Raw genomic sequence first — 144,179 nt, forward strand, 5'->3', positions numbered from 1 at the left:
ATAACAGTGGGCTTGATATCCGAGAGATAGCACTCTCGGGCCATCCTCTGATCTCCCCTTAGGGACCCGACTGTTCCATCATCCCTCTCAAACTTGAGCAACATAAGAGATGGGATTATAACAGCCTTGGAATTATTCAGAGTTGGTCGTCCCAGAATCATGTTGTAGGCCGAGAGCTCTTCTACCACCAGGAACCGGACTACCATGTGTCGTCCTTCCCCTTTTTCGCCCAGGCGGATGGGTAGATCCACTCGTCCCACTGGGTGGACGACTCCTCCTCCAAACCCTACTAAAGGGTGGGATGCCGGATGTATGCAATTAGTCTGATATTTTAGTTTCGACAGACATTTGCTACTGATGAGATCTGAGGAGCTTCCGGTATCTATGAGGATTCGGCCAACTCTCTGGTTGGCCACTTTACATTCAATAACGATAGGGTCGTCATGCGGCCCTCTTACCCCTCCTAGATCTTCTTCAGTGATGACGATCTCAGGAAATGAATATTTGGAGGGCCGTTCTTGGTGAACGGAATTTACATCTAACCGTCTGATATTGTCTTTTCTGCCCCTAATAGTGGGGCCGCCTCCTGAGAAGCCGCCTGCAATGGTGTAGACGACTGCATCATCTGTATCGGAGCTGTCGGCCTGTTGTTTCTTTTTGGTCGACTGCTTTTTCGAGGAAGTGTTCCCCGTAGACTTCTTGACATAAGGGTCCAGATCACCTTGCTCAGCCAGGCGGTCCAGATACCGCATGAGACTGATGCAATCATTGGTGTGATGACCAACATCTTCATGATAATCACAGAATTTTTCTTGGTTCCAATTGTTTGCAGAACCCTTCATGGGGACCGGCTTCTCAATTGAGATCCGTCCCTTGATTTCTTTTAGGATATATTGGCTATCCTTGTTAAACACATACTTTGGGGAGTATGGTTTGAATTCTTTTTTCTTCTTCTGGGACGACTGTTTAGAGGAATCAGTCGCCCAGACCTCTTTTCTCTTCTCGTCTTTGTTTGACGACTGCTTCTGTCGTCCTTCTCTTTTGTCGGACCTTTTCTCGTCCGACTGTTTTGTACTGCAAAGATCAGTCGCCTGTATATAGGCTTCTGCTTCAATCAAGGCCTCTTGAAGAGTCGCCACCCTCTTTCGGACCAAATCAAATTTGAATGTCGATCCGTCTTTGAGGCCTCTGAAAAAGTCAGTATAGGCTACTTCATCCGGTAACACTTGAATCTGTATTCTCATCAGGTTAAACCGCCTGATGTAAGAACGAAGCCCCTCCTTCTCGCCCTGCTGAATTGTTCCTAAATCAAGGGTCTTCTTCTTCGCAGGGATGTTCATGGCGAAGTTGGAGGTGAATAAGTAAGCAAGCGTCTTGAAGTTATTTACACAACCAGTCGGCAGGTTGCCGAACCATTGTTGTGCGATTCCTTTGAGAGTCGCTGGGAAACACTTGCACCAAGTGGGATCATCCAACCCTTGAAGGTACATCAGGTTGGTGAATGCCATCAGATGGTCTTCTGGGTTAGTAGTGCCGTCATAGGCGCCTACTAATACATTTTTCACTTTGGCCGGCTGAGCGGCTTCAGTAATTTCCCTGGAGAAAGCCGACGGCTGTTCACCAAGTCTAAGCAACCGTAGCTGCCAGTCCATCGGTTGGACATTTTTTGCTACATGTCCACCAAACGGAGATGGCTGTAAAAAATATTGTTGTTGCGGTACAAACGGTAAGTTTGGTACCGCCTGGTCGCTATGAAAGCCGGACTGACGGGAGGTGCCGCCTGACTGACTCTCATGATACGACTGAGTATGCCTCATCGAGGTATTTCGCAGACTGTCTTGGAAGTTTGAAGTAGAGGCCGACTCTGACAATCGGTCACTCTTCTTCTGCTCTAGCAGTAGCCGAGCGTCTGTGTATGTTTTCCTCGACCCATCCGCCTGAATATGACGAACAGGTTTCCTATTTCCTGGAGTAGGAAAATGGTATTTTGTGAGATCAAGGGCAGGTGGCTCCCACTTCCTAGATTTAGGATGAGGGGTCGCCTTTCGCCCTTGAACTGGCTTCCTCTTCCGTGAAGTGGAGGGTTTCCTAGCCGACTGCTCCTTGTCCAGAGCAGGCGGCTTCTTATTGATCAACTCTTGAATTTCTCCCTTGAAGTCCCTCATGAAGGTCATGAGTTCGTTCCTTGTGATGGGAGCAGACCCATCAGTCGGCTGCTGCTGAACAGACGGTGCGCCTGTTGGCTCGCTTCCGGTTTGAAGATGTTCCCGTTCCCTCCTTTCGGTATGACGGGTACGTCGAGCCCTTAGGGTCCCGTCTGAAGCTGTGTGAGCTTCAACTTCAAATTCATTCTCAGTATCGTGGTCCGACTGAACTTGAGGGTCGTCTAGGGGACGCCTCTCTTTAGGAGTCGGTACAAACGTGGATGCCATCTCAGAAGTACTCTCCCCACAGACGGCGCCAAAATGTTTCGGGGTTTTCTGATGTCCTGCGGGAGAGTTACAATTCCGAGACTGGAACCGGACGCCTGTACCTGCAAAACAAACGGATGCTCCGGATGATGGGAGATCCGCCTCCGACGGTCAAGTTAGTACTTGATTAAGGAGTAATTAATGCGGAAATCAAAGTGATTGGGTCTCTCTAGGTGAGAGTGTTTAATGTATGTAATCTGAGTTCTTTTTTTCTTAATGAGGATTAAGAGAGGTATTTATACCCTCGGGAAACGTGCCAATCTAGGTTTAGGTTAACCTTGGGCTGATTGGGCTTCCCTCGGAAGTTGGGCCTAGGTGGCCGGTTTCTCCATTAGGCATGGAGTATGCCATGTGTCATGACATAATAAGTCCAGGGTGGACGAATAAGCGTGTGCCACGTGGCAAGCCCTGAGAGGTCCAACTGGGGAACACTTGGCAGGACCTGATTGGCCCACGTGGCGCATTCCGATTGGTGGGAGCAAAATCCCCTAATCAGTTACCATCCTACAAGGCTTGATCATCTATCTGGGAATACTAGAAATGTGAATACTTATTCAGTATAATCACGTGTAGTTTGCATATACTTTCTCCGTTTATGTTTAGTTGTAACACTTCTATTCGTTGCACTATTTACATGATTCATTATTTTTGATGTTTTATATACATTTAAAAAATATATATATAATTATATGAGATCTTATTATATTCGTCTTATTGAATTTTTTTAATAATAACATTTTATATTTTTTACTTGTTGATATTTAAAAGTTACTAATTGCACTGCGTATAAATTATGTATTGGCACTCGATTGAGCATGAAAAATAAAAATGTTAAAAACTCAAACATAGGAAGTAATTTAGAGTTGTACGCTTTATAGGCTATTTGGACGATTTAAAGGTCTTACAGTATGAAGTGTATAAATTATAACTTAAATCCTATGTTGCTTAATACAGGTATTTGAAACACACTTGATTTAATGTCTATAAATAATTCCAACCTAAGCTATATAAAAATAGATTAAGGGTTTGTTTACATTTACTTAATTTCACTTCAGTTCAGTTCCAATCAGTTCAGCTCCAATCAGTTCAGTTCAGTTTAGTTCAGCTCCTAATTTCCCTCTCTCATAAAATATTCATTTCAGCTCAGTTTAGTTCAGTTCAACTCCAATCAGTTCAGTTCAATTCAGCTCAGTTCAATAAATGTAAACAGACCCTAAGACAAACCTAACAAGATCCTGTTATAAGTAACTAGAGATAGTAGAGAAGGGCGTAACTGCGTGGGCCCCATGTAATGTGGATTTACCAACTTCCCTCCCTCTCTCAGTTCGTTAACAAACTGTTTCTCTATTTTACCCCCAAATTTGTATTTTTATCAATTTGACAAAAAAAAGAACTTACATTTTATTTATGTAGAAGTAGTAATGCATGCGTGTAGTTATCAACTAATTAATAGACTTGTTGTTATGATTTGTAAAAGAAATTCTCAAATCTCAGCAACCAATGAATATTTAATGAGGCTTCTAAAAGTTGATTAAATAAAAAAAAAAAAAAAAAAACTTATAAGTTGTTCAATTGTTCTGTCTTTTTCTTTCTAATTTTTTATTTATAAATGACACCAAATAAAATCATCTGGTCAATGAAACTGAAGAGAGATATATAGAGAAGGATGAATTGAAGCTGTTTTCATGGTGGCAAAAGTCAGTCGTAGAAGGTGAGAAGTCACACTTTGATTCCCACGGATGATAACGACTCAATTGAAAGGGACTTCAATTTTATTTGAACCGGCCTTGAATGGAAGGAGTAATCGACTAAGATGATTATTGTATTATGGTTATTGGCTAGTACTATCAATTTGTGTTGACGGTTCGGGTTTGGATTGGGTTGAACAGCTTTGAGCTGCAGATGGGTCAGTGGCGGGTTCAAGAATTAAATATGGATGTACGATGGATATAAAGCTTAATAAATAAATTATAATACTTTTTCTGTCACTAAATAATTGATACAGTCAAACTTTACATACATGTCAATCCATTAGTTTGACCTTAGTTTTATGTATTGTAAATAAATAAATAAAATTATTTTAAAAAAATTGTTATATTATGAAACTCTTTTTATGAGAAACTTAGCTTGTTTTATACTTTGTATTATGAATTTTTTTTATATTAATACCTATTATATAACAACATATTTTATGATAAAATATGTTTTTACTGCTCCCTCCATTTATTTAAAATCACTTTCCTTTTATGTATTTTTTTAATGCATCACTTTCATATTTGGTAACTTTATACTATATTTTTAAACCCAACTTAAATTACTTATCATTTCTCTCTCATGGTCCTCACTTAAATATTAAGGCTCCGTTCACCTCACCTTATTTTTGCATAACTGCAATTATTTTTACTGAACTGAAATTATTTTTGCTCAACTTAAATTATTTTTACTGAAATGAAATTATTTTTGCTAAAATGAAATTATTTTTACTGATTTTATGTTATATCTCTTCTTTAAAGTCCGCAATGCCTCCCAAAATTGTAAGTAATAAGAATCGGAGGTAGTATACAAGTTTAGTTGGGTATAGACTCGTCTTTCGTCACTGGCTATATGCATTTTCATTCAAATACAAGACTTCATGAACCAAACACCACTTTTATAATTTTGGTGTAAATCTTATCTCTCCTCTTAACCTATCGGTGAAAGTAACTCTTCATTTTTTTATTTTTTTTTCACTAGGAGCAGGTTACGGAAGCACGTTGAACAACCATATTGTTTCTTAGTATTTTAATACAAACAGTAGCTAAATGGACTGGATCCCCAAAAAAAAAAAAAAAAAAAAAAAAAAAAAAAAAAAAAAAAACAAAACAAAACCTTTTTATTTTACCTTAGTCACAAAGATAATCCTTTGTCACCTTCAAACTCCCACTCCTTCAAGTTGATATAGCCAAATTAATTAAATATGTATTATATGATTCATAAATTCATTCATATATAGTGTCATATGTTGATTACTTAAGGTCAAATGAATAGAGTATCTTAATATTTTGTTATTTGGTTTCTTTATAATCAAACATTTGATACACGTACCAATGATATCATTGATTGCATATGATTTTTTAACTTTATATGTTATGGATGTTTAATGAAAATTTTTGTTAAAAATAATGATAGTTTGTTTTTTAAACCAAATTTGTATTTGAACGAATGAATGGATTGAATTATCATTTTTTCTTTTTAAGAGAGCCAGCAGGGCGGAGGTGAGAATTGATCTCATGATCTCCTAAAATCGGAAGGGAAGCTCTAACCACTTGAGATATCCCCCACTCTCTCGATAACCTATATTGATTGAATCTAACTCTTTATATATATTTTAATTTTTGTGATTTATTGATGGTAAGTATACTTTCAATTCCATGATACACCTTTAAAACATTGATTCAATATATTGGGGGAAAAAATGATAGTTGGTCCTTTCTCTTACATTTTGGGTAGAAATAAAATATAATTTGTGCTAAGAGACATGAAAAATGATCACAAAAGAATTAAAAAAGTATGGATGCAAGAGAGCAGCATGAACGAATAGCCTATTCGGACACAGCCTCTACACCAACTATGTCGGATGATTTCTCAAACCACACCTCCTCCAAACATACCAGCTCGGCCAGGACCAGCAAGGGTCAAGCTCACCATACTCAAACTCCAGTTCCTGTTCAACCAATTTAATATCAGACCCCCTAGAATTTTAATGCTTTTCTGCCGCCTAACCCTCTTGTCTTCGAACAGTACGGGCAATATGGCCAGCCGTTCGAACAGGTAGCTTACCTGGCTGTACCGGCCGCACAACCTCAACCCATTGATTGGCAAATGCGCTTGTTAAACCTTGGTGACAAGCCGCCTCAGTTTTCTCAAGAGATTCTTAGCTCTCCTCAGCCTGCGAAGGTGAAGAGCGTACTCGTGGGTGCCTATGATGGTACGGGTAACCCAGAAGAGCACGTCACCTCGTACCAAAATCTGTTGTATTTGCAATGTGTGGATGATGCCACCTGGTGCAGGTGCTTCCTGGCCACCCTCAAGGGTGTAATCCCCCATAATTTTAGAATAAATTATTATATATTTCTCTATTATTTAAATAAATATTTTACTTTGTTTTCATTAAATAAATTATTTTATGCAAAATTTATTTAAACTATGTTAAATTAATAAGTACTAATCTAATTGAAATTCTTTTTCTATACACCAACATATTGTATCATTGGTATTAGTAGCCCGAATGTAAATAAAAAGAGTTTAAACTCTCATCTAAGCCCAATCTACAAATTCTACTCCTACTTAAATTTGGAGACCAAGCCCACATAAAAACCCCAAAAACAAAACCCTCAAATTTCCCCTTCTCACTCACGTAAGATTCAATTGCTTTCTCCCTCACTTTAATTTCTTCTCCTATTTCACGAACTAGAGAAAAAAAAAAATCTGTTGTACCTGCTGCCGCTGCTCAGCCACGCCGGCCACCCTGATGCTCGCCGGTCGCCACCGACCACGCCGCAACACCACCCGCCCAGCATCAGCGACTAGTTCGCCTTTCTCCTTCCTTCTTCTTCTTCCTACTTTGTTAATTTAATTCAAGTTTTAACCTTTATTATGTTTTTGTTCTTAAGTTGTTATTATTATGATTTGATTATGCTTATAAAGTGTAAAAGACTACAAATTTATAACTTATACTATGTCTAATTTATGGCATAAAATTTCATATTTATTAAAGTTTTAATTTTGGTTTAAATTGTATTAATTTCATATTTTTATGTTTATAATCTCATAGAACAATGTTTGTGGGTATTTTATGATTAAAAAGCTTTGAACTTTAAAGTCTAATATCAAGAATAAATTTTCAGATTTTGAAGTTATTATTTTGAAGCCTCTAATTACATTGAATTGATGTATTTTTGGGTTTTAAACATACTAACTTACTATATAACGATTATTTCAAGTAATTATGTTTATGATGTTGTTATATATATACTTAAACTAAATTTTTGGATTATTTTCTTATTTTAAAGTTGCTGGAATTTTATGTTATAAACCATATTTTCATGATTTTAACATATAAACTTATAGTTGAACTATTAAATTATTAACTTTGACTATTGGGGATAATTTAAAGACATTATTTTGATGGTTTAAGAGGTTTTAAAGTAGTTTGGTATTGCTGTAAATTTATTTTCTTGGGTGTTGATTTAGTTCTTGTTATTTGGTTTAGGAGAGGACTTCGTAGAAGGTGACTTCTAGTTCCTAAAGTGGCCAACCAATTCGTTTATTCAGGGTACGTACAAGGATATGAAAAACTTGACTTTAGGAGCATGTTTAAGGACTTGGAAACTTAGAATCATGTTAGGAACTTGTGGATTGGTTGAAATTGTATGGTAGTAATTGTGATTAATGTTTGATGTGACAGTTGGTTTTGATTCATGTATGAGGATTGTGTATTAATTTAACTTGTAAGTATTATTTATACGTTAGTTTGCAAGATGAGCTTAGAGGCAAAGGTACATGAATATGTGGAATGAATTATTTTATTACTCTTTCATCATGATTGTTGAGATGGAATGAGTAAAGGAAGAATTAAAGTTTTATAAGATGAGGTTAAGGTCTTGGGGTGCTTTATGCACTCAAGGTGTTTATACACCAAGGTAGATAAAGTAATTAATAATAAATATTGCTTGTCACTAATAAATCAAGAACTGAATTGGAAACTTGGTTTACTTGATTGAATTGATATTGGATTGATTGTATTGTTTGCATATGAGTCATCACCAACTCTGGATTGGTGCACAACTGGAGTATTGTCAATCAGGGGTTTGGGTACACGGGGTATTAGCCGTGCACTTTTCTCGAGGCCGTCTGATCTACTAGTCTCCTATTTCAAATATTTTTTTTAAAACTAGGAGTTAGGTGAGATCTCATACTAACTACGGTCACGACACTAGTAGAAAAATGGTAATTGGCACCGAGATAGAACCGGTGGTAAAAAAAAGGTTGAAAATGGGCGGGGTGTTAAGAGTAGAGTATTGGCACCGGTTCAAAACGAACCGGTGCCAAAAGGTTAAAAAAAACGGTCTTCTTTCATCTCTGCTTCTAGAACATAATAAAACCCTAACTTTTGTACATAAAACCCTAACTTAGCTTCTCTCTCTCCGCCTCCATTTCATTTCCTCTAATCTGATCTCCCTCTCTCTCCTCTCCCTCCTCTCTCCTCTCATCTCCTCTTCCTTCTTCGATCTCCTCTCTCTTTCTTTTCCTCGATCTCCTTTCATCTCCTCTCCCTTCTTCGATCTTCTCTCTCTGGCTTAGATCTTCACAACCACAAATTCGACCACCGCCTCAAAGCCCACCACTACCACATCATCACTGCCGCAAAACCGCCACCACCACCACAAAGTTTGACCACCGCCGCGAAGCCCACCGACATCAACAACAATTTCTGGGTATAATTATTTAAGGTTAGGGTTTAATTTATGGGTTTAATTCAATTTTAATCGATTTTGTTGGATTTAATTTTGGGTTTGATTTTGGATTTAAATCGATTTTTCTGGGTTAACTTAATCGATTATTGGATTTTAATTCGAATTTTTCTCGATTTATCGGGGTATAATTATCCGAATTTAATCGGTTTTGTATTTAATTCGATTTTTTTCATTTTTTATGCGTTTTAATTTTGGGTTTAATTAATCAGTTTTTCTGGGTTTAATTCGTACATGCATGTGTGTTTTTCGAATTTTTTTTAAAATTTTGAGTTTTGTCGGGTTTTTTTTTATTTTTTTTTCGAGGATTTTGTTTTTTTTTTTCATTTTTTTTTTTATAATTCTGAGTTTCTGGCTTTTTTTCTAGTTCGTGAGTATCTTCGTCAAATTCGGGGTCGGAGGAGCAAAATTGAAGGCCGATATTGCTTATACTATTCAGCAATTGCTAAACAATATTCGTTAATCCATTTGTTATTTTTTTTTTTTTCTTTTGGCAAGTGTAAAATTACAGATTATGAATTTCAATTTTATTATATATTAATGTATTATTATTGGAGATATTATTATTGTTGGCAGAAATGTTTATATATAACATTTTGGTGATCATATATGAATTTCAATTATACTTTAGCATTTGGTGTGTAATTAATTATTGATTATGAATTTCGATTATATTTGGTGTTGTATGATTTTTCTGCTAATTTTTAAGAGAAAAAGACCAAAAAAAAAATTATTTTTTTTGGACATTGGCACCGGTTAACCGGTGCCAAAAGGAGGATATCATATTTTTTTGGGCATTAACAAGTTTAGCCACCGGTTTGAACCGGTGGCTTTTTCATGCACTAATTGGCACCCCCCACATTTCATCGGTTCAAAACCGGTGGCATTGAGGGGTTTTGAACCGGTGCCAATTTCGTTTTTTCACGTAGTGCAGAGTCGCGCCCGTGGTCGTTGGATGTTTATTGATGTTTCGGAAAGGAGACATGGGGTTTTTCTTTTATTGATGTTCCAAATGGAGCATGAGTTGGACAACCTTGTCTATTGCTTAATCCAATGAATAAATAAATGAGTTAGCTACTACCAACTAGTGAAGTCTTAATAAAATTCATAGATGAGTCGTGTGTTGAGTCTATAATTTAATGATGCATGATGTTTGATTATTAGTAGCATGTTAGGGATTTCTTATTTTATTTCGCAACTTGTATGTACTCAGCTTTGCTGATTGCGTGCTTTTGTTTGTCTTTCTTTGGTCATGGCCTTCGCCTTTCAATGACCTTGTAATGATCCAATCTTTACACTTGTAATATTGGGGAGCAGATTAAACCACAGGTTCTTACACATGCAGCATCTGTTTCTAGATGGTGGGATCTTGAGTGGAGTGTTGGTTGCTTTTCTTATTTTTATTGCTATTTACTTTTAAAGTTATTTAAACTCAACTTTACTTTCAGACTATTTCTATTAGTTTAAGTTTTGAATAAGGGTCGTAAGGGTTCCAAGTTGTAAGATTTAAGTTGGTTTTGGTTATTGGTTTTGAAACTTATATATACTTGATTTAGTTTTTCCGCTGCTATTTTTTTTTTTTTTAAATCCTTAACGTTTGAACACGTGGTGGTAGCACGCCAGTAATACTCTTGGAATTGTTCAGGTTATTCACAGGTTTTTAAGAGAGAATTATTGGGGTGTTACAAAGGGTGTGGTGCAGGACTGTTTTAATAGCCTGTCGACCGGGTGCATCAACTGCTTTACTACTCTATAAGTATGTTGTTCTTCGGAAACTTTTCTTATAATATTCCCCCAAGGAAGACCAGTCTTAACTTGGCTACGATCGTCCAAGGGAAGAATGAAGGGTTGCGTTCGTACGTCCAGAGATTTAACCAAGAAAAGGCCCAAATTCATAATCTGCCGGATGAAATGGCCTATTTGGAATTTCTCCGAGGATTAAGGTATAATGGTTTCAAATTTGACTTGGTCCGGAAAAAAGGTTCGGACATACGCAGGCGTTCTGCGGGAAGCCGAGGCCTATATTGAGGAAGCAAATTTAATTTCTGTTCACTCACAAAAGCTAAAGTACCGTCCAAGGGGTTGACAAGCAATCATCTCAGCAAGATTCGGCCGGGAAAAAGAAAGAGGGAAAGAATAAGAGATTAGAAGTTTGGGTATCCAACTGCCAAGATATCAAGTCAAAGAAGCATAAGACGTACGAACCCCAGTACGAGTTCAACAAGGATTATTATTCAATTTTGATGTAGATCAAAGATAAGTTCGAATTTGAGAAGCCCACGTCGTTGAGAGGCTCGGCCCAGTACAGAAACAAGAACAATTATTATCACTACCACAAGGATGTGGGGCATGATACGAATGAATGCAACAATTTGAAGAGGTTGCTAGACAAACTGGCCGAGAATAGCATGCTCAATTCGTACATCGTGAAGTCAAAGTTCACCTATAATCGGACAGACAACAAGTCCGAGAAGAAAAGGCAAAACGACAAGGAAAAAGAGGATGGAAATAGCACAGATTCTGGTTTTGCGGCCGTCATATCAGGCGACTTTGCTGTAGACGGCCCTACCATGAATGGAATTAAGCAAGACGCATGGAATTTTGCAAAAGTAATGCATGCTGAGAGGGTTAAGGTTGAACCTTTCCTAGAAGTAATGGTCAGTGAAGCAGACCGAGGCGAGGTCAAGGCCCTCCACAATGACCCCATGGTCTTTATTTTGAAGATAGCTAGCCAATTTGAAGGTCAAATGGGTACTGATAAATACAGGCAGTTCGTCCGACATTATCAGCTTGGCCTATTTGAAAATTTTGAAATTCCCATAACAAAGATATCTCCCACCCGTTGGTTGGGTTCGGAGGAAATGTTATACACCCAACCGGACAGATAGACCTGCCCGTCCGGCTCGGGCCGAAAGGGGAAGGAAGAGACATGGTCGTCCGCTTCCTAGTGGTTAAAGAGCTCACTGGCTACAATGTGATACTCGGCCGCCCCACTTTATTGGCAAAGCTTGGAACCACTTCCAAACCCATTCCAAATGGGCCATAGGAGATGGAACTAGTATAGGATCAAATTTTGGCAGGACGCTGGCTTGGTCCTGGTCCATTAAGAGATTTGATCCAGGGCCCTCTCCCTCAACATGAATCGGATATGAACCTTCTTCTTGCTAGAGATGGTGCCTCCTGGTCTCTTCAGAATCTCTCCTTTTCTCTCCCTCCTCATATCACCGAACAGATCAATGCTACTTACTTCCCCAACAAAGGGCTTGATTTCCCTGTGAGCTCCTTTGTCCATGGGAGATATTTTGATTCAAAATCTGCCTATAACTCTCTATGGATCTTTTAACACCCAACCTCTCAAGAGGATGAAAAATGGGGTACTATTTGGGACCTTAACTGTACTCTACCCCCAAGGTTAAGATGTTTCTTTGGCTAACTATGTGGGAAAGACTTCTTACCTCCTCACACCTTGCTGCTAGAAACATTATTCCCTCAGCCTCATTCTTCTTTTTCCCAGGGGTGGATGAATCCATCCTACATGTTCTTAGGGACTGCCTAGGGCAGATGAAATTTGGAACCTCCAACCTCTTCTGCCTCCTTTAGCTGACTCTGTCTCTTCATGGATGTGTGATAACCTGGGTAGCTGCTCATCTGACAACTCTATGGGGAAGCCTTGGAATATGGTCTTTGTTGTCATGTGTTGGAGAATATGGATTAGATGAAATAGGTGGGTGTTTGAGAAAGATAATATTGGCATTGAGTCCTGGTGGAAATCTACCACCTGGATGATTAAAGAAAACTCAATTCTCTCTCAAACCCAGCCTTTGGTCCCTAAGTTCTCTCTGCCAACTTTTAACTCCCTTGTACCTCCCCAAGTGCTAATCAAAACTGATGCCTCCTTCTCCTCATCTACCCTGTCAGCTGGCATAGGATGTGTTTATAGGGATTCTCAAGGGGTTTGGTGTGAAGGCATGGCTATGCATGTCCCTTGCACTTCTGCTTGTGGGGGAAAGCATTTGCTGTCTTGTTTTCACTAAAGTGGGCTGTGTCTAATGGATTTGTTGAGGGACTGCTGCTGTCTGATTGTGAGAGGGTGGTCCAAGGGATTACTCTGTAGGATAAGGTCTGGGATGAACTTACTAATATATATAATGAATGCAAGGAACTCCTCAAGCAACTAGAGGCTATCTTTAAGGCAAGGGAAGCGGGCGGCCCAAGTTTGTTGTGGCAAGAGGAGCAAGACAGAAGCTGGCTATTTCATCTGACTTTTGTAGGATTGTCCCGAAGGAAAGTAGGGAAGAGCTTCTGTCTGGCCTAGGAAATTTCTGTTTTTCTGATAGCAGCAACATTCTCCCATAGCTTTTGTATATGAAACTGCTAATGCCTAGGTTAACTTGTAAAAATTATTTTGTCAAAGTTCTACCCTTTGAGAACTCTTGTAATCTTGGTGATGTGTTAACTAATGACTAAATGAAAGACTTTTAACCAAAAATAAACACTACTAGAAAATAGCTTAATTCCGACGGACTGCTTCCGACGGACCCAATATTCCGTCGGAAAAAGGGAAATTTACGACGGATTTTTTTTTCGTCGGAAATTTCCGACGGAATAAAAGTCCGTCGTAATTTGTATGTTCCGACGGAATTTTCCATCGGAAATTACCTTTTCCGACGGATTTATAGTCCGTCGTAAGTTTCCGACGGAATATTCCGTCGGAACATAATTTATTTTTTTTTAAAAAAACCATTTCCGCTACAAAACCCTAAACAAACTTCAAGAAGCGCCTCTTTTCTCTTCTCCTCTCCACTCTCTCTCTTCTCCATTCCTCTGCTTCTCTCTCCTCTCGCTCTCCTCTCTGCTTCTCCCTCTTATCTTCTTCTCTCTCCTCTCGTTCTCCTTTCCTCTGTTTCTCTCTGTTCTCTCTCCTCTCGTTCTCCCTTTTTATAAGTTTTTAAAAGGTGGTTGTTACATATATATATATATATATATATATATATATATATATATATATATATATATATATATATATATATATGTGGTACTATTTGCTTGTGTTCAATTTCAAAGTTTCAATAGGTGATTTTGGACAAATTTTTCATAAATATATTACCTTGTAATTGTTATTAAGAGTAATGAAAGAGCAGTATAACTGCCTTATCTTACTTACTTCCCCTCTCATCTTTCATAAAGACTAGAATAGACCCGGTCTACAATAACTTATTGTAGACCCAACCTTTTAGTATACCATACGAATGTGATTATATCATACGAAATGTGATCATATTACTACAAAAGTGATAATATTATCCTGAAACTGTTATGTAAATGTATCACTCAAAAAGTAAATTTATCATTATAAAAAGTATCAAATAGTAAATTACATCATTCAAAAGATTTTTTTTTAATTTTATCATCCTAAGGATAATTATATAATCTCAGTAAATGGTTTAATATGAGATTATATAATTCAAAATATGAGTCACAAAAAGATAATTATATCGTCTAAAAAAGTGATTATATTATCCAGAATGTGATTATATTATTTGAAAGTGTCAAATTTTGGGTCTACAATAATTTATGGTAGACCGGGTCCATACAAGACCAATTACTCTTCTTTATATATTTCTAAGTTCAGCAAATATTACCTGCAATATACGGTATATTATACTTACCTCTGTTTTTTATTAGTTGACACGTATTCTTTTTTAGGAAGTTTTTTTTGAGTTGACATATTTCCTTTTTAGGTAAATTTTATACCTTTTTTTGAAGTGTACTCCACTTACTTTATCATTCTCTCTCACCCTCTCTCCTCTCCTTAATATGTGTGTCTAAATTGAACGTGTCAACTAATTAGAAACGGAGAAAGTAATTAGCAGCATTTTTTTCAGCTGAATGTACATACAGCATTCCAAGTGACGTTGAGATGACGAAGCAATGGAAAACACTGTATAAATGCAGTCACCGCACGTAAGTTGGTCTCCACCGTGATGGAAAGACTCCGAACAGCAGAAAACCGAGGACAAGCGAAGGCCAATGATTAGGCAAGAGATTCACCTCGTGACTGCAGCATTGATTTCATCGGCGGTGCCTTGGTTATTGTACGTTGCTTGTAATCTAATAGATAACCTCCGAAGAACCCAACATCAGCGGCTAAAACTCTGTCAACTAGAGTTACAAAATCCTCCAAAGTACGAGCTTGAGCTACCTGTAGCACGATGACACGACGGTAAACAAGACACAATGTGGGATGAAGACGTGACAAAGACGCAGAATCTGGAAGTGTAATCTGCGAACGATATTCTCGAGTATTTCAGTGGGAAGATGGGTGAGAGATTGAGGCTGGACGAGTTGCTGCCTTGTACGATCAGGTTGAAAATCAGCCATTTTTTTTTTTTTTTTTTTTTTTTTTTTTTTGAGAATTTGTGGGAGGATTGAATGAGGGTGACTGCAAAAAATGAAAGAAAAATGAACAAGTAGAGGAGGGAGGAGAGAGGAGGTACACCGTACTGACTACTGATCAATTTCGTACAACACTCAAAATGAATGACCCTTTTTTTATTTTAAAAGTAGATGGTTTCTCTCTCCTCTAATTTTGTGGATTATCACCAAAAAAAAAAAGTTCATATTTGAAGCATCTTGTTTGTCGTTCGCAAATTACAGGATGACGCTCCCATTTTTATGTGTATTGACTATTTTGCCCTTGATTGTTTTAATTCCATATAAGGCTCCACCATGACTCACTTTAGCTAGTAAAAAGTTTAATATTATTCCCGACCCCCCACTTATCTTTAAAAAATCCCGACCCACCAAAAAACCCGAGACCACCATTGTACGGTAATTCCGACCAATTTTTAAAAAATCCCGAGTGTGGTAGTTGAGGCCCACTATTCACGATGAGCGACGACAACTTTAATACGCCGGAGCAGTCGTCGGAAGAATCTGTAAGTCGTAGTTTTTATTTTTATTTTTTTTTTTTTTTTGGACTTCCGCCCATGATCGTGATCTCTCCAAATGGCATGTGAAACGAGTTCGTGTCTGGCTGTCATCTCTCAACAAAAGCAGAAATCAGGGGCCAGTCAAATCGCCGGAACATGATCCCGGGTAAGTGAGATAGACCACTGCCATCAATCAGTTCCAGGTGCTCCTGCGGAAGACGAGCGCGCCAGTTACCCAACTCAGTACACAACTGTGTCCTGCTCAAACACCGCAGAACATTTCTCTCCTGCCCACCCCATAGATATGCAGCCACGTGACCCCCAAAACTAGGAATGACAGTACCATCCTCAGGCCCACCTGGCATCGGCCCCCGAACCATCCACGACTCAGACGAGCTGGTAGAACCTTCACCTGGTTCACTACTACTACCATATCTCCCATGGTCACCCCTATACACAGCACGGTAATCCTGAGGGTCGTACTCTGAATCTCGACTAGCATGACTAGCTCGCTCATCGTCGTCCTCTTCGTCAGATACAGGAACTCTACCCGACGAGTACATGGGGGCGCTCATGTCTGACTGATGCTCCCCCGACCAAGTACGAGCAGACCCGTACTGCTGCTCACGGTGAAACGGTGCCTCCGAAGGTCCTGCACCACCTAACTCCCTCCTCACTGATGCATTCAAACGTCTTGATCTTGCATGTCGAGCGCCCGAACCCTCAATCTGCATTAAATAAGTAGAAAATATAATTTCATTAATACTTACACACACAACTATGATATCAACCTTGAATCGTTAATATTCCAATTCCAAAATAATAGCAACAATACATAACAATTACAATAAATGAAAAAACAAATTACATAAACATAACAACATTACATAACAATAACAATAAATGAAAACAAAAAATAAATAAACATAACAACAAATAAAAAAAAATAAACATCACAACAATGCATAACAATAACAATAAATGAAAAATAAAGTAAATAAACATAATAATAACAACAATACATAAAACAAAATAAAATAAAAAAAAAAAACTAAATATAAATAGCTTCATCAAACAAAAGAAAAAAAAAAAGAATAAACAAACACAAACAAATTAAAAAAAAAATAACCATCACCAAACAAAAGGAAAAAAAAAAAACAAAATATAAATAGCTTCATCAAACAAAAGAAAAAAAAAGAATAAACAAACATAAACAAATTACAAAAAAAAAAAAACCATCACCAAACAAAAGAAAAAAAATAAAAACAAAAAAAACAAAAAACAAACAAAGACAAAATACAAAAAAAAACAGCTTCACCCAAAAAAAGAAAAAAAAAATTCAACAAAAAAAACATAAAAAAGAAAACACCTTCAGCAAACAAAAGAAAAGGAAAAAAAAGAAAAAAAAAAAAAAAACGGAAAACCCAGAACTTCCGCCTGAAATTTCCTGAAGTCTGGGGAACTTCCGGAAATTTCAGGCGGAAGTCTGGGTTTTTCAGAATTTTTTTTTTTCCTTTTAAATTACAGCAGCAAAGAACGTAATACCAACCTGCTCGCCGCCGGAAATGCCGCCCCCACGACCACCGTACGTAAGCCTAATGCCTCTCCCGTCCGCCATACCCGGATTCTTGCTTTGATTGGTTTTCGTACGTTCTTCGTTTGATTTTCAAATTTTTGGTTTTTTTTGAAAATAAATTTCTGATTTTTTTTTCCTCTGAATTTTTTTTTTTTTTCTGAATTTTTTTTTTAAATTCTTGCCTTTTTTTTAGAGAGAGAAAGTTTGAGAGAGAGATTGTCGGGGTTGAGAAGTGACTTGTGAGTTTCGTAACTCGGTTTTCCAAGTATTTATATATGAGGGGCAAATTAGGAAATTCAATAAAAAAAATGCGAGCGTCACCTTGTAATTTGTGAACGACGTTTAACAACACCCTGTAATTAACGTTTTTAGCCAGAATTCTGTCATTTTGTTGTACTCCCTCCGTTTCAATTTGTTAGTCCCATATACTATTTTGGGCGTTTCAAAAAAATCTACCCATATTGAATGTATTCTACTTTTAACTTAGTTTTCATTTCCTATTTTATACATATGAAATTATGATTGGTTAAATTAATGATTGTGCATTGATGACATGAGTCTAAGTAAAGAAATTATTCCCTTAAATTATGCAATTATACTTGACGGTTTCCTAAAAAAAACAAAAAAGTTTAAATAAGGCAAAACTATTTATGAATTGTTTTTTACTTTAATGTTAGATTCCAAATATTCTTCTTTTCTTATTTTAAGTGATAGATTCCATATGGGACTATCATATTGAAACGGAGGGAGTATTAATTAAGTTCTCCAACAGATGTTGAAATAGTTATTTCTCAAGTTTTTGTAGATTTAATTATAAATTTTTATTTCTTTTATTCATTTCATTAGTTTAATTTTTATTTGCTTGTTGTTTTATTCATTTTTATTTGGTTTAATTGGTTTGATTTAAACAAACACAAATTAGTTCAGGTACATATCAATAAATATCAATAAGTTCAAATAAGTATTAATGGGTTTCAATGAGTTCAAATATACGGAGTGATTAAGTTGGAGTGATTAAGTTGAAAAGAACAAACCAAAAATTTGATTAACTTAGAGCTTGAGCTGATATATAATATAGATGTGATAAACTACAGCTTATATGTGATTTTAAAGGAAAAAAAAAAAAAAAGACAATTTTGCTTATGCCAAAATTCACACAAAGTATCACTTGCACGAGATGTCTACATATTAATAATAGTAGTTAAAAATCAAGAACAAGAATTAATATAATATATATATATATTTCTTTTTTTTCTTTTTTCGACAAAGAGAACTAATAACAAAAGAAAAATGAGAAGCAAAGGAGGGAAGGAGGAGGAGAGAGGAGGCGTACCGCACTGAATAATTTCGTACAACACTCAAAATGAATGACCAACGTGTAGAGCTGTCAGTTTCTGACCCGAACCGTTAAATCCGACTATTTCGAACCGATCCGAAAAGGAACTGAACTGTTTAAAACCCGTTTTTTGGAAATCAAAAACTGACCCGACCCAATTTTTTCCAAACCGAAACTGAACTAAACCGAATTTGTGCAAACCGTTACTAACCCGACCCGTTATCAAGCCAAACCGTTACAACCCGAAACTGAAAGAAACCCAAACCGATTACGTTTAAACCCGATAGTAACCCGACCCGTTTTAAACCGAAAACCGTTAAAACCCGAAAAAAATCCGATAAACCTAAATCGTTCCAACCCGTAACCCGTTGTGACCGAACCGGTTATAATCCGTAACTCGTTGTGACCGAACCGTTTACGACCCGTAGCCCGTTATGACCAAACCGTTTAAAACCCGTAACCCGTTATGACTGAGTCATTACAACCTGTTACCCAATATGTTTATGATCTAATCTGTTTCAACCCACTACTCGATAAATCCAACTTATTTATGACTTGACTTGATTATAACATGACTTGTTCCTACCCATTATCTGACTAATTCGACTCGATAATCATCCGACTCAATTTTAACCCGATATGATTTTGATTAGAAACCCGTTTCAAATTGGGTAAACTCGTTTTCAAACCAACCAAGTTCAATCTAAACCGATTATAACCGAAACAATAATGGTTGGACCCGATTTCACCCGATCTATTTTGAACCGAAACCCATTTTCGAACCGACCCAGTTAAACCCAAACTGATTATGACCCGAACCAATTACGACCCGTCCTGATTAAGACCCGAACTGTTTTTAACCGAAACCCACATTAAATGGGCTAAACCCGTTTTCAAACCGACCCAGTTCAACCCAAATTGATTATGACCCGAACCGACTAGAACCCGACCCGATAAGGACCCGAACCGAATAGAAACTGCAATTAAAAAAACCAAACCGAACTGGCCCGATAATTTTCAAAACCGACCCAAACCGACCCGCTTATTATTTCAATCCGTTATAAACCGACCCGTTATAACTCGAAACTGATAAACCCAACCCAAACCCAAACTGTTTAACCGAATTGACACCCCTACCAACATGTACATTTTAAAAAAAAAAAATAAAAATAAAAATAAAAAAAAAAAAAAAAAAAAGTAGATCGTCCCAACAAATTTTTTTTTTTTTTTTTTTCTTGCAACAATTTCCTTTTATATCCGTCCCTATATTTTTGCTCCATTTTCATTTTAAGTAAGTGGTCCCAACAATTTCTCTCTGCTTTTTCCTTGCCCAAACACAAAACAACTTATCATGTGATATGAAGCATTATACTATCGTGTAATGTACTCGATTCATGATAATAAAATGAAGAACCAAGATCTCTAAAAAGATTATTATTGAGATCTCCAAGAAAATTATATAGTAACACAAAGTAACAAATAACATGTTTAGGAAAATTCAAAATAATTACAAACATATTAATTAATAATAATAAATTACCGGGTTTTTGGGTACCCGTTTAAGCTAAAAAGCAGCCCAATGACACGGCCCTTTATTTAACATTTTGATCAGTCGGGTACCCAACCCGCTAATTTTGGAAATTCTGATTTAATTAACTGCTAATTTTGATGCAGATCAGCGAGTATTCGAATCGGATAGAGCAGGATGGGATTATTGTTGAAATCTCAGAACACTGGCACGTCTGCACTGCCATTGCTCATCTGTTTGACGTCTTCCTGAGACAACAGGGTTTTCCTACCACTGGCACCAGTCGTATCATATGGTTGAGCCATCTTTCGGAGAAACTGTAGCCAAGAAAATATAAAAAGAATAGAAAAACATTTGAAAAATAGAAACTAAAAGAAAAGAGTGAAAATAATGTTGGCAGGTGGATAGGTGGTACTAGATTAAGAAAGAAAATTATCTAAGTAGACAATATAAAACGTAGAGTGTGGCATACCTCTCTTGCTATGTGAAGAGCCATATCAGTGCTCAAATTAAGGTAAGCATCGCGGAGATGAGACAAAATCCATCCAGGCAGCTTGGAGCGCTTATCATGCCTGCTGTATCTGCAGAAACAAGTAACAAAGGATGTAGCATTTTGGGGATTGATAGGACAAAGTTGTCCAATCGAGCAAGTTAATTAATCCATCTGATTTTCATTTTTGCCCATTTTAGTTAACACAGCAACTACAACAACAGCACAACTAACTAAAAACTGTTGCCAAAAGCTTCTTAATGGAATTCAAATCTGTAAATGCATGAAAGACATTCCTAACGACTTAAGGAATGGCTTGCTAAGTTTGCTTTTACAGAAAAATCAACATATTTGATGCAGAAATTTTAAATCCATTTAGCCACTATATCAAATGCGGAGTAATTATTTAAAAAGCCAACCGATATGAAGTATCTACACACAAAAAACTACGCTATCTTGTGCTTTTTGTATTAGTAGGATTTATATTTCTTCAAAGAGACTAGCATGCACACCAAGACAAAAACAATTTGATACACTTACAAATCTTTTGTCAGCGAAAATCATCATTCCATAATCAGCCTTTGATCGTATAACTCTGCCTACAAATTGAGCAGCTTGTCTCTGATTCAGAACAATTGAATCAGTCCGGCAACTCAAAGCAAAAACAAACATTGTAAATTAGTACGTACGCCTCTGTCCCTTTTTTTTTGCTACAATTTCCTTTTATATCCGTCCCTATATTTTTGCTACATTTTCATTTTAAGTAAGTGGTCCCAACAATTTCTCTCTACTTTATCCCTTACCCCAAACACAAAACAAATTATTATGGGATATGAAGCATTATACTATCGTGTAATGTACTCGATTCATGATAATAAAATGAAGAACTAAGATCTCTAAAAAGATTATAATTGAGATCTCCAAGAAGATTATATAGTAATTGAGATCTCAATATTATAAACGGGTAAAGAAAATTATACTTTTAGGAAACAACATACCAAGAATAATTTGTGAATGATGCATGAGATATAAGTTTCATATACTGTACAATTATACACCATAATATTAATTGATGCAAGTAATATTATAATAATATTATATTATGTTCAAATAATATTACCAATGCACCAAATAATATCATTGTAGAATACTACCCATGCAAATTATTCGCACGTGCAAATATATAGTATTAGATTGCATGCATATAATATCACCCATGCAAATAATAAGATTTTTTTTTTTTTCTATGCAAATAATAAAGAGTGTATCACGCATGCAAATAAAGAGAATATCACACACGCAAATACTAAGAATTTTTTCCTTATTAGTGTAGAATTAAATTTTGTGATTATCTTTCGTGATCATATCAAAGATGTTGAAGAATAATCTTCCGTGATATTGTAAGGAAGGAAATCTTATTATTAGTCATGCATAACATAACAATTTTATTTGCTAAAAATAAATTGTGTAGAGTATATATTTATTTTTTTAGTTGAATAATCTATTTACTATATTATACCTATACACTACTCCGAATAAGATAAGTGAATCACGGAGTGACACTTATCAGCTCCACATCGATTCGCTTGTCTTATAGTATAGTACATAAGATCATAGATAATTACAAAGTATTATATTATTTTATTTCATTAGTTACTTATGCCAAGCCCCACACCCATGTCCAAATCTCAGACAGTTTCTGTGTCCTGATTTTAGGAACTGCCATACCGGTCACTCAAATCTGTGTACCCGTATCTGATCCTGTTAGCCGAGTCAAGGTGACTATGTTAGTAATGGACAAAAATATTGCGGTAAAAAACATACCAAAGCATCAAATGTCAAAAAATCTCCTTCTTTAATCTGAAACGTGTCCCGCAAATATTCTAGTCGGGCAAGCAATATCCTGCAATGTAAAGAACCAACAAGCTCAGTTTATTTGATCTCAGCTGATGAGTAAAGATGTTAAAAAGAAGACACAGATCGGGATCGCACATCACAACAGTAAAAACAATGGAAGATAATGAGAAACAGTAAAAACAATTTTTCGCATTGATGTTTTTTTATCTTGCCAAAATTTAAATTGGGTCTTGATTATCAACACCCAACTTAAGACATAAAAAAGCACATTGGTGATATCATTATCTTGGTTGATGATGTTGGCATAATGCAAAATATACATTTTGACAAGTCTTAGGCTAGTAGAGATAAATGTAATTAAATCTTAAAAAGTCTTCACAAGATTGTGAAGCTTAAATTATACTTCCTTTGCTTATATTCAATTGCATCACTGGATCTTGGCACAAGAATTAAGGAGATGAAAGAGATTTATTGAGGAGAGAAAGAAAGAGAAGGGAAAAAAATAAAAGGAAAAAAAAAAAAAAAAAAAAAAAAAAAAAAAAAGAAAGAAAAGGACACATGTGATAGTGACCAGAGAAAGGTAGAGAAAATTTATTGCCCAAATAAGAAATGACACAAGTAATTGCAACTTCCTTACATGGAAATGACGCAAGTCGCAAGTAAAAAAAAATAAAAATAATAATAATAAAAACAAACAAACAGAGAGCATAATATATTTTAGTTAAAATTTTAAAGAAAGACTAGGGTTGAACATGCCCTTAGTAACAAGAATGGCATCCTCATTGACCAGAGGCCACTATTTTCCCTTATAAACACCTGTAACACAATTTCAGTGTTGAGATGAACTATAGGTTATAAGCCTTCTCTAGCAAATAATGAACACTTTTCGTACATATTCTTAGTTTTCGGAAGAAGAAATTATTGCAAATCAGCCTGTAGGCACTCAGAAGGGACAGTAGGCACTCACTTGCTTAATGTGTATTGGAAAGGAATCCCGAACATTATCACTAGCCTGCCATAATGCCGATCAAAATCTATACCTTCAGCTACCTTTCCCCTACAATAGAAGTGAAGTATGTAAACATCTCAAAATTTAACCAATAATCAAATAACAAGAAGAGAACAATAAGGTCTATCTTCTTAAGGATTAAAATAACAACCTCTATAACACCTTTGTTATTAATCACCACCGCTTAAACCCAAAAAACCATCACGTGACATTTAGCCGATCACCATATTGTCAAAGGAGAAATGGTGATGGTTACTACCCTCGGTAGCCAACTTGAAGACACATGGTTATACATTGAGGTGTCTCTTTAGTGGAAATGGTGATAGTTACTTCACTCGGTAGCCAACATGAAGCCACATGGTTATTGATTAAGGGGTGTCCTTAGTGGTGGTCAGTGTGCTGGTCCCATGGCCAAGCCATTTTGCAGTAATAAGACCTATACTCAGACCAATTAAGCGATCAGGCAGGGTTGTAAATAGTCTAGTCCAAATCAGCCTAGTGTTTGTCAACTCTCTGTTTTTCTTTTTTTTTTTAAAAAAGAAAAATTAAAATTAAAAGTACATAGAATATTTAGAAATAAATAATATAAAAAAAAAACAAAGCTAAAAAGGCTAAGTCTCTAGTTGGCCAATTCAAACTGATCTAGATTTCTGAACCACACCTCCAGCCTGACAAGTCCAAGCTGGTCCAGGGGTGAATAGGCTCACACTAACCTGATCCGCTAACCACCTCTAGTTGTCAATTTATAAGCTAAAAGGAATTATAATAGTTAAGTGTCAAGCCCAAAGAAATCAACTTCAAACGTACGAGTAGTTACTTTTCCAAAAGTTGAAATTACTGACAGAAGATGACATATATATATCGCACATAGCTAAAGTACCTAGCGACAGAGAAAAAGACAGCACCTCTCCCGCAATCACAAGCCCTGCGGTAGTTGTCTAGAGCCAATGTTGTTTCCACGACATCTTGAGTTTCAATGAATACAAGCTTATGCTGCATTATATCCTACAAAAATTAAAAACAGTTGAGTTGTTATTAAGGAAGCCCATCCCTCAAGTATTAAAAATCTTCATCCAGAAGAAAGATAAAGAAACTCTATGAAGTAAGATCCAGTTAAACACTAAACACGCACTGATAAACATGATAACATTTCAATAAAAGACTTTTTTGTATAAAGCATCAACACATTAATTCACAAAGCAAACAGCCGGATTTTTTTTGAAAATAAAATAAATAAAAAAATTTATAAAAAAAAAAAAAAAGGAGATCAGGCAGTGTAGAAAGTAAGGAAACATGATGCTTAATCATCATCTATACCTTCAGAATTCCAGTTTCATTCCAAGTATTAACAATGGCATCCATATATGAATAGCTGACAAAAAAGCATACTATTCCATCAGGAACTACAGAAACCATTTCTAGTAGTAGCCTTCCATAGTTCCTTGCAACACCTGGATCACTTCTCATATCATACTTTGTGCTGACAGGAAGTTGATCACTGAAACAAACATACAAACTAAATTAGTCACCAGCCAAGAGACAAAGATATTTACCTGTTAATCAAAGATATATATTCTCACTCAAAACTTCGCATAAAATAGAGTAAAATTTCCAGTGCAAAAGATAAGAATGCAGATAGCGCCTAAAGCTTTTACCTTCCACGAGTTAGAACCATCGGACATATGCACTCCCTTGTCAAGGACATGGTGAAACTTCGACTGACTACAGGATTGAAGTTAAGAAGGCGAGGATACAGATCTATAGGACTCAGAGTTCCTGAGGTAATCACAACTGTCTGGAAGCGTTCAAATACAGGCTTTATAGCAAGTGAAGCATCATGACAGCTCAGCTGAAAAATTCCAAAGAACAAAAGAAATTTTAAAGAGAATCGCACGTAATGAAATCTAAAAGCACAAAAATACAAAAAGGCAAGCAATACAGAAATGAAACACCTACGACTTAAGGAAAATTCAACATGAGGACAGTAGATAGTAATAACATTACAACAGAGAACAGTTATAAAAACAAAGAGAAGGGGCAAGAACGACCATTGACTGTATATAACAGGCTAGCACTTTTATACACATGAATAACGTTTAAACCAACCTGGAGTATAGGATCAGGGGATATCAGGCATTCTCTCATCGAAAGGTTCAATGATGATTGAGAAACCCCTCGTATATGTGCTTACTAGTGTTGCAAAATCACAAATTGTCTGAACATTTAAGTACTCATTTGTATCAGTTATTTCTAGTGTCAACATAAGAGAGTGCAGGCGGTCATAACAAAATCTCAAGGTTTTTTGGTCGAGTCCAACAACAACAACAATAATAATAATAACAACAACAAAAACAACACCAGAAGCATTCAATGAATCATAAGGGAATGCCATCACCTGAATAAATAATAGATATTTTAAAATAGAATTCCTATACAACAATGACATACTTGGTAAATTTCTCCCTTGGGCCAACCCTTCAACAAGGCGGTTGTACTCTGCACGAAGTTTACCTGCATCTGTGGCCTTGAACCTTCCCAGCACATCAAATGATAGAACAATAATAAGTTAATATTAGTTCATAAACTAACCTTCCACATAAAATGGATTACATAATCAATTAATATATACTCATAAACTAGCTAGCTAAAACAACAGATTGTTAACTTTTTCAACTGACAACATCAAATACAAGCAATCCGTCCGTCCCTTATTGTTTGCCCCATTTCCTTTTTGACAGCTTTGACCATTCACTCTGAGTAATATATAAGTCAAAAGACTATCATTGAAATCTTATTTGATTCATCATGGAGTAAACTTTCTAAATATGTCAATTTCATAAATTTTATTAACACAAATTTTAAGATAATAATGATCAAAAAAATGTCTTGAAAACCGTGTAAAAGAAAATGTAGCCAAGAATTGGGGGTGGAGGGAGTATCAATTTCTGTCTAGGCAACTATATAAAATAAATATCTACAGGTTTGAGATAACATAATTGTAAGCGCATAATCGATTTTGGGCAATAAATTAGTGGAGTAATATCAAACTGAGAAGATGTAGTAGTGTTTTGATGAGAAGGGAGATATAGATAAGTAATTACCCCCACAAATTGGGGTAGTTACATCCTCTTTAATATCACTTCATTCATCACCACCTCTAACCACCCTAACTTTCATTATTTTGACTTTTATCACTTCCTAACTATGCTACCAGCTACCCATAATCAAAGTACGCCCTAAAAAACTATAAAACCCTAAAAAGTATCCGGCAACAAAATTGGTACCAAATCCTTCCTCCATTGTTGGCCTTAAGAACATTGGGTCACTTTGGTGAATGCAACCTAGCCACAATTGATTTAGCCACAGCAATATAGGCAATATCTTACAATTTTATTCTTCAATATTATTTGCTACACTTTGTTGAATACTAATAAGACAGCTAAGGCAAATTCCTTAGCAAAGCTCACTCTAGATCAACCTCATATAGTCATCTCAAAGAATCATGTTTTGACACCAACAGAAACCGTCCAACATTATTAATTATCATGTTGGCTAATATCCCAACAAGGAGAACAATTGATTGGAAGCAAGCCCCAAATTTATCAAACAAATAATGTCCAGCAACAAAGCTCATATTATGGCTTAAGCCAAATTCAAAATGAATTTAGCGCTGAATGCTTTCCGCCATAGATGGGCTTAACAATATTGGATCATTGAGATGAATGCAACCATAATTTTAACCGGTTGAGCCTCAATCGTACGAAAGGCAATATCTTACAACTTCACTAGCTTTACACTGGACAATTTTTCATTACAAAACACAGACTAGATCAACCTCAAATCTACGTAGCATGTTTTGGCACAGTAAGATATAGTCGAACATTATTGACTCCGTTTTTTTTAAAGTGACACAGTTTGACCGACACGGAGTTTTAGGAGATTTTATTGACTTTAATAAAATAAGATGTTAGTGGGGTAGGTTGGAGGAGTGGGAAATAATAAAGTAAAAAAGTGAGAGGAATTAGGGATCATGGGAGGAGTGAGAAAATGATAAACTAAGAGATAGTGGGACCATTGGTAGGTGAATGTATATTATTAAAATGTAAGAGATTTCTAAAAGATGAAGTGTCACTTAAAAAAAAACGGCTGCATAAGGAAAGTAAGTCACTTAAAAAAAACGGAGGGAGTACTTAGTAGGCTGGCTAATATACCAACAAGGAGAGCAAAAGGGTTGCAACCAAAAGTATTATGTAAAATAAAGTCCAGCAAAGAATATTACTATGGCTTAAGGATAAAGTCAATTACAAACCTGTAAATTTTGAACCTCATGACAGTCAAGAGCTGTTATAAGATCAAATTTTCATTAGTGATTTGAGAAGAATACAATGACAATATCTCTGCCAATTGCAAACAAAAGGCAACTTCCGCATTAAACTTTTTTGTCCAAGAGGATATTCCCTATACTCTCTACAATTCATCAAACAAATATAAATGCAGGCCAGCATTAACACAGTGGACTAACTGATAAGAAAGGTTGATTGAAACTCAAGGGTCATAAACAATTAATAAGGCAACTTGCAAACAAAAATTTAAATACCTCTCAATCTCTTGATACATCTTAGAAATATTTCTGGTAGCACCTTCAAGAGTTTGTCTTCTCACACTGACACTAAGAGCCTCGATGCAGACATTATCAATGTTATGAGCCTCATCAAAAACAACCACAGACTCACATTGCATCTTTTCTGATATTATCCCGGCAACTTTTGGATCAAGTAGATACTGGTAACTGCACACCAAAACATGAGCAAATTGCACCATATGTCGTGCCAAGAAATATGGACACCATCCTTTCTGCTTGCCAAATGCTCTCAAGACCTGCAAAGTATAAACTCCTAGGGGCAAAAATTCATCAAAACTAGCTTTCTCATAATTCTCAAAAAAGCAGCATGTAGGGATATTCGGATTTTCGATTGCCAAAGCTCTAACCCAACTGGCTGTGAGCTTCCGAAAACCAGCATCAACAGAATCTCGATTTTCAGCAGAGACAACAGCTGGGTTTATGCACAAGTTCTTACGAGAAGATAACCCAACTGCAAGAAGCTGAGCTGAGGGGCCAAGGTGACGAACTTGATAGTCATAGAGCAATTTCAACTCTGCTAGGGTTTTCTCCATCTCATGAACCGTTCGAGTGCAGTAAATGAGTTTGATAGGTTTTGATAGAGCATAACTAGTAATAAGGGACAAAAGGGCAATTGTTTTTCCAGTTCCAGTGGGCATTTCGAGCAAGCAATGACCCTTGGCATCGAGGGCTCGCTTGAGTTCGACCATGTAGGAATGTTGTTCAGGGTAAATGTGGTCATATGGGAAGTAAACTGTAATGTCTTCTATTTCAAACTTCATATCGATCTCCCCACTTTGAACAATGATTTAATAATATACTAAGTTTTCAATGCTTGATCTCACCCACAAATCACTGCAACCCCACCAAATACACTAGCCAAATCAAGCTTCTACATTGGTTTTCTGAAATTATAAAAAGCAACCCCATTTGACAACAGTTCAAATGTATGATCAGACACATACAAATTAATTAAGTATAAACCATAAAGATATTTTCTTGAATTCATATTCCTATGAAACACACATACATCAACCCAAGAATCATTGATGGAAACCAACAAGTAGTGAATTATCAGGCCCGTCCCTGAGGCAGGGCAGCCGCCCTAAACCCAGGGTAAAGAGATTTGATTTCATATTGAATTATCTACAAAAATACATAATTTTAGGGATATTTGATTCAATAATCAAATTACGCTCATAAATTTCTAATCTTTTGGATATGATGTTTCATAATCTAAGAATTTACGAACTCTAAACTTAAAGCACTGATAATTAAATTAAAATATAAACCCTAGATTGTGAAATTGATATGATGATGACAACAACAAACAACTTACCTTAGAAGCTGCTTCAATGGGGGATACAACAACGGAGAACGCTTCAATGGAGAACGTTGAGTGCGCCTCAACGAATAACTGACAGTCTCAGAGAGGTAGGGAATATGCCTTTAAAACCCATGACCCGCCATAATTATATGAATTTATTTGGCCAATTGACCAAATTGGTAAATAAAAAAGACCCCTAGCGACAATTTGGTAAAAAACTTAATCCGACGACAATTTGGTAAAAAAACCTAACCATATGCGACAATTTGGTAAAAACATTAAACTCCGGCGACATTTAGACCAAAAAATCTATTTTTTTCGACAAACTCTTTAAAAATCATAATTTAATTTGTTTATGTGATTTTAAATTTATTTTTCCTTTTATAAATTTTGAATACCTATGCCATTTCCTTTTTATTTTGCTAAATCTTGATACCAAATTTATTTCCTACCCCTTTTAAAAAACATTTCGTTAATAGGAGGTATGAAACTTAAGTGAAAATTGTACTAAACATGTAATTTCTTGAAATTGTTATTTCTATAAAAAAAATAAAAAAAAGGATTGATAAATAACCACGAAAAACGAACTAAATTAAGTATTCACGAGTAATTTGTTGGAAATTTTTGTATTTTTTGGGTAAAATATCGCCTGAGATAATTTTATTTACCAAATTGTCGCTTAGGGTTAATTTTTTTACCAAATTGTCGCCGGAATTATTTTTTTTACCAAATTGTCGCTAAGGATCTTTTTTATTTACCAATTTGGTCAATTGGCCAAATTTATTTCCTAGAAAGTCTTTTATAAATAATGACTTTAATTGTACTCCGTAATAAATTAATTATTTTCTAAATCTTTAAATTATAGAAAGAATAATAAACAATCACATCTTTGGAAAAATATCATATAGATTATCAACGTAAGATTTTTATTAATTATTTTTGTCAAGCAAATTACTTTGATGATCAATATCTAGGTAGAAAAAATCAATGACTGACTATCTATAGCTATCTATCTATACTATATACGAAGTATTAAAGTAATCACCGGGGGAAGACTTGGCATAATTTTGTGAAAAATTTACTCTCCAAAATGTTTTTTTTTTTTTTTGTTAAATTCTATTAAAAAAAATTAAAATTCTTTTTATAAATTTTATTTATACGGAGTATGTATTGTAACACATAAGAATTTAAAGGATAGACATTAGTAAATTTAAATTTCATAAAAAAAGTAATACATAAATCATTTAATTTTAATTAACTCTATTTCAATTGGCTATTATTATTAACAAATCTTACTTTATAAATCTGTGCATTGCACAGGACCAAAACTAGTATACTAAATGAGAAACCATGAATGACACGTGTCACCCATTTGTTAAAAAAATTTCCTCCAAAGCTTTTTTTTTTTGGCGACAAGTTATTTTGTTTTTCCTAGAGAATATTTAATATGGAGTCTTATAGTGTAATTAATCCTTTCTTATGAAATAAATATATTTTATTTATACACATTCCACAAATATATTACTCTTTTATTTAATACGAATACTATATACCATACAATAATATTTTTCTATATATAACTTTTTGATATATGTAAGGCCCTGTTCTCTTCACCTTAAAAAATAGTATTAAGTATAAATAATTTTAAAATTAATTTCAGTTCAGTAAAAATAATTTTAGTTCAGTAAAAATAAGTTCAGTTCAGCAAAATTCGGTTTTATTAAAGAAGAATTATAATAGAAAATCGGTAAAAATAATTTTAGTTCAACAAAAAAAATTTCAGTTCAGTAAAATTAATTTAAGTTCAGTAAAAATAGTTTAAGTTCAGCAAACATAATTTTAGTTCATTAAAAATAATTGCAGTTCGGCAAAATTAAGGTGAAGAGAATGGGGCCTAATTCATAATTATTCTTATTAGTTGTGTATGTAATACTCCTTAAGTTTTAGTGTATTTATTTAGTATTCTTTTTATTTTGTAATTACAAAACTTTCATTTTATTTTGCAATTATATTTAAATTTTTTTAATTAGACACAATATTAAACTAATGATAAATGGTAGAAACTACCATGCATAGCACAGATCTAACCTAGTGATCGAGTAATTATGAGACAAGTGGACTTTAAAGGTTTTAAGTAAACATGTTTTAAATATTTTAAATATTTCCATACACCAAATTGACCAAAGCTTGTATCAATTCGTTGTAAGTTTTTTAGACTACTTTTAAATATTATATCTCTCTCTCCTCTCACGGTCCTCACTCAAACCCACTATTACTTTTCTATTATATTTATCCTCTCACATTCATTACTTTTCAATAAGGAAAACTTTTGTACACACCCGGTTTTCAGTAATTTACTGTACATCGGGTACACTTTTGTCACATTTGGTGTCACTTTTGTCAAATTTAGTGTCACTTTTGTCAAATTTATCAATAAAGCATAAATAACTCTTATATATGTCACGATAACTTTTGTGCGTTTTAGTGTAACTTTTGCACATTTTATTGTCATTTTATAACGGATGTTCAGTAATTTACTAAACATCCGTTTTATTTAAAAGTTTGTGTTTCAATAAATTATTAACTTCATTATCTTTCTTTTACAATTTTTTAATACTCTAACTACCCCCACTCACCTCTTATTTTGTTTAAGTCAATTAGATTGCCTAAAACTATGTGATGGTCAAACTGTAACACTTATTAAAAACACGGAGGGAGTGATTAAACTGAGTTTACAACAAACGAAAAGACTATAAAGTAACATAAGTTACCATTCACATAAGAAGCCCTTACACAACACTAATTAAGGTGATATTTACCTTTAAGTTATTACAACGAGTGAGGACAACAAATATAAGGTTTACCAATATGTAGATTTGAGGTTGATCTAGGCTGTTTAATTTTGTAATGGAAAATTGTCCAGTGTAAAGCTAGTGAAGTTGTAAGATATTGCCTTTCGTACGATTGAGGCCAGACTCAACCGGTTAAAATCAAGGTTGCATTCATCTCAATGATCCAATATTGTTAAGCCCATCTATGGCAGAAAGCATTAAATGCTAAATTCATTTTGAATTTGGCTTAAGCCATAATATGAGCTTTGTTGCTGGACTTTATTTGTTTGATAAATTTGGGGCTTGCTTGCTTGCAATCAATTGTTCTCCTTGTTGGGATATTAGCCAACATGATAAGTAATAATGTTGGATAGTTTTTGTTCGTGTCAAAACATGATTCTTTGAGATGATTATATGAGGTTGATCTAGAGTGAGCTTTGCTAAGGAATTTGCCTTAGCGGTCTTATTAGTATTCAACAAAGTGTAGCAAATAATATCGAAGAATAAAATTGTAAGATATTGCCTATATTGCTGTGGCTAAATCAATTGTGGCTAGGTTGCATTCACCAAGTGATCCAATGTTCTTAAGGCCATCAATGGATGAAGGATTTGGTACCAATTTTGTTGCCGGATGCTTTTTAGGGTTGGATAGTTTTTTAGGGCATATTTGGATTGTGTCAAATTAATGAAAGTTAGGGTGGTTAGAGGTGGTGATGAATGAAGTGATATTAAAGAGAATGTAAGTACCCCAATGTGTGGGGTAATTACTTATCTATATCTCCCTTCTCATCAAAACACTACTACATCTTCTCACTTTGATATTACTCCATTAATTTTTTTTGTTTTTGAAGCAAATCAATTCATTAATAAAAAGTCATCCAACATCTACAAATGAAATCTAAATTAACAAATACATAAAATTGAATCAAACTAGGGATTCCTTTATCAAACCTACGTTCATTGAATAGATCTTGCATTGTGGTACATCTCTCACGCACATCACTGGAATGTACATCCTTTTCAGAGAGACGGTCTAACGATTTGTTGTAGCCGTAAAAATGATTCTCATCTGATTCGCCTGAACGCATTTGAAAACTTGACAACCGTTGCGTTCACGAATAAATCTTTACCAAAGAGCTGACAATAGGGCCAAAGATGATTACAACAAAAATTAACGACTCCACTATAGGGAGACACTCCACTATAAAGAGACGCACAAATATCTACACTACCTGTGTAGATTTATTGAAACTTAAAATACAAAATTAAATAAAATTAAGGGAAAAGAGTCGGAAATAGTCTAATTTCCGGCCTAAACGACCAAGATTTTGGAGAAACCCTAAAATAGCGGAGGAGAGAGATTAAAAAAATTCTGTTACAATATAGGATAAATTATTACTCCACTAATTCATTGCCCCAAATCGATTATGCGCTTACAATTATGTTATCTCAAACCTGTAGATATTTTATATAGTTGCCTAGACATAATTTGTATACGCCCTCCACCCCCAATTCTTGGCAACATTTTCTTTTACACGGTTTTCAAGACCTTTTTTTTTTTTTTTTTTTATCATTATTATCTTAAAATTTGTGTTAATAAAATTTATGAAATTTACATATTTAGAAACTGTACTCCATAATGAATCAAATAAGATTTCAATGATAGTCTTTTGACTTATACATTAATCAGAATGAATGGTCAAAATTAATTGATTATGTAATCCATTTTATGTGGAAGATTTAGGGATGTCAATGGGGTGGGGCGGGGCAGATGTTGGTCTTCCCATCCCCATCCCCATCTCCATCACCGCGGCGGGTCCAATATTCATCCCCATCCCCGCCCCACCCCCCACTTAGATATTCATCCCCACCGCTTAATCCCCACCCAAGACCCACCTAATCTCTGTCTCACAAATACACAATCCTACATAATTAATACGGATTATAATAATAAAAAAAAACATTCTTAAAATTACACACCTTTTTATTTATAATATAAGTATAGTACAAAGTATTATAATTAATATTTTACTTCACTTAATTATTTTATAAAATAGTATATAATTTTGTTTTTAAAGATATATAGACGTGGGTATGAGATAGGGATGGGGCGGGTATGAAGTGGGGCGGGCAGGGATGGGGCTGGTACAACTTAAAATCCACCCCCGCCCCATCACCCATGGTGGGTATGGTTTTTATCCCCATCCCCGCCCCACCACCCCGCCAAACCAAGACCTATTCCCGCCCCACTGACATCCCTAGGAAGGTTAGTTTATAAAATAATATTAACTTATTATTGTTCTATCTTTGATGTGTTGGGAAGGTTGAAGGCCACATATGCACGTAAACATCGTGCAGAGCACAACCGCCTTGTTGTAGCCTTTCCACTAGACTAGAAAGTGGTTAGAACCTCCTTCCCGATTTCACGGGATTTTAGAATCGATTCTCCTCTTCCGCCCTTTATTTATTCTCTAAAAAAAATACATAAAAAAAAAATAAAAAAAAAATTGAAAGATTCTATGTGGGAGTGTGGGACTATGTTGATCAGAAATCCCTCCTGCGCTGGAAGAGGAAAGAATGGTTCTAATGGATTATTACTGCTTCTCCTCATTATCAAAGGTATCATTTGCCCTTTTTTTCTAGATTGAAACTCATTTCACCTTCCCACTTTAATTTAACTGCTAATCACTTAATGTCTGTATGCTTATTATAATAATAATAATGGGGTTTCTTGCAATTTTGCTTGCTTGTGTCTTATTCTGATACAAATTAATCCAATTAAAAAGGAGTTCTTTTAGAATTTCACATATAAAAAATCTAATCTTTGTATATTATCTTAATTTTTTAATGAGTTTGTTAATAATGGATTTCTGTAAAGTGATTTATACAGAATGTTGATTAGATCAGGGATGACGTTTCAAACTTATCAAAGTTTCTGGGGATTATTATATTGAAGGTAGAAATGCAAGTTGCTATAATTCTATAAACTATAGATTATATTAATATTTATGTTATGGTAGCATAGTTATACTCATGATTTAGCCAGATATCATATGGTGTTGTAAAGAGAAAGAGTGAGAAAGAGAGGTTGAGTGGTGATGGCGGCGGTGGAGGAGATAGAGATAGTGATTGTTGGTGGAGGGATTTGTGGCTTAGCTACTGCTCTTGCTCTTCACAGGTCCAATTTATTGTTTTCTTGCAATTTAATGATAGATTCCCCGTCTTTTCGAAAAATTAGAAAATCGATTAGCAATGATAAAACACTCTTAGGGACCGGGTTTTCGATTCTAGTGGAGGTATCATGGGATTTATCTAATTGATAAGAGGAAGTTTTAGAAAAAAAGTTTATGTGATTGGAATCTCGGGATCAACTAGGAGTTTCTTGTTATGTATTTAACTGGTTTGTAATGAAATTTGGTGATTCTTGGCGATTCATGTTGTTGTATAGGATCAAATTTAGCTTTTATTCTGCTTGGATGAATGCTGTGATTCAGGGACACAATCATTTTCTTGCTTTTCAGTTAGTAGCTCACTAGTGAGTAGTGAATAAAGCAACAAGTATTTTTTATGATTTAATGAAGAGTGTTAAAGATGGCTGAAAGATTAAATGGTATAAAAAGAAAAGCTCTCACTGAAACATAATGTCTGCTATGTATGCAGGAAAGGTATAGAGAGTGTGGTGTTGGAGAGGTCCGATACGCTGCGAGTGACAGGAGCTGCTATCGGTGTTTTTCCAAATGGCTGGCGTGCCTTACATCAGCTTGGTCTTGACTCCAGTCTTCGATCAACTGCTAATACATTTCAAAGGTGATGATACGATTGTAGTACCGAAAACCTGCACTTTAACAAATTAGGACATATGTAATAATTTCTTATTTCTTAATTGTATGTTCAGTGCTTTTGGTTCTGTCTAACATCCTTAAGTATCTTACAGAGCACTTGATGTTTGGGTTGACAAGGGTGTGGAACGAGAAACTATTTTGAGGTAATCTTGAGAGTTTGTGTCCAACTTACAAAGCTTAGTTCTTTCTTTTTTTTTTTTTTTTTTTTTTTTGGTGTGTGTGAGTATCTTGATTCTGGATCAAATGAGCCGTGCACTGACTGCATTCTAAAACATTTTGCTGTTTACTTTTGTGGTCATTGACACTACAACAATTTACACTCAATAATTTCCTCTGTTTCTCACTATACTTGCTTTTCCATGATCTGCATTCTTTAGAGAACTTGTAAATCTAATGTTGTTAACTTAAATACCGGCAGCATAATTGGAGAAATTTGTTTGTTCTGAATAGGAATCGTATAGCTTAACAAAACACATTGTTTCTTACTAACATGACTATCCTTATTAATCAAATAGGTTAGATTGTAAGGTTAATTTAATATTTCAAGGCCCATCAAGGCCATTATATTATATGGATCAAGTAAGCTTCAAATGTTAAGAAATCCTTGAAAAGTTGGCATATTATCTTCAACTGAAGGCCCGAACAGTGCGACACTAACCTACATATGCCATGGTTTGGAATAGAAAACTGGAAGAACTTTAAAGTGAAGTGCTATTGAAAATGTTGAATATTATGCCCTTCAAATTGGATTATGTAGCTTACATTAGATCTTGGAAAAGTTCATAAATGCTTAAGCTTACTCTAGAAAACGAAAACAATCCTAAAAATGGGTTTTAATGTTTTATTACAGTGAAGGGGAGGCTCGTTGCTTGAAGAGAAATGATCTCATCGAAGCTCTAGCCAATGCACTACCGATGGAGACAATACGTTTTGGCTGCCAAGTTGTATCTATGAATGTCGAAAGTTCTACTTCATATGCTATGCTTCAACTCCATGACGGGAGCTTGATTAAAGCTAAGGTATTTCAATACTGCTGTACTTCTCCAAGTGTTTTAGAGGCTTTAAGATAGTTATATATATACCACTGCAGTGGTGGTCATCATTGCAGGAAAAATCGCACATAGGTACATTGCAGAAATGTATTCGATTTTGATATTGCATAAAAGGTTACAGTTGATGCAGCATTATATTTATATCAGTGATATATGCCTTTTATTGGCCTTTGTAGCTTTTGCACAGGTTGTATTGACTTTATATTGGCTCATGATGCTTAAGAACTCAACAAGTTTTAGTTCAGCAAGCTGAAAAACTGATATGGACTACGGAGTACATAATTAGCCAATCTTTAGAGCCTAGTAGTTTTTTTTTTATTGATTGTCCAATATGGATAGTCATTGCATTTCAGATCAAAGGTATAATTGGAACATCCACTTTGTTATCCCTAGGCGCTAGGGTAAAGTTTTGTGTATCCCAATGCCTTAAAAGAGAATTGAAGAGTATTAGGCTCCATGGCTTATGCTAATGCGTGTGTTAACAGTTGCTAGGTTCCTTCTGAAGGTTTTATATAGTATTGGGTCAAAATTCAATTGTCACATGCACACATGTTGGGGGGTGTAGTCGATAAGGATACTCGGTTGGAATGAAGGGTTTTAAGTAATATTTCTTAGGATTCAACGAAGATAGTGAGTTTCGTTGTCTTGCTTTGGATTGTTGATTCCAGATTGATTTTGGCTCTTTTGCCCCCTCACCTCTACTTATTATAAGCATGTATGTGAAGTAATATCAAATATTCTTTCTTTCACTATATGTCTGCACTCAATCAACTGCATGCTTACAAAATGGACTTTCAGGTGTTGATTGGTTGTGATGGAGCAAACTCAGTCATTGCAGATTACATTGGCTTAAAACCTACTCGGCCTTTCACCTCATGCGCTGTCAGGGGCCTTACTTTTTATCCAAATGGCCATGGATTTGCTCCTGAATTCTTGAGAGTAAGAAAAGATAAGTATTTAGTTGGAAGAATTCCAATTGATGAAAAGACAGTTTACTGGTTTGTCGTTCTACAATGGACTCAAGGAGGTAATAATGTAATATTGAAACTATTTTGTTATGCATTAAGTATGAATTTCAATGCTTATTTTCTTAGATTTAGTCCCATCATTATAAGAAGGCCAATAGTCATAAAATATATGTGCTCATTAAATTCTCTGCTTTTCTGATAATATGTGTCCTACTTTGTGTCGGTTTTCTAGTTTAAAGCTCTCGTTTTACAAAGTGGAATGTATTATTTGTTTTGAGGATTTTCTGATTACTGCTTTCTTTGAGTGATCTGATATATAGGTTTATTGCTTAATTTAACTAAAACGCTGTGGAATTTGGAAAAACCAACTCTTAAATGTTTTCTATGTTTTGTTACGTCTATAAAAATTTCTTCAGACTAATTATTGAGAATTTTGCTTAGATTGTACATGATTCCGTGAAGTGTGATGTATTGTTGGCATGTTCATTTGTTCAGCATGGAATGGAAACCATATCGTGAAGTTTACAACCTTTATCCCATTGATTCTCTCCTTTCGTTCTCCTTGAAATCACATCATTCTCTTATTTATCAGTCCTCTTTTTTTTTTTGTGTAGATGCTGAGATGCCGAAAGACTCTGTATCCATCAGACAGATGACCATAGACATAACAGCTGGTTTCTCGAAGGATATTGTGGACATGATAGAGAAGAGTGACTTAAGCTCTTTGTCACTTACACGATTGAGGTATCGAGCCCCATGGAATTTACTTTCTGGTAACTTCCGTAGAGAAACTGTGACAGTTGCTGGGGATGCTTGGCATGTTAAGGGTCCTTTCCTTGGGCAAGGAGGGTCTGCAGCTTTAGAAGATGCAATTGTACTGGCTAGATGTATATCAAAGAAGATAGGCGATGTTGATCTGAACGGGAGTAGAATGCCTTTATCAGCACAGAAGGCTATAGAAGCTTTGGATGAATATTTGAAGGAAAGGAGACAGCGTGTTGTTCTCTCATCACTTTTAACCTACCTTAGAGGTTTATTGTTAGTAGAAGATTCCTCTATTTTGGTGAGATTCCTGTCCATTTTAATCATATCTGTTATGTTCCGTGATCCATCAAGTCACACAAGATATGATTGCGGGAAACTCTGAAGGCTATTATCTTGAAGTCACGTAATTTCTGTGTAACTGGCTGTAGTCTGAGAAGTGAGAACTATCAGGTCTTTTTTGGTGTTGCTTCTGTAAATGGATTCTGAATTTCTTCTGTTGGATACTTGGATGTAACACTGTTTCTGTCTGAACTCCAAAGGCTGATTATGTAAATTATTGAAAGCAACTGTTGTGGAGGCATTCTTAGTCTTTCTTCTGCTCCATAGGTTTTGTATTTCAATTTGGCTGCTTCGTGGCGATGTGATCTGCATGGACTGCATCTAATGAGCATCAGTTTAACGGTTTAGTGCATTTCTTTGTACGGATGAGTAGAATTACGCTGAGCTCAAGCTTGGCTGCTTTGGGTAACTCAGCTCTGCTTAGCATTACTGTTTCTTTTCTCTCTCTTTTTTTTATCCCCTTTTTTTCTAATGAAATCCTTTTTTTTTAACAGAAAGATAAGCCCTTGGGCCAATATACAGTGGGGGAAAAAAAAAAAAAAGCTTTTGGATTTTACATTGGGTTATAGATATCCAATTATAAATTACTTCATAGAAATTTAGAATGGATCAAATAAGATGTACTACGTATAATTAATAAATTTGGATTGGACATGAACCAAATCCAAACTTAAAATTGAACTTCCACTCCTAAATCCTAATAGTCCTAACTATTTGTAGGGTACCCAAATACTAAGGTTTTAATTTAAGTCTCCGGGTTGGGTTTAGTAAAGTCGAGTCGAGTTTATTTTAAATTTGTGACATGTTAAATTTTTGTATCTATACAAATCGAATATGCATTTGGTTAATTTTGGATAGGTTTCGGATTGGGTCGGTAAGACCATTTCTTGACACCTCATAGTACGTTATGATCACAAATTTTTACCGCTGTAACTCTAACAAAGTAACCTCTGAACACTGACCGGATAACTCATATAACACTTACAAAGCAACCCCGTTATGGCCGGCCACGTATAAGTATAACAAATAGTGCATAAGTGCAAAACTACTGATTAGTGGTCACCCGGTCACCCCATTTACTTGACACAATCACACTTGTTAATGCAAGCCACCATTTCTCAACAAACTCCATGAAAACAGAGGCTTAAAGCTCGAGGATTTGGGTCTTCCATTATGATACGAGGTTCATTCACTTGATGAGCTAAAACTTAAAGTTCCCTAATTTCAAATTTCGTAAAATTTCCCGCTCAACCAAATATATTGGAAAATTTACTAATTAGGGTTTTGTATCCCATCTTCTCCAATTACTCAGGTAATTACCTAAGATCATGTTGTATTTTTTTTTTTTTTCCAATTTCCATTCATATTGTGATTTAATTCAGTCATTCTATAATTGGCTTGATTGTGCTATTAGATGCAATGTCAAGGATCTAAACTTGGAAATAGCTAAGTCAGGAGGTTTTGGATATAGGTTGCCCGGGTGTGTATTGGGTGCTAATTCAACAATTGCAAAGTTGAATTTGCAAAATTGTGAGTTAAATCTGTCCTCTTTGATGTGTATACAGTTGCCCAGCTTTGAAATTGACAAATGCTATTGTTGACCTTCGAGGATGAAAAATGCTATCTTGGATTCATTAAGTTAATTGCTAGGCTAAGTCACACTGAAAATTTCTCTCTCCGTCTTGCAACTATTAAGGTAACCAAGAATTCCTGTTGATTAATTCTCTAATAATCCTTTACCAAGGACATAAGTCTTCTTATTTAGCTGATCTGTTTCATACTACATGATACTTATACGTGTTCATGTTTTTTTCATGGGGGTGCTTTTATTTGTGCCAATTAAGGATGCTATAATTCCAGAAAATGTGAGGCTGAAGTCCTGCTCTCCACTGTATGGTGTCAAGCATTTGATGGTATAAAATCTATGAAGTGTTGGCTTACTGTAATAATACATGGTTTTGAGAGAAAATTAATTGCAGAGATAGTAAAGGATAAAATAAAGGCTTATGGATGGTGGAAAAAACTGAACAATATAGAGCTTATGTCTTGTATAATTGTGAGGTAATTGTAGCTAAGCTTAGCTATCTACTAAAAGTATAGGCTAACATTACATATGAGCAGGCAGTGATGTGGGATAGTATCTTTGCTAAGTCAAACTATTCAATTAATAGCCAATACATCTTCTAATAAAATTCTATTGTATGTTGAAAATCATTTATCTGTACCGTGCAGATTTTACTTTCACTAGATTGAAAAATACTCCTATTGATTTAGTCAAGGGTCTCCTGTGGCTTGCTCCCTGCTCAGAGTCTCTGCGTGTATGCAATTTCGAAGATGGAATTCAAAAGTTTTTTAAGGTATTTATTTTCGTATACCATACTAAACATACATCATCATTGCTAGTAGGTGTTTTTTGACCTGTAATCTTTTATTCTCTTTTCTTTGTTCCTTTTAGGCTACTGGTAGTTCTCCCTATATATCTTATCTACCACATTTTAGTATCAACTTATTAAGTTATGTAGCTTTCTTATGGCTGACCCATTCTCTGGAATTTTCGTTGTTGTTATGTAGCTTTCATATGCCTGACCCATTCTCTGACATTTTTGTTGCTGTATGCAAACAAAATCTGGGGTTAGGGTAACACTTGAAGAATAATTTGTCAAATTGACTAAAAATGAACAGTGCAGCGGGATTATCCAGGATAAGTAATACTACGAAATTCCAATCATTAACCATTATTCTAATCTCCTCCATAAACTAGAATTACCAGAAGATCTAAGTTGCATATTGCTCAGTTAATTCGTATTGTTAAGCACACCAGCAGATTACCCTGGTCTTAAAGTCTGCATTAATTTTACTGGTATAATTGAGCATTCTTCAAGTGTGGTGTGGGTTGAACTCTGTTCTGGTCATGGAGCCTTCGGATTCAGTTCTCTTTCCAAAAGTTTCAATTGTATAATTGTATTATTGATGATATACATCTGCAGATTGTTAGATTGCTTATGACATCATGCATGGGCTTAACATGTGTATGTTAGATCTTGTGTCGCATCTAGATTGGCTCATTGAAGCTCGGCTTGTGCTCAGTTTGATTTGAGCTGTTCCTGTACTGAGCCTCAGGTTGTATAAGGCCAAATCCATGTCCAGATATGCATGAAAATTTCTTCTGCACTGCTGCAATAAGTACGCACAGGCATTGTATATTAGTAGTTGCTTATATGCACATATATGTAGTTCATTCTTAGTATTTCTTTCAGGAACACATTCTATTTGAGAATTATAATCATTGCTGAACCGAATTAAAGAAACCTCTCCCTCTCAGAACATAAATGTTTGTTAGAGGCTATTGTTGGCAGTTATTAATTAACTTTTTCTTTTTCTGTTCAGTTTACATATGAGAAGCCATTAGAAGGCAAGAAAAAATGTGGTTGTTGGAAGTCTCTGGATATCAATTGTTGGCGGCATTCGCTTACCAATGTATCGCTTGAGTATGAAGAAGGAGATGAAGATGATACACAATTAGCAGAATTCTTTCGCAATGCCAGGATTGATGGAAAGATGGTGAATTTTGTCAAGACTACTGGGACTGAAATGAAATACAGACGAAGATGGTAAACCTTGTCAAGAATTCTAGGATTGATACTTGAAGCATGTTTCTTCAAAGGTTTAGTAACGACATGCATATATTGAGTTCTTTGTTGGTGTTTTTTTTAGGAGAGAATATGTTTTTGAGCCAGTATTAATACCAAAGCTCGAAAACTGTTCACCTACCTTACCTTAGCTAAATCAAAAAATTGCATCCGTTTTTGAGTACTGAAGGTTAAGGAGCTTCTACTTTTTGTATGTGATGGAAGTATCTTTCTTTTGATCTGAGATCTGATGTTAATAACAGATTTAGATGTAATTTATCTGGTTACTACAGTATATTTTTCTAAACTTATTCTGCAAGTTTATAACCCTTAGCCAAGCAAAGAAACTATCCCTTCTGGAATATCGTGATTAACCCGAAAATGCTTGACAATTTTATGGCTAATTGCAACCCAGATAAGTTTTTTTCCACCATTTTTGAATTTGTTGTATATTATGTGATAGTATCTGGTCTTGTTTAATGGGTTTGTGAAGGATTAATATTAATGGATAATGGTACAAACTGTGTTTTGTGAGGAAATTTCTCAAAATTGTGGGTAAAAAAATCTCCCTGAATATTCTTTAGTTTTCCAAAGATTTCATTTGTTTTGCTTTTCCATTTTCTCATTAAATGAACTATAATATAATACAAGTATACAGATGCAAGTCATGTAATTTAACTATACTTCTCCAAAGATTTCATTTGTTTTGCTTTTCTGTTTTCTCATTGAATGAACAAATTTGGCTAAATTGAGGACTCTGTATATATATATCTACCAATTTCATGTTGATACACTCATTAACTTAAAGTTCGGCCTATAAACTAAATCCGCTAATATAAATATTTTTCTCTCTGTTGAAGCCGGGTTGAGAATAGAAGTTACATACGAAGTATTTACACTGGCAATGTCCAATACTCCGTATAATGTAAAAACCCCCCACATGACTTGAATACTACCTAATACGAAGTATTATACAGTATATTTATATGTACTGTTATTGTACCAGAACGATTTCCATAAAAATTGTTGAATTGTAAATTAATTCTCTATTTGCGTTGGTTTAAAAACTTATTCCCATAATATTGTCCACGTAGGATTGGAAAAAGGTTTGGCCTTTTTTTTTACAAAGAACCGCTAATGGTGATAGCGGTTCTATACTTGTTATTAAACCGCTAACGTCGCTAGCCGTTCTTATATTAAGTTTTAATTGTGAAGTTTTCTTATACAAGAACCTAATACAAGAATCACTAACGACATTAGCGGTTTTATAAGTATAGAACCGCTATCACCGTTAGCGGTTCTTTGCAAAAAAAAAAAAGAAAAAAAAAAAAACTACCAAGCCTACGTGGACAATATTGTGGGAATAAGTTTTTAAACCAACGCAAATAGGGAATTAATTTACAATTCAACAATTTTTAGGGAAATTTTCCTATTGTACCATAGTAATTTATTTTATAATTCGTTAATTCGGGATTCATGCTTGAGGGAAAGGTTCAAATCTTACACAAGGATTAAATATGATAGAGAGATAAACACATACTACCTCCGTTTCATATTTTTACAACGATGTGATATAAAGTAGAGAAGAAAAATGTCTAATCGTTGCAAATAATATAAAACGGAGGTAATATTATAAAAGGATAAAGTCTTACCCAATAATTAGACATATGAAATTTTAAACATATTAAAATTTAGACATATGATTTAAGATTTTAAACATGTGAATAAAAATTTAAAACAAACTGAAATAGAATATAGAAAGTGCGAGTAAAGAATTTAGAACATACGAGTAAAAAAATAGAACATACAATTTAAAATATGGAACATATAATTAAAAATCTTAAAACACACGTTTTAAAATTTAGAACATACAAATTAAAATTTTGGAACAAGTTATTTAAAATTTAGGAAAAATTGCTCCCATTAATCTGAACTTTGCCTCGTCCGCTCAAATTAATCTCAACTTTCGTTTATTATCTATCACTCCCAACTTTAGGGGGTATTAATTTTTATTGCACCCAAATAACTTGCAACCGGTAAATCAGGTAAACATTTGTGAAATTTTTTTTTTTGCACATGTGTCAACATGTAATTGGTTGAGAAAAATAGAGAAAATGTTAAAAAAAAAAAAAAAAAACTTAAAACTAACCAGTAGCTTCCCCACCACACGAACACCACATCCACCACCACACGAACACCACCGACGCACCGATGGCCGGAAACGGCCGATGTTGGGGCTGAATACCCTAATCCGGCCGATTCCGGCCGTTTGTGGCCGATTTCATGGCTAAATGTCACCGATTTCGGCCGATTTCGTGGCTGGGCTGTTGGGGAGGGGTTTTCAAGGGTGGATGGGTTGCTGGGGAGGGGTTTTCGAGGGGGAGGAGGGGTTTTTGAGGGTGACTGGACTGCTGAGGAGGGGTTTTTTAGGGTGGTTGACTGTTGGGTAGGGATTTTCGGGGGTGGGGGAAGGGAAAGGGTGGCTGGGCGACGGTTTCCGGCAGCGAGGAAGGGGTTTTCGGGGGGTGGGCGCGAATTTCCAGCGGGGGAGGGGGTGGTGATGGAGTGTTTTCCGGGAATGGGGGGGGTGGTGGCTGGGTTTGGTAGTTTTTTTTTTTTTAATTTTTGTTTTTTTTTTTTTGAAATTTTTTTTTTTTGGAGCTATCACGTGTGGTAACCTACTACATCAGGTTGGATGACCTATTGGGTGCAATAGAAATTAATACCCCCTAAAGTTGGGAGTGATAAATAATAAACAAAAGTTGGGATTAATTTGGGCGGACGAGACAAAGTTCAGATTAATGAGAGCAATTTTTCCTAAAATTTATGACATCGAACTTAATTGATTTATGGTTTAGAATATGTGAGTACTAAATTAAAATGTGAGTAATAATTAATTTTGTGTTGGGTCTAAAGACATATATATATATATATATATATATATATATATATATATATATATATATATATATATATATATATATATATATATATATATATATATATATATAAAATAAAAATTATAAAAATAAAAAGAAGTGAAGATCGAACGCTCACTTTTCTCTTGGGATTTCAAACTTGCAGGCTGTTGCTTGGATCGGGTTTGTGTTGGGTTGTCATAGGTTTTAGCTAGTATATTCCAAAGTTCGTGAGAAGTTTTTGTTTGACAAATAAGAGGAAAGTGATTAGAGGATATAGTGTCGATGATGGCACCAAAAATTAGCTTATTTTGGCGAAACCAAGTTTGATAAGCAGGGTTTGGAAAGATGGTGTCTTTGGCTATGGTTATGGTGTTGGAATGGTTCCGTCAATATGTTTGTCTCATAAGTCGTAGCTAATGAGCACGACTCCATCTTGATTTTTCCATGAAAATAGTTGTTGGAAGTTAGCGCGATCGAGTTAGGGATAATAACCTTGATCAAAGGTTTTGAGGGCTCATTCACGTTTGGGAACAAAATTAGATTATTCTTGCTGTCGTCGTTGAAAATGTTTTGAATTTTCAACTCAAACAACAAAATTTACAAAATTACAAATCCATTCTTCAACTGACTCATAATTTTCATTTTTTTTTCTTTTAACCTCCATAACATTTACTTTATTATTAATTTCAATTATAACCCCTATTTATAATCTATTGAACATATTAATCTACAGACCCTCCTTGAAATACTAATTAGAATGGGATTGCTATCTCAAAATCTTATCTAATTAGAATTGAAAATTTTGGCGTCTTAACTTGTGAATTGTGATCCAAGTTCCTTGTGGCTCAAACTTGATTCGTGTTCGGCAACAAAACTTTGAACACATCGAAAACTTTACGTGCAATTCATTATAACAGTTTAATACCGTTTTATCTGATCTTCGAATGAACTACAATTAGGACGGCATTTGCATTTTGGACATGAAGTATCAAAATTTCTTATTTATAATTATTTCTTTTGTGTTAAACCGATAATTCTTTTGTGTTAAAATGATTATTGTTACATTACTCTTCTGTTTGATTATTTGCATGATCATACGGTGAATTTGGCTATACTCTAATTGAATTAATGTGGATAATGATTAGTTAGTTTGTTAAACACTATCTAATATGTCGATTTGTATGTGCATTTGTTGTTTTGATCCTATTCAGGAAAAAAAAATTAATATAATGCTTCTTTAGATTATAAATTGACTAGGCTGACACTGTTCCGTATTATTTGAATGACATTTTAATCCAATATTTTGATTCACACGAGTTGCCCAAGTAGCAAACTCCAGCCTAGACTTCCAATGCCAGCTACAAGAACTTGTAAGTTGTAACAGATAAATAACCACCTTTACCACCTCATTTTAATGTATATTATAAATAGTATTGGTCGGCTGACTATTTTTTTAAAAAAATTGATACATAAGTGTATAATCTTTATGTGCATTAACCAATTATGAGTATTTATAGGTGATGTATGGAGATGGAAGAAGTACGTAGAAAATTCTACATGCTCTTTAAATTGCCACATAAATCCAAAATCTTCCTAAGCACTAACCAATTCTAGATTATTCCATAATTCTCCATCAAAATCTCAATATATGAGAATTTTCTAAAAAAAATTGCACACCTTGAGACATTATTAATTGGACTTATTAAATTTGGGCCACACTAACCCAACAATAAATAACCACAACTACCAACTCTTTAGGAATGCACCTTGCTTTAATGTTGGAAACAAACCTTTTTTTTTTTTTAAGGAAGTAATAAGATTGAGAGTTGTAGCTGTATTCAGTAATTTCTTTGTAGCCGTTATCATGTCCTTGGGATAGCTGAAGAATTACGGTGTTATCTTATGATTATATTTTACAAAAGAAGTCATAGGAAAACAAATCCGAATGGAAGGATTTATCATATACAAATATTTAATAACATCCGGTTTACACTAAATTAGTGTAAATCGGGTTGGGCATGTAACTTCATCAACTCTAAGCAATGGAGTCACCACCGAAGTCAGCCGAACCACCGCCAAGAAAAACAATCACCATCAAATCACCAACCCTTTCGCCACTCCCAACTGCTGGAAGGTTTTCATATGTGATAGTGCTGGAGATTTGAGTGGTTTTGAGGAGAGAGAAAACAGGGTATTGTAGAAGATGAAGAAAGGGGTGAATTTGAAGGAGGGAATAATGAAGGAATGGATAACATGGTTGGCGTTAAGCTTGCCGGGAGTTTTTTTGCCCCCATTTAAGCTTGAGAGGACTATTCAAGTCTTTACGCTCACTTCACTATGATACATATTCAAGTCTTTATTGATTTTGATACTCTATTTTGGGGAAAAAAGTCACTTTTGTGAAAAAAAAAAGTCACTTTTTTGAAAATAAAAAAGGAAAAATTGAAAAGAATAATCCCACCTTTGGCACATCTTCTCAAAATAATCTCACATTTGCGTATTCTGAAAATAATCCCACCTTTATACCCCATATTCTCAAAATGAGCCTTTCACCTGTTAGTGAAATTGGTAACCGGTTTTGAAGGTATTTTACCACGTGTTGTCTTCTAATTGGTTGTTTGCATTTATTTATTTTTTAAAAAATTAAGGGAATAAAGAAAAAAAAAAACTTCTTCTTCCTTGCTTTGCAGCCCTGCCAGAGCCACCCCTCCCTCATGAGATCGGATGCCCGCCGGAACAGCCAGAAGCCGACCAACCAGACCTAACCGCAGGATTCCCTCCCACCTAATTCATCACCACCACCACATCCCGCTTCAACCCCTAATCCCTTTCTCGCAAAGTACCGGTGGAGGTCGGTTTTAAGGCAGGTCTAGTGCGGTTGTGTTTCGATCTAGTTGGGTGGGTTTTGGTCTAGTGGGACAGGTTTCGGTCCGATGTGACGGGTTTCCGAGTGGGCTAAGGTTCCAGCTAATTGGGTGGGTTTCGGTCTAGTGGGGTGGGTTTCGATCTAGTTGGGTGAGTTTCGATCTAATGGGTGGCGCCTTGCTGGGGGTGTCGGGTGTAGGGGCTTTCGGTGTGGGTGAGCGGTTGGACTAAGGGGATTTTGTGGTGGTCAGATCAGAGGGGTTAGGTTTGAGAGCTCGGGGTTTCAGGTGGGGTGGTAGTGGTGGTTATGGATTGATGGCGGTGGTGGTGGTGGTCATGGTGGGGAAACCATTAAAGGGGATGAGGAGGAGATGGGAAGGTAGGAGGAGAGAGATAAAGAAATTAAAATAAAATTAAAACTTAAAAAAATTTGACCTGTTAAACAGGTTGTAAGTAAAAAGGATCATTTTAAGCAGATGCAAGATAAAGGTGGGATTATTTCCAGAATTCGCAAAGGTGAGATTATTTTTAGAAGATGTGCTAAAGGTGGAATTATTCTTTTTAATTTTTCCAATAAAAAAAGAACACTTTTGCGGAAAAAAAAGGTCACTTTTGTGGAAAAAAGGGTCACTTTTGTGAATAGAAAATGTCACTTTTGTAAAAATACAGGTCACTTTTATAAGAAAAAAGGGTCACTTTTGTAAAAAAAAAAAGTCACTTTTGTAAGTAAAAAGGGTCACTTTTCGAAAATGTTCGATGTACAATAAAATTATTGTAAACCGTGGGCATGCAAAAGTTTTGTTTATCATATCTATAGTTAGTTAGTAGTTAAACAAAATTTTTATTTAGGCTTTCGAATGGGCTTTCATGAGATAATACACTTTGTTAGCCAATTATTTGATCAGATTCTATAAGAGGCACTTGCTAATTGATACTTGTGCAGATAAAACTAAAAGTGCAAGTAGCAAATGATGATTAATTGTAATCCTCTTTGGTAGCTATGTCAGCTATGCATCATGATTCATCACCTCAACTTGGCATTGTAGGGTCTAAAATGGAGGAAATTTTAGATGTATTGTTTTTTCATGCGAGCATATATGGAGCTTTGTGTTTGTAATACTTTTACTAAATGTTCATTTTTAAGGTCGTTGTAACACCCAATAATTCTCTCTTTAAACCTGTGAGGACCCTGAACAATATTCAAGAGAATTACTGGTGTGCTACCACCACGTGTTCAAACGTTAAGGCTTTATCAGAAAATAGCAGCGGAAAACTAAAATAAATATATATAAGTTTCAAAACCAATAACCAAAACCAAATTAAATCTTACAACTTGGAACCCTTAAGGCCCTTATTCAAAGCTGAGACCAATAGAAATAGTATGAAAGCAAAATTGAGTTTAAATAACTTTAATTGTAAATACTAAATAAAATAAGAAAAGCAACCAACTCTTCACTCAAGATCCCACCATCTAGAAATAGATGCTGTATGTGTAAGAACCTGTGGTTAATCTGCTCCCCAATATTACAAGTGTAAAAATTGGATCGTCACAGGGTCATTGAAAGGCGAAGGCCATGACCAAAGAAAGACACACACAAAAGCACGCAATCAGCAAAGCTGAGTACATACAAGCTGCGAAATAAATTAAGAAAATACCTAACATGCTACTAATAATCAAGCATAAGCCTCATTAATTAAATACAGACTCAACACATGACTCAATTATCAAATTTATTAAGACCTCACTAGTTGATATTAACTAACTCATTCATTTATTTCATTGGATTTAGCAATAGACAAGGTTGTCCAACCAATATCCCATTTGGAACATCAATAAAATTAAAGAAAAACTCCATGCCTCCTTTCGGAAACATCAATAAACATCCAACGACCACAGGCGCGACTCCGTGACCGTATTTAATATGAGATCTCACCTAACTCCTAGTTTTTTAAAAAAATATTGAAATAGGAGACTCGTAGATCAGACGGCCTCGATAAAAGTACACGGCTAATACCCCATGTACCCCAACCCTTGATTGTCATTACTCCAGATGTGCACCAATCTAGAGTTTTATTGCTCATCCATCTTGCACTTTACGTGATTTACATGTTTAAACTTAGTGATGACTCATATACATAACAATACAAACATTCCAAACACAATTCAATCAAACAAGGCAAGTTTTCAATTTCAATTCTTGATTTATTAGTGACAAACAACATTTATTATTTATTCCTTTACTACCTCGGTGTATAAACACCTTGAGTGCATAAGGCACCCCAAAACCTCAACCTCGTCTTATAAGACTTGAATTCTTCCTTTACTCATCCTGTTTGCATAATCATGAATGAGTAATAAATTAATCTTTACACCAATCACATACCTTTGCCTCTAAGCGCACCTTGCATAATTAGAGCACGAATAATACTTGCAATATAAAATAGTGCACATCATATGAAATTCACAATGTATAACCAAACAATCTAACTCAGTCATTCCTATACATGATACTAAGTTCTCGATCTGTCCTTAAACATGCACCTAAAAGCAAGGTTTCGTAACTTGTACGTACCTTGAATAAACGAATTGGTATGCCACTTTACTATCTAGAAATCACCTTCAATAAATTCCTCTCCTAAACCAAACAATAACATCTCAATCAATACCTAATCAATCAAATTTACAGCAATACTAACTTACTTTAAAACCTTCAAAATCCAAATCAAACAACACTTTAAAACCTTCCCTTTAGTTAAAATTAAAGGCTTATATATAATTATTTAAATTTTCTTCATAAAAACCTTAAAATACACTCTTATACATGAAATCACAGCAAGTTCAAAGTCTAATAAAAATCTGAAAATTATTTAAAAACCCCTAATAATCTTCCTTTTTAATGGGTGATTAAACCCTCTTTATAAAACATCAAAAGTAGTACTTAGAAACTATTTTCAGCACTTAAAACTCCAATAAAAACATATATTTATGCTTAATTAACATTAAACATAATTAATATTATTAATTAAACTCAAGGATAATATTTTAAGTATAAAAAAAACTTCGTAAAAATGAAAAACTGCTAGAAAATCATATTAAGAGGCTGAATTTGGCCACGAGAGGGTGGTGCATACTACCAAAGGTAACGATTCTTTCTTAAAACATTATTTCCACATGAAAAACACTACTTTTTCATCAAAATCGGATGAGTTTAGAACCTAATCGGGATTAAAACAGGATTAATATTAATGAACGAAAATCTTAAAATTAAAACACGAATTTAAGTGTTCAAAATAATCTGGAATTAAGTTAAACTAATTAGTAGTTATAATCACCAAAATTTCAAAACATCATTACTATAAAAGCCCTAAATCAATTGTTCATGAAAACCTTAAAATCATGATTTTCAATAATTAAAAACCCTAGGTTATAAAATTTACAAAATCTGAAAATTATGACCATTTATAAAATCTGAAATTATAAAGTTTAATCATCAAAATACAATTTGGCACTAATTAAATTAATTTCAAACAAAAAATCAAAACCCATAAATCAATAATTATAATTACACAAATTAATAAAAACAAAGGAGAAAATAAGACTAACCTTTTTGTGTGGAAAATTTTTGGGGATTAATGGAATATTTATAGGGAAGAATGTTGTAGGGTATAGAGAAAGATTGGGCCTCATAAAATTAATGGGCCAAATGAATGAAATGGACTAAACTTTAGTTGTATTGAAGTAAATTATAAAATGAAGGTTCATAAAATAATTTGTTCCAAAATAATTTTTGACCCAAGTTAATAATTTGAAATTAAATTACGGAAAAATACAAAACAATATTATAAATAAAATTAAATTTCATTTATAACATATTTAAAAATACGGGGGATTACAGTCGTAGTCCATCAAGTTTATAACATATGATGATCATGTTCACTTTTAATGTACTAAATTCATTTTTTAATACAACATGTTCATTTTTTTATCACTGAATGTTCAATTTTTATACGTGTTCATATTTTTTTAACTAAATGTTCATGTTATAGGGTGTGGTGCAGAGTACAACTAATACTTATTGCAAAAAAGATGTATACGCAACTTAAAATTGAACTTTTACTCCTAAGAGTCGTAACTATTTGTCGGATAACCAAGTAATGACGTTTTAATTTGAGTGTTTAGGTTGGATTCGATAAGGTCGAGTCTATTTTGAATTCAAGACATGGTAAATTATTTTGTCGGTGGTGAAGGCTATTAGGCAAGGTCATGAAGGTGCTGCTCCTATCTACTTATTTTACGAGGATATCTCTAGTATGTGTGTTGATTTTGTGTCTTTTATTTGTGTTCATGTAAGACGGGCGGGGAATACCGTTGCTCATTTAACTGCTAGATGGGAGACGGATGATACTTTGGAATATTTATGTACGAACTCTATACCCCAAAGCTTACTTACTTTGGCGGAACTTGATTTAATAAACTAAACTATTTTGTCGATACAAATTGAATTTGCATTTACGAGTAGTTTTTTGGGTAGGTTTTGGATCGGATTGGTCGGGTCCGTTCTTGACGCCTCGTAATACAGTATGACTAACCATAACCACTGGTCAGTGGTCACCCCATTTACTTCACATAATCACACCTGTTAAAGCAAACCACCATTTCTCAAAAAACTCCATGAAAGCAGAGGCTTAAAGCTCGAGGATTTGGGTCTTCCATGGCGGTACGAGGTACATTCACTTGATTACTCTACAAGAGTAAAAACCCCAAAGTTATATAATTTCAAACTTCGTAAAAATTTCCCGCCGAAGCAAATATATTGGAAAATTAACTTATTAGGGTTTTGCATTCATCTTCCCTAATTCCTCAGGTAATTCCCTAAAATCAAGTTAATTTTTTTTTTCTTTTCAAATTTCCATTCATATTGTTAATTAAATTCAGTCACTCTACAATTGTTTGTCATTCTTGCACAATTATTTATATATGACATGTATTAGTATGATAGTTAAGGCAAAAATTATAATTTATTGATTATACTTGAAATTATCAATTGGAAAATTCTTAATTTGTACGAGTAATGTTATTAGGTTAAAATGGAGAAGAAGATTGATTTAGGAATGAGTTATGATCGAATCACCGATTTACCGGAACCCCTTAAACACCATATACTCTCATTTTTGCCAACTAAGTATGCTGTTCAAACAAGCATTTTGTCCAGCAGTTGGCGGATGGTTTGGGCTGGACTACGTACATTGGATTTCAGTGATACGTATCCTAATAAGTCGCTGATCGTGGAAGAATCGTCCTGTTATCATAGGGATATCGCCTTAAAGACCAATGGGGAGACTATTGTTAGGATGAGGGAGGACTTTTACAACTTTCTTGATCGAGCTTTTGGGTTGGTTATGGAGTTGGAGGAGCTTAAGCTTTATGTGCCCAATTTTGGGCCGGAGTTGGGGTATCGTGTGGATCATTGGCTTGCTTGTGCTGTTGGATGCAGTGTCAAATATCTGAAATTTAAAATAGCCAAGTGGGAAGGTTTTAGATATATTTTGCCTGGGTGTGTACTTGGTGCGAATTCAATTGTAAAATTGGAATTGAATAATTGTGAGCTGAATTTATCCTCTTTTATGTGTACACAGTTGCCTTCTTTACGAGAGTTATGGTTTGATGATGTTTTTTTGGATGAGGTGGTTATGAAGATTATTTTTGGAATTTGCATTAATCTAGAAAGTTTCTACTTAAGAAATTGCCGTGGGTTGACAAGACTTGAAATCTCTAATCTTACTCCCAAACTACAGATGGTAGATGTTGTACTACAAGAAGTTGATTTGGAAGTGATTAAGATAAGTTTACCAAGCCTTTTGGATTTCAGTTATTGGTATGATGGTTGTCTCAGTCAGCAATTTTGTGAAATAGACGTATCAGGCTGTAAAAATCTGGAGAGTTTGTACCTGAATTGTGTTCAATTGGATGATCATGACTTGAGTTTCTATTTAGAAAATCTTCCTGTCCTTAAACAATTGTGTTTAACCAACTGTCCTTATTTGGAATATGTTGAGATTTCAAGTGAACGCCTTGCACACCTGGCTATTGACAGCTGTAGGGGCTTGGTAAAAGTTAAAATTCATACTCCTAATCTAAAATCGTTCACTTACTGGGGAGAAAATGTCATATCTTTGGTGTCTAAGGGTCCAGCTCTAAAGCTGGAATATGCTATCGTTGGCGTAACTGGTGGTTTCCAGACTGAAAAGTGGTATCTTGGACTCGTTAAGTTAATTGCAAAGTTTAGTCACACTGAAGATTTCTCACTCCGTCTTGCAACTATCCAGGTAACCAAGGATTCCTGTTAATCAATTCTCTCGTAATCCTTTACTGAGGACATAAATCATCTGCTTTAGCTTATTTGTTTCCTACTACATTGTACTTCTACATATTCATGTTCCTTATATTTTTTGTTTCTCATGGGGGTGTGCTTTTGTTTGTGCTGATGAAGGATGCTGTAATCCCAGAAAATGTGAGACTGAAATCCCTCCCTCCACTATATGGTGTCAAGGAAATGATGGTTGAGATTCGTGTGTCAGCTATTCATGGTATTTTATAACCTTGTACTAGATATTATGTATTGTTGGCTTAGTGTAATAATACATGGTTTGGAGAGAAAAGTAATTGCAGAGATGACAAAAGGTTGAAGGAAGGCTAAAGGATTATGGGATAAACTGATTTATAGCAAAAACTAGGGAATAATTTTGGGTGAACTGTCACTCGTTCAATTGCATCTGAAGATAACTATTTATATGTGATCACATGCCATTTTAATCTTCCAATAGCCATTCTTCACGTGTCCATGCATGAGACTGAGTTTTAAGCTCAACAATATAGAATTATGTCTTGCGAGGTAATTGTAGATTTGTAGCTAAGCCTGGCTATCTACTAAAACTATAGGGCAACATTAAATAAGAGCCTGTAATGATGTGGGATAATATCTTTGATAAGTCCAGCTTTTTTTCTTTTTCTTTTCTTCTTTTTTTTTTTTTTTTTTTTTTTTTTTTTTTTTTTTTGGGTTAACATTTTGTAACATTCTTTTCAATTAATTGTCAATAAGTATCTTCTAGTATAGTTGTATTGTATGTTTGACAATTGTTAATCTTCTCTGTGCAGATTATAATTTCACTAGATTGAAACATACTCCTGTTGATTTAGTCAAGTGTCTCATGTGGCTTGCTCCCTGCTCAGAGACTCTGCGTATATGTAATTTCGATGATGGGATTGAAAAGTTATTTAAGGTATATTTATTTGGATACTATACTCAACATACATCAACAATGAAAATCTGTGGATTTTTTTGGTCCTGTAATCTGTAATTATCTCTTTTCTTTGTTTCTTTTTGTTCACTTGTTACTCTGTCTACAAGTAGTTCGGCTTTCTATCTTACATTACATATTTGCACCAACATATCAATTTACATTACACTAGACAGTCCTCTGTTCTTATATTAGTGGCTTAAGTTTTGTCCTTGTATACAACTGTTTATAATTTGTCAGTGCTGTCGTTTTAAGTATCTAGCTTGCGAATTGCACCCTCTTTGAATGTGCATTGTGGATTTAGGGAAGGGAATGCTTGCAGAATCGGAGAAATCTAGGAGCTGCAAGAAGGTTTTTGCAAGCAATGATTCCTGGACTTGCATGTGCAAGTGCAAAGCAACTATATGCATCTTGTTATACTTATACATGCAATTGAATTAACTTATAATCTAGTCAAATAGGCAAGCACTCGGGTAATCAAGTTTAATTTGTACATATCATTGTCACTAATTTATAATTTTACAGAGAATAGGAAGTTGTATATTATACAAATATTTAGATAATTAAACTCTCATGCCACTTCAGAATTTGTTCACAAAAAGTTTAATGTATCATCAATATTTAGGCATCCTATGAATTGTCCTTAAAATTGGAGGCTACATTGTGACTTGCGAGAGATATCGATGAATGTATTATCATGAGTGTGGAATAATATTGGCCATTTGTTATAGTAGTTACTCTGATGTGCCTCAAGTAATCTAGTCTAAATTGATTCTTATTGGTGTAGGGTAACTTCACTTTTGGAATATTTTCTAATTTTATATCCTTGGAGGATAGGAAATACTTTTGTTTATTCTATCTTAGCATTTACTTTTATTATTTACTCAATTTGTCTTTTATAAACTTTATTGATTTCCTTTGCTTAAGTATTCTTAAACCATAATGTATTCTATCCACACATTTGTACCACTCCTTTAAAACTCTATTTTAAGGTACTCTTCTAAAACTCTCTTAAATTTTAGTTGGATGCTCTTTCTTTTCCTCACTTTACACACCTTTTTTCTAGCCTTACCAATTAGTTATCTTGTTATGTCCTTTTTTCTTTGTCGGATGGTTCTTTATGACAATTCATGTTAGCCAACCCCAAATCATTTTGGGACTAAGGGTCTGTTCTCATTGACTGAACTGAACTAAATATTTTAAAAGAGAAGGAAATTAGGAGCTGAACTGAACTAAACTGAATTTCAACGTACGAGAACAGGCCCTTAGGCTTTGTTGTTGATGGAAGAAGGTAGGAAATACTATCATAAATTTCTTTGTTTTCATTATGCAGAAGGGGTGTGGATTTGGGGCATGCTTAAGTATTTAGTTAGGTGCTACACCTGTTATGGTCTAAAATAATTGGTTTCTATCTTGTTTTCTATTGGCTGTGCTTTTTCAACGAAATGGATTTGGAAGAACTGGGCTACTACAATCAAGATAGAATAAAAAAAGTGTATTAAATTGTCACATAATGGTAGTTCAATATATTGATATTTGAGAATATCTCAAGGTTATAGAGTGAATATATGATTGCGGGTGCACTTGATTTTTTTGAAGTGATTGTTGAGTTACTGTTTGCAAGTGAGGAGTTAAGTATCTTATGTGAACTTTCTATGCTATATTGTTATTTGTACTGTTTTATGATGGTATATATCTGCAGATTGTTAGATTGCTTATGACATCGTGTGTGGACTTAACATGTGTATGTTAGATCTTGTGTCGCATCTAGATTGGCTCATTGAAGCTCAGCTTGTGCTCAGTTTGATTTGAGCTGTAGCTGTACTGAACCTCAGGTTGTGCTAGGCCAAACCCATGTTGAGATGGGCATGAAAATTACTTCTGCCCTGCTGGAATAAGTAAGCACAGGCATTGTGTATTATTAGTTGCTTATGTGCAACATATATGTTGTTCATTCTTAGTATCTCTTTCGGGAACACATTCTATTAAGAAACCTCTCCCTCACAGAACAGAAATGATTGTTAGAGGCTATTGTTGGCATTTATTAACTTTTTCTTTTGCCTTTTCAGTTTACATATGAGAAGCCATTAAAAGGCAAGAAAAAATGTGGTTGCTGGAATTCTCTGGCTATTAACTGTTGGCGGCATTCGCTAACCAATGTATCGCTTGAGTATGAAAAAGGAGATGAAGATGATACACAATTAGCAGAATTCTTTCGCAATGCCAGGATTGATGGGAAGATGGTGGATTTTGTCAAGACTACCGGGCCTGAAATGAAATACAGATGGTAAACCTTGTCAAGAATTCTAGGACTGAAGCATGTTTCTCCAAAGGTCTTGAGTCGACATGACATATTGACTTCAGTGTTGGTGTTATTTTGAGGAGCATGGTTTTGAACCAGTACTAATACTAAAGCTCGAAAATTATTAGCCTACCTTACCTTAATTAAATCCAAAAATTGCATCCGTTTTTGAGTACTAAAGGTTAAGGAGCTTCTACTTTTTGTATGTGGTGGGAAGTATCTTTCTTTTGATCTAAATCTGATGTTGGTAACAGCATAGATGTAGTTTATCTGGTTACTTCAGTATATATTTCTAAACTTTACCCTGCAAGTTTATAAACCCTTTGCCGAGCAAATGACTTATCCCTTCTGCAATATCGTGATTAACCAGAAATTGCTGGACAATTTTATGGCTAATTGCACTCATACAGAAAGTTTGGCCTTCCCTTTGTGTGCGCTGTTCAGGATTCAATCTCTTAAGCTTTTAGGGCTTGTTGAACCTAAGCCAGCCCTGAGTTGCGAAGAGTTGAGGCTGGTGCACACAGTGCAGTTCTAGTTGATTTTGCATGCAGTTGGGAGGAGTATGTGTAGACTTTTCTTGTATAGCAAAATTGTCTTAGTCAAAAAACGTGAGTTGAAATTGCGAATTCAAGGATTCCTACTTTTCTATGTCTCAATTTTGTCCACTTTTCTGAGTCTTAACTCTTAAGTTTTTCATGTCATCAATTTTGCCTAGGAGTCCGTGACAATATCTTTGTTGCACATACTATGAATGGGGTAGTTTATACCGAGTAATATAATGTAAAAACACAACATGACTCGGGTACTACCTAGTACGAAGTATTGTACAGTATTTTTACATGTACTGTTAATGTACCACAGTAATTTTATAATTTGGGATTCATTCTTGAGGTTAAGGTTCAAATCTTGCACGAAGAGAGAAAAAGGTAGTCTTCACATAGATTAAAGGTTAAAAACTTACCCAATAGTTGGCCAATCAACATGACAAATTCACAATTATTGAAGTGTCTCATTGATAATGATATCCCTTATTTCTCTGTACACGGTTGCCATTTTGGACTTTTGGTAAGAACTATGCCTTTTTATTCTTAGCTTTTGTCCCATTTAATCCCCAAAAGAAAATAATTAAAAAAATAAAAGAAAGAGGAAATTAGCTTTTTTTTATACGAGTAATTCATTATTTCGGGAATATCCTCGAGGGAAAGGTTCAAATCTTACACGAGGATTAAATTAAATTATGATAGAATAATTAGTCAGTCCACATCACAATTATTTTAGTCTCATTGATATCCCTTGGTATCTCCGTACTAAGGTTATGGTTTGCATTTTGTGAACAACTCTACAATTTTTTTTTTTTTTTGGTTTGTAAATCCAACAACTCACCTCTTTAATCCAAAAAAAACGGAAAAAAAAAAAAGAAAAAAAAAAAGAGAAGGGTTGATGGCAGTGGAAGAGATAGATATAGTGATTGTTGGTGGTGGAATTGGTGGTTTAGCTACTGCTCTTGCTCTCCACAGGTTCCTTTTACTTCTGTTTTCTTTTTGTGAATAATAATGAATTTGTGTAATAGATAGTAAATTTTCTTTTTTATTTTTATTTTTTCTGATAAGTTGGTGTATAGTCTTAATTTTTCTGATAATTTGTGTAATAGATAGTACTAGCATATCTTAACTTCTTGTTTACCTTTTCATTTTTAAAAAGAAAGTAATGAATCTGTGTGTTAATCAATTTGGGTCATTGGATCGGGTTTGGGTCAAATTTCAAGACCTTTGATTCAAGTGGTTTGGATCATTTGGGTCATTACATTGATAAATGAGTCAAATCAGGTCGTTTTCAAGTAGTTTTGTTTGGGTTGGGTTGGGCTGGGCTGGATCGGATTTTTCTCTCTTAGTAAATCGTATTTGGAATTGGGTCGGGCCAGGAATTGACATGTCTAGGTAATAGAACTCTATCCCCATATATGTGAACTTCATGAATTTTTATTACCACTCAATACCATCTTGCAAATGATAATGGATGGTAATGAAGAATTATGAAGAAAAATGAGTGTATTGAGATGACCTCATATTACCATTGGTATTGACATACAATTTTTTTTCATTAATTTTCGCATAATTTCATTACCAGTTCCATGATTGCATGCTGTTGGGGATGTTACCAAGTTGATCTAATTTGGTTTGTATCTAAGGATGACATCTTTTATATTTGTAGTACACTGGTGATAAAAACTTACCTTAAAGAAGTAAGAAATATGATGTTTTTCAGAAGTGAGTTAAGGATGGTTGAAAGATTAAATGGTATTAAGAAGCAAAGTTGCTGCTGAAACATGTCTGCTGTTTATGCAGGAAAGGTATTAAGAGTGTGGTGTTAGAGAGGTCAGATACATTGCGAGCGACAGGAGCTGCTATTGGTGTTTTGCCTAATGGCTGGCGTGCCCTCCACCAGCTTGGTGTTGACTCCAGTCTTCGATCAACTGCTATTGCACTTCATAAGTACAACCCGAAATTCAAATTAGCTGCATGACATCTGAATTACTCGAATTTCTTTACTTTCAGTGTTTTTGTTTCTGTCTAGCTAACATCCTTCAGTATCCTACAGTGCAGTTGATCTTCAGGCTGAGACTGGTGTGGAACGAAGGTTTCTTTTGTGGTAATCATTACAGTTATTTTGATTTTGTCTAAATGGCAACAGCACTTCAAGAATCTCTTTTTCATAACTACACTAGACCTGGTAAATGGGTCATTCAGGTCGGGTCACTTTTGGGTCGGGTCATTTTGGGTCAGCTAACATTCGGGTCGGGTCATTTCGGGTTTCAGGTCAACAACTTCCGGTCTGGTATCGGGTCGAGTTCGGGTTGAGCCAATTTCGGGTCGTGTCAAGTATGTTCGGGTCATATTCGAGTCAAGTTAAATATGGTCAAGTCATGATCGGGTAGTTTCATTTGTGAATCAAGCTCAAATCAATTTATACGGAGTATATAATATATATTTTGTTAGTGTTATAATAAAAACCTATCAATTCAGTTTATAAGCTTAGCTACGGTAAAAGATGAACAATTTGAGTTATTTTTAGTACAAGACATTTCGGGTATCGGGACTATTCGAGTTAATTTCGGGTATTGGGTCTGTTCGGATCAAACACTTTGGGTCGGGTCAGGATCGGGTCAACTCCATTTTCGGGTCGAGTATGGGTCGTGTCGGGTCATTTTCAGGCCAATGTTTTTGGGTCAATTTCGAGTCATGGGTCGGGTCATCGGGTTTGGGTCAGGATTGCCAAACTACACTAAGAGAAATGTTTCGAAGATGCATATGTGCTTTACTCATGTTATCTTAGTGTGACACATGATGGGGACTTAATAATTTTAGTTATGGAGCTTTAAGGAATATAGAGGTTCTAGTTAAAAAAGCTGGGTTGAATTGTTACAAAATGGAAAGTTTATAATTCTTAGAGTACCTTGGAAAACAATGACAGTCTAAATTTGGGCATTTTAATTACAGTGAAGGGGAGGCTCGTTGTATAAGAAGAAGTGATCTCATTGAAGCCTTAGCAAATGCGCTACCACAAGAGACTATACGTTTTGGCTGCCAAGTAGTATCTATAAATGTTGAAAGATCATGTTCGGATGCAGTTCTTCAACTCCTTGACGGGAGCTTAATCAGGGCTAAGGTATTACAGCTGCTGTTATATACTTCACTTTAAAATCTTCTGGATTAATCAAATTGATTAAATTAGCCTGACTTATATGGGTTTCATCAATTTGTAGAACTATCTACTATACACACTAGCATTGGTATTGTGGAATGAACATTAATTATATTTCTAAAATTGATTTACACTTGAATAATCATACACCTACAAATTCAACTTGCAGGTGTTAATTGGCTGTGATGGAGCAAACTCAGTCATTGCTAATTACATTGGCTTAAAGCCTTCTCGTCGTTACTCCACATGTTCAGTCAGAGGCCTGGCTCGATATCCAAATGGTCATGGATATGCTCCTGAGTTCTTGAGGGTAAGAACAAAAAAGCATTTAGTTGGAAGAGTTCCAATTGATGATAAGACAGTATACTGGTATGTTTCGCTGCGCTGGGTACAAGAAGGTATAATTTCACCTATTTCATCAGTAAATCTATTCCTTCCACAGTTTGAATGTATAATATATTTGATGTAGGACCTTCACGATATAATGTCATAGTTCTAAACCTATCATACAAGAGATGTCAATATGTCAATGATTGGGTTATCATGAAGTTTTGTTTACCTGACCTAACATGCTGTAATTCACCATGGTCCCTGTTTGGAATTTTTCGGTTCACAAAGAGGAACGTAATATTTGTTTAAGGAAACTTTTTAGTTACAAGTACCTACTGGATATGGAACAATTCTAAGTGAAGTGTAACACACTAACACCTGGTAGTTTTGTTGGTAAAGTTATGGTCGGGTGTTACTTAAATCATGGATCAGATCAGTCTACATCATTGTCCTTCGTTCACATTAATGTAGTCTACACCCTCATCTCACTCATTTTAATTAATGTTTCTTACCCCTATAACCAAATCTTTCTCAGGAATAATACATTATGTTCTTATTAATCAGATTGGGATTAAACAACTAATCTGTTTTTGAGCAGATGCTGATATGCCAAAGGATCCTGCTTCCATCAAACAATTGACATTGAGCATGACAGCGGGTTTACCTAAGGATATCGTGGAGATGATAGAGAACACTGACTTAAGCACTTTTTCAGCCACACGACTGAGATATCGAGCCCCATGGGATTTACTTTCAGGAAACTTTCGCAAAGAAACTGTAACAGTAGCTGGAGATGCTTGGCATGTTATGGGTCCTTTCCTTGGGCAGGGTGGGTCTGCAGCTTTGGAAGATGCAGTTGTTCTTGCTAGATGTTTATCAAAGAAGATACGCATTGCTGATGTGAACGAGAGCATTATGCATTTGTCAGCACAGAAGGCTATGGAAGCTCTGGATGACTATTTGAAGGAGAGGAGGCAGCGAGTAGTACTCTTATCCATCCAAACTTACCTCACAGGTTTATTGGCAGTCGAGAAACCCTATTTTCTGTTGAAATTCCTGTGCATCATACTCCTGTTTGTTTTTTTCCGAGATCTGCAAAAACCCCAAAAATATGACTGCGGTGAACTCTAAGACCTTTCTGATGCTGCCACTGAAGTAGTTTCTATATATCTGGGTTGGATATTTCACTTTTACTCATCCTCATCCTCAAACAAGTAACAATTAATAATATAAGATGATGAGCATTAGCACCAACTTTTTTGGTGCAATGTGAAATCCTCTTATGATTGTATTCTGAAAGAGTTTTATGTACTGTATCATGTCATCGAACTTAGTCTAATCTGATGATCTGATCGATGTACTACAGTCAAAGGTAAGGCATGTATATGCAACTCTTCTAAATTATCTTCTTGCTTCCAGTCTTCTAGAAAGGTTTTTGTTACAGTGTGGTGTGATTTTTATTTAATTCTTCTTTTGGTTTAGGCATGAAAATGTGACAGGATTAACTTCTTGTCACCTACCTAATGCAACCGCCTTTCTAGTAGTATGTAGTAGACTTGGGACCAACAATATATGTTATGTTGGATGCTGAAATAAGTAATGGCTGCGAGGAAACACGCACACAATGCTGAAACAGGGGAAACAAGGTATCTGTATGAGGCCAATGTCTAAGGTCCTCATGAAGAGATGGCTGTATGAATGACCTGCGTAAGCTGAGTGAACAACTAACACCAAAAGTTCTTTCAGGCGTTTATTAGACTGTATAGGCTGATGACCGGAGCTTGATCGAGTCTTCAGATTCTTATTGTTGGTTACTTGACAGAAATTATGGCCACTAGTATGGGCAAGGTTAGTAAAACAAGAAGCTTTACTGTCTTTTGTGCAATTGAAACTATCTGCACCGTATAATATGGGCAGAGAAGCCGCATCAGCAGCTGAGGATGTCGCGCACCCTATGTATGATGTCTTGTCCTTGAGCGAGGCAGGGTGACTGCTCTGCTTTAGAAAACATTGTTGCATAATGAGCTTGAATTGTAGCATAACAACTTGACATCTAGAGAATAAACCAAACCCGACCCAAAATCATACTATTGAACAAATGTTTTTAGTAATATGACTATTATCACTCTCCATTGGATTGCCATTGTCATTATTCGCAACAAACATAATGTGGGAGACGACACAAACATACAAGAACAATTGATGAAGCAAACGAAATTAAAAGGGATTAAAAGAAGAAAAATGAAAGGAAAGAGCAGGCAGTTAAGTGAATAAATATTAATGAGTAAATATAAAACAAATCACAATTTGAATTCAATCTTATACACACATTATCCTAATCAATAATGATGCAACATGAACCAATTCAATTGTGTACATGCAACAAACAATTATAGTATACTTGTAATAGTATGAAGTATTATATGCAAACAAATTAAATTAAACTTAATTTGTGCATGCATTCATGCATGGAAATTAAATTTTTATACATTACATGTCAATCTAATTGAATAAAATCCCAAAAAGGAAAAAAAAAAATGCAAAAATCACTTGGTATATCCCCAGAAATCCATTTCTCCACGTAAAGAAAGTTGTTGTTGCTGATGTTGTTGATTCATTTCAAGCACAGTAGAAGTCAAGTCATTAGCACTAGCATTAGCCTGCTGCTCACCATGATGTTCATCTTGTTGGTGGCCAACCACGCGGTCAAGCATAGCCCACTCGTTGATCCCTGGATGATGAGGGTCTGAAGGTTCACATGGTCCTACCTCGAGGGCAGTAGGACCACCACCCTCGCTTGCTTGGTAGAGATGGTGAGGATGAGTCGCGTAGTCAGGAGGAGGTAGGGGTGCAATTTGGTGTGGGTGGGAGTAGCTATGAAGCCCTAAGTCGGGTTTATTCATGTATAAGTCAAAGGTTGAGGTTGCTTGAGGATCATTGCGTAGGAGGAGGTGGTGAGGGTATTGAGGATTATTGTTGGTGTGATCCCTAGGGATGAAGTGGCGTGATTGGTTCGCGGTACTTGATCCCGTGGGGTTGCATAGTAGCTGATCGGAGGTAGCGCTTGTTGTAGTTCCTCCTCCTTGTTCACCTCCAATCTTGAACAAGTTTTTCTTCTTGAATACTCTACATATAACCCATCCATCTTCCTGAACATGTATTAAAAAAAAAAAAAAATTAATTAAGTAATATATACTTCCTCCGTTCTTTTTTTACTGCTAGAATCATCTCAATAATAAATACTATCATAATATCGATGTCATCAGCATAATATATAATTTTTACGTATGAAATTTAAAGGTGTTGATGGTTAAAGTTTAATCAAACAGGTCAATTAAAAAAATTACATTTTTTTAGGTATTATTTGTTGTATCACAAATACTTTTATTTTTCTCTTCATAAAACAGAGAATTGAGTTTTATGATAATTTCAAAATGTAACACAATAACTCACAACTGAAACTTAGCTTGAGAATGCACAAATAATGCATATATGATCAAGCTACGTACAAAACTACAAATATACTAAAACAAAATTATTTTAGCGATCATAGAGTTGAAGTAACTTTATTTATTTTGGAAATAACAATACTAATATACTAAAACTAATTAAACTACTTTTATCGAACATGCTCTTAATTAACACCTTAGAGTATCTATTATTAGCATGCATGCACATCATAGATTATTTTGTCATAAACCAACTTTATTAATCTAAATTATAAGCACATAAATGTTAAAAAAAAGGGTATAATTAGGAAAAAATATATATAAAAAAGTGGGAGTAATACTTACACCATTAGCTTGAGGATCATCAGTATCTTCTAAGCGATACTCATGCATAATCCAATCAGTTTTTTGACCATGAGGAGCTCTTCCTCGATAGAAAACCAGAGTTTTGCGCATACCAATCTTCTTGAAGCTGTTTCTGATGCATTTGTCTCTCCCTGTGGCCTTCCAAAACCCGGCATTCGTTGCTCGGTTAGTCCTTGATCCTGTTGGGTATTTCCTATCCTTGTGGCTGAAGAAGTACCATTCATTTTGCGGAGTTGATCCTATCCTACACCTCTCTATCAATAGTAATCAACATATTTGAATATACACGTTAGTTTACTATACGATACATAGATCTGATCTGATCGTGAGAGAAGACTGTTCTAACTTCTTGTGTATTTTTTAATTTTTTTTTTAAAAAAATATGCTAGGTGTATGAAAACCTTTTGATGAATGCGTATTAATACAACAAATTATATTTGTTTGTTAGAAATCAGCATAAAATTAATCTTTCACTTGGACCTTCAATCATACATATATAGATTAGGTCAAGAATATGAGTGATTTGTGCCCTAAAATGGGGGTGAACCAAAGAAATTTCAGATAGAGGTGCACTTTCATAAATAATAAGATTCAGTTGCGAAATTTAAAATCTTATCATACTCGATGATGAGTCATTTGGTTTGGTTTCAAATCATAAAATTTTACTATAAGGTCGAGTTAGTCTAGTCAAAATTGAATCACCTAGTTTTTTGTACAATTATTTGAGTCGAGGTCAAACTGTTTCCGGTTGGAATAATGCTCATGTTAGCTAGCTAGGGTCGAAATTTACATATTATTCCAAAGCAAATTAAGTAGCATACTCATACAATTTAATTCTAACTACTCATACAATATAATTCTAACTAACTAACTATATATATAGTGATAAAATGAGATAAAACTGACCTTTATGCATAAGTAAATTTCACCACCTACAAGTATATGTAGAAACGTAGACGTGTTATAGTTGTAGGCGGTGAAATATACGTAGGTGTGTTATTTACTAAAAAAAGGGCACTAATTTATTATTTCTAAACACCGCAAAAAAATAAACCCTAATAATGGCTTAGGAGAATAAATCTGTGACAATATAGCAACCTTTTTACTTGTGAATTAAGGCTGCTAATCTGATATTTTGTCACAAATGTTGCCTCACATATCCATTCATTCTATTTCATACATCAATCATACATTCATACACGATATACATGTACATAATTATGACTTTGATCTATCAAGCAATCGTATATCAATGAGACTATTAAACAATCCAATAATAATAAAATCGCAAAATTAATCAGTTAGATAATATGATAGGACAAGAAATCAAAATTGAATATATTTAGTTAAGATCTATAAATGCTTCAAATGGTTTTTAAAATTTTAAGATTTTATCTAGTACATACTTGCAATTATATATTAAGCATCTTTTTAAAAAAAAAAATAGCATATAAGATCCCGTTCACTTCAACTTTTTTTTTTTTTTTGCTAAATTGAAATTGTTTTTATTGAACTGAAATTATTTTTGCTGAACTTATATTATTTTTACTAAACTAAACTGAACTGAAATATTTTATTTTTATTTGATATCTTTGTCAATTTTGTTTCTAATAAAATTTCTTGAACACCATCATCATGAGAAATTATATATACTTTTTTTGGATTTGTAAATTTGCTTCTAATATTTTTGCCTTTTATTTGATTTACTTATTATTTATGTTAGTATTAATACGAGTTATACTTTTTTTTGCAAGAATTTAACCTAAAATTGTATGATGGTAAAAATGACATCTATAACCAACGAAGGTAAAATTGAATATGCATGTGTTTTTAACCTTGTTGATGAACTGAACAAAAAATAGTACGGAGTACTAGTATTTGTAAATTAAAGAGAATAGATATTTGTAATATGAACATACTCCCTTAGATTTAGAAAGAGTAAATTAAATTGAGTGTTATTTAAGGATCATGCACAAAGATTAAGAAAGGAATTTAATGTTTAGTTAATTAACCAAAATACCAGGCCATCCCATACATATTGGACTAAATACATTTATCACATGGGTTAAAGTGTGAAAGTAAATCATAGTATTATGCTTGCATACAAAATCTATTTTTAAAAATTATTATATACTAAAAAGAGTTTCAAAAATGAAATACTTTGTTTTTTACTAAAAAAAGAAAATTGAATGAAATAATTTTTGAATTGGTCCAATTCAATTCAATTCAATATTTAGTCTTCAAATATCCAACAACCTAATACAAATGATATATACCTCAAAACTACTATCGGAAATATTATAATATACATGTATACAATTCTTATGATTGCATGCATATAAAAAGCTAAAAATAAGAATGTTAATCTACATTATCATTAAAAATAAGAATGAGTACTAATTAATTCCAACTTTCAAAATGTACTAAAAGAGCTTGTATGCACACAATATTTCATCGCCCAATACAATTTATGTTTGATCAAATAAGTATTACCCTATGTGTTTCAAATATATATATATGTTCATATCTTAACTTTGATAAAAATTAAAATTTATAAAAACATAGTACAAGCTAATTAAGAGTAAGTTCATTATAGATATCTTAGGTGGACACCAAACTTAAAGAACCCATATGTTCTAAGATTGAACTTTACATTGATTGTAATTAACATCTATCAAGTGTAAATTTTATATTGTTCTTGCTATAAATTTTGTTATTTTTCTTATTTCTTTGAGAATAATTTTTGAGAGAATTTTGATCAAAATTTGACCTTCAAATATAGGTATTTTATTTATTAATATAAATGAGAGGGAATAATTTTATAAAGGATTATACTCACTATGGTAAATTAAAAGGGTATTATACTTGTACTCTCCTCTTGATCTAAATTCTATTTTAGCAATCAAAAACTTTTAAATAATAGGGTGTACAATTGTACATCCCCTAAATAAATTAAAACTTACTTCAATATAAAATAAAGGTTACCTATATTATTGCTAATAAATTTACTCTTTTTTCATCAAATTGAGCTCATAAATTCAATCATAAACATAATATCATAATACCTTTCTTAAAATTTATTTCTAAAAAAAAAAAACTCTGTAAATTATAATAAAAATTAAATCAAAAGTTCTTTTTCCACAAAAAATAAAAATAAACAAAGGTTAAAAATTCTGTAAAATAAAATAAAATAAATAAATAAATAAAAAAGTTACCCAGAATTGGTTAAAACAATTTACAATTTGCCAAATGTACAAATCGAAATAGTGAAATACTATTGTACATTAGTCCATTTATATAAAGTGCCCCTTTAAAAAAAAAAAAAAAAAAACCCAAGAATTTCTTTTAATTCATTAAATTCCCTGCTTTACGCTTATTATCATAATTATATTTATAAGTGATCTGACTTCCTGAATCTAGGTGCATGACTATAATGAAGGAATTATGAATTCACTCCACATATTTTATCTTTCATTCTGAAAATTAACATTTAAGTTGGTTAGTAATGGTATGACAAAAGATTTATGCAATAGTTGTACAACTAATTATACAAATCCCTACAACTCTCTTACAACCCTTAAAAAAGAGAGATTTACGATATTTGTAAGAAAATATACATAAAATTTAGGTAAAATTAGGTACGTAATAATTCATTTAAGAGAAGAAAATAATTTTTTTGTTTCTAAAACTTCTTCTTTTATATTTGGACAGTAATGATTATATCACGAAAAAAGTTAGTCAAAATAGAAAAAGAACTTGTAGAGATGGAGGAGCGATTATATTTAATAAATTTACCTTGAAGTTCCCAAGGCTCCATCTTGTTCAAATCAACTTCACGAATAACCTCCATATCAAACTTTTGAAAGCTGATTTTCTTCTTAAGGTAATAGTGTAGCAACTCTTCATCCGTAGGGTGAAACCGAAACCCCGGCGGAACACCGCCATTGTTCGAAGATCCCATATTAATCTTAGCCTCTTATTCTCACCTGAAGCAATACTATAACAATCAACCAACCAACTCAAAAACCGTACTCCTACGCATAAACATGCATAATATTATTGCAACTAACAAACCTTTTTTTTCTTTTTTTTTTTTTTTTTTTTTTGGGGAGTGCTATCCAATGATTTTTTGGTGCTTTAAAATGCAGTTACATAAGGTTTTATATAAGTGGACTTACATACATACGTTAAGTTAGTAATATAAGCTAGAAAAAAAAAATTTAGGAAATGAATGAAAGAAGATGAGTTTATTAAAGACAGATAAGAGAAGCGAGGAATAAAGAGTAAGATGTCAACGGGATAGCGTGAAGGAGAGAAAGTTTACGGGGCGGTCTCGACGGCGTCGGCTAGGGGAAGCTGATGAGCTATCACACACACACACACAAAGAGAGAAAGTCTAGATCATCTAGTTTCATTTTTATTTGTTAAATTGTACGTAGGAATTTAATTAATTAATGAAATACTAATTAATTAAATTCCTTTTTATTTACATTTGTTTTTTTATAAATTATTTGTGTTCAAAAGCTTACGTAAATACTACTCTAAAAATTTTGCAACGATTACGAGACAACTCGATCGCCATGGATTAATTAACACCATTGTTTCCAATTGTTTTTGGGTATTTTCATATATTTTACTATTAATTTTCCCTCCCTTTCGCCTACTAATCTTCTTCATGTGCCCTTAGGGCGCGTCGTCGGTTTTGCTTTGACTTTTTATGCTTCTCCAATTAGCGTAATAATAATTTCTATCTTACATTCGGGTGTAAATATTTATATATTTTTCTCCTTGTGTTTTAGCTAGTCTTAAGGACAACGTAATTAAAGAAAAAAATGTTTGATAATTTTACACTCCGGTGTAAGATATATATCTTGACTAAAGTCAAGATGTCAATCGACTAAAGTTGGGTTATTGGGCCGGTCTAAAGTGACTATATTATAATTATTGTGTCAATCATATTTTAGGGATTTGGTTACTTATTTGGTGATTAATAAAGCGAAGTGCAATAGTATTTTTTTCCATGATTAACAAACTTAAAACATAAACTTAATACATGCAAGATTAATAGGTAACCCCTTGCTATAATTAACCTTATATATTTTAGAATGAGTAGTACGTAACTATCTTATGTTTTAATGTATTGGCTAACCGCTAACTGTTTTCACTCACTTTCCCATGCAACTTAATTGTGCTTGCGTGATTCCAATCTCTAGGATATGTTATGAATGAAGGAGACAATCAAAATTATCCTTTATCACACTTTTACTCTAAGATGCACACTCTATGTTTTTCTTTTTATAACTTTGATCGACGTTAATTATATCATGCATTTAAGATTTTTTAAATCCAAATTAAAATAGGTGATCAACTATACATATGTAACTAATACTCCCTACTTAGCTTCCTTGGTTTCTTATTACTTACAAGGTTGCAACACAAACTTAAAATGCATGCCGTACAATGAGTTTATCGGATTTAATTTCATTTTCAAAATTAAACTCTAGTATCGGTAATATAATAACAAGCTTTGTACCAATTAAACAATCAATTTAACTTTGTATTAGAGCCAGCGTAACAAGAAGATCACATGTTCAAATTTCAAATCACTCTTTTAAAATTGAAATAAATAGTGTTGGGTATGAGGAAGTCCTGAACGATATATTTAGCGTTAGGTATGATGCATCTACACTTCAAATTGGCTTCTTATGTTGGGGGGGGGGGGGGGGCGGGCATGATAGATATTGTATTAAATAGTAACATATTACGAAGCTTTAACTATTAGTTTAAGATTTTAGTTGAGTTGATCCTTCCGAAGTCTTGTTATCTCACATCCTCTTTTATAGATGGATGACAAGAAATAAATTGCAAAGTCGCATAAGACTAATTAAAGCAATAAACGATCCCGAGAGCATAAAAAAGGGTAAAATGATTATGGGACATTTGTTTCCTCCCAAAGCAATGCTCTGAAAGATAAGTAAACCCATAAACACCCACCTAAAAACGAAACTTCTTGGGATTCTCCATCTCTTGCTTAATTCTGGGATTTCTCCCCCATTATTTTATGTACAATTATATGGAATTTCATAAATATTAAATTTAATTTAGATTAAAGTTAAAATAAATAATGATGGAATTTGAGCTGTTTTTTCTTTCATTTAAAAAGTTATCAAGATTATACATAAATTTGAATTGAAAATACATCATTGAATTGTATTTTGATCACTAACTTTAGTTAGAAAATATTTTAAAGCTAATATTAAATTGGTATGAAAAAACTATTACATACTTCAATTCCCAGTTTCTAGCTGGTTTATTTTAGTTGATACTTGAACTTTTTTTTTTTTATGACATTTGTGAAAGCATAAATTTTTCAATTAAACTCACTAATTATCAATAAGGAAAAAATCATAAAAATTGATATTATGAAAACATACATTGGAAGTATTCAAACAAGATCTAGCATGACTTTGTTTTACCATAACTGTAATTTAGTAAATCACAAATACTAGTTAGAATAAAAAAAAATATTTGCACTAACTTCAATACCATTGTTAATAATAATTAGTATCTCTAATATAATATAACAAAAAGTTTATATTCTCTCTTAATTACACAAGTTTGATTTTGATACTATTCACATGCATCATTTTGAGTAATAAAGTTTGTGCTTTATACAAGTACATAAGATTAACTCTAGTCATGTGAACCATTTAGCCAGTAAACTGTCGATTTCCTTTCATTAGCTCTAAAAACCAAGCTAAGGGCCATTATGTGACCAACGAATGGTCATATATAGTTCCAAGCACTATAGAACTCTGACGATGCATCATCTACAATTTTGATAATTTTCGACACGTAACCTTCGCAATTGGTCTAAAAGCATGAATTACAATCTTCAATTTTAGACTTTATTTTTTTTTACTTCTCCAGTCACAGAAAAGATAAAGCTCATGGTGCATCCCACAGACCTCACGACAACTTGGGAGGTCATTTTAGCGATTGGAGTCATCCGCTTTATCTTTCAATTATCAATAAGTTTGTTTATGTATCCGTCTCCTTTTGTTAGCCCAAGGCCACCTTGGAGCTTTATGTGACTAACTAATGGCCGTATGTATTTAGTTCTAAACAACATTACATAACCCCGGGATGCAACCCGTACAATGGCAATAGTTTTTGACATCAGGTTCTGAAAACCTCCAAAATTGGTCCGAAAGCTTGTATAACCCTCAATTTTTTTTTTTTATACAATTTTACTTTTCTAGACCCGAAAAGAAAGTGTGCGGGATATCTCTATAAATCCCACAACACTTTGGGAGGCCATTTAAGTGTTTAGAATTCTCTACTTTGCTTTTAACTTATCAATATGGTTGTTTGCGTATATATCTCCTTTTATATTCCAAGGCCACAACATGTAACTAACTAATAGCCATGTACAGTTCCTAACAACATTACATGACCTCAAGATGTGTTCCCTGTAATCTTCTACGTTTCATACATTGAGTCTCAAAACCTTTAAAATTACCTTGAAATCTTGGATTCCTTCAAATTTGGAAGTTGGATAACTTTGTATACTTGAAAATTTTATGCATTGAGATAATTCTCAAGCTTCCCAAGGGTTCTCCAGACGCATAATTGGTGCTCAAAACCATCTCATTCATGCCTTGTCCCACCTACCTTTATCATGTCCTAAGAGGCTAAGATGCATTGGCTTGGCTTTAAGGTGCCTTGGCTTGGCCTTCCTAAGCCTGCATTGTCTTGATTTGGCCTCTAAGACAAGCTAAAAACACCACCCTCAATATTCAAAAATAGGTGTTTTTTCTAAGAATGAGGTGTTTTATGCCTTGTACATGTGCACACGCCCTATGCCCTACCCCATGGCTACAATATGGTCGTACCTTGGCTGGGAAGCAGCTCTAACATCCTGAGAATTGTGGGTAGTGACGTCACCATCCAAGTATATCCAATACTCCACATTTAGTCCTTGTGCCTTGGCAGTTAAAAGCATATGATTCTCAAAAAAAAAAAAAAAAAAAAAAAAAAAAAAAAAAAAAAAAAAAAAAAAAAACCAGACAAAAATGTTATTAGAAGCATATAATTTTCGTTGTGACAACTTTCTTACTCCAAATTTTCATTAATATGCGCTCACTTGTGCTTAATTTAGTTGATTGTGAAATTCAATTGCAATAGAAATCTTTGCTACAACCAATATTTTATAATATGAAGCAGAATAACTTGACAATTAACACATTCAAACAGAAAGAAGACCTTCAAGGCTTTTAATTAGTCAGTCATCAAAATAAGAGGCTGCCTGTTTTTTGTTCGACGCATACAAATAATATAATTTGGTCCTTGGCTACCTAAAAGCCGGAGCACCCTAAAGTGTAGTGTAGACAAGCTCTCATAACAGGACCAAAAAAATAAAAGGAAATTATATCAATTAGCAAAAAGTTGATTTGGACAATGTTCTGAAGACATTCCACTCCACGAACCCTTCTTTGCCACAACAAATACATGATATTCAATTACAGAATCAGAGAGTCCATACACACAGAAGAATAATTACAGAGAAAACCTAAAATTGAATAAACATATTTCTAAATGATGAATTTACAAAACTGTATTTATATGAAGAGCCTTAAGTAACGAAGTTGCCATCTGTTTTACCAAGACTTGGCCACTCCCACCAGATCTCTGCCCATCTCTTCGCTCCTCAATTAAATTCTGGAGCTTCTGTGGAAGATCATTCTCCACGATCAGTTGTTTTGGCCGAGGATGGTGCTCATAAACAGCCTGTAAAAAGTTTGCAAGACATGCAAAAGTCAGGAAAACAAAATAATCAATAGAACCCATCCTTTCTGTGGGTAATCCATAAAAAACTACTGGATACTACAAGCAACATTCCCCTAAAAATTGTAGGCAGTCATCTTGTGACAATATGCCCAGAAATGGCACCAAAGAAACACAAATGATACAAGGATCTTTGACATCACTTCAACACATTTATGAACAATAAGACATCAGCAGTAAATCGAAAATATATGTTCATTTGTACTATTGCAACATCAACGTAAAACGTTAAAGAGAATCCAGCCCTAGGCAAAGAAAGGGTTAAGATGATCCTGAGATGACAAAGAAGTCTCCTATATTGAACCATGATCTACTATGAAAGTTCACTAATATCACAACATTTTAAAAATGCAGAAAATCTGATGAGCCATTTTACTGTTTTAGATTAGTCCATATTATATAATAATACAGAAGTCAGAAGAATGCATATGGAGAGTATGTTACTCAAAATTCCTCCTGAATAAAGATGAAGAAAAGAGACAGTTGAAAGAATAAAGATGTAAATAACTAAATATGCAGGTCTTTGTAAATACCAGATTTTGAGACAATAAGGACTAACAGAAATCTATTGAAACTTCAAACGATTCCTTTTATATGAAACATCCACACTTAAATTTCAAGCATCAACATTTTTAAATTTATATGTGTCTATAAAGCAGAGCTGAAAGTACCAACCTTAATTAACTTAAGCAAATTCAGCCGAGCTATAGCATCCTGGTGATCAAGCTTTCCAATAAGCAACGGTGTCAAGCCATTGACAGCTAATGTCGTGTTTATCCGGGGTGATTTCCTGCATTAGGTATGAAACAAATGGTAGTAAAAATATAAACACAATTACAAGAAAATACAGAACTCCAATTTCACATGCCTGCACATATAAATAATAAAAAATAATTCCCCAACTATAATATATAGCAAGACACAGCAATTGAGTCTCACATGAAGGGCTGATGTTTTAGCTTAGATAGGGTTCCCTACCTTAAGTTGGATAATGGACTCTTCATAGTCCTCAGAAGTAACCACTCACAGTAAAATCGATAATTGCAGTGTGATATCTTACCCTTTTAAAATGACCACTTAAACACATAAAAGGGTTACTCTGCATGTTCACTTAAAAGTGGTCACTTATAAACTCGTAGAGTAACTTATGTATGGGTGAAAGATAAACTTATTGTGCACCTGTTACATGCAAGACCAATGCTCACTCATAAAGCTACATTTTAAGGCTATACTCACTTTCTTGCACCACCACTTCCATTAAGAACTTAATTAAGTTTGAGTCCTTTAAAAGTGAACAAATATAAGACAAGCAGTTAAATAACTCGACTATGTAAAAAGCAATTTTTGAATCTGGCAGCTGCTAGCTTAAGATAGAAGCTATGAAAAAACACTAATAAGAAGTTGTAGGTTAAAAAAGCATGATATAAGGATGAAGGTAGAATAGCATACGTAATTATTTTCAAGAAAGGCTCCAATATGTGCACAAAATGTTGTTCCGGGCACTTCTCAAAAAACTTGACCAACTTCTGAACTGCATCCTTCTTTAATAAAGCTTGTTCAACTTTCCTGTTGTCATTGTCATGTGCCAAACAAACAGCGATAGAATCTAAAGCTGTCACGGACCAAAGGTCATCATCAAGAAGACTTAAATATACATCCAATCCACCATGGGCTCTTAACTGTTCCCTCGAGTTACGTGATGCATGTGCCATATCACACAACAAAGGCAATGCACACTGTTTTAAGGGAGAATCTGACATGATGAAATTCATCAAGTGTGGGATTATTCCATTTTCAGCTGCTTGCTCCTGCCTTCTCTTATTTATCTTGCAGAGATTAAATAGAGCATTGAGGACCTACAGAGAAATGAACCAAGTCAGCAATCAAAAATATAGTCTGAAGCACTATGAAGATTGTCGAGGTAGCAGCAGAGGGGAGGAAATCCCAATATCAACAAGCCCAATACACCCCCTCTCTGTCAGTTTCTTGAAAAGCTATACTGATTTAGTTTGGAACTCACATCTTAACCTCATGAAAGAATACAACATGAATGAAGCTTTGTTATTACTAAAATAGAAGTTAACAAGCATTACTTGCTACTTTGCTAGTACTAGTACACAAACAAACCATATGACATTTGCTTGCTAGTACTAGTAAAATCAACCAGAAAAAGGCAGCCTAGGTGTAGCAAAGAAAAAACTAGATGCAAACTAGCTTATCACGTAACGATAAATACAACAACAAAGACACAGCCTTATTTCCAAAGATATGGGTCTGCTGCAGGAGCTGATAGTCTATCACATATTCACATATGGTCATCCACAATCTAATGCTAAATCACCTTGTAAGCCCACTTTCTATTTGTCCTTTTATATTCTCTCCATTCAATTAATATTTCATTTTCCTCGACTACGATTGATATTTCAGTTACCCCTATGTATCACATGCTCAAATCATCGTAACCTCCTGTATCTGGTTCTCAATATCTACAACTCCAACTTTCCACTGCTATAAACCTAATTCTATTCCTCAACGTGTTCCTCAACATCCATCTCAACATACTTTAAATTAGTTGGTGCAACTGGGTGCACAATGCTCATGGTGCACCCAGTCAAAATAACATCTGCTCTTTGGTATCAAACTATACGTTCTTTGATTTTTAACTATATGTTTTATAATTTAAATTATTGTCAATACAACCCATGTTCAATTAATTTTTAGATAAATAAAACATGGACATGTGTTTTGGTTTGAACTACATGTTCTTTGGGCGTAAACTTGGGAGTATAGACACGTTCTTTGCATTTAAACATGTTCTTTGTTGCTTTTGGGGTTCATGTTCATTTATTGTAGTCTCTTTGTTCCATGAATTTAACCTTTATGTTAATTGGGTGCACAGTACCTAAGTACACAAACCAATAATTGCTCAACATATGCATCTTTGCTACACTAATCTTATAAACGCAAACATTGTGACCCATACAATAATGCCGCTCTAATTGTCGTCCAGTATAATTTCTCTTTTAACCTTGAATATACACTACAACCATATGGTAACCCATTTCTCTGCTCTCACTTTGAGCAACCCAATCAATGTCTCCATTTGTTAGTAGAATCGATCCAAGCTACTTAACAAATTAACTACTAGGCAACTCTAACCAAGTTACCTTCTACTATCGCAACATCTTCCCTTGGCCTCCTTATACACTCCCTGTACTTTATTTTACTCTTACTAAGCTTGAAACCTATAGATTCTAGATTCATCAACATATCTATAATTTGGCATTAACTCTGCCTCCACCTTTGTGAGATTCTAGATTCATCACCATGTCTATAACTTGAATTTAACTCTGCCTCCACCTTTGTGAGTTTACTACTTTACTAACTGCCGATGCCAAGGAGGGTTGCAGTACATTCGCGACAACCAATGTAAATCTATGTCACTTCCATGAGCATGAACTGAGAATCTAATAAGATCCCAAATGACTACATCACTATATATTCCCTTAACTATTAATAATCAAAGCTAGTTAAAGTGTAGAATAAAGTCAAAGTGCTGCAAGTAAAAAAAAAAAAAAAGAGGAAGTATGTTTTATCTACGAAGGAATAGAAGGTATAGAAATGTTCTCAAAGCTCAATGCGACATGGTAACTCATTGCACGAAGGAACCACATGACCAACAATAAACATGACAGTGCTACCACTAAAAAATATAATAGAGAAGGAGAGAGAGAGTTATTCCCAACCTCATGATGAATTTGGGAAATAAGGGGCCCTTCCTTCAGCTCCAAGTTAGGTATAAGATGTTTAATTGCTTCAGCCCTTTGAAGATTCTCCAGACAGTTAGGATCAGTCGATAGATGGTTAATACACTTAAGCAGCTGCAACAGAAAATATCAGCTTAATGTTAAAATTATTTTTCATCAACATTCAAATTGTGAAGTTAGATAATAGGTCAAATGAGCATGAGTAAAGATAAGAATCATTTCATTGTCAATTGGAATTTTATACTTAATTTGTTATATATAACAGATCAATAACAATCACAGGTAATATAAAAATACTAACAATCATAGGGTATACCTTCAAAAGAATATGGGGCTCAACCCTGTTGAACATATGAAATAGTCGGGTAAGCAAACTTTGACTACACATGTACGACTTCACTGTGGTATCTGCTTGAGCAAACTCAAGAAGGAGTTCTGCTACCTTCTCAAGATACTCCCTAGAAACATCAGCATTCATTGCAGAGACCATATGAGAAAGAAGCCCAGAAGATGTTGCACTCCCTGGTCTGGCATTTAAAACACCTGAACCTGAGAGTACACCTGATGCAGTCTGTGAAGCAAGCCCAGATGTAGAAGCAGCTCCATCATTAGAAGCTACTGACATGAGCTTCTTAACTGCTGCTTTATTTGACATTCTTGGTGTTTCAGAATTTCCATTTTCCCTACCACGTCCTGAGACCTCTGCACAGAAATAAATACAAAAAAATTCAAGCAGAAAGTGCATGAGTAATAAAGCTGGGTGTTCAAAGAAATAGTTACTGTAGACAGACACCATACTGTCTTGAGCATCTAAAATGCATGTCATGAAGTAATATGACTAATACTTTAGTTTCGTGGAGCAACATAATATGTATTGAGCAAGGGAAGTTAACTCAAACAAGACATCGCAGAACTATACTGCATCCTCACTTCTCAGCATTTGATTTTTAACCTCTTCAAATTCACGAAGAGAGAATTGATCAGGGTGTACTGCAAAGGCTGGGTTTCATACAGGTTTTATTCTTTAACCGAGCAAATTTAGGATGCGAGTTTTGAAGTTAAAAAATATTAAAGGGCAACAAGAAGGTAAATACCCTAGCAAAACACATAATTGTGAAATAATGGAGCAATATGGGGATCAATAGAGCAGCCAGTACGAGTTGCTAAACAATAGTTTAACTCTGCATGCAAGTCACAACCAACCTCAGTAAGTGGCGTGTGACAAAATAACAGTCTTTTTAAAGACATAACATTGGTTTGTCTCCAAATGTTTGATGCTAAGGCAAGAGAAGTTTTTAAACTAATATTACACACCTAATTACTCAAAACTTAGTGAAACTCAGCCAAGCAACTCAATACCAGATTATCCTAACCAAATACAATCTGAATTGCCAATTTGCCACCTCATATAAAGCCCTACCTAATTCTCCCACCTTCATTCAAGATACAATAATTAATTCACTACAGATTGCTATAAAAATAGGAAAGCCTTCAATCAGTCTTTGAGATCCTCATCACATGTTGTCACACAGGAGTTTTAATTCATGACCTAAAAGTAAAGAAAAGAATTTTTGCTGAAACATACTACACCACCCACCCACCAACATACACAAGGAGGAAAGGGAGGGAGAAAAACAGATAGAGATGATACCTGCAAATTCTGCCATCAGGAAATCGAGTTCACCATTTGCCTTCTTATCATTAGATGCGTGCAACAAAGGAAGTATGCTTTCATGTCTCTCCATGCCTGCAAACTGGCGCACATCTAACTGACCGGAGAAATGCCGAGAAGGAAGTTTCTTTTCAAGCAAGCTAAGGAGAGGACGAACTTGGTCTTGTTGAGAAGAAACTGCATAGGGAAGCCCATTGGAACCACCTTCTACTTTTGGGGGCCTGTCTGTTGACGTTCTATTGGAAGAATTAGCAGCTCGCTGCTGTCTAAGATCAATTTCAGCTCGAGTAGCCTCTTTAACTACATTAACAAATTTGTCCGCAGCATCAGCTGACCTGGAAGAGGCTGAGGATTCAACAATTGCATGACTTGATTGAGGTTTATCTGCATCAACTGAGAAATACTAGAATTCAGGTTGATGTACAACTCGCTTTTAAAAATGTGGAGCAAATGCATGTCACATACCAGTTGATGATGAGTGTTCAGCTGCACTGTGTCTGGCCCTGAGATCAACTGGATCTGATCCAGAATGAGTTGCTTCAGTTAAACTAAAAACAGGGTGGCTAGGATCTAGCTGTCCAGAACGCGGCCTTTGAACTGAACCATCTGATGTTATTCCACTAACACCAGATATGGAAGCAAGTCGAGTCGCCTCATTCAAGCTATGGAGAGTATTGATAAGCCTCAGTAATATCCCATTTTTGGCAGCAATCCGGCAAAAATCATTTCTTGGTGTTGATCTCTGAAGTTTGAAAACCTGCCACATACCATCGATAGCCAGATGAACCATTTCCCTGAACAAAAGTAAATTTTTTAGATAAATATAAGCTTTATTAAAATAACAAGCAATAGCAACACATAGCAGGGAACATGCTACCCTGCAAGCAAAAACTTAATTCAATACAGCAAATCTTTCACCCCCTGCACAAAACAAAGTACGAAAAGAGGACAAGGTGTCCTCATAAAGTGACCAATAAATCAAACTACACATTAGCCCATTTCATTAATTTTCCCTGTAGAATAATTTGGAATTCCCTGCCACTTAAGGCCAAATAGAAGCTAACATAGTGACATTATCCCACAGCATAACACACGTGAGTGACGTGACACCTAGTAATGAAACATACGTCGATTTTGATCCAGCCACAACCCACAGAATAGCCATCGTGGAAACTCTTCATTTCATTGCATCTCTTTCTATGATCACTTACTAAAATTTACACATGCCATTTGTCTCCCTATAGCCACCTTCATTTGGAAAAATAATGCCCCATACAAAGTAAAAGCCTTTGCATGGACATCTTGTTTGGGATGGCAAAATACTAATGAGAAACTGCAGATTTGGCAAATATGAATCATCCACTAATATGTGTCATGTGTCAAGTTATTAAACATGGTACCATCTCTGTTCGCACAACAGGGTGGCTACATTTCTTTCAGGTGGGTTTTCCCAACTTCTGCCTTTGCTCCAAAGCTAGCGTCTAACATAAGTCATGGAAAAATAATTCTTGGAGATCAGCATGTTCGATTGTTCTTTCAATCATGCGGTTATCAAGAAGTGACATTACTATCTTTCTTTCACTTGGCTCTTCTCTAAAAGGTACTTTTTAAGGGTTGAGTTTTTTCATATGAAGTATGGATGGCACACTTATTTTCAGATTTACTATGTCGAATTATTGAGGTTTAGTTTTACTGCTACGATTGCAACTTTTAATAATTTAAAAATAAAACTATACTTTAAATTCCTCTTCCCATTACAATAATACTAATTTCAAAACAACTGAAATTCTTAATCTTTGTTTTGCAGCAAATGAACCACGTGATCCAATGGTCTAGATTTTTGTTATTTATCAATCTAATTTGAAGTTAGAGATCACAAAATTCACATCAAGAGCTGGATGATCAGGCTCCTGCTCCTAGGGTTAGGAATAAAGAGCCCAAGTGTGAAAGCTAACATCAAGCTTTCAATATAAACTAACCAAAAACAATATTGTGGAGATCTATAGGGAGATACTAGATCACTTCAAACAATAAAAGATTGTAGGTCAGGCAATCATTCACCTGTATTTAGCATAATCAGCTTCCAGAAATCCCACCAAAACTGGTATTCCCCGGCAAGCAATAAACATTTGAAGGGTCAAAGAGCTGCAGAGAGAATATCAACAGGGTCAAATACGACAAAACAAATTCCAGGAATGAAGTATTGGAAGTGACAGTAGTCTTCCTTCTCATGATGCCTACTATATTGAAGGTTCCACAGATTAAAATGCAACTTTTCTCATCGGTTATGTTTATTGTTATAATATTGCCCACTTCTAATTTATTTGACAAATACAGTGTTAACCAAATAAATAACAAATTATATATTGTAAAAGATAGTTTCAGGGACTCTAATGTCCTCCAATCAAACCAACAAAATTAAAGAACAAAAATACAGGAAATAAAACCTGGACTGGCAGAGCTGCTGCAGGAAATATGCTGCTTCCATACGAACTTCCCGAGGACGATCAGGAACGGCAAAACCCATCACAATAGGAATCTGTGACATATAACATCAAAAAACATTACTGCACCACAACCACACATTATTTGCCAAAAAAGATACAATTTATACATCAAAGGGTTCCAAGATAAAGACCTTAATACAGAAACCAAAAATTTATAATTTCAAATACTTGACATGTTTTCAGTCTGAATTTCTATCAGTTCTTTAGTTTCCACATTATTTAATGGGCATAGTTTTGTGTATTTACAACAATTGGTTAAAATGTATTTTATATATATATATATATATATATATATATATATATATATAATGCTTTCTTAGGTTGCCAGGGTCCTTAACTTAAGAGAACTAATGTCCCCCTCAGAATGTCTATATCCAAATTCTATCATCATTCAATTTGCCATAAATCCAAAGCCCAACTTTTCTTCCCACCCACCTAACAAATGAAGAGGGCAAAAGGTTGCAAAGAAGACTTGTTCCACACACATGTCCCTCTAAATTTTTTCACTAGCATGCTTATGAACAAAGATACTAGAACAGTTCCCAATTCCCACCACCTATATCCATCACTTTCTCCATGGAGTGAAAATAAGTTCATTCCAAGCTGTCAAAAATAGAAGAGAGTAACAGGCTATCAGCACACTCATTTATTGGTATAAATTAACACAGGAAAATGAAAAATGAATCCAGATAAGTGCTTTTTCCATTGTCCTATGATCTAGTACCTTCCATTAATGTTTTCATTTATGGGGCAGTAAGAATAACAATGATGCACAATAATGTAAAAAAGCAGTTCAACAATGAATAAATAACCAATTATAAGATTGGTAATACTTCAATCAGGTTTAAACAACCGAAAATGACAGCCATAAAGTAATTAATTAGTATGAGTATATAAAATTCAGATAACCAGCACTCCAGCAGGGCCAAAATTTACACTTAAAATTATGTTCTCCAGTCACAAATTACAATCATTTGAGGAAAGAAGTATAGTACTTCACGAACAAAGAGAAACTCACCAAGCCAACATGACAAGCATTCTCCTGGAAATCAGTATTATCCTTGATTATTTGATTTATCACTTGTAGTACAGAGCAGATAACCTGCACTCATGTAAAGGATTTAAATTAAAAGTTATGCCTTGTTATATGTATATATATTCTAGAATGGACAAATGTTCAAAAGCTACCAAATGGAATATAGAGTTGTTACAATGTTACATACACGAGGTCGGGGAACTTCAAGCAATTCCATGAGAGGAAGCAACCCATGCTGCTTGACAAAAACAACCTTCTGCTCAGCACGCTGATTAAAGAATGTGATGAGCTTCTGACATGCATTCACGATCACATCCTCTGGTTCCTCAGGTCTTAGAGACGCAATTAATCTGCTGAACTCTACAGCCTGTCAAGAATAGATTATTGATAATTAGTTGATTTAGTTCAACCACTCAATAGACGAGGAACAATATTTTTGCGCATGTGAAAGAAAGCACTGGAGGTTTACAAGTAATAAGCAAAGACATGGAGGTTGCAGACAGCATAAGTGAAGACTTCATGTCATCAGAAAAAGCTTATTCATCCACAAAACATAATATACTTTTAATTCAACTTATACCAAAGGAAACCTCGGGAATAAAGAACCCACTGAAATTGCCATAATACTCGAACAAAAACATTCGCAGAAATTAAATTATTTACGGCAGCACCATAATTAGAGAAAGATGTATTCTCACAAGCATAAACTCATTTGAAGTTGTAAAGTTGACTTGAGTTAAAATAGTCAACATAGAGAAAGCGGTCAGCAATAGATTCCTCATAAAAACATTGGATGATAAGTTCACATCACAACTCAGGGTTCATAAAATAGTACATACCTGAAGAGGAAAAAGGTTTTCTCCAGGCATTTTGTCATCAAAAACCTGAGGAGCAAGTTTTTACAAGCATCAGATGCAACCTAGAAAAAAATGCAGAGAAAAAAAACCATCACTGTTACAAACATACCAGACTGCTATCTATATCAATCACATCCTCCTTCAACGCACGTATCATAACACGGAGTAAGTTACCTCCATTTGTTTGCCCCATTTCATTCTCCATCTGTTTCTGTGCAATAGCAGCCCTTAACCTAGTTGCCAAGTCATTCTTTCCAGACTCGGGTGCTGCACTGCTTGAGTTGACATGTGAATTGGAAGTAGAAGCAGACGTATCAGCTGACCGATCTTCTGTATTTTTGTCAAGTGGATGAAATAAATCCTCTAAAGATGCATCCCCAGGTGTGTCACTAAATTTACTGAGCTCATTCCCTGTAGATATGCCTTTTTTTGCAGCCTTCAAAACAAAATTAACTATTTGTAAAATTTTTAACAAGTGTGAAAACTATTAATGCTTATCACTGAAATTCAATAAGAAAATTTCTGCTTTGGTGCCCTGAGGTATGGAAAAGTTCCACTTATAGACCTACATTTTTCAAATTTCCACTTTGGTAACATTTTGTATACCACCAAGTATAAATTAAAAGACCACACACTAATGGCATTGAAATTTCCATTAAAAGAATATGGCTACACCAGATTCCCTTTGAAACATAATAATTAGCCTGAAAATTTTGCTAGTTTGGTGACCCAATGAAATCTTATACTAATTACAAGACTTTTATGGGTAATCCCACAAACTATTTATGCATTTTGGTGGATAAAAAAGATTTTATTTTGGCTTTATTAATTTTTTAAAATGATTGATCGTTAATTATAAAAAATAGAGCTTTTTGAAAATTAAAAAAAAAAAAAAATTATACCTATATACAGTTTTATGTTTAGTGTAAAAAAGGCAATACTTCAATAATCAATAAGTTGTTAAATTAAAAAAAAAATTAATAAAAACAATAAAATAAAATAAAAGGGGATTATTTCAAAAGGTCGAAATAAAAACATAATTAACACAATTTTTTCCTCATTACTATTTCAGTATGTAAACTTTAAATATCAATTCTTTATAACTCCATAAACATAAATATATTATCAAAGAAAATAATTATTAAATATGTGCCATGGAGCCAACGAAAATCAAATTGCAAAAATTAATATGGGAAAAAGGCAGTACTCCCTCCATTTTGGACCATAAATGAGTTTTTTAATGTAGAGGAATTAGTAGATTCAGTTTATATTATTAAAGAATGGGACATGTGAGACTGTGAGAGTAGTAAAAGTTAGTGGGTCACAATGAGTATAGTAAATATAATTCTATAATCATGGCCCCTTACAATTCAAGGTCAATTATTTCAAAATGGCCAAAAGAATGAGTATAGTAAATATAATTCTATAATCATGGCCCCTTACAATTTAAGGTCAATTATTTCAAAATGGCCAAAAGAGGGAAGTGTGTTAATTATTCTGAAACGGCCAAAAGAAGGGGAAGTGTATCAATTATTCTATATCGGAAAGAATATAATTTTTTGGAAAGATAAATACTTTGGGCACGTAATAATTTCTGATACATACAATCTAAGACATCAAATCTTTACGATAATATTTTGATCAAACTAAAAAAAAAATACGAAGTATCTTTCATAGGAAAAATTTGGCAATTAGCAATCTCCTAGAAGACGGAAAACATGAAAAGCCCTAAAAAATATATTTATAATTTTCAACCAAAAATTAAACTATACAACCATTAACAATGATCAAGAAGTGAAGTATCACATTAAACGATCAAAAAAAGTAAAAGAACCTCACCTTCTGAAGATTCTCATCTTGATTTCTTGTCCCAAAGCTGAATAAACTATTCATTTTATGTACAGTGCTTCCTTTCCCGTCAATTTTTCCAGACACACCATCCTTTCGCTTAGATTTGGGAGATCCCAGCTCACCATTGGTCAACACTTCATCAGGATCAACTGTATGCCTATCACTAAGCTTCTCTGACACGACACTTTCTACACTAAAAGTGGATTCAGCAATGGATTTATCATGAATAGCTAGTGTTGGAATCTGGTCTGCTGATAAATCTCCACAATATCCTATCCCGTCCTCAGACAGCCCTTGATCACCGTCAGCTTGACTTGCATCAGCATCATCATTCAGCAGGGCCTCCCTTCTGGCAACCTGCCATTTAAAATAACTATTTAAATAACAGAAAGAAAAATAGCAAAAAAGGGGAACCGGAGAAAAAGAGGATCTGCACTGCTCAAATGAAAATTGCAAAGAGCAGAATGGTAAAAGTCAACGAGCACCTATTTTAGGACAGGCCACCAGGAATTGGCCATTGATACTAAGTTCAGCCACTTATCCAAAAATTTTAAAACTACTGCCCAACAGAATAGATTTAACGCTGGGAGGCTACAGATTTTTTAAAAAAACATTTGGCAGAAAAATATGTGGGAAAAAATCAAGGGAACCATAATGGTTAATTATATCAACACAAGTATAAATATCTGAAGCAACAAACAAAGTTGCATCAAAAATATAGGAACAAGCAACTTTAAGTTACAAATTTTATGTTTTTTTGCCTCAACCTAATTTTCACATAGCTTAGTCAGGAGCAGGAAACTTACTTCTTTCACACATTGGCTTTCAGCTACACCATTTTCATCCCCATTAGACAATTCTGTTTCCATCAATGCATCTTCCTGTGTACTCCTGCAATAATGTAATAATAATTACTTTTATCCCTGGAAAACTACACTGAAAGTTCCAATCACAATGGAAGGGCCTGAGACCATGAGCAACTGGTCCTTTGAGACGTATGTTTCATCAAACTCGATTAGAGATAATAGTAACAACATGGAACACATAGAGGACATAATAAAGTGCACAGTTCATCAGAGGCTGAAGGAGTTGTAACTATGCAGGACTACCAAAACAATAATCAGAAGATGCATGGAATTATTAACCTATCTCTGCAGCAAAGAATCATATAATAAAAGTGACACCTTGCTTCTCCGAGATAAGCAACAATTGAGCTAACAAATTGAAAAAATATACACAGATATTGTTCAGTAGCGACACTCAATGGAATCTTTAAAGGTCATATATCATATGTTGTGAGCCAAGTGTATGAGACTATAACCCAAAGGAAACTTCCAAAGCCTTGACCCCATAAAATTTTTTAGATGCCAAACTCTTGAAATCTAAATCTCAAGCCTCAGATTTTCCAAACAAACTCAGACTCTAATTGGTCTTCACTCATCTACAACATAACCACAAGTTCGCAACGGATTTAACAAGTAGACATCCACCAGTCCCTTGCGTCCAACTCTTTTTAAGATAAAAATAAAAATTTATACAATATAAAATTAATAGACCTCTTTACAGAGCAAAGAAAGCATACAATCATGCAGTTCATCAATTAGCAAATATGCAGGGGAAAGCATCAGATAGCACAAACAGAGGAACAATGATTCCATAACACTTCCACTCCACTTGTCTTATTACATAGGGTCTTAGCCTCCCTATCTTTTCTTGATCAACATATTCACTATTCAGTCAAGACCATCCACATAATTGAGTACAAATTTACAAGGGGCTGTATATTTCTAAATGTTGTGTTAAATATGGATCCCAATACATCAGCATATTTCTAAACTTACTTTCTTAAACCTTCTCTTGAGATCAAATAGATCCCATGCATATAAAGTTATCAACTATGTAAGCCTAGAAGAACCGGAAAATTGAAGAAAAGATTCCATGCATGTGAAACAAAGACTTCATAGCAATTAGAAGAATGTAATTTTTGATAGCATAACTGCAAAGAAATTAGCAAATAGGCAGCCGTACCTTATTGCATCACTTGCGGGAAGGGATGGCTGTAATGTACGCCTGTAGTTAAGTATCCAAGGGTGAGAAAGCAGCATTTTGGCATCAGGCCTTTGTCTGGCATCCTGAAATGAGCTAAAAATGTTCAGAGAGACTATTACACTAGATCCCCCACCCACCCATTGGAAATGCCTCATTTTCTTGTCAGTTTCAGTGGAATTGTACATACAAACTTCACTAGATGAGCATGTAATAGGTTCTTATTAAAGATGATGGTTGCACACCTAAAACAATCAAGAAGAATTTTCTTCTCAAAGACATGTACATATATAGTATTTGTCAAGACTCAAGATTAAAAAGAAATAGCAATCCTTTTCTGGATTAAAAAATCTAAGAGAATGCATAGCAGCATTTCACACACTACGTAAATATACGTAGGTTATGTGATCATATAAATCATGAAGTTATGTGGATATTGAGGAACGACGGAGACCACAAAGTTGCCTAAAAAAGATTGGCAAGTCATTAAGCTCCTAAAAATAAGATAGATTATTCAGCAATTAGCATTCTCTTTGGTTCTATATTCCAAAAATGTTTCTCATGATGAGATTTAATAATATAGTGTAACTAACATGTAATTTTTCTTCAGCAAAAACCTCTATAAATGTAATCTACTTTCATTCTTATTTAATAAAAAGATCCTTTATCTTAAAAAGAACTATTCAGTACATTCACCAGAAAATATCTTGGATCTTTTCACTGCAATACATTTAGAAGCCAAGAATTGAAAATCAAACTATTGGCCTCACTAATCCCACTATTACAGCCATTGTGCACGAGTTCAATCAAACTATATCTAGGAAAATGTATGCCATTTCTATGACTAAAATACAATGAAAACTTCACAATTTCTTACCTTCTGGAAGCACAGTCGCAAAAAATCAGCCATATCAGCAGAAAGACCATCTGGAATTGGAGGATTCTCATCCTGATAAAAAGATGAAGAAATTCAAATTTAAGATGACACATAACAGCATTAAGTAACAAAGACTCCTGACATTATGATCTACCAGCTTCAAATATGTGGATTTAACATCATATCATACAATAACTTGTAAAAAAGCAGAAATTGTCCGGATCTATGAAATGTGTACTCAAGACATATTTCCCTTAACCATTCTTTGTAAATGGTTGACACCCCCTCGGTATATAATTCTTTATTACATACTAAAAAACATGCTAATAAGACGAGCAGAAATTGAATTTTAACTTTTGTGAAACTATTCATTAGTATGTGATGCTTTCATGTCAGAACTACAAGATCCATTTTAGAGATCATAGAGCTGTAATGGTACTGTAGTACACAAAATCCATAGTGGTGCCTGTAAAACTAACATTAGCTGTGGGAGAGAAAGCTTAAAGCCTCTTGGAAAAAAATAAATTTAAACAAGTTTTATCTCCTAGATGCTCCTTCACTCTCCTTTGTTTATTAGGGATGTCCTCTCGAAGTCAAAGAGAGAAAAAAATGGTACAAAAGGGCAACAGTGACCAGTCCAATCACTCAATTGTCACTACAGAAATTTAGTGACTAGCACTTCTCTTCACATGACAAAATTTTAATTTACCTTCTCTTCAGAATAAAACAGGAAAGAGTATAAATGAAGGTATCAAAAGTCAATCACTTAATTTTTACAAATTTGTCAAAAAATATGTTCGTAAGAAAGCATAGGTACCACATGGAAAGCCCCTAATTCACTAGACACAAACCATGTGATACATGAGAAAGCATAGGTACCACATGGAAACCCCCTTATATATGAAAAAATGCGAGTATTTATTATGCACTAATTTTTTTTCTATGTTACGTTACATTGTATTTGCTATGTTTAACTAGGTAATGATAGAAACTTTATGGTTTCAAACAATTAGTCAAAAATTTAAGTTTGGCTCAAATTATCATATTCAAACTTTAACAGTAAAAATCCTGGGGTAGTGCTGGGCCACACTTGCTAAAAAAAACGGAAATTTTGCTAATAACACCACTAAAAAGCTGAAAAACTGATTATAACACCACCCAAAAAAAACTTTAATTATAACACCACAAAAAAAACATCAAAATTTGCTTTCACCACCACTTAACGGATTCTTGGATGGAATCCGTTACTGGGACCCCTTAATAGACACATGTCACATCTCAATTGGTTTTAAAAATAAAAAATAAAAATAAAAAAACCTCAAACCCAACCCAGCCACAACTCACCACCAGGCTTCCTACGCCGCACCACCACCGGCCAGCCTCACTGTCGTCAGCCCAACCACAGAAACATCACCACCATCGCCGCCCTCCTTTTCCCTACCCAGACCGTAGTCGAACTCCTCTCCCCCTACCAGCACCGTCGCCGAAACCCCATTCCCTCTCCCCGGAAACCACCCAACGTACAAACAATCACGAATTCCACCACTTTGGGGTTCGAAGGTCGATTTCGGCCTTACCCTCCGCCCTCAAAACGGCCGAAAAGGATGAAATCGACCTTCGAAATCCCAGAAACTTCGATTTCTCGGTGAAGGTTGGGTTGTTTTCGGGGAGGGGGAGAATGGGTTGGGTGGTTTGAATGGGTAGGGATGGTTTTCGGGGAGGAGGGGGAAGGCCAGGGGAGTCGCCAGTTAAAGAGGTGGTGGTTGGGCTGAATTCGGCGGTCAAGGTGGGGGCAGGCGATGTCGGCGGCGGGGGTTACGGTGTCGGTGGTGGGGCTGGGCTGGGGTTAGCCGGTTAAGGTTTTTTAATTTTTTTTTATTTTTTTAATTAATTAATTTTTTTAACCAATAGCCTATTGACACGTGTGTGTTAGGGTCCCACTAACGGGGTCCATCCAAGAATCCGTTAAGTGGGTGGTGAAATCAAATTTCGGTGTTATTTTGTGGTGTTATAATTAAAGTTTTTTTTTTGGAGGTGTTATAATCAATTTTTCAGATTTTTTGTGGTGTTATTTTGCAAAATTTCCAAAAAAAAATGGAAAAGCTGCCACACAACATGATCCCGCAAATAAAAATTATATGGAACTAACAAAACAGCTTCCCAGTCACAGCATGTATAACTTGACTACAACAGTAACAGTATAGTGCAGATTACCAAACCTGAACAATACGGAAGAGAGCAGGCATAGGTTGCAGGTCATAATAAGGTGGTACACATGTAAGAAGTTCGATCACAGTACATCCAACACTCCAGATGTCTGATGCAGCACAAACTCCTGACATTTCAATCACCTGAAAGGAGCTACAAATATCAGAAATATCACAAAAATATAATTTGAAAAGCAGGCAGAAAATTCATATAAGCAAATTGCTAACAATTTCACTACCAGCTGCGTCATAAGGAACAAGAAGGAATGCTAAAAATTACCTCAGGAGCCATCCAATAAGGCGTTCCAACAACAGAATGTGTATTGACATCTGCCTCTGTTAACTTCGTGGCCACCCCAAAATCAGCAAGTTTGACTAAACCCTGTAAGATTAACAGTCAAATTATAGAGCTGTTCTGATAGAACAACTGAAAGCATATAGCAAAGAACAAAGACAAAAAAAAAAAAAAAAAAAAAAAAAAAAAAAAAAAAAAAAAAAAAAAAAAAAAAAAAAAACCAAATAAATGAAACAAACTTGGGCTGACAGGTACCTAGTTCACTCAAACTACCAGGGCTTTTCACAACTAAGCACAGACATTTGGTCTAATTTGGATATAGGCGAATAGCATTTACACCAGGTGCCAACCAAAGTCACCTAAATCGCGCAAGACCCTCTGGGATTTGACTTCCTGGTTGCCACCATGGGTCTCCAAGACAAAATTTGGTACTTAACACCTGGCAACCCAATCTTCTAAGGATGATAACAGCACAAACGGACTCTTAGATTATGGTAAACACTCTGTCACACTCCCTTTCTCTTGTTATCTAAATTCGTTTTATATCAAGGCTTTGCTGATGTCGGGGGCCCTTGTAGTATTGACTTAATACCATGGAGTTATACAAGCAAAACATATTGGCAAGCTCAAAACACAGAGTCCAAGAGTTACTACTTAGATACATTGACAAGCCCGGGAAACGCCATTAACAACAACATAAACTTTGCGTCAAAAAGAAGGGGGAAAAAACATAAACTCTCACTACACTTCTGGCACCATCTCACATACCCAGCTCACATGAAAGCAACTATTATTACCTAAGTAACACATAAGATAGCATCTGAATGAGACACTCAATAAATCCCAAGAAAGGCATGTCGTGAAAGCTCCTCCATACTAGATTTTATTTTTTATTTTACCTACACAAACCTGGTTGCCTAAAGCCAATAACAGAACTTTGACCTTGCAAATTTTCTTACAATAAACTCCGAACAAATACAAAATCAAATGCAAATGAGAAAACCTAGGAAACAACAAGAATATATGCAACTAAAACTTCCATCTATTTGTAAGTAATGGCCCAACTGACCATGTAGTTAGTAGAATCATATTTCTTCTTTTCAGAGCATCCTTAGAAGAGAATTTTCCTTTTGAAGCTTCCATGCTAAGAAAACACTCCAGGAAAAGCCTTTGATTTCCGTATAGCCTTTCCTGGATCCAAAGCTTATCTGAGTTTCCAGCCTTGACTCCATTTCGATATAAAATATCATAATGAAGAATTGATGACTAAACAATCTAGTCTACAACAAGTCCTTTTCAAAAATATTACTAAATTACTCCTGAATATCATATTCAGAATGTTTTCTTGCTAATCCTCCGTCACAAACAATACCAGCCAATTCAAGTACTCAACAATGTAGAAAAACCACATCAATCACCCAATTAACCATATAAATCCAAGCACTACCAGCCAGCTCAAGTACTCAACAATGAAAGTTATGAAACCGCCTCAATCACCCAATTAACCATATAGATCCAAGCACCTATACAAATTCTAAATCTAATAAATTAAGAATTGAAAAGGCCAGAATAAAATTTCACGGTCATGAGAACACATATAATATTAGAGACGATGGAATAAGCCCAGGTAGAGCCAGGAGGCTCTTCAATCATTCATTTTCAAAACTCAATCTTTATTTAGAAAAAAATTCCAAAACTCCATGCCTAGAAATCAAGGGCAACAGAAAGGTAGAATAGAGCCAAAAATAATAAGAGGCTAAACGATGTGGTATAAGGAGTAATAAAATATAAAAATTGATTTGCTCTTCTTTAACAACGGTAAAATAGGAACCAGTAGGAGGGGGTTTTAGGAAACAAACACATTCCTCACAGTCAATATGAATCAAGTCACGCATTCCAAAGATTTCAAGACAACTGTATCACAATTGCTACAAAATTAATGAAATACAAACTAGTCTACCTCTTTTGTAGTAAGTATATTGGCACCCTTGATGTCGCGATGTATAACTCCTTGTTCATGGAGGTAGACAAGGCCTTCTAAAACCTAACCAGAAGTATTGATAGATAAGCACAAGCAATTGAATAAACAATAAAATAGATGATGTGGTGAAAAGGAAGACCTGAGCAATGTAATGAGCAACTAGCTGTTCAGGAAACGGCCCAAACTTGTTTGGCTTTATAATATTTGCAAGTGATCCATTTTCAACATATCTGTAAAAATAGGATTTGGCAACTAAATATGAGTTATTTACTCAGATGCATACACTGTCCGCAATCTCTGCATCAAGTCAATCAAGCTTTAAAAAGAATCACTTACTCAAGTATAATGTGAAGGTGGCTTTTCGTCTTTAAGGATCCTAGATATTTTACAATATTTTTGTGGTTAAGGTTCTGCAAAACAAACAATATGCTCAGAAAGTGTACGCATAATGCAGAATACACAGAGGTTTGCACACAAGCATCAGCTTACATAAAAGCAGCAGCATTACACCAAAAGGCAGCAATCACTCTAAAGAAAGAAATTCCGTTAACAAGTTGCCAGCAAAGTGACACCGCACATGCAAGCAAGTCTGTATGAATGTGTGAACACACAAGCATGCATGAGTGTCATTTAAATCAACAAAATAAACTGATGAGCTGTTACACAACATTCATGCCACTCAGTGGATGCTGATGTACAGTTCTCAGCATCAGGATGCTGAAAACTGACTGTAAGTTTATGAAGCAACAACATTTCTCAAAAAATACTTTAAAATACTAGTTTAGCAGAAATGCATAGATATTGGTTTGCTTTAGGGTGCTTTCTATATCATACTATCCTCCACTTATCTTATAGTATATCAAGCAATCACTACCTAATTGAAACACATTTCCACATGCAGGCAGAAGAGTTCTCATTTCTCAATAGAGATGCAAAGCAAATTGTAATAAACTCATGTTCAATTAAAAAAACATTACAAGAATAATATTGTAACAGTTGTGCAGATAGCTTATAAGAATTCAAATTCTGCAAAGAAGAAATTTACCTTGAGAAGGTCAATTTCTTGCTGTAAATATGCATTCCACGCGCCAAGCCAATTTGTATAATTGCAAAATAAGCCAAAGGTAAGTCTTATTTGAATAAGAGAAGGAACAAAGGCAATATGATATGATGGATCGAGGGTGAGGGAATGCAAGAAATAAGCTTAAACTTTCCAATATATGACCTTCCATACATAATAACTGAAACATTTCAAAATATACAAGTTAAACAATAAGAAGTAATAAATAAACATAATAATATAAAATAATACAAGGCTAACCATATATATCAAGAATAAATCGTAATAAATCATTAGTCACGTTTCAGGCCTTTTAGGGGGGTAATCATCACTCAGCCACGTTAACCACCAATTATATAATACTTTCTCCATTTATAGTTGACACGTATTTTTTTTTTGGGAAAATTATTATCTGTTCACATTTGTATCTTGGGTACACTTTCTATTGTGAAATGTCATTAAACCTTTAATTTTCTTCTCTCCTCCCAATAGCACCTTTTCTCTCCTCTCTCCTCTCTCCTCTCTCCTCCAAACTTCACTATACTGTCTAGGGGTGAGCAAAGACCCAGGGTACCCGGTACCGGATCCGGAACCGGTTAGGATCCGTCGGGTCTGGACCCGGAACTGGTCCCACCGGTTCCGGGACCGGGTCCAAAATGTCGGACCCGGTTGTAACCGGTTCCGGGACCGGGTCCTAAAATTTCGGACCCGGTACCCACTGGGTACCCGATTTAAACCAATTCCAGTTCCGGGTACCCGGTCCCGGATCCAGACAATCCGGGTACCCGGAACCGGTACTGATTTAGTTATAAAAAATTAATTTTTTTTTTAAAAAAAACCCAACAATCCACAGTCCAATACAACATTAGGCCCAATTCATCCAATTCATTTCTGCTAGGGTTTCTGTCAGCCACTAAGCCTCCTCATTTCATTGAATTCATTTTTGCTAGGGTTTTGTTCTTCTCTGTTCATTCTCGATCTTCTCTGTTCTCCTCTGAAAATCTCATCTTGTCTTTTGTTCTCCTCAAAATCTCATCCTCTCTTTCGTTCTCATCAATTCACTGATTCTCGGTCTTCTCCAGTACCGAACGACTGTCTCTTTCGTAAGTATTTTTCTCACTTTATTTGCTTTTTGTTTCATCTTGCATATGTAGATCTCTGGTACTGTTTATTGCTGCTTGCATTTTCTTTGGAGATAGTTAGTGTGTACTATGTATTTGTGTAATGCCTAATTGAAGAATCAACTCCCTTATATTGCATATAATCACTCTCACTTTGTTTATTTTAATGTACTAATTTACTCTCGTGCAGTGTTTGACCCAATTTGAAATTAAATTCGAGCAAATAAGTCTCAACAAAATTATGTTTGATAATTTATTTTATAGTGTATCAATTAATATACTCTCTACACTTTAGCTTTGTTCCGTATATTGTTTGATTTAACTATGACTCTCTTAAAAGGAAGGAAATATGAGCAATTTCTAGATCCTAATTAGCATCCTCTGGGGTGGAGTTTGCGTACACACAAACAACATATAAGAACTTTTAATAATTACTCAAATTTACATAAGAATTTAGTTTTGAAAAGTCAATAAAAACCACAAACATTCTAATGCAGGACGAGCATTATAGCCTTGAGGACCTTGAACATTTATATGAACATGAGAGTGATTAACTGATTATAGCATTATGAAGTGATTTTTAATTTGATATAGTATGATGCAACAACTTGCTAACTATAGTCCAAAAGATTATAGCTTTAAACTCACAGTATGTAGAAGTGTCTGATTTGCATTCATACTCATTACTGAATATTCTATCTCACTAAGTCACTATGTCTCAAAAGCTGATTTGGTTAGATTTATGTATGGTAACTTGGTAAGTGATATTAGATATTAGATGTGGTGCAATTTGTAACAAAAAACAAGAAAATCTAAACTATATCAGACATATTTTTCATAGATTGTAAGATTTGTAACTATGTAGTTTATATTTTTTTTTTTGTTAAAATTTCAATTCAGAGATTGTAATGTTTCTGTCTTATTAAAGTTTAATTTGTTCCTAATTTTCAGAACTATGAGCAATACCGACAATTCATCAGTCCCTATGGATGATGAAAGTGAGGTTGGAAACGAGAATGCAACAACCAAATCAACCAAGGTTGGTGACAAGAGGAAGTCTGAATACTGGAACCATTTTTGGGATTTTAGAGATCCAGTAACCAAAAAAATTGTTCAAGTCAAATGCAAATATTGTGAGAAAATGCTAACAGGTAATACTAATAATGGAGTTTCTTTACCTCAATTTCATATACCTTCACGTTTTACAGTTGCAAGAGATGTGAAGAATATATTTGTTTGTGAAAGTGGAAAATTAAAGAAATTAATTGGGTGTTTGAAATCGAGAGTGTCACTAACAACTGATTGTTGGACCTCCATTCAAAATTTTAATTATCTTTGTTTGACTGCTCATTTTATTGATGATAATTGGAAGTTGCATAAAAGAATTTTAAATTTTCAATTAATGGATAGTCATAAAGGTAAGGAAATTGGAAAAGTTGTGGAGGCATGTATTCTTAAATGGGAGATTGAGGATCGATTGTTTTCTTTAACTGTTGATAATGCTAGTTCAAATGATGTGGCGGTTGGATATTTGAAAACACATTTTCATGATAAACTTGTTTTGGAGGGTTCATTTTTTCATATGAGATGTGCTTGTCATGTTCTAAATTTGATTGTGAAAGATGGTTTATCTAGTGTGAAGTCTTCGATTGCTCGAATTCGTGCTGCTGTTAGATATGTGAGGAGTTCACCTTCTAGAGCTAAATTGTTTGCACACTCTTCTATGTTGGTTAAAGTTTCTTGTAAAGGTTCAGTTTGTCTTGATGTGGCAACTAGATGGAATTCTACCTTTCTCATGCTTGAAACCGCATTGAAATTTGAAAAAGCTTTTAATAGGTTTGCGGAAGATGATCCTGATTTTAGTAGGGAACTCAAGGATGGAGTACCTACAAAAGAAGATTGGGTAAATGCTAAAGTGTTGTCTTTGTGTTTGAAATTATTTTATGAGTCTACAAAGAAAATGTCGGGTAGTTTATATGTTACTACAAACTTGTATTTTCACGAGGTTTTGGAGGTGTTAAGTTGTTTGATAGAATGGGAAAACTCTACAAATATGGATATTCGTATTATGGGTAGACAAATGAGGGAAAAGTTTGATAAGTATTATGGGGATCTCGGTAAAACTAATATCATGATGTTAGTTGCGGTTGTTTTAGATCCTCGATATAAGCTTAGGTTTTTGAAGTATTCTTTTAAAAAACTTTATCCTAACGACTTTGCCAAAGTCGATGTTATTTGTGACAATTTGTATGACAATGTTCAGAAGTTATTTAACCATTATGATGCTATTATTGCTTCTTCCTCTTCCAAGAATGATCGTAATATTAATGTTGCCAATGTGGATAATGGTTCTGAAAACTTGAGCTCTTCAAATAGTGAGCAAATGAAAAAGTTTTATGATGATTTTGATGTGGAAGAAAGTGATTTTATTGTTGAAAAAAGTGAATTGGATTATTATCTTGAAGAAGCTCGGAAGAGAAGGGTTGAAGGGGAAATGTTTGATATTTTGGGTTGGTGGAAAGAAAAAAGTGACAAATACAAAGTATTGTCAACATTGGCTAAGGACATTTTGGCTATACCAATTTCTACGGTTTCTAGTGAATCCGCATTTAGTACATCGGGTCGCATACTTGATCAATTTCGTAGTAGTTTGGGGCCAAATATGGTGGAAGCTTTAGTTTGTACTCAAGATTGGTTAAGGGCGTCAAATGTATGCATTGATATTGAGCGCTTCCTTGAGGATGTTGAAAAATATGAAGAAGGTAATACACTAATACTTCTATTATTTTGTATATTTATCTATTTTATTTCTCTAAGTTTATTACTTATATTGTTTACTGTTTTTTTTAGAATTGGATGGTAGTGACACTGGCATCACACAAGTTAATGAATTTGTTGGAAATAATTGATGTGACAAAGGTTTGTATAATTGTATTCTTAATTATATTGTATGAAAAGATATCAAATGACAAATATTCTAAGGACATTTTGGCTTTTGTTTATAGGGAATTTGTGCTTCCTTGTTGGCTGCTGCCTCTTTGCTTTGTTGTCTGCTGTATGCTGTCTTTCTCCGTTGCTTAGATGGTTGCTGACTTGCTGCTGGTCTTGTTGCTGGCTGATGGTGTGCTCAGCTGCTGCCTGCTGATGGTGTGCTCAGCTGCTGCCTGTTGCTGCCCTTCCTTTTCTTCCCTTTTTTTGTCTGAACTTTTATTTAAGTAGTTGTTTTGGTTATGTTTGGCTGTTTGGACTTTGCAGCATTGTTGAAGTTTGTTGTACTGATATTTTAGGTTGTTGAATTGGTACTTTTTGGCTTATTAGTTTGTAATATTTGTATTTTGAAATATTTGTATTTTGCTAGCCTCCAAAACTAATTTAGGGATATTATTATATTAATATAACTAGCCTGCAAAATTCCATTATATATAATAATATATTATATAACAATTATAAAGAAAAAAACAGTATTTTACTACTTTGAATAATACCGGGTACCCGGTTTTGGAACCGGTTCCTACCGGGTCCGGGACCAGTTCCAAAAAATTTGGATCCGGTATTAACCGGTTCCGGGACCAGTTCCAATTCTTGGGACCCGGTTATAACCGGTTCCGGATCCGGGTATTACAAATATGACCGGGTACCCGGTCTTGCTCACCCCTAATACTGTCTATCCTCTCCCTCCATAACCAAAGCACCATCTCACTTTCTCTCTCCTCCCTCAAAACCACCAACATTATATTCTCAAACCACATGCATTCATCCACCATTGCCACCTAGCTTCTACATGGCCTCCACCACTTTGCATATGAGATCAAGAAAAAATAGAGCAAAGACCCGAAGAAAATAAAAGTCATCCTCAAGTGTTTGAGCGAAGCCCCAATCAATTGAATATTTTGCCAGAAAATTCTCCATTGAAGAGTGAGAAAATTAAGAATTTTATTTCTAAATTTGGTTTGGAGAATTGAGGGAGATGTTAGATTGAATACTTTGTGAGTTTCCTTTCGCCGAAGGTTGTAATTGGGTAAAGGGTTGAAGAAGACGGTTCTAATTGCAAAGGCCGTGGTGGTCGTTGAGTGGAGCAAAGGTATAGGTGTTGGTGGCTGGTTATATTTGTAGTTAGAAGGGTGATTGAAGGGGGTGTCAATAAAGAGGAGGGTGGGTAGCTTTTTTATATTAGAGGTAAAATTGTATTTTCTCCTTCTCTCAACCCTCTCCTTAATTTGTACCCAATTGTGTCAACTTATAAAATAAATATATAAACACTAACATAATTCTTTGTAAAAAAAAAGCCACCATTATTAGTTCTTGAAAAAGCACACCATAGTACACCAAACTCTAGCCAAGAAACAACTTAGATTTACGTAATCTTTATTTAAAGTTATTCTTCAATTGTCAGTCCACTCAAACTTCTCATCCACACAACGAAATCATACTGCACCAGATAAGACTCTAACAGAATAGCACTACCAGAAGCACCAGATAATAAAATTAACCTCTTCCACTCTACTCAACTCTTAAGGTATTTTTTAAGCCCTTTAACAAGTGTTGATCATCAAACAAAGGCCTAATAAAGAAGCTTGCCAAGAATAGAAAACTCGGAATTCGTCCTTGGTGACATCAGCTTACTCAATCTAATTTCCCAACACGAGGATTTAACAATCCCATGGAGGGGCAAAGGAGCATATGTACCAAAACAGTAACTTTACATTTTGACACGTGAAAATACCAAGTACTATTAACTGTCTGAAGGTATAAAACTAAGTCTACTGTTCCCTTTACATAATTAAGAGCATGAATTTGGTTTCATAGAAAAAAGATCAAGGTCACAAATTTTGACTAAGGCTACATCTAAGATACAAACAACAGCACTTGCATCCGTAAAAATTGGAGTATTAAAGTATAAAGCAATGAGAGGGAAACACAAAGCAAAGAGATATGTCCTCACACATCGATTCCATCATATCATTAAAGTAAAAATTTAAGCGGTAAAGGGAGATAGCCAAGAAAAAAGAACAGACCATAATAATATTGAGATCCTCCTGAGCTATATTTTCCAAAGAAACCTGCTTAATAGCCACAAAATCTCCATTCTCCAAATCCAAACCCTTGTATACTCGACCATAGGCTCCTTTTCCAATCTCATCTCCAAGCATCTGCGTATCAAGCACAGTCACAGCGGATAATAATCAAACGTAGGCAGAGGCGCACAGCCCTCGTCTTTCATTAAAATTCACAATCCAAATCAAACCCAAGAAGATTCCATACCAATTAATTCAATCAAATTTAACTAATATTCAGCATATACCAAAAACCTAATCTTTGATAATCTTACTACATTTCTCAGTTCCTTCAAACAAAGCACAACAACTACAGCATACAAATAGCACCAAACTAATAATTAAACACCGAAAACCGGCAAAATCACAACCTCGTCTTACGTAATCAAGAGAAAAATTTACATTTTTACTACATTTCATATCCAAAGTTCAAACTAATTACTCAAAGCGCAAAAATTAAACAATTTCGACAATTAAACACTAAAACACACAAATTTAGCTTCATATCAAATTCAATATCAAAATTCCAAGCAAAAAAAGCCAAAATTCACTTTTCCCAAATTAAAAAGCATAGAAACCACAATTAATCAGCAAAAATCCCCAAAACTAAAAAAGCAATTAATTAATCAAAAAATAGAAGAAAAGCATGGACTTACATATTTATTATCAAGGGTTTTGGATTTATGAAAATGCGAAGAAGTCATTTGACGAGACATTGTCGAAAATTGAGAAGTCGAATTAGGGTTTATACTATGAATCCATATTCAGGCGAGTCGGAAAAAGCTGATCGCCGGAGAAAATGCGGGAGAAGAGGAGAGAGAAAAGTTAGGGGTGGAATTTTGCTGTAAAGTGATTATTATATAATTAAGGATTTAATTTAATTTAGCAAATCATATAATATAATTATGATTATATGAATAATATGGTTGTGATAATAATATAAGGTGGGGACAGTCCAATGTAATACAAATGGAAATGGGAAAATAAGTGATGTGATATTCTTCCCGGACGATGGATTACAGCCGGGCGACAACCTGTGATTGGAAAATGGAATATCTTCATTTTTTTAGGGTTGTATTTTGATCTTTATCTAGATGATTATGTTTAGGTAAAGTTTTAATCTCTTATTCACTTGGAGCTAAAAGTTCCGGGTAGACCTGATTAATGGGCAGGTTGGGCTAAATTTATGTCGAACAAAGTCATAAAAATTATGCTTGTGTCTTGAATCGGGTCGGGTCAAACCTAGCTTTGGGCCAAAAATCCATGCTCAAACCCGTCCAAAATGGTTGGGTCATGCGGGCTTATTGACCAAGCCACAAGATGAACTAAAATAGCATAAAAAACCAATTGGATGTTGGTGTAGTGGTGATTGGGACTACACTTGGTAGGGAGGACCTGTGTTTGATCCCCCGCAACAACAATTGGAAGGGGACTAGAACCTAACCACCCAGAACTGATCCCCGAATCCGGATTAGCCCAAAGGGTGAACTGGGTAGAACACCCAAAAAAAAAGAAAAAAAAATAGCATAAAAACATATTCCCAAGCCTGCCCAAAAAAATTAAAATTGAAAAAACTGCCCAAAGCCGGCCCAAATTTGGTCAGGTCGGTCATGATCAGCTCTAGTTCCGGGTTGTGTTCATGTCTTGTCAAGTCATTTTATGCTGGCTTAATTTCAGTTCAGTTCAGTTCCTGAATTTCAATCTATAAATAATTCATTTCAACTCATTTCAGTTCAGTTCAGCTCCAATTAGTTTAGTTAAACTCAATTCAGTAAATCAAAACAAGCCCTTAGTCATAACTTTAGTTATAACTCTAAAGTAACATATTTCTCATACACGACTTAAGTTGCAAATCCTTTAAATTACAAATAATTTATTACACTACTGACATAACAATGGTACAAATTAGTTGAAATATAATACAACCTTCTAATTCTTTTATCTAGATTTTGTTTTTTGGGAACAGTTCTTTTATCTAGATTTTTGTAGTCTAAACTTTCTCTATTGCTTAAAGGAAAATTTGTTAATTACTACCTCATAAAGAGGGTCTTTGTGAATTACTACCCTAAAAAAAAAAATTGATAATTACTACCCTTAAAACTAATTGATTCTGGTAACTACTATTACCTTTTTTCCTAATCAACCTACTTAATTTCTTAATAACACCAATATTCATTTAAATTGTAATTAATAGCTTTTTAACTTTTAATTAATTTGTTAAACCCTTGCACCACCTACCCACCACCTTCGGCAGCCCCCCTTAACCACCTCCGACAGCTCCCCCACCACAAAATCCGCAATTTCTGCAGGGAAGGAGAGGGGGATGGGTTTCGTGGTGGGGGAAGAGGGGGTGGGAAACTGGGAATTGCGTTGGGGAAACGAGAGGGAGGTCGAAATCGTGGTGGGGAACGGGAGGAGGTGGATTTTGTGGTGGGGGAACGGAAAGAATGGGTTTCGTGGTGGGGAATCGATGCGGTGAGTGGGTTTCACGGTGGGGAACCGTTGAAGGTGGTAAGGGGGCTGCCGGAGGTTGTGCAATGGTGGTTGGGAGGTGGTGTAAGGATTTATCTCATTAATTAAGGTTTAAAAGCTACTAATTACTGTTTAGATGAATAATGATGTCATTAAGAGGTTAAGTAGGCTGATTAGGGAAAAAATGTAATCCCCCGTATTTTTAAATATTTTATAAATGAAAATTTATTTTATTTATAATATTTATTTGTTATTTTAATTTAATTTCAAAAGTTTTAAATTATTAATCTGGGTCGAAAATTATTTGAACAAATTATTTTATGCACCTTTATTCTACAATTTATGTCCAATCACACAAGCCTAACCCATTTGTTTACTTAATCGACCCATTATTTTTATGAGGCCCAATCTTTCTTTTTACCCTACAATAATTCTCTCCTATAAATACCCATGAATCTCCAAAAATTTCCCACACAAAAAGGTTAGTCTTATTTTCACCCTCCTTTGTTTCATTATTTTGCTTAATGTTAATTTAATTGTTTTGGGTTTTGATTTTAGTATAAAGATTATATTTTTAGTATCAAATTATATTTTAATGGTATAAAGATTATAAATTCCAGATTATATTTATGTTATAAATTTCATATTTTATGAATTATAAACCTAGGGTTTCAATTTATTGAAAATCATGATTTTAGGGTTTTTATGAACAATTGATTTAAGGCTGTTATAGTAATGATGTTTTGAAATTTTGGTGATTATAACTACTGATTAGTTTAACTTAATTCCATATTATATTGAACACGTAGATTCGTGTTTTAATTTTTAGATTTTCGTTCGTTAATATTAATCCCGTTTAATCCCGATCAGATTCTTAACTCATCCGATTTTGATGAAAAAGTAGTGTTTTCCATGTGGAAACAACGTTTTAAGAAAGATTCACTACCTTTGGTAGTAAGAGCACTACCCTATCGTGGCCAAATTCAGCTTTTAAATATGATTTTCGGGAAGTTTTTGATTTTAACGAAGTATTTTTATACTTAAAATATTATCCTTGAGTTTGATTAATAAAATTAATTATGTTTAAAGTTAATTAAGTATAAATATATTTTTTTTATTGAAGTTTTAAGTGTTGGAAATAGTTTCTAAGTACTACTTTTGATGTTTTATAAAGAGGGTTTAATCACCCATTAAAAAGGGAGATTATTAGGGGTTTTTATATAATTTTCAGATTTTTATTAGACTTTTAACTTGCTGTAATTTCATGTATAAGAGTGTATTTTATGGTTTTTATGAAGAAAATTTAAAGAACTATATATAAGCCTTTAATTTTAACTAAAGGGAAGGTTTTAAAGTGTTGTTTGATTTGGATTTTGAAGGTTTTAAAGTACGTTAGTATTGCTGTAAATTTGATTGATTGGGTATTGATTGAGATGTTATTATTTGGCTTAGGAGAGGATTTTATTGAAGGTGATTTCTAATTAGTAAAGTGGCATACCAATTCGTTTGCTCAAGGTACGTACGAGTTACGAAACCTTTCTTTTAGGTGCATGTTTAAGGACGGATCGAGAACTTAGTATCATGTATAGGATTGACTGGGTTAAATTGTTTGTTTATACATTGTGAATTTCAAATGATGTGCACTATTTTATAATGCAAGTATTATTTGTGCTCTAATTATGCAAGGTGCGTTTAGAGGCAAAGGTATGTGATTGGTAAAAAGATTAATTTATTACTCATTCATGATTATGCAAACAGGATGAGTAAAGGAAGAATTCAAGTCTTATAAGACGAGGTTGAGGTTTTGGGGTGCCTTATGCACTCAAGGTGTTTATACACCGAGGTAGTAAAGGAATAAATAATAAATGTTGTTTGTCACTAATAAATCAAGAATTGAAATTGGAAACTTGTCTTGTTTGATTAAATTGTGTTTAGAATGTTTGTATTGTTATGTATATGAGTCATCACCAAGTCTAAACCTGTAAATCACGTAAAGTGCAAGATGGATGAGCAATAAAACTCTGGATTGGTGCACTTCTGGAGTAATGACAATCAGGGGTTGGGGTACATGGGGTATTAGCCGTGTACTTTTCTCGAGGCCGTCTGATCTACGAGTCTTTTATTTCAAATATTTTTCAAAACTAGGAGTTAGGTGAGATCTCATACTAACTACGGTCACGGAGTCGCGCCCGTGGTCATTGGATGTTTATTGATGTTTCCGAAAGGAGGCATGGGGTTTTTCTTTTATTGATGTTCCAAATGGAGCATGGGTTGGACAACCTTGTCTATTGCGTAATCCAATGAATAAAAATAATGATTTACCTATTATTAATTAATGGAGTCTTAGTAATATAAATAGTTGAGTCGTGTGTTGAGTCTATAATTTAATGATGCATGATGATTGATTATTAGTAGCATGTTATGGATTCTTAATTTATTTTGCAGCTTGTATGTACTCAGCTTTGCTGATTGCGTGCTTTGTGTGTCTTTCTTTGGTCATGGCCTTCGCCTTTCAATGACCCTGTGACGATCCAATTTTTACACTTGTAATGTTGGGGAGCAGAATTACCACATGTTCTTACACATGCAACATTCATCAGGGTTGTGGGGTCCTGAGTAGAGAGTTGGTTGTTTGCATTTTATTTCTTTTGCAAGTTTGAATTTATTTTAATTCGATTTTATTCGACACTATTTCTTTTGGGTTTGAATTTATTTGAACACTGAATTTAATCACTTACTACTTTTATTGGGTTTTGAATAAGGGCCTTAATGGTTCCAAGTTGTATGACTTAATTTGGTTTCATTCGTTGGTTTTGAAACTTATTTATAACTGATTTAGTTTTTCCGCTGCTATTTTCTAATAAAGCCTTAACGTTTGAACACGTGGTGGTAGCACGCCAGTAATTCTCTTGAATGTTGTTCAAGGTCCTCACAGGTTTAAAGAGAGAATTATTGGGGTGTTACAAAAAAGGTAATAATTGCTAGAATTAATTAGTTTAGGGGTAATAATTATCAACTTTTTTTTGGGTGGTTATTACAAAGACCCTCTCTTTGAAATAGTAATTTACCAATTTTCCTTGTTTAAAATATCCAAAATGAGAGGTTCAATTATTATGAGTGTGAAGTGTGTGTTTCAAAATTTTGCATTGTTTCCTTTAATTTGAAGCAGCTTTAATAATATAACTTCAAACCCAATTTACAGAGTTAACATCACAATTAGGCCCTCAATTCTTACATGTTTCACTCTTTGAGTACTTAATTTTTTTTTTTTCACTCTATAAGTACTCTAACCCAAAATCCGGCCAACTAACTCACTATTAACTCAGGTAATTAAATACTAATAAAATTTAATAAAATTAAGTACGGTAATAAATACTACATGTAGTATTAATTATTTTAGTTGTATATTAAACTTAGATAAGCCAGATGAACCACCTGCTGCTGGCATCATTCGGGTGAACTCAGACGCTGCTATTTTTTTTTATGGTAGTGGTGTGGGGTTGGGAACGGTGGCTAGGGACGACTGTGGGAAGGTTTTGGCTATTATGACTCGTCGGGGTGGAGGGTGATTTTTCTGTTGTGTTGGCTTAAGCTATGGCTGCTAGGATAGGGATGGTGCTTGCGTCTAATTTTGGGTATCGCAACGTGGAGCTTGAGTGCGATTCGCTTTCGGTGGTGACTGTTGTCAACAAGAATCTGGGTGGCAAGGCTCCCATTGATATTGTGATTGATGATATTCGTGCTGTTGGCAAAGACCTTGTTTTCATGTTACACCTTGTTGCTAGAATTCTTCCTGGTAATGGTATTTAACAAGTGTTTGTTGATGATGTTCCGCGAGACATTACTACCTTGGCGGAACTCGATCTAGCTTAATTAATTCTAATCTTGCTCGCTAAGCCTTTCCTTTCAAACAAAAAAAAAAAAGAAAAAAAGAAAAAAAAAAAGTAAAATTAGGTTTCATAAAATTTTCAAATTATTTCCAACATTATTTGTAACTCTGTAGTTAAAATGGATCATCAAATTCATACTCTTATAAAAAAAAATTATTAAGTGGTTATTTGATTAATGAAATATTTTAATTGGTATCATCAGGATTATTATTTGTACTCCATAATATCGATCCAGTAGCAAATAGTTTTGGAGAGAGTGAGATAAAGCAAAGAGATCTTCATTAACTTTAGTAAAATTAATCTACCAGCAAAATACTCCGTGCACATTCATGGCATCCATAAAACTTTCCTATATATTTTCCTAAGCCAAAAGCTGAAAAAAAAAACTTTACATTATGTTCAAGGATGAAAACCAGATGAGAGATAGGGAAAGGGGTGGGGAAAAGAATCAAGAGAGGTATCATCGATCAAATAAAGTGCTTAGGGGGCGTTAATTTAACCCAAAGTACTCAATTATTAACCCAAGGTACTCAATTCTTTAAGGGTATTTAATTTTTTTACCGAAAATTGGAGTTAAGTACCCAAACAGTGAAAAAAAATGGAGTACCCAAACGGTGAAAAAAGTAACAATTAAGGACCCATTTATATAGTTAACTCCATTTTACATTCAACAAATAAAAAATACTTCTATATATGAATTAATTAAACTCCTCTCTCTTCTCTCTACTAAGGGCCTGTTCTCTTCTGTTGAAATTCAGTTCAGTTCAGTTCAGCTCACTTCAGTTCAGTTCAGTTCAGTTCAGCTCTTAATTTACGTCTAATGATACAAAACCAAATTTCATTATTTTAAGCTCTTATTACAACGACAACAACAACAACAACAACAACAACAACAACAACAACAACAACAACAACAACAACAACAACAACAACAACAACAACAATAATAATAATAATAATCAATAAGTAATAAATAATAATAATAATAATAATCAATAAATAATAATAATAATAATAACAATAATAATTGAAATAATAATACTAATAATAATAATCAATAAATAATAATAATAATCATCAATAAATAATAATAATAATAATAATTATAATAATAACAATAATAATAATAATAATAAATAAATAATAATAATAATCATCAATAATTAATAATAATAATAATAATAATAATATTATTATTATTATTAATAATAATATGTACATTTGTATATACACATATGTATAGTAATAAATAATCAATAAATAATGTTTTCAAAAAAAAAAATAATCAATAAATAATAAAAGATCACTAATCCGTAGTTAAAAATCACTAATTAATAAGTTCAGTTCAGTTCAGTTCAGCTCAGTTCAGTTCAGTTCAGCTGAATTCAGTCAATCGGAACAGGCCCTAAACTCTAGCCTCTATTGTCAATTTGAAGGGGCTTCCATCAGATTTCACCGGTGGAAAGCCCCAATTTTTACTTTCTTTTAAGCTTTTTGTTTCTTAGGTTACAATAATGTCTCCCTCGAAAGAAAGGGTTTATCTCCTTCGAAAGACAAGGTTTTTTTTACTCCTTGGAAAGACAATGTTTTAATTGCGTTTAATCTGGTCTTCGGTTATGCTGGGCTACGATTGATTATGACTTAGATTCGGGTTACGGAATTAGCATAAGAATTTACTTTCTCACAAAATTGCGAAGCGATGATGAAAAAGTTGTATGAGACAATGAATCGAGAATGTGCCGAAGTGTTATATTTATGTATTTGGATTCTTAGCCCTTCCCCGATTAATTATTGTTTCATTTTGTTAAATTCATTTTCATAATCGTTACTTGTCAATTGTAAATGTCGTACGACTTTAATTAATGAAATTTAGTGTCCGTTAGATTTTCTTTCAAAAAAAAAAAATGTAACTTCACAGTATTTGTACAGGCTAAGGATTTTTTGTCAAAAAGTATCTCGTAAAATATATAATTTGTGAAAAACTACCTAATTAAAAATGTTGTAAAAAAACTACATAATAAAAGGTTAAATGTTGTAAAAGACTATCTTTGATCGGATATCTTTTATTATGTAGTTTCTCACAAATTTTAGATTTTATTAAGTAGTTTCCGACACAATATCTTTTGTACAATTATATATATATATATATATATATATATATATATATATATATATATATATATATACAAAAAAAAAAAAAAAGAATGTATGGATAGGCCGGTCATAGACTCATTTCATGAAAATGTATGTTGAAAAGCATGTTGCTTGTTAATGTTAACGTAGTTTATGTATGTGCAATATACAAGCAAGTCATCCAATCTTCATTTGAAACTTCTAAGAGGTGAGAGCCTATCCTGAACACTCATGGTTATTTGCTCATTATTTTTTGCTCGTTTATTGTAATACTATATTAAAAGGTCTTACAAAAATTTCAATGTAATACTAAATTGAAATCGATTTCTTAATTTCAACTTAATTGGTAGTTTGTTCTTAAATTTCTTTGGTACACAATAAAAATTTTAATTACTAAAACAATGGTTCTAACATGATTTATGTATTATCATCATAAAGCGTGATTTTGGCGTACTCTATAATATCTTGGCTCCAAATGGTGACAATTTTAAAAGCCAAAGGTAAATTTACTCTCGTCTTTTCATCATGTGTAATTATCAAGTTTGTTAATTGGATTTGCAATAAGTTATATGGACTAAAATCATTGATTGCAGCAAGTGGATCCAACAAAAGGAATTGAAAGAATTCTACGATGACATCCACAGGAAAGAGATCTGTGAACACCAACAATATGACAATGAGGAGCATATATCAAATTCACCACTTGAACCTATTTTGCCTAAATCATCAGAACCTATTTTGTGTGATTTACCCTCACAAGAGTTACTACCACCACTTATTTTGTGTGTGTGATGAAACCTTATTATGTATTTTTTTTTTTATTATTATTAAGCATAATTCTATCTATTTTGCAATTTTTATTTTATAATATCGACAAAAAAACATTACTCCCTTCGTCCCTAAATTACATTCCTCTTTGGAAATTTACACGGGAATTAAGGATGAAAGAATAAGGCAAATAACAATAATTAGATAATGCAATGGGAAGTACAAAGATAGATTAGTTATTACTCATGACATGTCATCAATCCTTTGCAAAAAAAAAGATCAATCACATGCTCCTAATTGAAATTTTTTAACCAATTATATTCATTGCAATTTGGCACAAGGATTACGAGTGAGATTATGTAAGGATGAGTGAGAAAACATTAAATATAAAACAGAAAAAGAGAGTTGATTTACTAAAAAAAACTTACCAAAAATAGAAAGGAGGAATGTAATTTTGGAATACCAAAAATAGAAAGGAGGAATGTAATTTAGGGACGGAGGGAGTACTAAAATTCTAATGTTAATAGAAAAAGAAATTGAATAAACCCAAGTGCACATGCATACATCGTATTGTGATTAAGAATATTGATTGCAACTAGCGATTTTTGAAATTAATTTGCCAAATTAATAATTTAAGTGGATTCAAAATAATAAATATTATGAAACAAAATACATTAATATTATGTGATTATATTACACTTGGTATCAGAGCGGTGTTCCTGGCTGTCGAGTGCCGGAAATCACCACTACGAATTTATAAAAAAAATGGTGTTTGTTATTGCTCGAAGAGAGGCATCACAACTTATGCAAAATTGGATCGTGGTAGGCCAAGAAAGGTTGCTGGAAAAGCAAATGGTGAAGGTCGCAGATCCGGCGTAGACCCATGTAGGATTGCCGGAGAAAAAGTTGGTGAAGCGAGTAAAACCGGCGATGGCAGTAGCTACTCTGATGGGTGTTCAGGTTCTTTTGGTGGCAGTAGCATGACCGAAAAAGGTGAGGATAGTCGTAAGACCACCACTAGCGGTGTCCTGACGGGGGCAAAAGTGGCATCGTGGAAGGAGGGTCAAGTGCGAGTGGGTCTGATGGTGTTTGCGGTGGTTTCAAGCGGAGAGGGGTCAATTGAGGAGTACCCAGAAAGCTTCATGGAGAGTCCTACAAATTGGAAGAATATTCTAGAGAATATTACTAAGGGTATTTTAGACAATAACTTAAAAATTGGAAGAATATTCCAGAGAATATTACTAAGGGTATTTTAGACAATAACTTAAAAGATGACGTTAGCATTAGTAGGTCAAGTGCTCTTTTTTCAATAGAAGATAAGTCTAATGTTGGCTCTCCATCGTCAATTTTAAAACCATGTACTCCCTACACTCAACCCAGCCCAATTGAGTAAATATAAAATGTGGGTACTAAACTTTGCCCAAAGTTGCAAATTGGGTACTCAACTTTGCTTAATTGCAAATTGAAAAACTAAATAATTTTAAAAAACAATTGTCCTTTAATTTGCAGGAATGTCAGAGTTATAAAAAGTAGCCGTTACAGTTAGAAGTTGGAGTGCATAAATATTACAACTTGAACTTAGAAATATGCAGCATAATTTGTTTCTTCACATCCAAAATTAGATCAGGTTCTTGAATTAAGTTCCTTCATCTGAAACTGCAGCAAAGGTTAAAAAAAAAAATTAAAGTTGGTGTTTAACAATATTATAACAGAAAGTATGTCAAGGTTAAGCCATGGGTATGTTCCTGGGAGTCCTTCAAGGTGTCATTGTGGATTGTTAGTGTCCAAGAGCAGGGCTTGGACTAAAGACAATCCTGGAAGAAGGTTTATAGCCTGCTCAGACTATGATGCAGAAACAGAGAAGAGGGGATGTAAATTCTTTAGGTGGGTGGATAGGGAAGAGCCAACAGATTGGCAAACTAAAATTATACTAGGTTTGATGGAGGATAAAGGTAAGATAAAAAAAGAATTGATTGCAATGACAAGGGAACTCAGTGTAGCAAACCAGGTCTGTAGGAAAGCTAAGGCTGATTACACATTGTTGAAGATGAAAAGGATTGCAAAAATGAAAGTTGGGTTTAGTTGTCAAATGTGGGTAGTTGTTCTAGTCCTGCTGACATTGTTGGTGATCTATTATTTAAGGCAGTAGTTGTAGGTTCAAAGATTGTACCCGAATTAGCTATTTCTTTGCATTTCTCCCTTTCCTTTGTTTTGTTGCTAGTTCCTGTAATGTAATGTCAAGATTATTATCAATGAAATGGAAGGAGTAATTTTATTCCTGTATTTTCTTATTAATATCATTACTTGTAGTGCTGTAGTTGAAATTGTGTTTTGTTGTTCACTTGTCTGACTTTGTTGAGTAGATGGGAATTCTTGAATGCCCACAGAGTGAATTGTTTGTTCTCCACCATAATTGAGTAGTAGGCTCTTTGCACAGTAGTTGTCTTTGCTGGTCCCTGTCATGATGAGCAGAAAGATTGAGATTTATGGAATAATTAAGTTAAAAAAGAATAATAATCAAAGAACTTACTGTTGCAGCTCTTTGATATCCATTAGGGTATGTGTAAACTCCCACACCCCTCATGTGCATTGGTAGATCATTGCTTGGGGCTTGTTGTTGCTGTTGCTTGTTATGTTGTGGTGGTCTGTTCTGTGAAACATTTTAGCACCCTTTCTTGTTGTGTCCTGGGACACCACACAAGCTGCAGGCCAGGTCATGACAACTCCCTTTTTCTTCAGTTTCCCTGTAGCTGTAACTTCTCCTGCTTGTAGTCTTCTCTTAGTTTTTGGTCTTCCTTGTATTTTCTTGATGGTGGGAGCATGGACAATGCCATCAGAAATGGGTCATTGTTGGGGTCCATTTAAAGGCTCAAGCAGATATTCATAAGCCTTTAAGTAGGTAGCTTTGGTGAAGTACTCATTCACTAAGGGTTCAAGTTGGTCCCTTTTGTTCCAAACAGCCACCACTACATGTTTGCAAGGAATACCACTTATCTGCCATGCCCTGCAGCTACATGTTCTTTGTTGCATGTTCACAACAAATCAATCTTGTGTAGCCCCTTCCCTAACACCATAATAGCACCCACCGTCCCAGTAAGCATTCCAACCTCTAACCCAAATCTTATGCTTTTCTAGTTTTTGTTGAATTCTAGGGAATAACACCATCTCCTTGTTCTTTATTTGATCTCTCTTTTTATGCAATCTCTCCATAATACCTTCCCTAATGTCCTCAAGCATGGTTATAATTGGCTTATGTCTGGAATTTAGGATGAATGCATTGAAAACCTCAATCATGTTGTTGTCAACACTGTCACAACATGATAGTCGGCTGTAAAAAGCCCTGCACCACTTTTGGTAGTTTCTTTTCAATAAATCCTCTGCTGCATCATCACTAATTTCCCTCATAAGCTGAAGGTTTGCATTGAAATAAGCTTCTGTATTACTTTTAGCTATTCCCTGAATGCCAACATTAGACTTATCTTCTATTGAAAAAAGAGCACTTGACCTACTAATGCTGACGTCATCTTTTAAGTTATTGTCTAAAATACCCTTAGTAATATTCTCTGGAATATTCTTCCAATTTGTAGGACTCTCCATGAAGCTTTTTGGGTACTCCTCAATTGACCCCTCTCCACTTTCAATGAAACCACTGCAAACACCACCAGACCCACTCGCACTTGACCCTCCTTCCACGATGCCACTTTTATTAGTGACAAACAACATTTATTATTTATTCTTTTACTACCTCGGTGTATAAACACTTTGAATGCATAAGACACCCCCAAAACCGTAACCTCGTCTTATAAGACTTGAATTCTTCCTTTACTCATCCTATTTCAATAATCATGAATGAGTAATAAATAAATCATTACACATATTCATATACCTGTGTCTCTAAGCGCATCTTGCAAAATTAATGCATAAATAATACTTACAAGTTAAATTAATACACAGTCCCGTATTTGACCCAGGGCAACCGGGGCTGCTGCCTAGGGCCCACAGAAAATAAGGGCCCCAATTTTGTTAAATCTAAGTTATGAATACAGTGTACAAGAGTTATAATGGATTGGGTTGCATTTTGTATTGTTGTTGTGAACTTGGCTTGATGGTTGTTCTAGTTTTGTGTGTTTCTCACTTTGCTCTCTAGTCACCAGTTCGAGGATCCTTAGGTTCCTTTTTAGTATTCTTCTTATTCTCTCTTTTTTTCAAGGGTGATTTCCTTTTTTTTTTTTTTTCATTCTGGTAATTCCTTCCAACAAAAAAAGGTTTTTAGTTCTTTTTTCTTGGACTTCTTTATCATCCTAATCAAAAATATATTGTATTATGTATATACAATATGGAGTATTACGATATTATCGATCAAATTTCATTTAACTTAATTAAACAATTATTAATTAGCTAGCGGAGAACATTTTAATAACTATATATTCTATAACATTTTTTTTAATAGATATATGCTATAATATAACAAAATGTTATTTAGTATTTTTAGCTAACAAAACAGAGGGAGTAATATTCACTTGGGTAAAGGGAAAGGAGATAAAGTTGGATTAACATTCTTTGAGAAGAATCTTGAAGATCCCTCGAGCAGGGGTACGTGCCATTCTCTCGGGTAAGAAATGGAGCACTGTTAAGGAATTTGATGTTAAAAAAGTCTTAATTTTCTGCTTGAAGAAGAAGACTCTGGTAGGACTAAGAAACCAGAAATTTATGAACTGCCACTGCCTACGCATCTTTTTCATCTGATTCTCTTCAGATCCTTTAATTTCCGTAATGGTAGACTGTCCTTATTAACCTACCTAGACATGTTGGTCATGTACTTTGTACTTGCTGGTATCAAAATGAATATGCCGAGGATGATGATTGAATACATGGTTACTACTCAAAGATCATCAAAGGAAGGTCTATTTCTTCCTTATGGGATGTGATTAACCAAGGTTTTTATGCATTTTGAAGTTGATTTATCTGATGAAGTGATAGGTGCAAAGCAACCGTTCAATTATAATACCATTTCTAATGCTTTGGGGGTACACAAATGATACTGAGGCAAAAAAGTGGGCTAATGTAGGGGTAAAGTGTGCACCTAAACGGAAGCGCGAGCCTGAAGTGCATGAGGCAGATATTGGAGATGCTGAGGAAGATAGTGAAGAATGCAATTACGCATCATCTAACGCTGTCATGCTTGAGAGCGTTGTTGTGCAAGAAATGCTTAAGCGGATGAGGTCGGACATATTCACTGACGATGTTATGAGTGACATCCGAGAGAGTGCACAGTCTATAATAGACGCTCGTAATGAGGCTTCAGGTACTTTTTTTTAAAGGCAGGCTGCAGGTACTTATTGTACTTAAAATTCTTTAATTTACAGAATGGTATTTATATTAAATTGGCAATGGACTATCTATACGTTGGTAATTACCTATATTTTGAACATTGGTTAGCTACTTTCTATTGTACACATTAATATTTACTGACATACTATGAATCGGGTTATTACCTATCTTTTTTATACTAGCAATTACAGAAAACTAATTGTATTACTTTTCTTCTTTTTTTGAAAGTTGCTGATGAAGGTGAAGGAGACGACATTGGGGGAGGAGAAGGGTCTGTTGGTGGTGCACCTACCGATGATATATCTGGTTCTGATTCTGGAAATTATGCAACCTTTGGTGATAATGAAGCTATTGACTTTTATGTTGCTTATTTTTATTATTATTTTATGTTTAGGCTTTTGACTTTTCTAGAAAGGTATCTATACTTGGGAACTGTTTATTTTTGGTTGTAGTATATGTGCTGTTTCAAGTTCGGTGTGAAGACAATTTAAGGCATTTGTACTCTAGGTCTTAAAATATATTGGCCCTTTGTGGCAAAATTCTACTGATGGCATGTAAGTCATTAATTACTTAAGTATGGTATGTAACTTATTAAGTACTTTTTTTTTTTTGAAGAGAACTTAATTTGGATATGCAACGTTTCCATTAATTCTACAACTATATAAGGTCATTGATATGCACTTATTGATAATAAGCAATTTTTCTATGATAACTCGGTGTATAAAAGGCACATTTTAAAATACTTGATAGGCATCAATACTTGTAGATCAGATCTGTTTGTACTAGTTAAAATTGAAATTGAATTGGTAGATAACTGTAATAATATTTAGCATTAACAACATTCCAAAAAAGTGATTCCACAATGAGTCTTATTCAATTTTAATTAGCATTATATAAATCATTCAATAATATTTGACCAAAAACATAACCCATGACATAACCAGCGCAAACAAAGTCACTGTTGTGTATGCAATTTGCTTATTCTTCTCCATATTTGATTGACATAACTTGCTTTTCAAGTCGCATATTTGTTCATCAAATTGTGCTTTTTTAACCTTCATTTTGTTCATCTTCATAGTTACAGATTCAACTTCTTTCTCAATTGCATCCAACCTCTTTAACATCATCTCACACTCTACGCATCGACCGACATCATCGTACAACCATTTGAAAAATCCACAATTAGCCTCCTGTAGTTTATACCCTAATTTGTAATTGGGACCCTAATGAAAGAATATTACATGTACTCATATTAATTAACATTGTTAAAGTTAAATTATTATTTAAATAACTTTTTAATCTCTATACAATTTAACAAACGACGAAAGGATTTAGAAATTTTACCGGAAATTTTCCACAACCACGAAATTTCCTTCCCCTATCGTGGTTACGCTTTGTCACAGTACGAATCTTAGAGGGAACACCACATCCACATTTCATCACGAATCCGCCAAAACTTGAAGATGAACCTCTAGAATATAATGAGTACCTTTTTTTTTTTTTTTTGTATGGTTATGTGTAAAGAATTAGGTCAAGAATATAAATTGAAGTTTTGTAACTGACAACCAAAAAACATGGGCAATCATTTCAAAACTTTGAATTCAATTTAATTTGAAAAATTCAATGAAGGATTTAATTGAAAAAACATACCGTGTAACTATGCTTTTTTCATGTAATTATAATATGATTTATCATATTTAGTAGAATGTCATTACACATTTGTATTTAAATTTTTTCCTTCTCCAAATTTTAACAAGTAAAAGCCAATTTGGGCCAAAATCTAGGTACAACTATCAAGTACGTACATTACCATTTGGGCCAGAATCTAGGAACAACTATCATTATGTAAAAATCATGTGTGACAAACTAATTATCAATATATTAACAAATTATAATCTAGAAATTGGTAATGTCCACAACATTTAATGAACATATCCAATGTTCAATTAATTTGATTTCTCAGTTAAATTCGTATTGGATGTTTGATAAATTCATTATGCATAAAGAAAGTTTAAATTTCAATCTTAGTTTTTTGGTTTCAAACAAGGGAATGTTTAATCTAATATTGAAGTATAAACAAACCACAATAGTAAATTACAGTAAATATATATTAGTTACCATTTATACCAAACCCTGGTTAACATAAACTGTGGTTGTCCAGTGATAACTAAAGTCATATTTCCTACCAATTAAGCAGATAACAATATATTAATGAATTATAAATCAGTAATTGGTAATGTCCAACAGAACCTACGGTTATATGTTTTTAATCAACGAGTGAATTTAACAGGTAATGACCAATTATAAATTGTGGTAATGCTTTATATGCAAACAGAATTGAAAACCATATATTTTTTTTTATTCGGATGAAACATGTATTACAAGACAAATATGGCTGTCTTCTCCAATCGTAAAGTACTTTAATACAATTGGTAATGTCCAACATACCGTATGGTCTTAATCGTTTAATATTTAAATTGTCTATAATAGGTAATGTTTTGGGGTTTTTTGTACGTACCCGAATGGAGGGTGTGTACGTCCCTCGAGAGACAAATCTGCAATGCAACACTCGAACGGCCCGATCACCTGCAAAACAATGGACCCCGGGGGGGGGGGGGGGGCGGAGGTCCGCCTCCGACGATCAAGTCAGTGACCGAAATAATGTATTTTAGAGAGAGAAAGTAGAGAGAAGGGAGAGTAAATGTGGGGGGCATTGCCCTTGGAGAGAGAATTGGATCCCTTAAAGCTGATGTAATGATCAATATTTATAGAGTATTGGGATATGTGCCTCTTAGGTTATTTAACCTAAGTAGATTGGCTTCCTATCGTTTTACGGTTTCTAGGGTTGTGGGCTTAAAGCCCATTTTCACCCTTCTATCATTCAGTGACACGTGTCATGCTCTAATTGGCTCATTGAGCGCTGATCTTGCGGACACGTGTCGAGGTGACATTGGTCCACATATAGGGGGTATTTTTTACCCCCAAACATTAGCCCCTCGGAAGGGGTAATTTCTTTTTCAAGAGGAATTACTCCTTTCGAAATCAAGGCTTTATTTTCCGCTTGTTCAAAAGCTCTATGGGCGGCATATGTCTAGTTCAATAAAAGAGATATTTGATTAACTTGGAAAATTTGATACCTTAAATGGTATGATATTTTCTAAGTTAATTAATCATAATAATGATTGCCGCCTGAACTAGACAGATGACGACTTTTATTTCTTTTAGCCCCACCATGGTGGTCATATGACCTTTGGGTGACCTAGAACATTTTTGAGACGTTTGACATACCATAAGGCAGAAGGCAAATGGCCTCCTGATAGGGCAGGAGGCAAATGGCCGCCTGGGGGCAGGAGGCAAGTGGCCGCCTGACTCTTCATAGGGCAGGAGGCAAATGGATGCCTGACTCTTCATAGGGCAGGAGGCAAATGGCCGCCTGGGGGCAGGAGGCAAATGGCCGCCTGACTCTTCATAGGGCAGGAGGCAAATGGCCGCCTGACTCTTCATAGTGCAGGAGGCAAATGGCCGCCTGGGGTGTTTGTAATTTAATTATACTCTCAATGTCCTTCTACCCCATTGGGAGGACTTGTATAATTTCGGAAGGTAATCTAGGTTAGAACTTTGGTCGATCACCGGCTGATGTCTTTTGGACATCCGGTTCCCGAAGACTTGGTCGCTCTTTAGATTACCCAGGTCAGGCGGCTATGAGTTGACCAATGAGGTCGTTCAATTTTTGCCGCCTGCATGCGTACGTAAAGCAAACGATAGAGTGCTTTTTGCGATGATTGCACCCGGAGGGGTGTCGCCGGACGCCATATTTCACATTGGAGCAGACGAATTTACCAAAATGTATAACCATCCGGCCATTAGCCTCATGTCTTTTTCAAGACGGTTGTATAGCCATTGCACAACTCTTTTTTCCCCAATGGGAGAGTCTGTGCAATTTTGGAATGAAAAGCCTAAGTAAGAACTTCGGTCGGTCACCGACTGATGTCTTAGGACATCCGGTGTTCCGAAAACTTAGTCGTTCTTTAGACTCTTCTGGTCACACAACTATGAGTTGACCAATTTGGTCGTTCAATCTTTGCCGTCTGCATAGGTACGTAGAGCAAGCAAGTAGGCTGCTCTCTGCGACGATCGCACCCGGAGGGGTGTCGCCGGACGCCATTGTCCATGTTGGGACAGACGATTTTATGAAAAAATCAACCATCCGGCCATTGGGCTCTGGTCTAGGTTGAGACCGGCTGTATAGCCACTAAGCGGTTTTGTGCCTAGTTTAGTTATCTAGCCATTGGCCGCATGTCACTCGGACGTTGAATTCGCTACTAAGTTTCAAACTTAGTTTATTATCCGGCCATTGGCCTCACGTCACTTGGACGTTAGTTTAGCTACTAAGTTTCAAACTTAGTTTATTATCCGGCCATTGGCCTCACGTCACTTGGACGTTGAATTTGCTACTGAGTTTCAAACTTAGTTTAGTATCCGGCCATTGGCCTCACGTCACTTGGACGTTAGTTTAGCTACTAAGTTTCAAACTTAGTTTATTATCCGGCCATTGGCCTCACGTCACTTGGACGTTGAATTTGCTACTAAGTTTCAAACTTAGTTTATTATCCGGCCATTGGCCTCACGTAACTTGGACGTTAGTTTAGCTACTAAGTTTTTTTTAAACTTAGTTTATTGAATTAATAAATCAATAATAATAATAATAATAATAATAATAATAATAATGATTATAATGAAAACTCATTATAATTATATAACAAAATAAATCAGTAATTATTATACTGTTGCCTCAAACATTCAATGCTTGGCGCGGCTTTGATTTGCTTTAAAAGATTAAGAATCGGAGCCGGAGATATCACAAGCTCCTTGATGTAGTGCCATGCGGCATTTGTCATTGTTAGAGGACAAAGGAGCCCACAGCCGAGAGGGATAGATGAGAAAAGTAGCCCCTTCTGCACATACAGCCGCCCTTGGTTAAAGAACAAAGCAGCCATGGCAACCGGATTTAATTGAAGCAGGAAAAAGCTCCACAACCGGGCTTAATCAAGGTAGGTAGCAGCCCCTTTGGCTGGGTTAGTTCATGAGCAAAGATGCCCTTGCTGCCTGACTGAATTGATGAGCAAAGCTGCCTTTGCAACCGGACTTATTTTGTGAACAAAGTAGCCTTGCAGCAGGACTTAAATTAATTGAATAACAAAGAAGCCCCTACAGCCGGCTGACATTTCAAGCCGTTTGAGTGATTCTATAACAAATAATCGGGCTTGGGAAGTGAATTTGCTCATTGATTACACAGACAACAATTTTTGTTGTTTGTACAAGATTATTATCAAGCACAACCCGGCTGAAACCATTGATAATGGTAACCAGCTGACACCATTGATAATGGTAACCGGCTGCCATCAAATGCTGGCTGCCGCATTGATCAGATGCCAACTTGAAGCCGCTTTCTCCCTCATTGTCAATTTGACAATGTTGCCGATTCTGACTTGTTAAGGCAATAAATAATGGAGCATTTCTCATTTTTTTTTTTTTTTTGAATCATAATAATGATGAGTATTATATCTGCCATTGCAAGCTCACATCACAGCCGACTTTGAGGTTGTTCAAAGCAACCGCTACAGCCGGGTTTAATTGGAGTCAGCCGCAGGTATCAATGAACAAAGCAGCCCTTCATCAAGTTCAATGAGCCAAGGATACCTTCGGACTTGAGAATGAACCAAGCAGCCCACAGCCGGGCTTAATAGAGGCACAAAGCAACACTGCAAGCGGGCTTAATTGATGAGCAAAGCAGCCCTTGCAGCTGGGATAAGTTGATGAGCAATTGAGCCATGGAAGCCGCTTAATTGAGGCACCGTTCATAGCTCTGACCGGCTGCCACCATTGACAATGACCACCGGCTGACACCATTGGAGCGAAGCTGCTCAGTGCCACCTGCATTACAGTTGTGTTGGGCTGACCATGGTTGCGTACCGCTTGTGTGCAAGCTCTCGGCACGACCCAACTCGACATTCACTCTCTAAGGCCGGCTGTATGCATTATGAAGTTCGTGAGGCTGCTACAATAATAGTGGAGTTTGTGCAGCTGCTATATTAGTTGCAAGGCCGGTTGTATTAATCAGACATCCACTTTCTAAGTGCCGCCAGACTACCATTTTATAAGTCGGCATTTTTGCCGCTTGTGTGTATGCTAACGCAAGAAAAGGGCTCGGCCGCTTGTGTATGAAAACACAAGAAAAGACTTGGCCGCTTGTATGCTAACCCAAGAAGGAAGCTTGGCCTCTTGTATGATAACACAAGAAGAAAGCTTGGCCGCTTGCGTGCTAACACAAGAAGGAAGCTTGGCCGCTTGCGTTTGCTGCACTTACCCACGCATGCCACACTCACCATCTTCATGATCACCCGGCCATCAAGTGCCGTCTGACCCCTTTGGTAACAATAACACTCATAGCCGCCTATGTTACTTTATAGCCAACTCTCGACTGACTTTACTGCGGGAACTATTATATAATGTTAAGCCACTTTCTTTTTCTTGATTAAGGTGTTGCCTAATTCAGAGAAAAGCTTAGTACACAACAACATTTATTCATGCCGCTTGAGTGAAGCTTAAAGTTGCTCTTACCTTTATAATTATAAAAGTAAGACTTTTATAATTATAATATAGGTAATATGAATATAAAATTGTGCTTTAGTGGGCTTGTTGTTTGCTCTGGAAATGCAAACTCATGTCTTACACCCATCAATGCCGCCTATATTGTTCTCTTGAGTCAACTCAAGAGTAGAGTATGGAGTTTAATAAATTAAACTTGATGGTTGTCAAAAATTTGGGAGTGTTCAAATGAATGAGTACACTTGCCGCATGCATATACCCCACTAATTACAAGAGTTTTCTCTTGAAAATCAATTGTATAATATTATGTATATAATAACACAATTGGTGTGATGTTGATAGTATCAAACTATCAATCAATGATAGCATGAAGGCCGGCTGTATGATCCGCGGATTAAAGTAGTAGAGTTGGCCAATTTAGCCGTCTCTCTCCTAATAAAATTTAGATTAAACGACATTGCTCTTTAACCTTCAAATAGGCATGACTTAGTCTGACAGGCCTTTTTGGCCGCCTGACTCTCAACATTCAACCTCACGACGCCTGATGTACTTGACATCCGGCCTCATGATGCCTGCTGCCTCCCAAAGGAGGCTCCCCTCTTGAGTCGGCGATCCACTACCGTTGTGCCATTAGAGACGTGTCTCCCCACAAACGGCGCCAAATGTTTTGGGGTTTTTTGTACGTACCCGAATGGAGGGTGTGTACGTCCCTCGAGAGACAGAACTGCAATGCAAAACTCGAACGACCCGATCACCTGCAAAACAACGGACCCCGGGGGGGCCGGAGGTCCGCCTCCGACGGTCAAGTCAGTGACCGAAATAATGTATTTTAGAGAGAGAAAGTAGAGAGAAGGGAGAGTAAATGTGGGGGGCATTGCCCTTGGAGAGAGAATTGGATCCCTTAAAGCTGATGTAATGATCAATATTTATAGAGTATTGGGATATGTGCCTCTTAGGTTATTTAACCTAAGTAGATTGGCTTCCTACCGTTTTACGGTTTCTAGGGTTGTGGCTTAAAGCCCATTTTCACCCTTCTATCATTGAGTGACACGTGTCATGCTATAATTGGCTCATTGAGCGCATTTTCACCCTTCTGTCATTGAGTGACACGTGTCATGCTCTAATTGGCTCATTGAGCGCTGAGCTTGCGGACACGTGTCGAGGTGACATTGGTCCACATATAGGGGGTATTTTTTTACCCCCAAATAGGTAATGTCTTATCCGTATCTGGGTAAATGTCGTACACACAAACACAATTTGTAATTCCGCCTCCTTTTTTTCGATCAAACAGCGTTTCGAAGAAAAGTCAGATGTTTTCTTATCAGATTATTTTGCAGAACGTAAATTACCTAATTATCTAAAATTCTTTTACATAGAATACATAAATTCGATATTTTTGCAACCGTTGATTGATATTATACTATTGAAATCTATTTTTCTAGAATCCTAAATCTGCGTCAATATGTCTTAAAAACCCGGATTTCGCAAATTCGATTTTTGAACAAAGTTGAATGACGTTGAAGAATGTGAATTTTATCGATGAACAGTGACGCAAGACTGGTATTACGCGCACGATATTAATAAATAGGGAAATTCGTCAATTACTGAACAATGTTGAAGGACATTGAAGAACTCGAAGAACAATGATGAACGTGAAGAACATTGATTTACAATTTTTTGATTTTTATGTTTATTAATTTTTGGAAATTTTTTAAATTACCACCCAAAAATGTATCCATTTTCAAAATAACTACCCCTTTAATTTTTTATTTTATTTTACCACCCCTTAAATTAAAAAAACTACTCAGATTACCACCCATTTCAAAATTCCGGTGGATTTCTGGTATGTGACCTACCCAATGGCTAGTAACGATTATGTCTAAGCATTACAATCAACTATGTCTTCACTCCACCTCCCCTGGCCTTTAAACCAGTTTATTAAGTACAAGACAACCTAAAACCAAAAGAAAACAACTAAAAAAACCAAGAGCTTGCTATCGGAATTGCCACTACTACTGACCATCTTCATCCTGTCACCACTAAGAGTCGTTAGGTGGGGCCCACATAAAAGAAATCCACCAAAATTTTAAAATGGGCAGTAATCTGAGTAGTTTTTAAATTTAAGAGGTGGTAAAATAAAAATAAAAATTTAGGTCTTGTTTGGCATTGTTTTTTGTTTTTAGTTTCCAGTTTTTTTGAAAACCAAAAACAGGAAACAAGAAAAAGGTGTTTTCACTTTTCTGTTGTCAGTTTTTAAAATTATTATGATTTTAATAAGTTTGACTAATTTTTGTTTCATTATATGATATAAATCATATGATTTTAAAAAACAAAAAACCCAAAAACAGAAAACCACAGTGATGCCAAACGAACCCTTAACGGTTGGTTATTTTGAAAATGGATACATTTTTAGGTGGTAATTTAAAAATTAACCTTCTTTTTTTTTATTAGGTAAATACAAATTTTAATAAATGATTTTTGAAAATTTTAAATACAAATTATAAAATGATTTTTGGAAAATCAGTAATTATTTTTTGTAAAAAAAAAATAATTAAAAAAGGAAAATTCCAAAAATAGTGTTTGACCAAGTTTAAAAAAAAATAAAAAAATCATTCAATGAAAATTAAGTATAGTGGTGGTCATAATGAAAACGACAATAGTAGAATTTTCGTTAATTCAAAGGAAATATTTCCCACGATTCTTCAAAATCAGCCGATTCTAGCACTAGTTGGTCCAAATCACCAACACATAATTAAACAACATAAGCTTTACAAATTAGCAATGGAGACGACCCCAAACAAAAGCAAGCAGCGTCCCAAACATCATATGATATCCAAGACGCATAATTGCATAAAAGGTCAAGTTTGTGTACAAAAGATGACAACTTTACTGAGTCTCCAATAAATTCTTAAGTGATACGTCAAATCCAGAACAATAGCGCCAATATGATGAGTTGTGAGAGAATATAGCACCAATATGATGAGTCACATAAAGGGGGGAGGGGATGTGAATTAATCAGGAGACTTACAGTCACGACTTGTAGTCTAACTGGACACCGAAAAAATACAGCTTGGAGTCTAACTGGACACATCCCATCATGTTGGGATACTTGTCCTTGGGTATCTTCAAGATTGGAGAGAAAAACTCCTCCTCCTTATCCATCAAGGATGATGATATCGACAGCTTAAATTTATACAACGTATCAAAGTCCATCCCCCAATTCACCTCGTGGAAAAATAGGTAGACTTCCATACTTGTTCTGCCGATTGGAACCAAATAAAGACAAGCCCAGAATGAATAAAAACAACATGTAAAAGTATATGCGCCAAATAATAAACAAATTTATCATCAAAGGGTTCTGCAACACATTAGCTACCAAATATGATTCTATTATCAAATTTCATACTTCCATCCTAACATTTGATTCAATTATCAAATTTTCTTTTCTACCAACAAAATTGCACGTTATGATCTTAGTAATTAGAACCAATAGTTCAATAATCAGAACCCTAAATTGACAATTAAATTAACGATAAACCCTAGATAGTGAAATTGATATTCGATGATTAAAAAAAAAAACATCTTACCTCAAAAGCTGCTTCAATGGAGGATAGAAATATTCAATGGAGAATGTAGAGTGCGCTTCAATGGGAAACTGAGATAGAAAGAGCATGGGAGAGAGGGATATTTCTATGTTCAGCTGTTTATTGTTATCAAGTTTATTCCAAATATTATTATTGGAAGTTAATGAGTTTTAGGATGAGATTAGATGTTATTATGAAGAGTTTTATTTTTAAAAAAAAAAAAAAAAATTAAAAAAGAGTTAGTATTAGAAGTTTGGAGACATGTGATTTAAATTTGAGAAACTGACTCCTAATTTATTATATAATATGTCTTTACCTTATTTTTGTTGATCTGATTTGGTATGAACTTTTTTTTCCCTAATCTAATCTAAATTTATTTTTTCTGATATGATTTGATCTAAATGTAGAGTGCGCTTCAACGGGAAACTGAGATAGAAAGAGCGCGGGAGAGAGGGATAGTTCTATGTTCATCCGTGATAGAGTATAAAATATATTCCTGGGCCTCAACCATTAGCTTAAGCTTGTGGTTGACTTGGTCCTCTAACATAGTATCGGAGCCAGCATGTGAGGGGGAGTGATAAAGTATAAAACATATTAGTGAGCCTCAACCATTAGCTTAAGCTTGTAGTTGAGTTGGTCCTCTAACAATCCGTTGTCTAAAATCTCCTCCTGTCGCACCCAAAACGTCTCATTCTATATCCAAAATCCATTAAAAAGTCTTCCGCCCCGCAAGCGGCGTATTAGCGAAACTCCTCCTCTGGCCCTCACGGTCGCTTTCCAAAACAAGCCAATGCAAAATTTCGAACTATATGGTCATCCATCCCACACAGCCAAATTTCCATAAATTAGTAAATTTTAATTCCAACCCATACGGTAATCTTCCCCGCCAAAAGAATGAACTTGGTAAGAAGGTGGAGTCACCAGCAAGTTCATCTTCAACCTCTGGTATTGAGCTAAGGTTTTCAGTCACATTCAAACTCTTCAATTGATTAAGATATGTAGGAGCTAAGGATCCAAAAGATGGGGTTTGAGGAAGTGGGATTCTTGCTTTTTCTTCCGAGGCATGATTGATCTTTGCCAAGTGAGAATAACCAGCTTCAGAAAATCGCCAAGAGAGGAGAGAAAGTCCACAAAAAGTCAAACCCCAATAATGATTCAATTCAAATGTTTTTATTTTTTTTTATTATGTTCATTTGATTTGTTAGACTTAGTTATTAATTTGTTGGGCTTTCCTTTTTTAAAAAAAACTATGTTGGGCTTTGACTATATATTATATAGACTTTAGCCCAATCTGAAGATTTGCTAGCCCATTAAGGTCTAAATTGAGTCAATAAAAGTCAAACTCCTAAATTTTGGTGTAAAGCATGAACAAACAATTATTATTATTACTCTTATTATTATTCTTATTAATATTATTATCGGCATCTACTGCCACGTACACCATATTATATATTAATATTGTGCCTGCTACTTAAAACTAGTCAACCAAGCCAGTTATAATGACAACATAGATAAACAAATCCAATAATATTGCATGATACTTCGTATGTATATTTTCCAAGCAATCTTTTATTTTTTTATTTTTTGTTCTTTGGGTTAAAAAGCAATTGACTCATATTTTCTAATTTACATTTTGTCATTTGACCAAAAACGTGAGCACCTTTAAGCTTAATTCACTAGATCGTGGAGGCAACCAAGTTGATGTAAAAAATCAAACTTATTTAGTGTGTCATTTTCTAGACTCTTTCTTCATGTAATCATGTCTTTGGTTCTCCTTCATTATAATGCTATGAACATAACATTGCTATAATACATGCATCCTTGGCAAACAAACTACACTTAACTTTAGGCAATAATTTTAATTCATAGATTTGTTAGACTTATAGTAAATTTTATGGGGAGATATCGCTTGTGTGGTGTTCTCTTGTTCACCTTACAACTTTTTTACGTGTTAACATCGACTACTACCAATGTTGTAGCAGCTACGGCGTCCTTTGATTATAATGATGCACTTGACAAGAGTTTATTGTTTTTTGAGGCACAACGGTCTGGTAGACTCCCCGGTAATCAACGAGTTCACTGGCGTGGTGATTCTGGCCTCGAAGATGGTTTTTCACAACAAGTATGTACACATAATAATTAAAGAGGCCGGATTCTCTATAGTTAATTCCTCGTCTAGTTACTAGAGAGAATCCTGTCCGAATTCCTCTATACACGCTTTGGATTAGAATGAGATATTCATATGTATGTTATGAAAATTGAGAAATGTTCAATGTTGTATGCAGGCAGACTTAGTAGGAGGATACTATGATGCAGGGGACCATGTGAAGTTCGGGCTTCCAATGGCGTATAGTGTGACACTAATGTCGTGGGCAGCTATTGATTTGAAGAAAGAAATCGTAGCTGCTAACCAAATGGATCATACCCTCGAAGCAATTCGATGGGGGACTGATTACTTTCTCAAGGCACATTGTGACAACAATGTTCTTTGGGCTCAGGTAAGTCTATATACTCGTGTCTTTTCATTAAAAAAATCGCGCATATGTAAGCTTTTCTATTGTGCTGATTTGCAAGCATGTTTAGGTAGGTGAAGGAGAAGAGGATCATAGTTGCTGGCAGCGTGCTGAAGAAATGACTACATCAAGATTAGCTTATAAGCTTGATTCTAGCCATCCTGGTTCTGATGTTGCTGGTGAAACTGCCGCGGCTTTGGCTGCTGCTTCTTTAGCCTTTAAGCCTTACAATTCTTCCTACTCGGGTCTTCTCTTGAGTCATGCCAAAGAGGTATGTAGTCTCTTATTTATGTGCATTCAAGTATTCTAGTACAAGTTTGCATTTTGGTGAACAGATTTTTTCTGCAGATTTTTTCGTTTGCTGATACATTCAGAGGCCTGTATGATGATTCCTACCCAGAAGCCGAATCTTTCTATCCTTCATCCGGATACACGGTTAGTACATGATCATTTTCCTTATTTGTGGGAAGAAAAAATTAAATACAAGTATATTGTGTATGTTATCATAGTTCATAATACGAAACCATGTAATTAGTCATCATCTTATGTAATAATTAGAGCCAAACTTTTGTTTAAATAATATTTTCTACAAGTATTGGTGTTGCATCAAATTTACAACACTGAAATGTTGTTGTTAATGATTTGAAGGATGAACTCTTGTGGGCAGCTGCCTGGTTGTACCGAGCCACAAATAACGACTACTACTTGCAGTATGCATCTTACAATGGAGCTTCTTTAGGTGGAACTGGTAATTCAGTCAAAATGTTCTCTTGGGATAACAAATATGCTGGTGTACAAATCCTTCTAACAAAGGTAATTTCAGTTTCAAATTTTGATAATATCTTTTGATAAAAACTGAAATTTCATGTGATCATCAACCTGTCAAAAGTAGTTTACATGTGTGTTTTACAGGTATTGTTAGATGGAGATGGTCAAGCATACACTGACACTTTGAAGCAATACAAAGCCAGAGCAGATTTCTTTGTTTGCGCTTATTTGCAGAAAAACGGTGGGGATAATGTTCCCATGACTCCAGGTCAGTCTAGTCCTTTGCATATGCCCTGTCCAAAGGTACTGATCTGATGATACCGCAAAAGATCCCTTAGCTGATTATTTCTTTCCTGCTTGTATGAGCAGGAGGGTTGGCATTCCTTCTCGCATCAAACAACTTGCAGTATGCTGCATCAGCCTCTTTCCTTTTAGCCATCTATTCTGAATATCTAGCTAGTTCAAGCTCTGTGATTCAATGTCCAGACGGTACAGTACAGTCTCAAGATCTTCTCAACTTTGCTAAGTCACAGGTAAATATGTGCAACTTCTTCAGCCCTTCAACTTTTTTAGCCTAGACTATTTTACTACAAGTATCAACTTAAGTCTATTGAGCAAAATATACTCGGTATGGTACGGTGCAGGCTGATTATATACTCGGTAACAATCCTCAATCAATGAGCTACTTGATAGGCTACGGAACCCATTATCCTCAAAAGCCTCACCACAGAGGTTCTTCTATCCCATCTATACATGAGCTTAGTACCAGGTTGGATTGTTCACAAGGCTTCGACGAATGGTATAGGAATTGGAACCCAAATCCAAATGTTCTGTATGGAGGTCTGATTGGAGGTCCTGATAGCAGTGACTGCTTTACTGATGACCGTGACAACTACGACCAAAGTGAACCTACTCTTACTGCAGGAGCACCTCTAATAGGCCTTTTCTCCAAGCTGCACAGTGCATTTTCCTCAAGTCCACCTTCAGGTCATTACCTTAATCATTCTTTAATTCTGTACTTTTCTATGTTTTCCTGGTAAAACATACATTTACCTATCTTTCAATCTTCTGCAGGTTATCATGAGTCCCCTAAAACACCTCCACAAAGTAAGTACTCGATCACAATCGAAACTTTTTTTTTATGTTAGTTATAGTTTTAGGCCCTATATTCACTACTAAAGATAAGGTCTAGCAAAAAATCTGCTGATTTTGATAAAAAAAAATCCAGCTTTAATCAGCAAAATTCAGCTTTGATTAGTACAAACTAGTTTCAACAAGTAATTGCATAGGATAAAACCACCAGTGAATGAGCAAAAATCAAATTTTGATATCAAGTTTATACCGAAAAAAATCAAATTTCCTTGTTATTCTTCCCATTAATTCTGTGTGTAATCACTCAAACTTTTAGGTTCTTATTCAGATGAAACGAAGGAACCAAGCACGCCTTCAGGTAATTAAGTAATCTTGTTGCGAAGTTTTTACAGCACTTCCTAGCTAAATTTATTTGATATGATTCCTTTCTGGCAACCCTGCATTTCATAAGACTGACAGTGTCTTCAACATGTAAATTTAGGTTATGATCAATATCAGAATCCATCAGCTTCATACGCGTCACCAGGTAAATTCTGCAAGACCGAGTTTTTTGTGTCAGTCTCTTGTAAAATCTGCTGTCTGCTATAATAACTTTCAGGGCTCTCACTTCACTTGTATACATGAAATTATCTTCAGAATTTCGATTTCTTCATTTGTGCTATGATTTTTTTCTCAATTTTTTTGTTAAAATGACTGAACTTCAATTTGTTTGTACTTTGTACTATAATTTACCTAGTCCATTAGTTCATAACATAAAGGCTCACAAGAAATCTTACTAATATAGAGTTAATCTTAGTCTCATTTTGATTTATTTTTCTCTATCTCCTCAAGACCAACCAGCTGAAACTCCACTCCAGAGTACATCAGTGCAGAATCCATCAGCACCAGAACCTGCTCCAAGTAAGTATACCAAGTAACTCGCAGCTGTATATCTTTACTTCCTTCTTTCCCCTATTACTCTATGTTTATTCCTCTCTTTTTGTTATCGAAATTTATTTCTTCATAATTGTTTCAAAATCATGATGTTAGGAAGAAAAAAATCAGTGAAAGCTCAACAAATCTGTTCATGTTTACAGGCTCTGACTACATTCTGAATTCACCTGCTCCCGGTCCAGTAATAGGTGAGTAATCTTGTTTTAACCTTAGAATTCAAACTGATATATATGTATCTAATACTGAACATCTTGTAGAAGATTATGTCATGGTGAATCAACAAATAAACTCGGCGCCATCAGTGCTTTCAGGCCGGGTTAAGTACTTAGTACTGAAAGCAATGCTACCCTTGGTGCCTCTTCTTATTGCAGCCCTGTAACTTTGTATGAGCTAATTAGATTAGCTTAGTATATGAAGCTAATTCTAATTTATTCTTGTAATTTTTGCTCCTACTAGCATTGTTTGCTAGCATTTTTTTTATTAAATTTTTTATCTTTATAATTGTGAGTTAATTAATTAATATCAGAGACATCAATCCTTATTGTACTTGATTGATGAAATCTGCAATTCAAAGTGGCAGCCAAAAAATTGTGGTTTGCCCTTCTATGTGATGTCCATTAATTTATAGTGAAATTATGATGCTAATTCTTTGATCTCATTCAAATATATGTACAATGTGATGTTTTATAGTCATACATAAGTACATAACGATAGTGGACAAATCTTTCTGTGTTTATAGCCATAAGGATATATTTTTAGGTAAAATTATACTCATTGAAATGAATTTTAGGCCAACTACGACAAAAAATGAACTCTTTCGTGTTACTAATACAACCTCCCACATTAATGATAGAATTGTCCTAATTGCCCTTAGCTCACTTTTTTCACCAAATAATTAAACTCCTTTTTCAAAAGCTTAAACTGATGGTTGGAGCCCAGGAATATGTTTTATACTCTATCAAAAACTACCACTATATCTCCCTCTTTAATTTCTTCCCAACCACCACCCACCCCTTGTCGCTTCCTTTACCCCACCAGCACAGCTGATGTCATGTCACCAAACATTGGGGTTGTCAAGCTTTAGTTTGCTGCGATTTGGTGCATACCTCAAATCAAATTGTATAAATTGGTTTGCCATTTTGTCAAACCAACCTAAATTGTATAACATGTCAAACCAAACCAAAATCATAATACAATAAAATATATATTTTGAGATAAAGGGAGTAGTTTTTAACGAGTTAATTATAATAAGCTTAACTTGATCGAGTTTAACTAGTACAACTACAATCATCCCCTCAAAAATTAAAAAAAATAAAAATAAAAAAAATGAACATGAACCTCTTCTACCAACCTGATTAACATATAAAATGTATTGTAGCCATGCAAAAAAAAAAAAAAAAGAACACGTACGATTAACACGAAAAGTCGGTATATCAATCAAATTAAAATAAAGCTTGATATTCATAATTCAACCAACCACTAAATCTTATTCTTATCCTATATTATATATTCTTGATTGGTAAAATATGAAATACTTAATACATAGTTGAGGACCATAACTAAACCAAAAAATAAAATAACATAAAAAAGTCCACGTTATATGTAATTGACTTTTGATTATATTTGTATGTACAATGTATAACAACCATAACTAAACAACGTGGGAAGCAAACTCTCATTGCTCTCTTCTAATCTTTTCTTCTTATACAACGTGAAGGCTACTAAATCTTCATTTAGGTTTCCTAATGGTTGGACATTAATTGTTAATTTATGTATAATTAATTTCTTTCATTAGAATTGTTCTTCCATATATAAACCAAGTTTATACAATATACATCTCAAAATAACTTCTTATCATTTGGAAAAGTTTTAAGTGATTATTATTCTCTAGCCATTTTTACAAATATCGGTCATTAGTTCCTAGCTAGGTACGTATATATAGAGGAAGATTGTCATGGAGTTTAGGTTATGTTCGCGTCCACATTATATACTTGTGGTGTTTCTCGGCCTCCTAGCGTTGGAAGCCATGACCATGGTCTCGGGGTCGACTATGGGGATGCCCTAGATAAGACCTTGTTATTTTTTGAGGCTCAAAGGGCTGGAAAACTACCATATGAGAATAGAGTTAAGTGGCGCAAGGATTCCGCCATGCGCGATGGATATGCCCAAGGAGTAAGTATACTAACCTAGCCTTATTTTTTTTCTTCTTCCTTTGTTACATGTTCTTGAAGGACAATATTGTCTATTACATGTTTTAAACATGAGGGCTCAAAATAAATTTGATGGAAAATCTTACTTCAATTTTTCAAGAATTAATGTTTTGGCTATATATTTGTACTAGTACAAAACAATAATCTTAACGTAATAGTAATGTCTTTAACATATCGAAAATTTTATAGCAACCTAATTTTGTATGAGACATTTTGTGAAAAATTACATTATAAAACATTTTTTTGCGAGAAACTACCTAATCAAAATAATATTGTAAAAAACTACCTTATAAAAGGTTAAATATTGTAAGAGACTGTTACTGATTGAAAAATCACTGTTGACTTTCATTTTCCGGCGTTAAATTGTATTTTATATATGTAGGTGGACTTGGTAGGAGGATATTTTGATGCAGGAGATCATGTGAAGTTTGGGCTTCCAATGGCCTTTTCGGTCACGATGATGGCATGGGCTGCAATTGATTTCAACAAGGACTTATTAGCCGCGAACCAAATGGATCAAACATTACAAGCTATTCGATGGGGAACTGATTATTTCATCAAGGCCCATACTCACCCTAATGTTCTTTGGGGACAGGTATATCGTGTTGTATATTTTAAACTCGTAATGTGACAATTAAATTTAGCTGAAACGATATATTTATATTACAAGTAAAAGATGGTATCATCAAAAAATTGTAACGTCTTGATTTTTATACTCACTAAAGTATTTTTATATAATGTGAAGGTGGGAGATGGAGCATCTGACCATCTTTGTTGGATGAGACCGGAGGACATGACAACATCAAGGACGGCTTACAAGCTAGATTCGTCTAACCCTGGCTCTGATTTAGCCGGAGAAACTGCAGCCGCCTTAGCTGCCGCCTCATTGGCTTTCCGGCCTTACAACTCTTCTTATGCTCACGTTCTTGTGTATCACGCTGAACAGGTGATTAAACTAGTGCAATATCTTATTGCTAATTATACTTTCATGAACTGAAGAAGATAATATGTTAATAATTTTGGTATTAATAACCATAATAATAATGTGTTTAATTTTATAGCAATGCTATATGCTTAAGCTAACTAGTAAGATACCTTACTCTAATGTTTGTGCAGCTTTTCTACTTCGCGGATACATTTAGAGGCTTATATGATGATTCAATCACAAATGCTGCAGATTACTACACATCCTCTGGCTATCAAGTAAGGACTAATTGGCTTAAAAACTAGTTTTCTTTCCGAAATGACTCTGCTTTAGCCCATTATTTGACAATGTTACTTTGATCATTGTGACTAATAATATGTTTTTTTTGTGGATCAGGATGAACTGTTATGGGCTGCGGCGTGGTTGTATAGAGCAACTAACAAAGAGCATTACTTGCAGTATGTGGTGCAAAATGCTGCTTCCATGGGCGGTACTGGTTGGGCCGTTAAGGAATTCTCTTGGGATAACAAGTATGTCAATGTCCAAGTCCTCCTTTCTAAGGTATCATCTATTAATCCCGGCTAAATGACCTATACATACACGTATTTTAAAACCAATTGATAATAGGCAGAGTACATAACTTATTAATTCATTCAACTTTTGTTGTAACATTTAAATTTGACTGTCCTATATATTATTAGCGCGAATTGTAAAGTAATTGTAATTTGTATGTGGTTAATTTCAGATATTATTGGAAGGTAAGGGCGGATCATATACATCGACATTGAATCAGTATCAAGCCAAGGCATATTACTTTGCTTGCTCTTGTCTACAAAAGAACAATGGCTATGATGTTCAGCTTACTCCTGGTACTTAATTTTGCACTATTCAATTTTCAGATACTACCTCCGTTACATATTATTTGCAATGATTTGACATAAAGTAGAGATGAAAAATGTCTAATCGTTGCAAATAATATGTAACGGAGGTAGTATTACAAGCAATTGACCTATATAAGCAGTGTATAATACTTTCTTGTGTTTATTTTCTGATCAACTAGGTGGCTTAGTGTATGTACGTCAATGGAACAATATGCAATACGCTGTCTCTGCTGCATTCCTCCTCGCCGTGTACTCTGACTACCTATCCCAAGCAAAGGCGGTTGTAAACTGCCCTGAAGGAACCTCCAAACCACAAGACCTCTTCAACTTTGCTAAGTCTCAGGTTCTAATTTCATCTTTTATGCCTTTTATTTTCATGTACTACAATTTAGTTTATACTACCTCTGTTACAGGTTATGTGCAACGATTTGACATAAAGCATAGAGGGAAAATGTCTAATCGTTGCACATAACCTGTAACTAGTATGTTATTCTTTTGTCATGTAATTTGATTAAACTTTAACTTGAATGATCATTTTTATTATTTTATAGGCTGATTACATCCTAGGACAAAATCCTAACTCTATGAGTTACTTGGTTGGTTTTGGAAATAACTACCCGAAACAAGTGCACCACAGAGGAGCATCCATTGCCTCAATCTCTGTACACAACTCACCCGTCGGGTGTGTCCAAGGGTTTGAAGAGTGGTATCATCGTACAACCGCGAACCCAAATGTCATACATGGAGGCCTTGTAGGAGGTCCGGATAACAACGATGAATTCGATGATGATCGATCTAACTACGAGCAAACTGAGCCTACAATCTCTGGTACCGCTCCCCTTATAGGCCTCTTCTCAAAGTTGAGGAGCACAAACACACGCTCAAGTCCTTATGCTCGAAACTCACCGAAAACTTCTTATGCTAAGAAAACACAAAATGCACCAAAATCTCCATATGCCACCTCAAGTGAGTATTCGTGTTACACCTAGTTTATTGTAACTCTCTTACGCTTATGTTCTGTTCACCTGATTTTTACTGTTTTATTTTTCGCAGATGTGGCAATTAGATTTAAACACTCCATAACGGGCACATGGCAAGACAAGGGGAAAACCGTGTATCATCACACGGTACTTGTTAAGAACATGTCCATGAAAACGGTAAGAGATCTCAAATTAAGGATTGACAACCTCTCGGGACCAATATATGGCCTAATGCCAACCAGTGAAAAGAACGTGTACCAAGTACCGCCTTATCTCAGAGTGTTGTTGGCCGGTGGTGAGTTGGTGTTTGTTTACATACAAGACGGTCCTCAAGCTAAGGTCTCGGTTTACAACTTTCACTAATGGACCAAAAATTCGTGCCACGGTTAGGCTAGCTGACAATTGGCTGCCCTAACCAACTCGGAGTTAGGTGGGACCATAGTTGATCAACTCTAAATTGACGTCAATTTTTACCCTTTATATATTTCTTGTAGTCCGGTGTACATTTTTATCATTAACTCTTAAGAGTGAATATTTTGCTAAAATGAGGCTAATGTTGATTGTTGGACAAACATTTGCCACCCTTCTCTAGAATTAATTTATGTATTTTGAGAAGGGACGTTGTAAATTTAGAGGCTTAAGCTTTCTTTGTTTGATGAGTTTTTTTTTTTTTATGGTGTGTATACGGTGATGAAATGAAGGCATCCCATTACATCTAAGATCAAATTCGGTTCTTCTCTTCTTTATTTGGCGATTAGAAGTTTATTAGCTACATACGCTCTGTTTCATAATAATGTTTATTTAGGAGGTGTTGGATTCGTTCATTGAATTCTGATTTAAGAAGGTACTCGTATGAGTTTAGATTGGCTAAAACCCATACAATGTATTTGTTTGTGAAATTTAATTTGTAAACGTGTAACCCATTTCTCAAATCCTCGTGATATAGGGCATAAACATTCAAAGGGGCCGGCCCTGGGGTGGGTTTTGCTCATACCATACCTTTAGGTATCAAAATAAAAATAAAAAATAAAAAAAATAATAAATCATAGTGTAATATTTACTAAACCTAAAATGAAATAGGTCCAAAATAGAAAATCATACGGAGTAGCTTACCTGCGAACACCTTAAGATAGCGAGATTCTGTCATAGTCCTTTGTTGAAGGATGGTGCTCATTTCTTATTACTGCTGTTATTGTTCATGTTCTTTGTCATGTTCCTAGTCTATAGTTGTCATTTCTTAGCCGTTATTTTTGTAAGTTTCCTAGGAAGTTTCCTTTGGTGTGCTGTCACTTTGTTAGTGGTCCAAGAAGCATATATATGTAATGACTGGTAGTGTAATAAGATTATGATGAATGAATGAAACAATCAGCAGAATGAGCAACCCTAAATTCAGTGTTTGATGTTATTCTTCTCTGCATTTTCTTGTCAACATGGTATCAGAGCCGCAGGCTCAGATCTAGCCTAAAAATAGTTCTTTTCTTTTCTCAAACTTGCAAACATTCTCTGATATTAATGTTCTCTATATAAAGTTACCATCTTTTTTTATTTCTACACCTTAAAATCCTCTATTTACAATGCCAACAACAACTATTGATCCAATCAGTCCTCTCTATCTCCACCCTTCAGATGGTCAGGCATTTGTTGGGATTGAGAGACTCCAAGGATTTCCAACTTCAGGTCATGTAAGAGATCTATGGAGATAGCCCTTGCTGGAAAAAGAAAGCTCGGGTTTGTAACAGGAACACTAAGGAAAGACCACGATGATGAGGTCAAATCTGAAGCATGGGAAACCTGCAACAGTATGATTATCTCATGGATATTAGGGTCAGTGTCAAACTCAATCAAACAATCTATCGTGTTTGTTAACAGTTCATCTCACCTCTGGACTGAGCTGGAAAGGAGATTCTCTCTCACAAATGGGTCTAGGAAACACAAACTAAACAAAGATTTGTATGAGACCAAGCAACAAGGGAAGAAGATCAGTGAATACTATACCAAAATGAAATCAATCTGGGAAGAACTTGAATCTCTTCATGCTCTTCCTATAATCACCAATATCACTTCAGAAGTGAGTTCTTTTCTGACATCTCTAAGCAAGCAAATGGAGGAACACAAGTTGTTCCAATTTTTAAATGGTCTTGATGATGAATATGGACCTCAAAGGAGTCAGCTTCTCATGATGACTGCCTTACCATTTGTAGAAACAGCATGTTGCTACCTTGAACCAGAAGAGTCTTAGAGATCTCTCTTTAACAACATTAGAGAAGACTCTGAACCTCTAGTGATGTTTAGTAGAGGATCAACTTCAGGGGGAGTTCCTTCAGGGGGAGGTGGCTTTGGTAGAGGATTTGCTCCTCTCTCAGGAAATGGATGCACAACATGTGGGAAGGCAGGGCACATGGCAGAACAGTGCTGGACAGTTGTTGGGTACCCTACCTGGCATGCAAAACACCAGCAGAAACCTGTCTCCGCTTTTCAGAAAGGAAAAGGGAAGATATCCCCAGGGAACAACAAGTGGGGAAATAGAAACAAAGGCAACAAAGTTGCAGCAAATGTGAGCAGCAGTTAGAGTGAATTTGGTGGATCAAGCACTGGTTCTACAAATCAATTCACTGCTCAGCAGATAGAAGCTCTGCTGAAAATGCTTCCAAAGCAGTCCTTTGGTGATAATGATGAAGAAACAGAACACAGCTATGCAGGTATGGTATCATGCCATTTTGCTGAATCTATTGAAAATGAATGGATAATAGATTCTGGTGCTTCTGACCATATGACTGGGTATTTGAATACAATGCACGATGTTGTTAGAAGAAAAAACAGTCCTCAAATCAATCTCCCTACTGGCCAAACTGCTAATATTACTCACTTTGGCAATGTGAATCTAGGAAACAATTTATCTCTGAAAAATGTACTGTATGTTCCTAGTTTCAAGCATAATCTTATTTCTGTGAATAAACTTATGCATGATTCACGTAGTAAGATATTTTTCTAGCCCAAATACTGCATCATACATGATTTGGAGTCTAATACTGTTAAAGGGATAGGAAGAATGAGGAGTGGTTTGTACTATCTGGAAAACAAACCAATTGAGACAGTTATAGGTCAGTTAAAGGCACAAATATCTGGAGAAGAAGAGAGTGAGGGAAAATGTGCAATGAATGTGAGTACATATAGAAGTGTCCCTACAGTTGTGACTAATGTTCCAAAGTTAAGCTCTAGAACTTTATGGCATCATAGATTGGGGCATGCTCCAATTCAGAGAATTGAAAAAATTCATGGTTTAAAAGGGGTGAAAGAAGGACAGGGTGAGGTTTGTTTGACATGTCCTCTAGAAAAGCTCACAAAGCTTCCTTATGCTAAGAGTGAATCTAGGGCAAAGGAACCATTTGATCTTGTGCATATTGATACCTGGGGTCCTCATAGAGTGTGCACAAAAGGAAAGTATAAATACTTTATGACTATTGTTGACGATCACACAAGGGTAATTTGGGTAAATCTCATGGTGCAAAAATCTGATGCATTCAAGGTTCTTGAAAAGTTTGCGAAAATGGTGGGAACTCAATATGGAAGAAAGATAAAAATATTGAGGTCTGACAATGCACCAGAATTTGAGGATCAAAAGTGCAAGCCTTTGTATGAAAAATTGAGTATAATTCATCAAACATCATGTGTAGGAAGGCCTCAACAGAATGGAAGAGCTGAGAGGAAACATAAGAACATATTGGAGATGGGTAGAGCTATGAGATTTCAAGCAGGGCTTCCTGTAAAATACTGGGGTGACTGTATACATGCTGCTGTATACATTACCAACAGGTTACCATCTGTTGTTCTTGGTGACAAAACTCCATATGAGGTTCTTAATGGCAAGAAACCAACATATGAAGATTTGAGAACATTTGGGTGCCTTGCTATGGCCAGTAACCCAAGTATTTCACATGACAAGCTTGATGCAAGAGGGATCCCCTGTATATTCATGGGATATCCAAGCAATCAGAAAGGGTACAAGTTGATTAGCTTGATAAACAGTCAAGCTTTTGTATCAATGGATGTAAATTTCTATGAGAACATATTTCCATATCACATCTTTCATACAGCTTCTGCAGAAAGAGAAAGAAATCAGAACAATGAGCAGAATCAGAGCTGGATTGATGATGATGATGATAAAGCTCAGAGTGACTCAGAAAGTGAAGAGGTCTATGAAGAAGAAACTGAAACAAACAACTCAGCTAGAGAAGAGTCAAACTCAGAAGAGATGAGAATATCCTCAAGGCAAACTAAAGCTCCAGTTTGGCATAAAGACTATAAAGTTGGTGCTACTACTTTGAGCTATGCTAATGCTATAAGAAAATTTGCTGATACTCCTGCAAGTGAAAACTATTTCTGTATGATGGTATCTACTGTCAAAGAACCTAATCCAATGCATTTCAAAGATGCTGTAAATCATTGCAAATGGCAGGAAGCAATGAATGAAGAATTGGAGGCTCTAGAAAACAACAACACCTGGGAAATCACTGATCTTCCTCAGGGAAAGCATACAACTGGGTGTAAATGGATCTATACTACAAAGTACAACCCTAAAACAGGAAATATTGAAAGACACAAGTCAAGGCTTGTTGTTCTTGGAAATAGGCAAAAGGAAGGGGTGGATTACAAGGAGACATTTGCACCTGTAGCAAAAATTTCAACTATGAGATCTCTATTGGCTGTTGCTGCAATGAAAGGATGGAATGTTCATCAAATGGATGTGAAGAATGCTTATCTTCATGGAGATCTTCAAGAAACAGTGTATATGAAGCTTCCACAGGGATATCTTGGGAAGGGATTCAGGTTCGGAAAAGAATTTACTGGTGACAATGTTGCTAGTGAACCAAGAAAGGTGTGCAGACTGAATAAGTCCTTGTATGGAATAAAGCAGGCTCCCAGACAATGGTATGCTAAGCTTAGCTCTGCCTTGACAGGGAAAGGATACCAGCAGTCAAAGACAGACTACACTTTGTTCACTAAAAAGGATGAAAAAGGTTTCATAGCTATTCTTGTCTATGTTGATGATTTGATCATCACAGGGAGTAGCATGGAAATGATTTGTGAAGAAGAAAGGTACTTGAACAGTCAGTTCAAAATGAAGGATATGGGTGAACTTAAGTATTTTTTGGGAATTGAAGCTGATAGATCAGATGCTGGAATATTTCTATCTCAAAGAAAGTATGTTATGGACATACTCCAGGAATACAACATGAAAGGTTGTAAACCCCTAAGGTTACCCATGGATGTTCATCACAAGCTCACTCACAATACAGGCACTCCTCTGACACAACCTGAGAAATATCAGAGGTTAATTAGGAAGCTGATTTACCTTACCATCACCAGACCAGACATTGCCTTTACTGTGCATACTCTCAGCCAGTTCATGCACTCTCCTACCTATGTTCATTATCAAGCTGCAATTAGGGTTCTAAGATATTTTTCTGGGTCAAGAAGTCAAGGAATTCTACTTGCTGCTGATTCTGCTGTGGAACTGAAAGCTTATTGTGATAGTGATTGGGCAAGCTGCCCTATCACAAGAAAATCAACTTCTAGTTTTTGTATTCTCCTAGGGGACTCTCCTATATCCTGGAAGGCAAAGAAACAGCAGGTTGTTGCTAGATCTACAGCTGAAGCTGAATATAGGTCAATGGCACTTACTATCTGTGAGGTCATGTGGCTCAAGCAACTGTTAAAGGACTTGGGTTTGAAATCTCTTAAAAATACTCCATTGTTCTGTGATAACCAAGCAGCCTTGGCACTTGCTGAAAATCCAGTCCAGCATGAAAGAACTAAGCATGTGGAGATAGATTGCCACTTCATTAGAGAGAAGGTGATTGAGGGAACTGTCATTCCTACCTATGTTAAGAGCTCAGAACAGCTAACAGACTTATTCACTAAGGTGGTGTCTACAGAACAATACAATCAGTTACTTGGAAGGGGCTAATTGATTCAAGACATATCTTAACACTTACTTTCTTTAATTAATAATCCTCTTTTCAAAGTGCATGCCTTTGAACTATATTACAAGTAAAATAAAATGGATATAAACAGTTATCAAAATAACTCCATTAGACAATTGGACCAGATTGATACGTGTGGTTGCAAGCCAATATAATAGCCATGGACCATACATTGGATCTAAATGAACGTACTTGACACGAATCATACGATGCGGCCTACTTGATAGCGCTAACAATTACAAAAAACCTAGGGTTTCAAAAATTGGGGCTTTTTAATTAAAAACCAAATCTGAAAATTAATTAACACAATTACAATAACCAAACATCAAAATTAAATCTCCAAACTCATAATTTATAATTAGACTAAAGCCTAGATTAGTTTTGGGTAATAAAGATTTGATTTTTTTTTAAAAAGAAAAACCTTTTTTTTTTCGAAAACCGTGGCTGCCGACAGCAGTCCGGCGCCACTGCCGGTGGTCGCCGCTGCTGCCGGCTGGTGCTGGTGGTCGGCGGCCCACTGGTGGTGGTGGTGGCTGCCGGTGGTGGTTGTGCGCGGCAAGAGGGGAAGGGAAGGAGAGAGAAAAAAGAAAAAGAAAGAGAAAAATAAAGAGAAAAGGGAGAGAAGTTTACCTTGGGTTTTCTCCTCTTTGGGCAACGTTGAATTGCCACATAAGAGGGAAATTTATACCCCTTCTCTATCACCCCTTTTACCCTAAACTTTCCTCCTTTATTTTTTTCTAATCCTTTCCCTACTAAAACTTGTTAAAATCATAATTTCTTAAAATAAAACCCCAACTTCTATTAATTAATTAATTAAATAAACTTTCCTTTTGTAAAATATTCTCAATTTACATGGGATAAATAATTAAAACATCATAATTAAAATGCTAGAATTATTTAAATACCCTTATAAAATATATATATATTAAATAAAATACGTATAAAAATACGGGGTATTACAGAACACCCCCGCTTCACCTCCATCCTCTATTCCTCTCTATTATTTATTTTTAAAAAAATTCCTTTGAAACCTATTTGGAATATCTACTTATGGCTATGTATAGTTCACCTTATTTCAAAAACATATGGAGTACTTATTTCAAATCAGCTCAAAATAAAAAAATAAAGTTCAAATCATAACAGATTAGAGAAAATAAGTTCATATTAAATCAAGTTTGAAAATACATGTTCCGAACATAACTTATTGTTATTATTTTGTGTGTGATTTTTAATCCCTTCTTATCTTTTATTTAGTAATGGAAATAAATTATATATCATCAATATACACATTATTATGAATCTAATAACAAGACCCCACTTTTATTCCTTATAGATTATAAAACAATTTAAAACAGTGAGAATTAGCATCCCAATATTCTAAGGCGGTATGAATAAAATCTATGTCAAGATCTACCCCCTTTACTCCATAAATACCCCCCTATGTGAAAAAAGTTTAGTTCTTTTCTCTCTTTAGCAGTTAAAGAACGACACCACTCACGTGCGAAATCACAAAAGTTTTTCTTAATTAAAGACATGATTAATTGTTACTTTGTTTAATTATTAATCTGTTCGAATTATGCAGTAAACGTCAGATCTGGGGGGCTATTTA

The 144,179-nt window shown here is 35.0% G+C and overlaps 5 protein-coding genes, 2 long non-coding RNA genes and 3 pseudogenes across 11 annotated transcripts; 7 read left to right on the top strand and 3 right to left on the bottom strand.

Moving 5' to 3' along the window:
- The first annotated feature begins 7,538 nt into the window (after positions 1–7,538).
- Positions 7,539–9,713, top strand: LOC110701851. The gene is made up of 2 exons (XR_002507402.1): positions 7,539–7,785; positions 9,351–9,713. It is a non-coding gene; the product is annotated as an uncharacterized LOC110701851 (long non-coding RNA).
- A 10,533-nt stretch (positions 9,714–20,246) lies between these two features.
- On the bottom strand, positions 20,247–29,664 carry LOC110702061 (annotated as a pseudogene).
- A 5,839-nt stretch (positions 29,665–35,503) lies between these two features.
- LOC110702062 (FAD-dependent urate hydroxylase-like) lies at positions 35,504–39,808 on the top strand. Its single transcript, XM_021879704.1, has 6 exons — positions 35,504–35,668; positions 36,151–36,297; positions 36,425–36,475; positions 37,183–37,351; positions 38,183–38,411; positions 38,967–39,808. Exons 1-6 carry the CDS (start codon positions 35,589–35,591, stop codon positions 39,497–39,499), a joined length of 1,209 nt encoding a protein of 402 aa, XP_021735396.1. The 5' UTR covers positions 35,504–35,588; the 3' UTR covers positions 39,500–39,808.
- Positions 39,809–40,454: 646 nt separating this feature from the next.
- On the top strand, positions 40,455–43,506 carry LOC110701853. Of its 2 annotated transcripts, XR_002507403.1 has the most exons (5): positions 40,455–40,768; positions 41,022–41,152; positions 41,301–41,369; positions 41,689–41,813; positions 42,844–43,506. It is a non-coding gene; the product is annotated as an uncharacterized LOC110701853 (long non-coding RNA). The 2 variants fall into 2 exon arrangements; XR_002507404.1 differs by lacking the exon at positions 41,301–41,369.
- Positions 43,507–53,405: 9,899 nt separating this feature from the next.
- LOC110702063 (putative FBD-associated F-box protein At5g56410) lies at positions 53,406–59,874 on the top strand. The gene is made up of 5 exons (XM_021879705.1): positions 53,406–53,736; positions 53,954–55,198; positions 55,363–55,459; positions 56,028–56,152; positions 58,240–59,874. Exons 2-5 carry the CDS (start codon positions 53,960–53,962, stop codon positions 58,459–58,461), a joined length of 1,683 nt encoding a protein of 560 aa, XP_021735397.1. The 5' UTR covers positions 53,406–53,736; positions 53,954–53,959; the 3' UTR covers positions 58,462–59,874.
- On the top strand, positions 59,610–63,922 carry LOC110702064 (FAD-dependent urate hydroxylase-like). Of its 4 annotated transcripts, none has more exons than XM_021879706.1 (6): positions 59,610–59,989; positions 60,818–60,964; positions 61,071–61,121; positions 61,970–62,138; positions 62,344–62,572; positions 63,103–63,920. In XM_021879706.1, the coding sequence occupies exons 1-6, from the start codon at positions 59,913–59,915 to the stop codon at positions 63,633–63,635; spliced, it is 1,206 nt and encodes a 401-aa protein (XP_021735398.1). In that variant the 5' UTR covers positions 59,610–59,912; the 3' UTR covers positions 63,636–63,920. The 4 variants fall into 4 exon arrangements, with proteins under 4 accessions (XP_021735398.1, XP_021735400.1, XP_021735399.1 ...); XM_021879708.1 differs by having other exon boundaries at positions 59,840–59,989; positions 61,061–61,121; XM_021879707.1 differs by lacking the exon at positions 59,610–59,989 and adding an exon at positions 60,346–60,548 and having other exon boundaries at positions 63,103–63,922.
- A 184-nt stretch (positions 63,923–64,106) lies between these two features.
- Positions 64,107–70,758, bottom strand: LOC110702065 (protein BEARSKIN2-like). The gene is made up of 3 exons (XM_021879710.1): positions 70,115–70,758; positions 66,299–66,573; positions 64,107–65,653 (listed from the first exon to the last, which is right to left on the bottom strand). The coding sequence occupies exons 1-3, from the start codon at positions 70,278–70,280 to the stop codon at positions 65,051–65,053; spliced, it is 1,044 nt and encodes a 347-aa protein (XP_021735402.1). The 5' UTR covers positions 70,281–70,758; the 3' UTR covers positions 64,107–65,050.
- Positions 70,759–74,572: 3,814 nt separating this feature from the next.
- Positions 74,573–102,371, bottom strand: LOC110702066 (MAP3K epsilon protein kinase 1-like). Its single transcript, XM_021879711.1, has 25 exons — positions 102,154–102,371; positions 101,459–101,593; positions 95,308–95,328; positions 94,599–94,672; positions 94,402–94,492; positions 94,242–94,325; positions 92,267–92,368; positions 91,999–92,130; positions 89,780–89,851; positions 88,885–88,988; positions 87,663–87,747; positions 86,845–87,213; positions 85,115–85,441; positions 84,988–85,032; positions 84,336–84,515; positions 84,131–84,214; positions 83,053–83,144; positions 82,667–82,750; positions 81,071–81,399; positions 80,585–80,998; positions 79,250–79,635; positions 78,913–79,047; positions 76,616–77,022; positions 75,842–75,956; positions 74,573–75,109 (listed from the first exon to the last, which is right to left on the bottom strand). The coding sequence occupies exons 1-25, from the start codon at positions 102,211–102,213 to the stop codon at positions 74,927–74,929; spliced, it is 4,110 nt and encodes a 1,369-aa protein (XP_021735403.1). The 5' UTR covers positions 102,214–102,371; the 3' UTR covers positions 74,573–74,926.
- Positions 102,372–128,123: 25,752 nt separating this feature from the next.
- Positions 128,124–131,170, top strand: LOC110701854 (annotated as a pseudogene).
- Positions 131,171–133,544: 2,374 nt separating this feature from the next.
- On the top strand, positions 133,545–137,305 carry LOC110701820 (annotated as a pseudogene).
- The last annotated feature ends 6,874 nt before the right edge of the window (positions 137,306–144,179 follow it).

The sequence above is a fragment of the Chenopodium quinoa genome, unplaced genomic scaffold (genome assembly GCF_001683475.1).
Source record: "Chenopodium quinoa cultivar QQ74 unplaced genomic scaffold, ASM168347v1, whole genome shotgun sequence".
NCBI classification, from domain to species: Eukaryota; Viridiplantae; Streptophyta; class Magnoliopsida; order Caryophyllales; family Amaranthaceae; genus Chenopodium; species Chenopodium quinoa.

Coding starts and splice junctions, on each gene's coding strand:
- LOC110702062 (XM_021879704.1), top strand. CDS start 35,589: ATGGCGGCGGTGGAGGAGATAGAGATAGTGATTGTTGGTGGAGGGATT. Junction 36,476..37,182: donor GAACGAGAAACTATTTTGAG/GTAATCTTGAGA, acceptor GTTTTATTACAG/TGAAGGGGAGGCTCGTTGCT. Junction 38,412..38,966: donor TCTACAATGGACTCAAGGAG/GTAATAATGTAA, acceptor TTTTTTGTGTAG/ATGCTGAGATGCCGAAAGAC.
- LOC110702063 (XM_021879705.1), top strand. CDS start 53,960: ATGGAGAAGAAGATTGATTTAGGAATGAGTTATGATCGAATCACCGAT. Junction 55,199..55,362: donor TCCGTCTTGCAACTATCCAG/GTAACCAAGGAT, acceptor GTGCTGATGAAG/GATGCTGTAATCCCAGAAAA. Junction 56,153..58,239: donor GGATTGAAAAGTTATTTAAG/GTATATTTATTT, acceptor TTGCCTTTTCAG/TTTACATATGAGAAGCCATT.
- LOC110702064 (XM_021879706.1), top strand. CDS start 59,913: ATGGCAGTGGAAGAGATAGATATAGTGATTGTTGGTGGTGGAATTGGT. Junction 59,990..60,817: donor ACTGCTCTTGCTCTCCACAG/GTTCCTTTTACT, acceptor CTGTTTATGCAG/GAAAGGTATTAAGAGTGTGG. Junction 62,139..62,343: donor GGAGCTTAATCAGGGCTAAG/GTATTACAGCTG, acceptor TTCAACTTGCAG/GTGTTAATTGGCTGTGATGG.
- LOC110702065 (XM_021879710.1), bottom strand. CDS start 70,280: ATGGGATCTTCGAACAATGGCGGTGTTCCGCCGGGGTTTCGGTTTCAC. Junction 66,574..70,114: donor GGAGCCTTGGGAACTTCAAG/GTAAATTTATTA, acceptor TACTATTGATAG/AGAGGTGTAGGATAGGATCA. Junction 65,654..66,298: donor ATGATCCTCAAGCTAATGGT/GTAAGTATTACT, acceptor ATACATGTTCAG/GAAGATGGATGGGTTATATG.
- LOC110702066 (XM_021879711.1), bottom strand. CDS start 102,213: ATGTCTCGTCAAATGACTTCTTCGCATTTTCATAAATCCAAAACCCTT. Junction 89,852..91,998: donor CTCTCTTCCGTATTGTTCAG/GTTTGGTAATCT, acceptor TCTTTTTATCAG/GATGAGAATCCTCCAATTCC. Junction 84,516..84,987: donor AAAACCTTTTTCCTCTTCAG/GTATGTACTATT, acceptor TATTCTTGACAG/GCTGTAGAGTTCAGCAGATT.